Source organism: Anser cygnoides, chromosome 7 (assembly GCF_040182565.1).
Source record: "Anser cygnoides isolate HZ-2024a breed goose chromosome 7, Taihu_goose_T2T_genome, whole genome shotgun sequence".
Lineage (NCBI taxonomy): Eukaryota > Metazoa > Chordata > Aves > Anseriformes > Anatidae > Anser > Anser cygnoides.
In genome coordinates, this window is record NC_089879.1 from 7304499 (window position 1) to 7448677 (window position 144179).

At 42.9% G+C, this 144179-nt stretch overlaps 3 protein-coding genes across 3 annotated transcripts; 1 reads left to right on the forward strand and 2 right to left on the reverse strand.

The window, feature by feature from the left end:
- Nucleotides 1–2812: 2812 nt before the first annotated feature.
- Nucleotides 2813–60754, forward strand: PDZD8 (PDZ domain containing 8). Its single transcript, XM_013195590.3, has 5 exons — nt 2813–3835; nt 22504–22626; nt 28607–28709; nt 54079–54241; nt 56142–60754. The coding sequence occupies exons 1-5, from the start codon at nt 2931–2933 to the stop codon at nt 58340–58342; spliced, it is 3495 nt and encodes a 1164-aa protein (XP_013051044.2). The 5' UTR covers nt 2813–2930; the 3' UTR covers nt 58343–60754.
- A 1874-nt stretch (nt 60755–62628) lies between these two features.
- Nucleotides 62629–88532, reverse strand: SLC18A2 (solute carrier family 18 member A2). The gene is made up of 15 exons (XM_048079602.2): nt 88363–88532; nt 86348–86699; nt 79917–79975; nt 78740–78823; nt 76373–76465; nt 75821–75910; nt 75670–75713; nt 75530–75590; nt 71142–71237; nt 68376–68454; nt 68079–68130; nt 67574–67637; nt 67041–67160; nt 66334–66467; nt 62629–64183 (listed from the first exon to the last, which is right to left on the reverse strand). The coding sequence occupies exons 1-15, from the start codon at nt 88481–88483 to the stop codon at nt 64073–64075; spliced, it is 1560 nt and encodes a 519-aa protein (XP_047935559.1). The 5' UTR covers nt 88484–88532; the 3' UTR covers nt 62629–64072.
- A 30021-nt stretch (nt 88533–118553) lies between these two features.
- On the reverse strand, nt 118554–123460 carry KCNK18 (potassium two pore domain channel subfamily K member 18). The gene is made up of 3 exons (XM_067000763.1): nt 123193–123460; nt 122298–122444; nt 118554–119422 (listed from the first exon to the last, which is right to left on the reverse strand). Exons 1-3 carry the CDS (start codon nt 123407–123409, stop codon nt 118596–118598), a joined length of 1191 nt encoding a protein of 396 aa, XP_066856864.1. The 5' UTR covers nt 123410–123460; the 3' UTR covers nt 118554–118595.
- Between the last annotated feature and the right edge of the window lie 20719 nt (nt 123461–144179).

Consider the following 144179-nt stretch of genomic DNA (forward strand, 5'->3'; position numbering starts at 1 on the left):
AATAAATAAATAAAAATAAATAAATTTAGATGGCATGAAAAGAAATCTCGTATGCTTAAAAGCTTCAGTGTTTTTAATGAGGTTCACTCCAATAAAATGTAGGATCACCTGATAAGTAGATGACCTTGTGCATGGAGAGTTCAGAACTAGAACTGTAGGCAGTCCTGATCACTGTATTTCTTTTCCTTTTTTTTTTGATTTTACAGAACTCCAGAACAGGACCAGACCAGCTGCTCTCTAGTATTCTGTCTGAAATGGTAAAAGCCTGAGGATAGTTAAGAGGAAACAACACACCACAGTAGTTTGTCACCAGTGCAACTTCCAGCAATCTTTGTATTTAATAGCCCTCAGTGGATTTTTTTCCTCATGAATTTACCTAATCACTTTCTAAATCCTGTTTCATGCAGTACCATGAGAATGATAATCTAATTTTGGTCTCTAAGACATGTATTACAAAAACAATAGGAGGCCCAGGAAAGAATGAAATCATCTTGCCAAAAGATATTTCAAAAGCAGGCAACGACTAAAGCACACTGATGAAGAAAATTACTAAAACCACTCATTACAAAATAACCCAGCATTTCCTGATTTGAAAAAGAATCTGTTATTTAGACTACTTTGCAGTTTTGAAAAATTTCCACCTGTAATCATTTTTCTAAGCTTGTGACAAGGGCATTTCTCTCTTCAGTGCCACAGTGTGCCACATTTAAAAGTGTATTTTTTCCACTGGTCATACTATATAGGATTAACAGAAAATTCTTCTAGTTTTCTCTTAATCCATAGATTCTTGGATCAGTCACTAATGAGATGAATATAGACAAATATTCCCAGGGTGCCACTACCCTTTAAGCACTACTCATGCTTAAACATGAGAAATACACTTTCTGTGAATTTACGCTTCCTTTTCTCTACTAGATTACCTATTTCTATATATTTTGCAACCCTTGTTCACTATCCCTTTTACAATCTCTTGTAAAGTGTCAAAAATTGTTTTAAAGTTCTACGCTTACAGGTTTATTGTCCTAAAATCTGATTTACAAAATAAAATAATATACCTGGACTTTTCCTGAATATTTTTCTTGCTTAGATATAGATGAAATATCCCTTTTAATAAATTCCCCCCTAGTATTTTTTTTTATTAAAAATCATATATACATACAGAGTCAAACTTTTGCATGGCAATCCTATTTAATAATTTACAGCTGTGCAAAGAGCAAGCAGGTGAGTATAGTCTATACAGTTGTACAAAGCTCTGTGTAACCATGGTGGAAATTGGCCAGATTGCACACACCTTTCTATTTATCCAGACCTCCAGAAAATGCAAACAGTCACTTCTAAACTGAAGCCAAAGTCAAATATGCGTAGAGGTCCTTTCTGGATGCTATGAAGATGAATCTTTTTTTTTTTTCCTTTTACCTGACAATTTTATTTTCTCTCTTGACTTACTTCAATCCTACTTAACGTTTTATAAAATTTTTGCGTGCCCTTTTTGTACTTGTGTTAACATTACTTATTTCCCTTCATTCTTTCACTGTCACTGAAAATGCTGAAACACACCCGATTCTAGCTTTGTAAAGTGTCTCCAAGATTACACGGCTCCTATTGAAAAAGTTCCTAGGAGACAAGAAAAGCGATTACTGAGCTGAACATTTCAGAGACTCTAAAGCCGCCATCAGGTGCACAAAATGCGCCAGATTTTCTGTTCTGCTTATTTAGCAGGGGAAGATACTCAATTGAGACATCTGCAACATTTTTTTTTCCTTTTTTCCTGGTGTTCTTCCTGACACAAAACCAACGCTGCTATTGCCTTCCTGAACGTATTATTCCGTATCTGAAAAGTCATTTAGTTGCAAATCCCAAAGCTTTCCTTTCTTGCTGCGTATGCCCGTATTAGCCATGGCGGCGGCCCGCAGCAGAGCGGTTCAAATTTTGTACTAATGACCTCTCTGGTATTTCTATAGAAATGCTCTGTTAAACACCCAGGCATTTCAACTTTCAGTCACAAGACCTATAAAAAATTCATACTCTGAATCTCCAGTTTCAAACCGCAGCTCTGCCTCATTAAGAGCTTTTCAATCCTCCCACCCCACACACTCACAAAGGAGGGGGGGGGGGGGGAGCTTTTATCTCCCTGGCGTTTAGATTTCACATTTTCTTCTCCTCGTTTGCATTTTTAAGCATCTCCGGAGGCTGGCAATGAATGAGCGCGACACTGGATTTTCTGATATTAAAATATATTAAATGGGAACGTCTTTATAGCTAGGTGACTAAATAAAAACAGGCGGAGAAAAACACAAAAAAACACGAGCTTTATTATAAGCAACTTTTGTGCTAATTGTGGACGCCTTACAGAAATAAGAAAACCTGAAGGCTGCAAGAAGAGGTTGCACGCACCCAAAATCACCCAAAATGACCCCAAAGCGCCGCGGGGCTGCCCCCGCACATCCTCCAGCAGCAGCCCTTGCAGCTCCGATTCCGCCTTTAAACGAGTTCAGCGCATGAGACCAACAGGTGGGCCTTTATTTTTGAAGCACGTTCGCGCTTCACCAGTAGAAGCTCGGCTATTGAGCGCATCACTTGTGTAAAACACCTTGCGGCTGCCCGCCGCCTCACGACTCCCCCACACACCCTCCCCAGCCGCCATTTCGGGCACCCCCACCCCGGCGCCCCTCAACCCCTTGCGCTCGCGCATGCGCGTTCCGCCCTGTGACGCCGCAGCGCCCGGCGCCGTGACGCGCCCGGCGGGGCCTCCCCGTCTCCGCCAATGGGGCGGCGCGGACGGGCTGCCGGGCCCCGCCCCCTGCCGCCGCCACCACCGCGGCCGCCGCCGCCGCCGCCGCCGCAGCGCAGGGCGCGGGGGGGACCCGGATGAGGCGGCGGCGGCGCCCGGCGGCGGCGGCAGCGTCGGGCCGCGGGCGCTGAGGGCCGGGATGCTGCCGGTGTACGGCATCGTGCTGTCGGCCCTGGCCGGCGGCTTCCTCACGCTGCTGCTCCAGCTCCTGCTCCTCTACGGCAGGAAGCCCGAGCCGCCCCCCGGGCCGGACGGAGCCGCCGAGGGCCTCGTCTACGCCCGCGTGGCGGCCGGCCACGGCCTGAGGGAGTACCTGCAGGGCGCCGAGCCGACCGCCGGGCAGGCGGCAACGGACGCGGCCCCGGTGCCGGCTGCCGCACCGCCCGCTGCGGGCCCCGAGCCCGGCGCCAAGCCCCCGCCGCCTCCCCAGCAGCAGCAGCAGCAGCAGCAGGCGGCGGAGCCCCCGTCGGAGCCGTCGTCCCGCGAGGAGACGTGCCACTTCCTCAATGCCATCTTCCTCTTCCTCTTCAGGGAGCTGCGGGACACGGCCCTGGTCAGGAACTGGGTGACGAAGAAGATCAAGGTGGAGTTCGAGGAGCTGCTGCAGACCAAGATGACGGGGAAGGTGCTGGAGGGGCTCAGCCTCAGGGATGTCTCGCTCGGCAACGTCCTGCCCGTCTTCAAAGCCGTCAAGCTCATCCGGCCCGTGGTGTGCAACGAGGAGGGCTGCCCCGAGGAGCTGGGCTTCGAGGTGGACCTGGAGTACAACGGCGGCTTCCACCTGGCCATCGACGCCGACCTGGTCTTCGGCAAGTCGGCGTACCTCTTCGTCAAGATCTCCCGGGTGATGGGGAAGCTGAAGCTGGTCTTCACGCGCCTGCCTTTCACTCATTGGTACTTCTCCTTTATGGATGACCCTGTGATACTATTCGAGGTAAAGTCCCAGTTCGAAGGGAGGCCCATGCCGCAGCTCACGTCCATCATCGTGAACCAGTTCAAGAAAGTTATCAAGCGCAAGCATACCTTGCCCAATTACAAAATCAGGTAAGAAGGGGCCTGCATCCAGAGCGTTACTCTTGGAGAAGTGTGTTCATGTTGGTGTCACGATCTTAATAGGCCAAAAGAGGCTTCTCTTGGTATTTTTACAGATGGGACACTTGCACTTCATTGATATCGAATGCTTTCTGTGAAGATAAGCATGGTTTTCCATTTACAGCAGGTGAAATAACTCACTTTGTGCAGTGAGGTTGTGATATGCCCCAAAACGCATATAACTGAGTGGTGGAAATAGTGGGTTTCAGAAATTCTTGGGTCTGCCAGGTGTCCAACAACAGGACCAGGATCTTCCTCTTTGGAAGGGGTAAAAGGATGGCTGTGTGGAACAGCACATGGGTTGGGGGTATCCTTCTGTCACAGGTGAGACACCTAGGCAAGGCTTGTGACTTACGCTTATCAAGAGAGAGAAGGATTTTGTTCCTTAATGTGAGACAGGAATAACTTCCCTTTGTAGGGAGTATTTTTGGAATCACGTGATAGGTGGTGTCCTCTTCCTTTCCGGTTTGCTTAATTTCTTCAATAGCTTTGGGAAAATCTTAAAGTTGGTAAGAGGTGTGTTACTACTATTGTGGTAAAGCTTGGGGGGGGCTTCTTTTTTTCTTTTTTCTTTGGAAGCTATCACCTTTTCTAAAGGTGCATGTAGCAGCACAGGTTGTGTAATATATCACATATAATGTGATGTTCAGTGATATTTCTGTAGCAGAAGTTGCAAGTGGCATCTTCTTTTCTTGATTCCACCTTGATTTTTTGATCTAAAAAGATACTGAATGTCTTACCTCTGCTAAGATACAATGGTCCCCTTCTCCCATGTGTCTTAGGTTACCACCTTTCCTTTCTCTCTGGTTTATTCTTCATAGTTTTTGTCATGTGTTAATTCAGGATTTTTGTTCTGTTTACCACATTCTTTTCCAATAAGCCTTTTCTCTGGAATTCCTCAGACATGAGTAACTGAAAATGCCTATTTGAATTTTGAAGTGTAATTAGCAGTGACATAATTTTTAAAGCCTTTTCAGCTGGTTCTTCTGCAATCTAATTTAGAAGAGCTCTTGTGAAAATGGATGTGTAAAACATCCAGGACTTGGAAAGCCCCGAAAGGGCAGTAAGTAGTTTCTTAAAGTAATGCGGTGGTCCCTTCAGAGACTGAAGGACTGAATTACTCTCTGGAAGGCCCTGGGCAGCAGTGAAACTGTCAAGAGCAAGTTTGTTTCCATTCTTTTACTGCTTTGGGAAAGAACCGAAGCTGGTAACTGTGGAAAAGAGCCAGAAGCAGAGGCTGGGATAGCACAGTCACCCTGGCAAGTGAGCATTCTCGGCATACCTAGAAAGAGCAAGTAGAGCAGATGAGCACTGCACTCTCTAGGCAAGTTTTTAGCTTGTTTGAGGAAACAGTGATGATGTGCTCACCCCCTTCAGGAGCAGGAGAAAGACATTTTCATTTTTCCCCAGGGAGATGCACCTGGATGGTAGGGCTCTCTCTTCATTTGGGGTTACAGTACTGAATTTTTCATGTATTTCTCAAACGTTCTGCACCATTAGGCCACTGGCATCGTAAAGAGACTGGAGGAGGCAAAAAGGAAAGAAGCAGAGCTCAGTGATTAGGCCAGAAATGAGTGGAAGTGTATGAGGACAGAAGGTAACTGACACTGAAAACAATATGGGAAGCATAAACTATTGTAGAGCTAAGATGAGTTAAAACATTTTAAAATAATTAGTTAAGCTGTCAGAAGTCGGAAGTTTGGGAACGCTTGAGAAGAAAACAGTGTCAGCTGGTTTTCACCCTGGATAGCAGGCTTGTTGTACAGGGTGGCAGGTGTTCAGCTAAGCAGTGTCCAACCTTGTGTTTGGGGCTTTTGACCTTTACATTTTACACTGTGTTGTGAACGTGTAATTCTGACCCACTGTGTTGTAAACGGGGAAGGCAGCAGACTGAGCTTAATGCCTGTTAATGAAATTACCTTAAGTAAGGCAGATTGGGTCATCGGTGTCCTAAGTGCTTAGAACTTTGCCTTTGACATTTTCTAGTTGGACTGCTGACCTCTTCGTGGTCCTTATCCGTGAACCCTTTGGCTGTCCGTGGGTGCCCAAGGTTTTGTGGTAATGTTCTCTGGCATCATACCTCAGAGGAGTTTATTTAGCTGGATCCCTGGCAGCAGGGCTTAGGAACAGCCCAGCGGTGACAGTGCACCCATACGTGATGGTGTGGTTGAGGAGTTACGGATTACGTGGTGTGGAGAACTGATCTGGAAAGTTCCCTGTTGATAAAAAGATACAAAACTTTGTAACAGTCGTTTTAAGAATACGTTTATTTGGGGGTTATGGTAGTCCAAAGCCATGTTAATGTATTCCTTAGCAGAGTACGTGTAGGAAGAAGTCAGGACAGTTTCACAACTGCTTAGTAACCTGGTGCTTTACTTAAAACAAAACGATTCCTCATGTACAGGGAATGTGCTTCTCCTCTCCCCATTTCTTTCTTTCCTGTGGCCTATACTTCTCATGTTTAAGGGCTTAGTAAGTGTTTGGTTCTGTGTGTAGTTCAAAACCTCTTGCTCAAGTAACTCTGTAAATAAATCTTTGAATAGCAGTAATTACAACCTTGTAAACAAAAGCACTTGGAGTGCAGGGAGTTCTCTGTCCAGCTGGTTAAGGGGATTTGTTATCTAGCTGGTTTCCAGATTGAAGTCCGTAAAGGAGTTTTAACTTTTTTTCAGATGCTAAGTAATGGTAACATTTAAAATAAGTGGGTTTTGTTGTCTTCTGTATTAGGTAACTTTCAGAGGGCTGTTGGTAATGAATGGTGTAAGGGGAGAACTGTCAGTAGTTGCTTCTTGAACATCCTGTAACAAAGTTGGAGTTAAACAGATCCCTCCTCTTACATTAGTGAACTGTGAAATACCGTATTAGGGAACGCATACGTGTGCTTTGTCTTTGCACACAGACTATCTGTGTCTATAGACAAGCTGCTACAGACATGTTTTCCCAGATAGGTGCCAAATTTTAGGCAGCAAAGCAGTGATGAGTAAGGTCTTCATCCTGATTATCATTGCTGAGAGTGACTTTGTGCATCCTCTGTAAGTGGTTGGAATGTGGAGGAAGAAATCTGGCATTCCTGATGCTCTCTGAGCCCCCATAAGGGAGGCGGTGTAGACTGGTGAGTGTGTTTTGAAATTCACCTAGGATTCTTTGTACAAGTTTCTCCACAAAAGCAATTGTCTGCTAATTGACAAAGGCGGGATGCACTTTGTCCAGACAAATAAGTAGTAATTTGTGTTTTGTTCTAATGGTGTGTAATCAGTTTTCTTTGGCTCTTGAAGAGACATTTCTATCTGGTAAATATGCATTTTGAAGCAATTGCCATTCAGTGGTAGAGCAGCTATCTCATGCAGTAGAAGCTGGTTATATTTCTGGAAGCAAGGCCGTTGGTAAAACTCAGTGAATAGTAGATATTTTTTATCATTGTTGATGAAGTGTTGTGCAATTCAGTTGGAAGTTGCAGGGATTGCTGCTGTTCTATAGCGAACTTTGATCTCCATGCATTTATTGCTTTGTTACAGAAGCGCAAAGCAGCGTTTCTGAAACTTCTCTGTCACAGAAGCCCCTCATTCAAATGTGGGAAAGATATAAACGGACACGTTCGTTGTTTTTCTTCCAACGTACGTGAGTTCTGGTGCACTCTTGAGAAATTAGATAACTGTGAGTCAAGACATTTTTTTGGTAACTACCCCTACCTTCAGTAAGGTAATGAAGACTCACGGATGTCATTTATTAGGCTCTACATACTTTCAAACTCTATTTTGACTTAGATTGACTGCATAAATTGTACCTTTTCTGAGTTCTAAGACAAGTTGGCAAGTGTGTGGAACATGACGGTGGATATGGAGAGACTTCCCTTCCCTGTTGCTTCTCCAGGATGCTAACTGCTGGTGTTCTGCAGGGTGGCCACTTACCAACCAGCTGCCTCGTGGTCTCCCAAAATCTCTGCTACTGGCACTCTCGAGATCCAGGTTGAGTCAGCTGTGCCCACCCACACAGCTTGACCTGATGCTGGATTTCTCGTGTAGGTTTCTTTGGCTAGAGCATGATGCTAATCGTCAGCACATAGTGGAGCTTATCCTGCAAACTGAATCCAAGCTTCTGTTTTTCATAGGATGCACTCAAACAGTTCTTCAAAAGCAGTACCATAGGCATTTTTGTGTTGGTTTTAACTTTCTATAACTTTGACGTGGCACAAAGTGGTTAATACTCAGCTGTAGTTACTAGCATTGTCGTGACATGTTTAATACTTAAAGATAAGGGCTATTTCATGTGTCTGTCTTTTTGCCTGCTTTTGCTGTTGTAGGTGTCACAGGTTCATCTCTTAGTTCCCTAACGAGCTACACCTTGCTCATTAACCTGCTTATGGGTGGCAACCTTGATATTCCCCCTGCTAATGTCAGGTACGCTAATTACGCTATTCTCTAGCCTAGTCTGAAGTCAGCTGCAGTTCTGTTGTTTTGAACAGGTTCCGATATCTTCATGTAGATTTCAGAGAGCTTTGATTTTTCGTGTGTGCTCTGCAGATAACCAAAATACCCTTTTCCATAATAAAGATACAAAGCCCTTCCTGTGCACGCAAAGGGGAAGGAGGAAGTACTTGCAATCTAATCTCCCTCCAAAACTTCATTTCCCAGTATTTCGCCAGCAGTGATAGCAAAACTCTGACAGCTGCTGTTTTTTTTTTTTCCCCCCTAAGTTTAAGGTCTTGCAAGCTCATCCATTGAGGTTCAAAGCAGCTTAGGTACTGCCAAAGCAGTGAGGGAGGGAGTTCTGTGTATTTTAAGAACACTTGGTTTCTCTGTTCATTACAGTAACAACAACAACAACAAAAAAACCACACCACCAACAAAAAAAACCACTAATATTTCGGTATGGATATTAGTTTGATCTTTTGCTTTGTTTTAATGCATGTTGTCAGACTGCAATCGCTTTATTTTCGTTAGAAGTAATCTTTGAAGGATTACTTTAACGTTTTATATCAGTTTATATATTAATTAGATAAACTCCTAAATTCCCTTCCAGCATGAATTGCCCTTTGAACTGATCATTTGTGATATAGTGAGCTACATTAAATAGTTTTATGCTTTATTTGGAAGCTGGAGCTGTATTGAATTTCACTGGGAAGAACTATTAGAGAAGCCTATTTTCATTTGCTGTTACAGAATGCAATTTGAGGGTTACACAGCAGTTTCTTATTTTTGGCAAAACTTGAGCTGAGAGATAATGTAAGTAGCTATTGATTATGAAGTGTTTCTTATAATAGAAATGACATCATAATTTGGTAACAGAGGTATTGGAAAAAGTATAAAATTAAAAAAAAATTCTATCTAATTCATATGATGAGGTTAATCCAAGCAGAAATACTTACAGAAATCAGGATTGTGAGCACTGCTGACTTCAAAAATCAGCTGTCAGTAGAGATACCTACTTTCTCTTCCTCTTCTGCAAAGGAAGAGGATGTGGAGGCGCTCTTCCTGAGCAGATTGTGACCGTAGCTGTGATATGAGCCTCTTGTAGAAGTTGCATCTGTGACCGTAGCTGTGATGTGACCCTCTCGAAGCAGTTACATCTGTGAGACTCACCTATGCTGTTCATTCCTGTTGCTGCTAGAAGGAAAAATGAGACTTTTTTTTTTACACCCTACCTCTGCCCATTCTAGGTGGAAAAATCCTCTAGTATGCAGAAAGAGGAAAAAAATGGTTTCAAGTCCTTTTTTACTCTGCAGAAACGGATGGTACAGAAGCGCTGTGGGTTTTCGGGTTGTTCCAGAGGTGATGCTCTGAGTGATGCCAGCACAGAGACTCGTTTCGCTGCTGGCAAAGCAGCGGTAATTGCAATCAGTAGATCTGTCTGTAGACAGCAGCTTCACGCTTGGAAGATTATCTTTGTAGTGCACGGACAAGTAATATTTTTTTATTCATACAGGATTTAGATAAGTGGATTTGTGGGCAACCTGACATATAGTAAACAAAGCCAAGCCCTGGAACGTTAAATACTGTGATTTCTTCAAGGGTGCTGTGTGACTAAAAGGGAGCTTTTTATAGTGCAGAGCTTTTCTGCCTTAATTTCAGGAGTGGTCCACCTCAGCCATTGTGTCTAGAGGGTCACCAAATTCTTCAGATTAAATCAAAGTCGTATTTATGTAGATACCAAGCCCTAAAACCACTGGTTCCAGGGGGTTTGAAACCTTTTACTCTTCTTTCCCCAACTCCAACAATTTACAGTCTTTAACACAGAAAAGATCTAATTCTGAAAGAATGCTGATTTGAAATGTTTTCATTATAAAGACTAATTTAATGAATGACTAGCCACATACTGGACGTTTCCTAGTATATGGTCAGTATTCTTTCCTGTTTAAACAGGATCCCTTTCCTATGACTAGTCAACAAATGTTACCTTTTCATACCTGCAAGGGCTAGGAGTTAATGTGGCACTGATTTGAGATGGGTTGGGGAAGAAACCGGGTACCAAATGTATAGTTGGGGACAGGACAAAACAACAAAAAAAAACCAACCTCATTGGAGGGAAGGAGGGAGGGATGAAGAAATAAAAAATTAATTTCAGCGTTTGCATTTGGTGCAGGTGGTAATCCAATAAGCATCAGGGTTAATTGTCCCGACCGGAAAATAAAATCTCCATCAAATTCTCTTAATTGAAACTTGGAAAACTGGCACTGGTTTCTTCTCAGGCTGGCCAGAAGGAAATCTTGCTTTGCCGTGAGGGTGGGCAAACGGCGCAGCGGGCTCCCTGTGGGGCTCGATGCCCCGCGCCTGTCTGCCCAGGAGGCTTTTGGGAACCCCTGAGCTCTTGGCTAGCCCCAGAGTGGTCGGGCTCTTGAACCACATGGTTGCTGCAGGTCCCTTCCAACTGAACTGTGCTACGTCCTAAAAACAGTGTAAAAGATTAGCTGTGCGGTGGCGATAGAAAGAAAATGGCCTTGTTTTACACGTTTCCATTCTGCATTTTTAAATGCTTGGTTTTAGTTCTGCAGTGAACTTTTCTCATTTGAGTGGTGATTGAAGGCTCTGAAAATAAAAGGTATTTGACACTTAATGGCAGAATGATGCTTTGTATTTTTTTCACCGTATTTCTTCCTATTTCTGTTCTTCTGAACGCTGCTCTTGAGCACTGGAGCTGACCTGGCTGCTCAGTGAGAGCAAATACTTTGCTTTGTATTCAGTTGTCAGTTAGAGTTACTTTGTCATAATTTTTCATTTTTTCTCAATGAAATACGAAACAAACAGTTGTACTTTCTTATCTTTAGAAAGGTAATTTATTTCAAAGTAAATGCAGGGCTCACGGGAGCTCTTCACGTTCCCAAACTGTGGGCATCCGACCAAAGCCTGGCTTTGGGTCCAGGCCACCTGCGGGCGGCGGGCAAGGAGCATGTTCAAGCATGGGGCTGGGCTGTGACCCTGGGAGCTGGGGGCATGTGTGTGACGTGGGGAGCACTGGGGGGGTGCTGGAACCGAGGGTGGGCTCTGCCTAAAAGGAGGTAAAATCTGTGCCCCTGTGCCTTGAAGTAATCTGTAAAAACGGGCAGCTAACAGCTCCCAGCAGCTCGTTTGGTGTGGAAATATAAGGCTCTCTTATAGTACCGATTCTGCACAAAGAACATAAAATGTCATTGCTAACAAAAAGGTGAAATGCTGGGTCCGAAAGCTCGCAGATAAGGAGGAAGGCTTCAGTAGGCAGCGGGGTACAGCCGCTGGAGAGCTCGGTCCCCAGCTGCGGGTTTCCCCGCTGGAGCCGGTCCTTTCCTGGTGGGGGTTTCAACGGGAAACTGCTTGCTCTGCATTCCTGCCGAGGTTGCCTCAAGTCGCTCAGTATGCCTCTGTGTTTACAGTTCGTGTTCACACTTGTTTGATTTTAAAACTATTTCAACATTTGATTATTCTTGATATCATAGGAGACTTTCAATTTGGAAGCGCTGCTAGGATTAATAAGCTTTATTGGCTGAAATGAGTATGAAGGGGAAAATGTCACGTACCTCTGTGATTTGTTAATTTAACTGATAATTTGTGCCACCCTGGTCTGCTAAAATCCATTAATTGCTGTAATATGAAAACTCAAACTGTGCTTTTGTACAAAAGAAAGCAATGAGCCGGTATTAATGATAGGTGGGGGCAACTAGCTTTTTCAGCAGGTCTCATTCTGAATGATGCAGGAATCTCAGCATTTTGTTCCTAGCAGTGGACAATTCTCGTTTTGGAAGTGCGTGTGGATGCCAGTTTGTGTGAAGGGGATCGGGAGGTTATAATTTTATAGACGCTGCTCAGGGCAACGGGGATACGCTAAGCTCAACTTAAAATTTAGGAATTTCTTCAGTTGAGTAGTTTCGGCTGCAATCACTGAGTTTCTGGCGAAAGCAGAGGCTTTGCTGCCGGAACGTTGTTCTTCATTCTTACAGGAGGAAAGTCCACAAATGCCTTGGAAACTTTTCCTGTTGTAATTTACCTTCACCAGGTAGCAAATCTCAGTTATTTCACAAGCCAAACAGATCTGGGCTAAAACGCAGACTTTACTTCGAGATACTCGGTGGTCCCAGCCAGGATATCTGGTCATGTAGTGAAAAAAAGGAGCAGTAAGGGCTGGAGCTGACAGATACGTGCACGTTGCGAAGCAAGCCTTAGCTTTTGTGAGATGGCAGAAAGGCTTTTCAGCGTTGGAGACTGCTTTGTCTTGTTGGGTTTTATATATTTATGCAGCTGTTGTAATCTATTTTAACCTTAAAAAAGTGCATGGGAGCAGCTTACCTTTATAACTTCTTAATTCCACTGCTGGACTCGCAGCTCTGCTGGGTTTCAGCAGGGCGGTCTGCGGGGAGCACTGCACGCAACCCGCTTTGTTAAAGCTGTTCCGTGCAATGCCAAATACAGGAATCCCAGTACAGCAGTGTGCTTTTCATCTTTTTGAAGACATATCAGATGTCAAAAAAAAAAAATCTGTATTACAGAGATCAGCTGATGATAGAGTTCATCAGACTGCTGTGCTCAAAGGCAGCAATTAATTGCCAGACACGACTAGCAGAAAATCAAATTTGGACAGTCATTCAGGAAAGCTTTTTTTTTTTTATGTTGCTTGAAGTGTAAAAACTTGCAAGGGAAATTTGGGATTAAATTAAAAACAAACCTTAAAAATGATTCTGATGTTGTAAATTAAGGGAACACACTCGGGCTGGGCAGCAAGTGAGCAAGGAAAAAGGGTACAGGGACTGTGCCCAAAGCTGTTTCTTGATCCTAAATCCTATATAGGTTACATCCAGCTGTTCACATTCCTTCTGTTTTCTGGGTCTTGTAGCTTTTTCGTGTTTGTTTGTTGGGTTTTTATTGTTTTAAAATGTTGGCTAAAAATTAAATAATCTGTGGATATCTAATAAAGAATGAGTCATAATATGACTTTCTTTACCTAGTCTTAATGCTAAACTTCAGTGAATTTTCCTGTGTCAGCTTTAAACAGCAACATAGTTATGAAACATGCCCGTTCAGAAGAGAATATTTACAAATATTATGGCCTGCTTTTATAATGGCCTTAGGTACCAGCTGCTTTCTGTAACTAGTGCCTCATACATAAAATGCTTTAAAGAGTACTGCAGCCTCAGCAAATTGCCCTGTCAAATACACTTTTACATGGGATTTCAAAAGTAAGTCATTGCGCGGTAAGAACATGCATATCGCTTGTGTAGTAAATGACTTAAAACATTATTCCCGTGTGCCTGAGCTGAAACAGGACGAGGGGGAACTGAAGATCGTGGTCTCGCAGCAACGCGGCAGAAGGCTTCGCAGAATCGTCTGAGCCGCTGCTGCGAGCGATCTGCCTCGGTGAACAATTCCTAAGCAATTAAACGGGGGAAACGATGCCGTCTAGTTCTGAAAACTTCATAACAACTCGGCTTTCTGGTGGTGATTTTTTTTTCTGAATAGGCCTGCATCCTTCTGGCCCTGCGGTAGAATAAACAAAACAAAACTTCGGATGTTGCCAAGCGAAGAGCCGAGCGGATTACAAGGGGAGGTGGGGTGGGAACAGCAGTGTTAGTCAGCAGTATTGTTTTAAAACAATACCGCAAAAACTCAGATTGTTGTGTTCTTCTGAAAGGAGGACAAATTAGAGAAAACAGCCAAATTCATTATGGGGATGGTGGGAGAGGATTAGGGTAATTGGAGCAGCTGCTGCTTTCAAACGTCCTCACCAGTCACAGCTCACTTGCTGTTGGTGCGGGACCTGTGAAATGCAGGAATCCTGCCCGATAGTTCTGCACCCCTCTATTTGCTTGTCCCCAGGCCGTGTCTGTGCAGAGTGGCTGCATCATTTGGTCCTGTTTGCTCACAGCATGAGCCCCTTAGTGCCACGCCATGCTGTGCCAGGTCCCTTCCCACCACTGCAGCGGGCTGGCTGAGCTCTCGGTGCCGTGGGTCCTTGGTTGATGCCCGTATGGGACTTTAGGGTGAGCCATCAGGCAGCTCAGCTTTGGGAGTTACTGCGGGTTCTGAGCCAGGCTGGCTCCAGGGCTTTGCAGGACTTCAAGGGCAGGAGCTGGGCCATCTTCTGTGTGCGCAGGGGTGGCTAGGGCTCTGGAAATGGAGGAGAAGCTTCGGTAGTTGGTGCCTTGTCAAAGCTAAGTGGAGGAGCGGGGATAAGTTTCTGCAAGCTCTGGTGTCTGGAGCCATAACAGACATAAATGGTTCTCCGTGTCTGGGTTACGCCTGTCAGAGGCCCTCTTCAGGCGTGAAAGACTGAAAGGTGATTTTCCGGCCCCTCAGGAAGCTGTCTGGGAGGGTGTCAGTGCTTGGTGTGTCGATGGAGCTAGCGCTTGGCGTAGAGAATTAAAACTACTGGAGTTCGGAGGGCAAGTTGTGTGCTGAGCTGGGATTTCATGGGAACGCCAGCACCGCTTCCCTCTGACCGGGGCTGCACAGAGTTGGATGTGCGGAGAGACTTGAGGCCTCCTTACAGAGAATGGGCTGCAGAAGTAGGGGCGTTCTGCTAGCAGTGGCTGCTGCAACCAACCCAACCCCACTGGCTGAAGGTGTAGAGCTTGGGGTGGCTTTGATCGTGTCCCGTTGCTTCCTGCCACTGTTAGTGCTATTCTTCTTGAATGCTTACGAGCTGCCCGTCGGGGTGGTTGCTGCACCACACCTGCCTGGCTCCAGCTCTCCATGAAGGACACGTTTGGCATCTTCTGTCCCGTTTGGAGCTGAGCCACGCTTCAGGCTGCCCGGTTAGACAGGGAGGTTGTGTCCTGTCCTGCCTCAGCCTGAGGATTTCCATCTTTCGCTTAGTTTGAACCAACAGTCGGCTTCAGTGAGAACACATGTAGCTTAAAACAAAACAAACGAAACACGAACTCAAGGAGATCAAAGAGTCGTTTGCTGCGTTGAGTAGCTAAGTTATCTCGGTGTATGTAGCATTTGGAACTTGGGAAACGGTTCTTGAAATGCAAAGAATCTTTGTGTGGTCAAATTGATGTTGTTTGTGCTAAGAAAGTAGTGTTGATAAACCTGATTTGAGATTTCTTTTTGCCTTTGGCTATTTCAGTGCAGACAGCAACGGCAAGACTTCCCTTGCTGTATTTACAATTGCTTCTCTCATAAAAGCAGGACAAGAAATGTACCGCTTTTTTTCCCCCCTGAGAGAGCTACTTGAATATTTACTTTTTTATTAGCCATTGTGAAGTAGGTCTTAAAGCTCTGAGCGCCCATTCCGAGCCACTGATGGGAGATACCTCGGAGGCACTGATAGTGCTGCAGGGAGGAGACGGCCGCCGAAATCTGGAAATGTGTGAAACATCTTTGGAGGAAAAACGAAATTAAATCCCTGCATTTCTGAGGTCTTGATTTAAAAAGTGACTGCTCGTATATTGAGAGCTTATGTGTGTAAGGCTCTTACAAGTCTGTGGCAGAATATCCTGTAACAGTGGGTGGAGTGCCAGGAGGGACTTGCAGCGTTGCCTACAGTTTCTGGGAAAATAAACCTACTCTTACTGCGCTGTTGTTCGTGGGTCAGATTTTCCTGGGTGGGAGTAAAGCTAAAATTAGTAGATATCTGTGTTGAATAAGAGTGTGTTCTGAGTTCCTGAAGTCCCCTGAATTCTGACGCTCGTGCAGCGTCGTTCCTTGTGAAATCAGTGGAAGCTGGAGAAGTACTTTTTGCAAAATCTGCAGTGGTGGTACTTAAATAACACAGCAAAACACCCAACACCCTCCTCATTATTGTTTTCAAAATAAGGATGAGTTCCACTTCTACATCTTCTGTGTGAAGAACGATACAAGCTATTTGCAATATAATATTTAACATTAGCAAGCCTAAATGTAAGCTGATAAGTACTTTTGAAATGTCATAAGTGTGGTCATGCCCTTTTAGGAGTAGGTTGTAAGATTTTAGAATTTTAGTGGATACACACAGTGTAAGAACAGAGGGATTTTATGAATTAAAATATCATCTGGTGTCAATCACTTTCTGAATGTATACTTTACGAACTCTTGACTTGTATTTCTGTAAATCAGATAAAAAGAAAGGCTGTCTCTAAAAATAACTTCAGGATTTTTGAGTTGTATTTTGTAATTTAACAAGCCTCCTGTTTATTCCCAAAAGTAAAAAAACAAACAAAAAAATGAAAACCTGCTGAATAACTTTATTTTTTCCAAAATATTTTGGATATTAAAATTTTCAAATATAGCAACATTTACAAAAGCAAATTAATGGCTTACTAAACAGTTTCACTTCAGATTTTGATTTATTTTATTTACCATTGTAAACAAGTTTTGCAGACTTGCAATGTATACAAAATAGTTCTTGCTAATGATAGCCGTGCTCTTAGCTAGTGGGCTCCTCTGAGATTTAAGGTCTCTCTTTGCCTTGTTTATTAAGATTTAAATGTTCAGGTAATGTGTTGTGACATAAATCTGTAACTCGATTAAAAGTTTTTAAACCTGTTGATGTTTAATCTTATTTTATGGCAGCAAAGTAGCGCTGAGATCCATAAAGTACACGTGATTAATGTGGACTTGAACAGATACCCCGTGATTTTATAGACCACTATTTTAGATATCAAACTTCTGTAATAAAAACAGGTAATATTTTATATTTTTCCTAGAAACTCGAGAAACGGCTTCTCACTGCTTAGCTGAAGCTCTGCTTACAAAATCCTAGCCTTGCATTTAGAAGTGGCGTTGTCGGTCCTGCTGCTCATTGAATTAGGAAATGGGCTGCGGAGAGTGTTTGAAGTTTGTTCCTGTCCGTATTTAGCCTTATTTTTGTGTGTGCGTGCTGTGATTCTGGACATTTTTAATAGATGCAATGAACAGAAACGCAGAACCCCTTGGCTATCTTTGGCCATATAACTTGATTTTTTTTTTTTCCTCCCCAGTTTTTAATAGATTTCCTCATGCAACTAAAAATACTGCAGTTAAGTATGAGCTGTGGAAGCAATCGATTTATCCAAGAGGTTATTGTTGGGAATATAGACGAGGCCCTTCTGAAAGCAAAGCAGTGAATTACAGCCTCGTCCCGTCTAGGTGAGCGTTCGCACATCCCTGCCTCCCCCACGGAGCCGGCGACTGGAAGGAAGGAAGGAAGGAAGGGGCTGCGGCGGCTCTGCAAGCCCCCCAGGCAGGGGGGAGCAAATTGGGTTTGTTTTTCAGATGCAGTTTTGATCTCAGCTTTGTGAAGGATGAGATGGGAGCAAAGGAGCCCCTGAAGCGGCTCTGGAACGTGGCGTGAGCCCAGCGGAGGAGCTTTTGTGCGGAGGAGACGCACTGGCTGCGGGCAGGGTCTGGAAACATTTTGCTGGGCTTGTGTGTGGAGGAGCTATGTGTTATGCTATTTTAAGTGTATCTTTAATCCTGTACGTTAATCGAGTGACTTTATCGTAATTATCTTTCAGTATAATTATCTGACCTAATTCTTCATGTGAAATTACTTTTTTTTTTTTCCTGTTTGTGCCTTGTGGTACTTGTCACAAAACACTTTTGCTACTCAACAGCTTCTTTTAACTATTATTTTTACTTTTTTTCATGCTAAAATTTCCCATGACATTGATTGCTGTATATTCCTCTTCATATTAAATTAAATGCTGCTCTATAACGTTTTCTTAATCATAATTTTAGACTTCTGGACAAATAAGATCAATTTTTGGAGGGGGATGGATAATTTAAAAACAAATTGAAGAAGCACTATAAGCATCTAACATAAGGCATTTTTAAAAACTTTTTTTTTTTAAAGTAGGATTTCAAGGCAAGGACTTAAGTGTTTGCTTTTTAGTATAACTACAAAGTGACTTTTTTTTCCCTAGGGAAAAGGTGAAGAGTTTCCAAAACCTTAACTACAGTTTACAGACAGTAAACTCTACCTTAATTCCGATATTGTTTGGTATCGTTTCACAGGCTAGGAATTGAAAAGGAGGTTTCCAGATACATGGATTGAGTTGGTGTAATCCTGCCTCGCAGCTCAAGGACATGTGACACGAGCATGAATTTTTGCCATTTGACCTTGCAGAGTAAGGAGAGGCAGCGTCAGACCCTGCGTGAAAGGCATCTAAGGTGCTCGCAGCAGAAACGTGCCTTGGGGACCCTGGTACCAAGTCAGTGGGGTTCAGACACATGCTGTATTTCTTTAAGCAGCTTTTGGTAATATTTTCTCGACCGTTGTGCTGCCAGCAGAGACTCTGAGATTCCCCCAGCCCGCTGTCGAGTCCTAAAACCTTTCCCCAGGCTGCGGCAGCCAGTGGCCCCGTTGCAGAGCACTTCTCATAGGCTTGTTCTCTGCTGATTGAGGTCCGCAGGTCCATGTAGCTAACTTTTTGCTTACGGCTTAAAGTTTAGACAGGGAGAACACTGGATTAGTGTTCGAAGATACAGACAGCCAAATAGAAGCCACATTTTTCCTTGCTCAGAGTTTGCCTATGAGAGTCGTGAATTCGGGAGAGCAGCCTGCTGGGGCTGATCTCACCCAGGGTGCCAGGGCAGCTGCAGAGACCAGCCGTGATTCCTCCACACCTGTAATTCACTCATAGGCTTCTTGTAGGCTTTCTGAGGTTCCCTGCTAGGCGCACAAACACATTTTCATTTTTAGTTCGTGTGACGGATTTCTCTAAGGCATTTATTGGTGGACTTTTGCTCCTTAGAGATGGACTAAATGAAAGTGTGTATTTGCTACCTCTTAAAGCTGTTACAGAAGTTACATGGTTATTTATTCAAAGTAATTAATAAAATAAGTTCTACCTTATAATGATGAATCTGAGATGACAGGAAATAGTCATTTCTTCTTTTTGTAGGATTGTGTGGGCCATGAAGACACCGGGGCTCTAACGGCAGCAGATGCTGCAGGGCCTGGGAGCAGTTCTTCTCTTGCCTGCCTCGCTGCATCGTTACTGCCAGCGCTAGCTAAAAGTCTTCTCCTGATGCATCAACACAAAGAAAGATAGCTTCACGTTCATATTAGCAGTGTATTTTGTTGTCCCTGGTGTAAATGCTTGTTTCATGACAGCTCGTTTTGTTGGCAATATGGCTGGTGGTAGGCAGGAAAGCTCCTTGTTGCGGGCAGAGGCGGCGGGGCCACCCGCTTGCTGGTCGGCTGCTGTGACAGCCGGGAAGCGCCTGTGGCTGTTGGACACTGCTTTAAGAGGTAAAATGGCTTAAAGGCTTTGTCTGCCATGGGGGAAAAGAAGGGAGAACCCCGGAGAACCACTGGGTTACATGCAGGGATTGCAGGCTGCCTGCGTGCGGCCCCGCAGCGCAGCCCAGAGGTAACCGCGCGCTGCCGGCATCGTGGGCTCTGTGTCCTGCTGCCAAGCTGCCTCGATCAGGCTCGAGCTGCCTTCCAGGAGCTGAAGGCTTCAGAGCAGCAGCTGCATAAATACCCCCGTATCCCAGGTAAAATGTAGTGGCGCTAAAAGGTTTGGCGCTAATGCCAGTGGAAGTAAGGAAAGTATTAGGACTCTTTGCTAAGGATTTGGCAAATTAGTTTTATTGCTAAGAACGTGAACGTAGACCCTTGCTGCGATGAGCAATTTTGTTGAGACGGCTTTTTAACCTTATATTTTTTTTATGAAATTTAATCAGTTAAGTGCTGCACAACCCGAAGTTGAGCATATACTCTTAAGTGTTTTATGTGTTATTGTAGATAACTGCATTGACACTTAAGAGTTTCCATCTTTAATTCGTTGGTGCATTAATTTAAAAAAAAATCTCAATTTTGATTTCCACTTTCAAAATAATAATTAACATTTTCTTAATCTAGAAAAAATGACTTATTCTGAGGGTTATTTCTTTATTCCATGCTGTAGCAAAAGATTGCAGCGCGCAGAGTATTTAACATTTTGTTCTGAAGTTACTTTAGAGACTGCATCTTTGGTTTGACTAAACATTTTAGTTGATAACTTTTGCTTTTTTTTTTCTTGCTATTATTTCTAATGCTGTAAACGGATTTGTCCAGGCTTTTTTGTTGTTGTTATATAGCCTGCAGACTATCTATGCTATGTATAATGGCAGGACCTTATCAATACCAAAAACTCAAATCCTTGCATTTGCAGCAATTCAGAAAGGTGGTGGTGATCTACTGGATCCTTCCTCCCTCCTTCCCAGAGCTCTTGTGTCAGCAGCTCGCTGAGGGGCCTGCTGGTGGTCGATGGTTGGTAGTTCCCAAGGGGAACCATCCATGGAAGATATTTTGGAGGCAGTATACAGATAGCTGCTGGTACAGCACCCAGTTGGAAAGTTGGGTGGTTTTTTGTTGTGTTTGTTTTATGTTGCGTTCTTGCCTCTGCTCATGGAAATTAAGTTTTTACTGTGCTGAAAATCAGAAAACCTACAAGTAATTACTGACCCCAAACTTGCATTATTTTGCAGTGCAGTTGTCTAACTGATGCTTTTTTGCTGAACAGAGCAGGATCTTTGTTGGAGGGAAAAAATCACCCATAACAGAGGGAGTGCTGTTGCTTGTGCTGCTCGTGAGAGCTCCGCAGCAGGTTTGTGCCCTGGCTCGGGGCAGGGGTGCCTGGGTCCCAAAGCAGCAGGGCTTCTTCCCGGTTTGTAGAGTGAAAATAGCACTGCTGGTATCTCCCCCCTCTTGTAATTGTTACTATTCCTCTCTTTGCAGTCCTTGAATTATTAAAGATTATAAGTAACATGTCAAACTAGATCGTGTACGCGCATAAGGGGTATTTTGGGTTGGTGGTTTATGGTACAAGCGTACCGTAAGTCTGAACTGTGGCCTGTGTGATTTAATTGCTTCATATTTTTAATACACAAAATAATTGTATATAGTATTTAAAGCTGAGTGTTTTGACTTGTCTGTCTTCATCCAGTCTTTTTTTCTGGAGGAGTTAATGAGGGAGAAACTTGGAACAAAATTAAAGTTAGAAATGGGATTGGATTTCAGTAAAATAACCGGAGTGTTAAGATGTACTTATTCACGAGGAGAACAAAAGAAGTCTCTTTCTCATGGCTTTGTCCGAGGCTGATGCTAGCACAAAAACTTAAGTGTCTCGAACCAGGGCGTTGGGCTCCCTCCTGAAGTGTGTGTCGACAGTTAAAGGGCGCTCCGTTATTTATTTGGATTTCTGAAACTCTTCAATCCCGATCCATGTGACTGTTTCCTGAACATATTGTGATCTCCGAATGTGACAAGCAGATGCTTCTGATGGTTAAGCAAACAGTTTTTATGAAAGACTTCTTTCTTATGAAATGGCAGAGACGTCCTGCAGGCAGTGGTGCAGTTTGTGCTGTCTTCTGCTGTTTGTGCGTCTTCCGAGCAGAAATACTCGCTGGAAGGCTGGCGGTGACAAGGGAAAACCAGGCACTGGAAAGTGGTAGGAAACGAGCAATGAGTAAAAATGGAAAGCAGAGAGCCCCTACAAGTGCTTTCTCATACACGTTGTGTAAATAGCAGTGCCGTTCCCATAACATATTTCTATTTCCAAGGTCGGGGCCCTTGCTGCTGGAATCGCAGGGGCAGCGTGTGCGTGAGAGGGGCTGGGGCTGCAGCTGTGCGGCCTCTCCCCCTCCTTCTCCCCCTGCATCGCGGCCGTGTCCAGCCCTGAAACGGGGCCATTTAGAACTGAAAGCTGGATTTATGAGTCAGTGTATTCTTATCAGAAAGAGCTAGTTATGTGGTGAGATAACGGGTGTGAAACACTCGGAGTTTTGAACGTGAACTGCTTTCCCTGAGTCACATGCAGCGATGGGGGAAATAAAATTCAAGGAAAACTATTTAGTACCTGTATTTTCATTTTAATTCCAGAAGATAAGGGGGGAAAAAAAAGGCAATTAAATGTTTTTCACAAAATAAGGGAAGTATTAATCCTGGTAACTAAAGTGCATGGGTTTTTAGGATGTATCAGTCTTCTTAAGTACAGCAGTATTGTGACAGCTTAGGTTTTAGGGTCTTAGTATTTTTTCACCTTAGACCTGTTTAAGTCCTACAAAAAGGTCTTGTAATAAGATTCTCCAATCTTCTCCGTTCAGAAAGTGTTATTAAGTTCTGCTTGTTCCTTTTGAGCAATAAATGTGCAGAAATTGAAGTTTTTCTCTCTTGGAGCATTAAATATTCTTTCTAATCCCATTACCATTTTTTTAAGTTGTGGTAGTCCAATTTGTGTAATTTGAATTCTCTTCTGTATTTTTCAGGTTCAAGCCATTTTTTCCATTTCAAGTATCACTACCTGATGAATATGAAGATCGAGACCTCTGTATACAGGATTTTCTGTTGATAGAAGGTCGACTAAAAGTCACGTTAATTGAATGTTCAAGGTACCTTCTGTGGTCTTTTGCTCATTCTTTATTAAGCAAGTACACGCATGTTTCTTAATTCGTAGTAATTATAGCTGTAAGCCTGTGCTGATTCAAGAAGTGGCATCTTTTGTTGTGATGGAGCTTTAATCAAGAAATACATTTTTAAAGTAAAAATGAACACATGAAAGCTGTAGCAAGTTTGAGGCAATTCTACAGTGTGTGTGTATGAACAGGGATTTCCCTTTATTTTGGATTTTGTCTGGTTAAATGCTAATGTGCCTCCTGTTTTTGTTTTTATTTGTTTGGCACTCCAAATTATGAATCTCTTTCAGGACAGTATAAATGTTGTAATTATCCTGTTGTGTGGTGTTGCAAGCACAGGGAAGTAATTGTTTTGCTGTTTTACTTAGATCGATCCAAATAACTTTTATGAGGCATTATTTGTCTTTGTTTTGAACAAAATAATGGAAAGAAAGAAAATGTACCTCCATTTATTGAAGAGAAAATTATTCTCTTTAAAACTGGACAAAAGGTATGCAGACGTGGTTTGGTTTTGTGGTTTTTGTTTGGTTTTGTCAGACCTTTTAGTTCTTGGTTTATGGTAGATCTTATCTTCGTGGTGCTTAGGCTTTGATCTAGCCATGTGCCATTCTGCTCTTTATGAACTAAACCTCTGGTTTACCATGTGTTTTTTTTAACTAGCTTTTTCATTACTTGTATTACCACGTGAGCTCCTTTTTGCCTTTTTTTTTTCTTGTAGCCTTGTACAACCATGTCGGAACTTTATTTGCTATGATAATGCCTTTTATCAGTGCTGTTTACCCATCGCAACGAGCTTATTTCTAGATGATGATCCGCTTATGCTTCTTGTTTGGTCTTTCTTGATTGTGTTGGTCACAAGAATGATTTTTTTTTTTTTTTTTTAATTTTTGGGGGTGAAAAAAATGCTGCTTACCTTTTTTCCTAGATTTGTGATCAGTTTCCTATGAGTACACCAATAATGATAAATGATTTGGTGCATTCCTTGGTTGTTAGGAGCATTTCTTCTTCATCCCCACTGAATAAAGGAACTCAAGATCTCTCTGTAGACAGATTCCAATTTCAGTCCGATAGTGTGTTTGCTTTTATTATAATAGGGCCCAAAATAACTCTTTAAGTTACACGCAGTTGTTCTTGGTTTGGAAAGTCACTTTAAAATACCGTGTCTTTCCTGCATCTGAAATACTGTGTGCAACATTGCCAATGTAACAGTACTGTTTTGTTTCTTTCCGTTACCTTCTAGAAGCCAGATTGCTCAGTTTGACATCATCAGCTGACCTCTCAGTATTTTCAGCTGTCACAGATGCTTATCAGATGGCAGAGGGAGGATGCAGTTGCTGGCTTGTCAGGCCTTTTGAGCTTCAGGTCTGATTTAATCTATTTTATGCAGCTTGGAATTTCTAGATGCGCTCTTGAAAGCTGTGTGAACAGACACATCTCAATCTACACGGCTGACTTTGGTCCTATAGTAACTCCTCAGATCTTCCAAGTTGTCCCATCCTTTTTTGAACTTAACCACAGCTGCTGTCTGTAAAATAACCCAGTAAATGAATATTATTGCTTGCTTTGCACCTGAAGACATTCGTGAGGTAGAAGCTGAAAGGCACAGAGAGGACTTTGTACATATTGCGTATTTCTTCCTTTACTTCCAAAAGTAGCAATGTCACAATTTCCCTTTTCATAACTACGGCGTGTGAAGGCTGTCCGGGGCTGTTTGCAAGGTTTCTTTTGCAATACCACTCTGTATGCGGACATGCAGAGGGTTTTTCACCAACATCTGCTGCTGGGACCTCTGCGGACCTGTTACAGTCCCTGCTGGCGTGCTGGGACTTCGCCCTGAGAGCCTTCCAGGGAGCACTGTGACCTGATGCTGACTGAGCATTGCTTCGTTTCCCCAAACTTCTTAGTTCTTCACCTAAAGGTGCTCTGAGGTCACTGAACCTCAAGAGCCTCTTCCATCATAGACAGTTTCTGTGTGAGCGAATTCATAGCAGAATGGTCATCATCTCCTAATGAGAACCGTCATCTGGAGGGCGTTACCTGAAGTTTTCTTCCTTGGCAATCTTTCCAATTCCAGAAATGAAAGATCACCTTGACTTCTGTATGTTTTTCAGTTTTGCTCAATGCCTGAGGATGTTTTTGTATTCTGTCTCAATATGGTAGCTATGGCAGAGCTGAGTGATTCAAAGCAAAGCTTAGTCCTTGCATGGCGTAGTAGCCTTCAGTTGCTGTTTTCATGTTCTAAACAATTAAGTCTTGAACAACAGCAGTGAAACTATAGAGAGAAAGCATCTTGCAAACTCTTTGTATGTTAGAAATGTCTAGCTTAATTTCATTTTGTTCTTCACATACCCAAATGCATACTTCTTGCACTTTTTTCTAATCACCACCCAAATTTCCTTGTTGTCACTTTATTGAAAGAAAATTTTTGTGAATTTTTTGCATGAAATTATTGAAAGAATGGAAACTTCACTGGTGTAAATAACATTTTACAATTTTTGTCTAACCTATTGAAAACATGTTTTTATGATTGTAGCACCTTCACAGAATACTTTCGTTGCAAAAATGTTATCTGTAGGTGAAAACATTGTACAACGTGACAGTGACAGTTTCTTCCATGAAAGAGAAAGGAAAAACAAGTTAGATTAACAATTGCATCCTTGCCTTAATTTTTTTAGGGAGAGAAAAGAACAAAGCAACACGCTGTTAAATCTCCCCATATGACTTTTTAAAGGTACTCTGTGAAGAAAGTCTTAAATCCTGTCAACTCTTAATATATTAAGCAGAATATTCTTCTAAAACTGTGCCACAATGTGGGCTTTTAAAGTGAACATTTGTTTTAATAACCTTTGTGGACAAGGAGACTTTTCCTAAGACAGTCATTTTGTAAAACACTGCAGTGTGTACCTGAGACCGACGTGTTAGGTTTGGAGTTTTATGTTTATTTTTTTTCCCTTTTGCCTTCAAGTGGACTTCGTGCAGCAGTGTGTGGATATTGAATCTGCTTTCGACATTCTTAAAATTCAGGAAATATTCTGCTTATTTTGACTCCAAAACTATTTGCAAATAAAAGGGGCACAGTTGAAATTAAGTTTAAAAAAAAAAAAAGTTTAAAAAGAAAAAAACAGGAAAAAGTTGTAAAGGAAATATATTGAGCTTGCTTTTATGTACTTGGTAATAAATAACGTGTTACTATAGATTGTTGTGTACTTTGTGCATATGGGGTTCTTGTTAGATTTGCATATCAACCCTTCAGCATCACCCTACAAAAAGCAGCCGGCTTGATAGTCCTTCTACTCATCCTCCTCTCCTGGAGACTGTAGAGACAGGCCAAAGTCCTGGGCTTCGATCAGCCCTAAGAGGTGAGACTGTCCCCACCTCGGCCCGTTCTGCTGCCTGCCCTCTGTCAGAGGGCCTCCTATAACATTTGGGGTCCGCATGGTGCTGGGACAGCCCTAAGCTGCTGCTGTTCGTGGCTGCTCTGCTGAATCGCTCTGCTCTGCCTTGTGCTTACCCGAGGGTATCCCATGTGGAGTCAGAGAAGCAGCAACACTCATCCTTCTGTATACCTATTTTAATTACTCAGGCAGTAACCTAACCATATTTTCTTATTGGTTTAATTTTTGCTTGGGCTATAAACTTTGTTTCAGAAGGTCTTTCATACACAGTTTTATACTGGTTTATAAATCTTATGTCTGTGGAGTGCACAGTAATCTGCATTTTAATATGCAGTTGTTTGGGGTGTGCTGTGCTGCAATCGTAATCAGTCTTTATCTGCAGCTGCGTTGGAGAACACAGCATGCTGTCAAAGGTGTTATTCAAACAAAAACTTCCTTAGTGTTGTAGCAGTTCAAATTTCCTCTTTGTCTTCCTGAAACTGGAAATTGTATTCCAAACTTCAGCACGAAGTGCCCATGGACCAGGACTGCTCTTTAAGTGTGTATTTTTGCTATGATACGTTTCTTCAAGTAGGGTGTTGGTAGCCTAATGTAATGTGAAATCTCATTGTTTGTTTTCTGTGCACCTTTGATGTTATGGTTGTAATAGAAAATCATTTTTTTTTCCAGTTGTGATGTATCTCCTGTCCTTGTTCTTGTATGTTACTTGTCACCAGTACAGGACAGATAAATAGCTGCTGCGCTGATATTTTAGAGGGACAGTAAGGACTCCTGGAAGATCACTGTTCATAGTTTTGTCTGTCTTTCTATACCTCTCTAACTGCATTAACCATCTGTTATCTTTGATCAGCTGCATTTTTGTTCTCCGCTAACCCCCCTGACCCACCCTGCTTCCCTTCTTTGCAAAGCAGGAGAGAGAACTTCTGCTGTCCTGTTGGAATGAAATGCAGCGTGTGCAAGCAATGACCAACTGTGGAAAAACTTGACTGCACTAGCTGGTGGCGATGAGTTGCAGTTGACACAGAAGAAAAAGTGCATTATTCAAAAGCAACTACTAAAAGCTGAATAGAAAAGCCATAAAGGGTTGCTGAGGGTGGTTTAAAAATAAGCAAAGAAGGTGTGAGCTGGTCAGTCTAAGTAACCCTGAACAAACTTTGTCTTACCCAGACAAAATACCTGATCGGTTGGTTCTGAGACTGGATTTCTGCTTACTGTAATCAAATCAATAGCGTCTAGACAAACACGTGCTGAAGGTCAAGCTGGAAGTGAGGCTGACAGCTGCTCTTTGCAGTGCTTCAGTAGAGAAGGGATGGGGAAGCACGCAGACTCGACACCTGGGGCTGGCAGCACAGCGTGCAGCCTCAAAGCTGGCACTTGGTACAGCAAATACAAGTGTGCTGGGCACCAACCCAGGTGTAGATGTAGAACTGAGTAACTGCAAGGATCTTTGCCTACAGTCTCGCTCATGTAATCAGCTAAAAAGCAGTTAAATTATTCGTAGAGAGACATACAAAAGAAATACTTTCATTCCCCTTGCTTTAATGCAAGCTAGAGAACTGTTGTAGACAGAGGTGCATTGCCTTGGGATTGGTTTAATATTACCAATTCCAGTTGCTGAAAAAAGTTGCTTTCAATTGTTTTTACTTAATTTTCAAAGGATATTTAATACGTATCTCCATATGTAAAAGTCCACAAACTTTGTAATTATAAATACTTAACCTAGAAACATTCATTAAGAACATGAAAATGAACAGAGAAAATTGCTGGGATTCGATTACAGCTTTGGTCTCCATCATCTAAAGAGTTGTGTAACAAATCTCAATCATAAGTTAGCTAGTTTGGACGAAAGCTTAGATATATTTATTTTGAAGTTTTCTATATGCATTTGGCAAGGACCGTTTCTAATAGCTCTCTTGGAAGAGCACAGTTTATCTGAGGTTTTTATTCCAAAATGTTTATCTGCTTCCAAGTACTGTGAGATAAACTGTGTACAACTTCAGTGCTTCCCACACACCCCCTCTTATAGCACTGTTACCTAACTGAAAAGCTTTGTAGCCTTCTGGAATAGAATAAGATGCCTGAAGAACCACTTCTGTTTGTTAGGAAATAGTTTACTGCTGACTGTGTATTTGTGACTTTACTACTACAGTAACTCTCTCTCTCCAGCCAAGGAAAGCTGTTGTACGTTGTGAAGTTTAGAACTAGAGCGAAAGACTCTTGTGTCTGTAACTGCTTTATTTTATAAGCTATTCTTTTACAGAAAAATACTAATCTGCCAACTTAACACTTAAAAAAAAAAAAAAATCCCTTCCTCCCTCTAACACTCCCCAAAGCCATTTTAAAACGATTTTAGATGCATGTAGAATACTTCCACTAGAGGGTGGCAGTGCCTTGCATTTTGTGAAAGGCTGTGCATTTGGAATCACTTATGTATGGACTTCTGTATCTGTACACATGGAAAATAGTAATGGGGTGTATAAAGGAAGAACACTGAGTTTTATTTATGATATTTGGGATGTATACTAGTGTTACGATTCTTACTGTAGGCCTTTCTGTTTCAGGTTGCTTATATTTGGATCCTATGAAAGAGAAACAAATGTTCATTGCACAATGGAGCTGAGCAGTAATGTTTGGGAAGAAAAATCAAGGAGTTCCATTAAAACGGTAAAAAAAGGTTTAATCTTTACATATTGCAGTATGTTTTCTGTTCTTAATACATTGCCTAGAAAGAATGTATCTTTTGAACAACCAAATGGGTGATTTAGCAGGAAGAAAACCCTAAAAATATAATGGACCAGTTCTATTTTTTAATTCATTGTCAGATCAGCATGGATGGGTAACATCATGTTCAGTTATCACAGCTGTGCTTGAAAATGTACCTGATTGGAGCATATTGGTTATCAGCTGTACAAATGCATTAAAACAATCAGTGTAAATGATGTATTTTGTGGGCCTGTTACATTTGAGTGAGGCAATGAAAAACAGTGAATGAAACAATGAAAACAGTGAAGGAGATTTATCTGTCTTTCACTGGGCAGTAGTGCATTCCCTTCTGACACAGGCATTGAAGATGCATGTGATCAGAGGGTTACTCATTTGACTGATTTCCTCCCTTTGTCTACATTTTGACAAAATGCAGAGGGAATTGCTGTAGGTCTCTCTTTTTTTAAGAGCATACGAATCCTCCCAGGTCTGCTGAAGAAAAATACTTTTACAAGTGTCTGCAAGTACAGAAAGTGGCAGTATTAGTGGTATTGTATGTTAATCTTTTATTATCATACTTGATAACACGAGTTCAGTAGCACAGAGCCTACAAATTGCATTTTTCTTCTTTTGTGTATGTGGGAGGATGAGTTGCCTGTTTTTCCCCTCAACCAAGAGGTGCAATGTATGAAAGAGCCTTTAAATTTCACATTAGTGATATTGTGGTAGTCATCAAATGGAATTGGGCTTATGCTGAGCAGTAAGTACTGTGCCTATTGAAAACAACAGAAGCTTTAAAAAGACTTTATCTTAACAACTGGCTTCATACAAAGAAATCACCGCAACGAAAATCAATGTCCTGCGTTTTACCCTCTGCTGTCTGAGTGCAACTAGCTTAAGCCCTGTGCCTTCACTGCATCAGACTGGAGTTCCGGAGATCAGCAGCGTTGTCTGGATGCAGCAACCAGAAGCCATTCAGCACCTCCTTCAGTTTCTGCAGTTAAATTCTATTTTGTGGTGTTTTTAAAACTCCTAGTGACAACTGCTATGGTATTTGTTTTGAGTGTACAGTGTAGTACCCGAAAATACTGTTTTGGGTATATTACACAATTAAGTATTTTCTGTGTACTGGGTCTTGCCTAAAAGAATGCATGGCTGAGCAGCAAAGACAACTGCCTCTTGTCGTAGCTGATGCACTCTGTTGAGTGAAAAACTTGATGGGTGGAAAGGATGCACTCTTGCTTCCCTAGCCCTCTCGAGCACTTGGTTGCAATTAGCTTTCTGAGCACAGCATGGGGGAGGCAGGCGGGGAAGGCACAAGTAGGGAGTCAGGAGCTGGTGCACAGGCAGAGAAACTTCAGAGAGCTTTCTTGGAGCCTGGGTCAGCAGCCAAACATCATGGGAACCAGTAGTGGCTCAGGGCTATGTTTTCTGGAGTTCTGTCTTGGCCACCTCTGTACCCCCTCCAGTCAGAGCTGTTTAGCCACATTGGTGCTCTGAGCTGCCTTACTGCATGACAGCTGCAGTGCCAGCAGAAAGAGGAGGAAAGGTGTGTGGGGAAAGAAGAGAGGGATGATGACAGCTTAAACCAGTGTCAGCTGCAAAGCATCGCACTGCCAGAGGTGTTAGGGAGCATAATGGCTTGCAGTGGTCCTGAGAGGATTTACTGAGTTCAGTTAACCCTAGAAGTTGCAAGATTTCTTTGAGTCAGTAGGCAAGGTAGAGGTTTGGGGTAATTTATTTTCAGATCTTTTTGTTTAATTTTGCTTAACTTCTTCTGGTTTGCTTTATTCTACCTCTAAAGATGTAATTCTATTTGTATGATTGCATAAGGATAATGCAGTTCAGCCCTAGTAGTCTGGCCAGTTCATAGTTTTAACCTATTCCTAATAGCAACAAATATCTCAAAATTTTCAAGAAACAGGCAATACTGTCAGTGTTTAGAAAACCATTTCAGGGTCTGCACCCAGTTCTGATACTAATTTATCTATCTGAATGACCCCTTTGTGGGAACAGTCCGAGTGTGAAACCGTGCACACATTTCCAGGGTTGGTGCTCCAGTAGTTACGGTGGCAGTGCGCTGATTTAACATTGTACTCTGGACGAACTGGTTTGTGCTAATGTATGGGTTATCTTGAGTAGCAGTATCAGGATGCTAGCAGACAGTGTGGCACTGTGTGTTCCTGACAGCAGATGGCAGTAGGACTAAACTGATGGCGGGCCAAAAGACGGGTCCTGTTTAAAATTATTCTAAAAAAAAAAGTGTTCAGGCTGAAACTCTCAGCTCACCTTCTGTTTGAGCACCTAAAATGAAATGTCAGGCTTTCAAAATTTCAGTTTTTGGTAATATGGCTTGCAATGTGCAGAAGTTTAAGTATCTGTGTTGCAGTTCTTCATTGCTCAGTCGCTGCCTGCCAGAGAGCCCAGACTCCAGATCTGCATTGCTGACCCTCAAGCTATGCTGCCAGTACGAGGAACTCGCTGTGTTCAACTGCCCTGAGCTTCAGGCCACCAAATAGGTGACTGAACTTGAAGGTCCTGATTTTGAAAGTCTTGCTATGGTGGAATACAGCACCTGTAAGTTAGCACCTTACAAAACTGTGTTGTCTTTCAACTTCAGTTCACCAGATGTAGGGAAATCACAAAAGTCTCTTTTCCTTGGGAAAAGACTTTAAATATGCAAGTTAAGTTACAAAATATTAGCAGATCTTGCTGGGAGGCAAGAGAATTTGCCAAGCCCCTCAATTAAATGAGGAATGTCGCTAACATACTTAAGATGGGAACTTAGTTATTTTTCTGAGTAATTGCAACTGTATGAATATCTTGGTAATATTAAATCCTTCCTTTATTGCCCTTGCGTGCAATAATTATTTGAGATGAAGTTGCTGGAATGAATAATAGGTACGGAGACTGTGGAGGAGAAATAATAGACTAAGTTGAAGTGGGAAATGGTTAAATAGGTTCTGGCTGAAAAGTGTCTGTAATTCGTAATGGTGTCATTCAGGCACCATTCATCATCTTCATCATTCAGAATTCATCATATGCGTGATTGCACTCAACAGCGTTCCTGAGGAAAATTCTCATAACTTTCTGCACTTATTAGCATTTTTATTTTTTTATTACGTTAGTAATAGTGATAAAAGATTAGACAGGCTTAATACTTTGTAATGAATTTGGTGAGACTTTAATCGGATCCCATTATTTATGGAATATTAGTAGATGTCAAAATTGGTTTTTGAAAAGAAGGTGCTGTGTTATTGATTCTAGATTATTTCTGAGGTGTCTGTTCTAATACGAAGGTGTTTCTAGAGAGATGATTTGGCACATTCCCGTGTGACACAAGTAAACATTCGTAAATACCTTAATTAGTAGTCTGCGCTGCTGGAATTAACGTTAATCACTGCATTGCTATGTAAAATTTATTTATGGACAGGATGTAGTAATTAGCATTTAGCAACATTGGATTAGTAGACAGGTGTTTCCTAGCTAAAAAATTAGGTATATCTTTATCTAAATACTGGGCAGCCTGCATATACAGTGAAAAGTTTGTGCAACTTACTGGGTGTAAGAATGTAGAGTAATGGGAGAAAGGTTCTCAGTTATGAAACAAAATGCATCTGCTCTGTGATTTCTCTTGTCTGTCTTGCCCCTTTTCATACGGGAAATTCAGGAGCATTAGATAATTACTTCTGATTTTGAAATAATCACGTCACATACTCTAAGAAAATTTGAGGGAACACCTTTAAATTCTGGTGGCAAGGATGTTGCTCCTTGAGGTAGCACTAGGAATGACTGCACTTCCCTGTTCTTAAAGGCAGTAAGTGTTGGGGGGAAATCTGCTTTGAGGGTTGTTTTTGTTGTTGTTATTTGGGCTTTGTTTGTTTTTGAAATCTCTTCTGTAAATGCAAACATTAGCAATGCAGGAACTTCATTTTATGTTTTGCAAATGAAATATTTGTCTGAAATGCTACATCTGATAGCCCATAGGACTATGCCTTTGCAGCAGTTCTCAGAAGCATACAAATAACCTCTGAAGTAGCATAATATACAGAATTGAAGAATTCAGATGTGTCCCACTACATTTTAGGAATTTCATTTAAACTTTTCTCTTATTTACTCTGAACATTCAGAGCTTAACACTGGAGTAGTTGAAGGGGAAGACCAGTGACATCTACCTCTCAGTATTACACTGAATTTGTGTGTGTCTATACGTATATAGGCTATGATCTTCTCTGTTTTGGGGGGGTTATTTTGACAGCTATGGACTTTTACTGGTAAATTTAATGGTAACTTTGAAATTGCCGTAGGCAGGCTTTTTTAATAAAAACATTGTGATAAAAACAAAGGGATATTTCTCAGCCTTTCATAAAACCAAATTTCCTTTGTCAGGGATTAAGGGAACGTTACAGGTGTTCCAGCAGAGTGACATATGAATGTAAAATGAGAAATAATGTAGATCAAATCCAGCACCTTCTGAAATGAGTTGCCTGAAGATACTAAACAATAATGTCAAAATTTGAAGCAACTGTGAAACGTTAATTTGTAAATACATGGAGTTAAATGCCTCACAGTTGGCATTTCAGTCTGCTTATTTAACAGTCTGCCATTTCAACATTTAATCCTATCAAAAGAAAGGAGGAGGATTAAAGCAAGCGAAGCTTTTTCAAAATGTCACTTTTTATGAAAATTCATGATCTTGTAAAATTTGATAATATTTGTAAATACAATGGGGAATAGTTCTGAGATTTGCGCCTTACATAATATTCTGTAATCCGTCTTTCAAATAAACTTGAAGGCCATCAGGATTTTTTCTGGCTCATCCTAAACATTTAAGCTTTTTTGACTGGAGGCTTAAGAAGGCTTCTCTGTTATTTAATGAGACCTTCTGGGGAAGTGCACTGCAGTGCTTTGCAGAGACGTGGATATGAACATCAAAACAAAAGCAAGCAAAAAAAATATATTTTTTTTTTGGTACATGTATATTCAGGCAGTTTAGAATAAGGTGTCATCAGTGTAGTTAAAGCCTGACCTAATATTTATTGCCTGCTTGTAAAAACCATTCATAAGATAACATATACTGTGTTCTTGGACATGTGTACCCTCACGTGGCGTTACAGTGGTTAAGAAGCAGAGCTCTCCACACTTCACTGCCGCTGGTAGCAGCCAGCGTGAAATGCATCGAGTGCATCCAAGTCGATAATACTCCTTACGTGTGCTTTTCTCCCTGTGTCCAGGCTTGAAGTGATGGTCCTTCCTAGAGGAAGGACCCTCAGAGGGGTTGGAGTTCTGCAGAGGTTCTGATTGCCTGCAGTGAATCTGACTTTTCTGGGTTTCAAATTGAAAATGGTGGATAAAAAGATTAATGAACAAAATAACACAAGAGAGAAGAATCTGTTAGGAGCAGGGCTTAATGCTTCTTGGCAGTTGTACTTCCCTGGCCCCCAGCTCTTGCTTCAAAATTTTATAACAGAAATCATCCATGTTAGTCAAACCTAGGGCTTGTTCAGCTTGGGGACCCTTGTTCAGCTGGGGTGTTCCAAATGCACGTGTTGCAGGGTGTTGTACTCTCTGCAAGCAAAGTACTGACCTTTCTATTTTATTTTTTAATTTGAAAAAGATACAAGCCTTTTAGATGGCTCTTAGGTGAATTCATCTCTGAGAACCGACTGTTCTTGGACAAAATGTCCATTTAAAAACTGAGCTTTGTCTTCTGTTAATGTTGTTTACTAAACTGATAAGCAACGTTCATTTTAGCAGTATATTTTTGCTTTGAAGCTTGTTCACATAATAAGCAACCTGTAGTACGTATTTGTTAACTTTTAGTTGAGTGTCTTCCATATCCGAATAGTACCTAGTTTGAATAGAAACTGCAAGATTGTCTTATAATACTTCTTAATTGCAACTTCACATTTAAAATATAAAACTATTAAGTCAATGCAACTTGATCTCTTTTCCTTAAAAATGCTAGTAACACCTAAGCCTGCGCCCTGGTTTAGTGTATCCCTGTCCTGAATTTTTTGTATTCTTCTCATCTGGTCCAAATATTGGATGCAGGAAAGAGTTTTAAGTACTTCTCACAGCAGCTGTGTTTCTCATTTGCGAAGAAATTGATTTACAGTGATAGCTGATCTTGCTAAATAAATAGATGTCTGATGCATGAAAGCTAACCTTGTTTGTATAAACGGTATGGCCCATTGTATGAGAGATAACAGGGCTTTATTGACCAGAGTAAACAGAATGGTTTCTGGGCAGTTCCGTGCATTTCTGGAAGGACTTTCTGAACTCTGTTGTTCTGCCTTGTTGCAAAGCTCGGCAGCCAGGCGGGTAGCTCGGTCCGGGGGCTGTTGCACAGGGGGGTGGCAAGTTAAGGACCCTCCTCTCTTTGAAGTGTTCACTAGTGAACCATCCCTCTGAGTTCTGCTTCCTGAAGGTCATCATTTCCAAAGGTAGGTGTTTGGTTTGGGGGTGTGCTTGACAGTGTTATTTTAGGTATGCAGCTTCCAAACTCTTTAAAACTAGAAGCCTGAGATGCATTTTCAGAAATCTAGCTTTTTTTTTTTCCTTTTTAAATCAGACATTTTACTGGTGTCATGTCCATCATGAAGCATCCTTTGTCACTTTGGTATATTCAGACTCAATTGTTTTCTCGTGAAACACATGAAGAAAATAGAATTTATCAACTTTAAATGGAATTACTGTATGGAGTTTCTTTTCCCAACTGCCAGACTGGCCAAGTGTCTCAAATCCAAGGCATAAACTGAAAGAAGCAAAATTGAAACTTTTAAAAACCTACTGAAAACTTAAAAATTTGTTAGAAGTTCATCTTAAGCATTTTTTTTTTGTCTCCTGGGATTCTTGAAACAATTCATAGCATCAAATCTTGTCATAGAATCGAGTCTAATTGGGAGAGCCTCTAAATTGCAGTAGCAATCTGACTAACCTGATTATCCATCAATAAAAATCGAAGTAGTAGTCAAGTGATAAGGCTAGAATTAATGTGTGGGTTTTTCTAGCCTTTTCATATGATGGGTGATGTAAAGGGCTAAGACGTTTTTCATCCTATCCAAGCAAGCAATTGCCAAAACTTCTTCAAATAGCAGTGTGCGTTTAGTTCTTAGTTATGTTTCAGTGCATTCTAGATAGTTACTTAAACACAGATATTCACAATCGCCTTTGGAAAAATGATGTGTCATTGCTTGTTTGTACTCTGTGTTCCTTTTGGGTCTTCTTGTTTACTTCTAAGATATATTTTTCTCGAGGAACCATTATAAAAGTTAACCTCTTAACGTACGATGTTTAAGGAGCAGGGAGAGTCTGCGTATGCAAATTAATATCTAAGAGGAGGTAACTATTTTGGGTAAAATACTATTAGAAATTAGTTGTATTTAGCTTTTGTGTCTTTTTTTAACCCAAGTGCGCTGATGGAATTTGGAGACGTAATGGAGGTTTTTTTTAACTCCTGCTAAGTCAGTAATAATAGCGGATAGCATTGGCAGACTTCTTCTTGAAGTAAAGGAAGCCTGTTGCAGGTAGGCCTCCCGGAAAGGTTCTACATCTCGTTTTATAGCCTGATAAACACATAGCTGGACAAGGAGAAATACCAGGTCTTCAGCAACTCAGAAGAGCGATTCATTTTGGCGGAATGAAAGAGCGAGTGAGACATAAGGGCATGTGTTTGGCAGCTGAACTGGCCATCAGAAGCTGAGATGTTTTTGAGGGCACAGAATTGTAATACAGGGAGCAGATGGAGATAGCTGAGAGGTAGGTGGATTGGCGGTTACTAAATGGTGCTCTGCACCAAGCAAGCAGATTCTTCAGCACCGAGAACAGACTTGGGAGAGGTGTATGAAATGAGAGGCTTCCAAACAGGGTGGTTGGCAGAGGTTGCAATGTACCTGGAAAGGTTCTCCTGTTGGTAAGTTACCTGTCACTCCTGTAACAGAAATTTGCTCGCTGTTGTTGCCCTAGTCAGCAGGGGCTGCTCTGGCTTGTGGTACCTGGCATAAGCTTGTACTCTTTTTACACATCTCCTTTGGCCTGCAACATGTTATACACTTAGGAGCTTGGTTTGCACTTAAAGGTGCTAAATGCAGCTGTTTGCATTAAGTGATGAGATGCATGAGTCTCTCTTTCTGGTTCTCTGTATGATTCAAGCTTCTTACCCAGTACTGGCCCTGTACATCTGTCTGGATTTCAACAGTTAGCCTTCTGTTCTGGTGAGGTTTTGAGAGATGGTATTAAAGCATTCAAGGAGATTTGATATACAGGCTATATTAATGTATACTAAAGTTTTCATTAGTAGAGGAAATCTCAGTACTTAGGTCTGATTGATTCTCATTGCTATTTTAATCGGTTTAAACACAAAAATTACATTATCTTAAGCATAATCAGGCTAAATATCAGGAATAAATTTGGAAATGAAGGTTTCTGAAAATATCCTTAATATTTAATATATAATACAATAATTTTATTAAAGATTTCACTAAAGATACTGCTGTTCTTTAATGTAGGTATTTGGTGTCCTTCAACAGGAGGAAAATGAGTTTTCATACAGCACAGGCAGTTGATATCTAGTCTTAAATTTTGTGGTAAAAGTGTTAAAATATGGGCCTGTAAAATACTGAGTGACTACAAAGAAAGCCTTTCATTTTGTGGGAGGAATTCCTTCTCCTGAGTATAGTCTTATGTCACGCTGCTGTTTTTTGAAGTCAAATGAGTTAAGTAGCTCAGATTCTTGGACTGAGAGTAAGTAGTGTTGTTACGTGGGTCGGGTCTTACCTTCCTAGAGTGCTGCAGTTATTGAACTGAACGATACCTCAAAATGACTACTCAATTTTTTTCTTCCTTTCCACTTCTTTAACCACAAGCTGAAGCAGAAATTAGGTGCTTATCTCTAGTGTTATAAATCTCTTGCAGGTCTAGCAGGGTGGAGCTCAGCATCTGGGGACAACACTGCTAAAGAAAATGGTGGTTGGACTATTTATGTGGTTGTCATTGTTTTCACTGCCTAGAATACTGTGGTTATTTTCTGTCTGTGGAACAGCAGGAGAGAAATCTGATAATTCTGATAATTATTAGTACAGCATGAGCAATTTTTCTTGCTTTTTCTTAAGGGCTGCTATTTTTAAATGCTTCCAGTAATTTTAAAATAAAGAAAAAAAAAAAGGCATAAGCAATCCTTTTGTAATGCAAGTGTGGTAAGTGGTCTCCAAATGCTCTATAACAACGCCAGGTAGAAATGGGAAAGTAATATGGGTGGGCAGCATAGCAATTGCCCTGCAAAAGCCTTAGGGATCAAAAATGCAATTGCTGATTCCCGTCCCAGAAATGGCTAAAAGGTCATTCCAGTGTATGAAGGTTAGATAGAGCAGACTGATGCTTTGCAAAGGACACCTGTTTATCGGAAGTAATCAGAAGTGAGTCATGGTTAAAAAACGGAGCATTTCCCTTAATGCAGTCTGTTAAAAGGCTGCCTCCATTAAATTTTATTTAAGATAAATAGACTCTTTGAACTATGAACGTCTTTACAAATATTTTAACCAAAAGTCAGTATCTTCAGATCTTCAGTAATGTCATCTGTTTCCATTTTTAGGTGCTTAGCTTGGAACAAATATAATGTCTGCCTGTGCAGCCTCAGATCCATTTTATGTTAATTGAAGCTATATATTTTCCCTAGCTGAAGAAAGAAAATAAACCCAAAAACCTCCTAGAAATCTGAGGCTGGATATCCAGAAAGCTTTTTTTATAATTAAAAAAATATATATAAACTAACAGTCATACAGTTTTCATCTCTGTATATATAAATACAAGCACACTTTATATATGTATAAGGTATGTGTACATATAAACGTACATGCACTTGATATATGTAGATGTGTGTACTTGTATATATAAAAAATCAAAACAATCAGTTGTTCTTCAGTTAAATTTAAATGAAAGTCTCATGGATAGCAAATTGCCCATGCATTAAAAAATGTAGATACTTGCAATTACAACAAATGATTTCTGAGAAGTTGGGCTTGGCTTATCTGGAGCTCCTTCATACTTACAGCCCTAATCTTATAGAAAAGTCAAGAAATGCAAAGATGGTTATCAGAACAATTGCAGAAAACTGTTCCTAGGTAGCTGATTCATACATCTGGGGCAGTATAGCAAGAATAGCCCGTACAACAGCTTGTAAGCTAAGAACACTTAGATGACAATATGAACTGCACGGGACATAAGCTTAGGAATAGTGTTCACACCTTCGTAACACAAACAACCATTGTAATCTCTTCCCCTAGCCCCCCTTTCAAACTGATGATTTCCACTGCTCTCGAAGCAGATGGACGTTGTGTTAAGTAGAAACCAAAATATACAGACACGGTTTGATTCGAGTGATGTAGGTAGCTGTGTAACAAGTAACTGAAATTACCAGTTGCTGTTCAGCCACGTGGTACTTCTGTGAAATGTGGAGTCAAAACTGATTTGAGCTATGTAACCTGTTCTTAGGGGATATGAAAAGCACCCTGTGATTGATGATGATAGATGTTGTACAACATGATTTTACTCAAAGTTTTGGGTTTGAGACATGTCTATAGGCACAGAGGTCTACCTGTAAAAGTTTGTCAAGCTTTTTTCTTTTTTTTTTTTTATGAGGGACACAGTAAAGAAGGACCTGAGCTGCAGTGGAGGCATGGACAAAGCTTCATCCTGTGGGGTGGCAGTGAGGGTTGCTGAACCAAACATCCAAACCAGTTCTCTAAGCAGCACTTGGAGATGTAATGTCTGTTAATAATTAAGAGAAAGCAGGCACAGTAGTAAGGGAGAGCAAATAATGCCTATTGGTGCAGGAGACCAGGTGTGAGGATGAATAACAGCATCAGTTCAGCTGCATAAACAGAGCAGAGGACATCTGACGAGGATACCACCAACAAAGCCACGGGAGTAATCAGGTCATGGGAGTACGGTAGCTGTAAATATTTGGCTAGTGTGGGATCTTTGCCTAATTAATGTGTGTTACCTGTAGGCTATAGAAACTACAAGGGAACTTGTAATTATACTATCAAAACCATTAAACAGCAGAAATACCGACTTCAGCAGAAAACAGCGAGAAAATTGGCTAGATTTCAAGCAGTTATTCATATATATAATTCCAAACAAGATTTAAATATATCTGAACAAGGTGTCTGGTTACTAGACAGAGTAGTTTGGAGTGGAAGAGCCTCCAGGAGGTAACCTGGTCCACCCAGGTCAGGGCTAAGCAGGACCAGGCTCTCAGGCCCCTCTCAGAACATGGCAGGCAGGCAGTGCCAATTGCTCAAGGAGTCCTTCTCTTCAGTTTTTTCTTTTTTAGAGCTCTCACAGGACAGTACTCGACAGGCCATGCTGTTACATGCAGAGGGAAAGCAAGAGAGTTAGCTGAATTCATTTACACTAGTTCAGACTAAATCGCTCCTTTTGCTTAAGACAAACCTAGGCGTATTTCTATGCTGATGGACTCAAAGTAAGATTTTTGTGTTGAAGGCAGTCCAGACAGGAGTCAGGTCTAGCCTAAAAACAGAGAAAATAGTAAATATGCAATATTTTTGCTTCTTTTATTACGTTTCTGCAGCCTGGCTCCAATAGGTGTTTAACCTAAGCATGGGAACATTTGTGATGGATTTTTATTCCTTGCAAGCAATATTTGAACAAAGAATACTTTTTTAACACAGTTTTTGTGTTATTTTTTTAGTCAGGCCTGGTAAATATTTTTATATTTTTATATATATATATTTGATTCTATGATATATATATTTTTGCCTGATAAATATTTTTATTTCCAGTGCAGCTTTTGAAACTGTAGCTATTGGAGGAGAATCTGAATATTGGAGGAGAATCTGAAATAATCCGATTTTCTGAAAATATGTTGGTAATAACTAGGAATGAAGTGCTGGCTGCTGTTGTGAGCAAGGATACTCAGATTCCTGCCAGCTGCAGTGTAGAAGTGCCATTAGGAGCCACAGTCTTGGTTGCATATGATTGGGGTAACCAATGATTGTAATTAGTTCCTGAACTTTAAAAATAGCTATTGGGAGGAAGTAATTTTGTAAAAGGTCACTAAAGCAGTATTCTCTTATGTCTAATAATTGGAATGAAAGGAAACCAGATTTACCAGACAGCAAAGAATGTGTTTCTAGCAAAGATCACACAATTTACTTTCACACATATTACTTTCATTTCTGGTTTTGTTTTGACAGCTGGAACCAGAAACCTGTACAGGCACTGGAGATGTGCCCTGTACAGAATACACTCTTTTGCAAGTTCAAAAAATAATTAAGTGGAGGAAAGAGATTTTTTGGTATTGCAGAACCTGCAACTCACTGTGCAACTCTTCAAATGTTAAAATAAGTACTTCAAAGCTGCAAGAGAAGTTGTAGTGGCTGCAAGAAGACCTGCTTAGGGGAAGATACTGTGTGGGTCTTAACTAGTGTATGGATACTTTTTAATTGGTTATTGTTAGTGTTGCAATTTTCTGCTATCTAACAGTGTCAGAACAGTATATTTAGCCAGGCTGCTTACGGTAATTATGTCAGTTCAGTGAGCAGTCCAGAAGCAGAGGTTTGATATGTATCTATTTCAGTGTCTCTTTTTATATTAATTTAGATATCTTACCTTTTATGTTTATCCCTATAAACATAAAAGATATGTCCCAGTGGTTTTTTAGAAGGCACTCATTTCTAAAATCTGTGGGTTTTAACTTGTATTTGCAAGAGGAGGGGAAAAAAAAGTGTAAGTATTTAACCAGGTGGGGATGTAAACCAAGGAGGCAGTCCAGTTTGGCTCTAGTCCTTCCATTATCCCAGTGCAACATGTAGAGCTTTACTATTTGTGTTCCTTAAAAACCCCATTGCCCCCCAAAAGCGGTGGCAAGCCCAGGCAGCTCTGGTTCTGTGCAGGGTGAGTTGGCTCAGGCTCCTGGGGACGAGGGCAGAGGGAGCAGCCCCGTGCCCCCAGGAGGGCAGCCCCGCTTCTGGGAGGGTCCTGCTGCTGTGGGGGCAAGTGGTGCTGCTGGATGGGGCTTGGCCTCTCCCATCACCCCTGAGGAAGGGTGCATTTTGCCAGTTGTTCACATCAGGGCTGCGTTTGTCCCGGAGAGCTTACAGCATTGTCAGCGTTGTTGAGAAAGGCGTTTACATAAACAACGCGTTCTTCGTGGAAACAAAAATGTTTACTTTCTGTGTAATGAAATTTTAGCTTTTCCAGTAATTATAAAATATTACTTGATTTCATCATGGTACACGTATGCAAAATCCGCATGAACAGAAGTCATGATCCTTACATGCTGTTTTTAATTTCGGTTTGCTTTTTATGCAGAATACTGTTTGCAGTTCAACTTAGAAGTGTGTCTTTGTCTGAAAAAAATCAATGATGCTTTTACAGAAAAGATCTAAATTACAGTCCATGGTGGTATTTGGGTGACATAGCAGCGTAAAATTCCTTCAGTTTTAATTATCTTCTGGGACTCTTGTTCCAACGGTATTAAGGTGTGTAAGCCAAAGACGCTTTCTGGGAGCCTCGAGAGTTCATCAAGAGGGGCAAGCTGTGCATGATGAAAACACGTGTTTAGTCATTAGGGTTTTCTTCTGGCCCTGAAGCCTAACAGACTTCTAAGGGGGGAGGGAAGTAAAGCACCTCACTGACAATTTTCCTTTATCTCCCCAAATTTGTCTTTGTCTCACAAAGAGACAATTCTTTATATGCCTTTCTCCAGCAGACTCTGTTGTAATATTTGCGTGACAGTCATTACCAAAGAGTGAGGTGCATGAGTAGGCAGTTACAAATCTGAGTCTAAGCTGTGGGTTTTTTGGTAGTTTGTATAAACGGTTGTAATAGTCAGAGATCTTCAGCGGGGGGAACGACGACTGCTTTGCCAGGGTACCTCCTGCATTAGCTTGCAGGCAGCAGTTTGCAATCCAGGCTAGTTATTTTCTCTCCCCATCTTCCTTTCCTTCTACTCTCTATATGTGGTGTTTCTGGACTTCCCCACCATAAGCTATGTCTAAATATAATTTCCGGGTACTTTTTTCTTAGGCTTTCTAGTGTGCTTCAGAGATTGAGAACTTTCTTGAGTTAATGCATCTCGTGTTCTCTCGAAATAGAGTGGTAAGTTAAGTGATTTTATTAAAACTGGGAAGCAAGTTAATCATCACATTTGTAGTTTTGCATCCTGAAGTTTTACTGTAAGATATTTCATCTCTTACTTTTTCTCAATTTTATTACCTTAAGCTATTTCCTCATTCATCACATTGCGCATTTGTTTTTCTATGAAGTTCTAATTCCTTCAGTCTGTAGGTTTTCAAGTTCTGTTTTTATTATCAAGGTTTTTCACTTAGCTTGTTTTTAATTATTAAAAAAAAATACACTTTAGTATGGATTCACTGTAAAATACATATATATGTGTATATATATATGTGTGTGTGTGTGTATATATATATATATATGTATATATATAACTAATGCCCAGACTAAGCTTTTGGATATTTTACTAGTTGTATGCTCAGTCATCCGCTTTATTCACAAGTTTTTAAATGTTACTTTTCCAATATTTTAAAATAAAAGTATCAAATTAAACGAGAAACAGACTGAACATTTAGTACTGACTGTGCCGTTTATGACCAGTGACTCTCTTTTTTTGAGGCTGCTGCTCCTCAGGGATTTTCAGAGAGCTCTCGAAACACTCAGCAGCGCTCGGGGAGCTGCAGCCTTTGGCTGCTGAGGGCCCCCCCGCTCGCGTTCACTTCTGCGTGCGGCCCGTGCTGCTGTTGTGGCTGAGCTGTTGGTCAGCCATCGGACCATGGGTGATGGTCAAGAAAGCATAGTACCGTGGGCTGGTATCGAGTGGTCAAATTATAGTGCACAGAATGATCTCATGGAAATAATTTAAATAATCTGAATTATTCGTACTGAAGTCAAGAAATAAAAATAAAAATAAATCATGGTTTCAGAACTGATGCAGATTCCATCCCTGTAATATGCAAAGAAATAAATACTCGTCACCTCAACCTTAAAAGAAAAAAATAAGATCTACTTAAGGATAGCTTCTATCATGCACATGCACTTAAGTCTTCTCTCCCCCTTGTTAAATACGATTTTTTGAAAATATATTTATTTCTCAGGCACTGTATGGTATTGACTAATTCTTTTCTCATTTTTTAAATCACACAAGGAGTAAGCTGTAAATTCTTCCAGTGAGCTAATTCGTCACAGTCCCAAACAAGCTCTGTTTCTGATGGCAGAGGAGAGAAGGGGAAATGGAAGTAGGAAGATAATGCGTTGTGAAATCTGCTGGGTATTTTTCTTATATACTTCACTAGCTATCAATAAGATCTGTTGTTAATTTAAAAATAATGGAGCATAAAACCAGAGTCTGTGAAGTTATTGGAAGTGCTGAAGTAAAAGGAGGCATCTTTAAGCTTGACACAATTTCCTATTCATTCTTTCACTTACCTTCCCACAGGGAGACATGGACTTGGTAAATATTACTTCTCTAAGCCAGAGAATACTTCAAACACCCATCAAAAGGGACAAACTGTTACTTCTGTTGTAGATAATGTCCTGTTCCCCTTGAAATTAAATTTTTCTTTGACTCCCGGTAAGCTATTTCTGGAGCAGTGTTTTTCTTCTAGCACTAGTGCATTTTTCAGTGGTAGTTGGGATCTGCAATGTTTTGATGGAGAATTCACGTGCTCTGCTACCTCCATAAATGCATGGGGGCTGGGAAAGTTAAGGGAGAGATTCCTGTAGTGTTGCGACAGAGCCTTAACACAATTCAGTTCTCAAATATTTAACAGAAATCTCTGACATAGGAAATTGGGTTTTTTATTTCTTTTCTTAGTGTTTTGTTGGTTTGGTTTTTAGTTGTTGTTGCTTTGAACATGTATTGCTTTTTCATGCCCTAAAAGGGGAGGCTTTTCTACTCTGAGTAGTTACACCTGTTCTGTTTGCTTGCCACTCGGACATCTAACTATAGGGAATAAATCCTACGTTTTTGTTATCCAAGTAAGCAACCACATTGATTACATAGAAAGTTGCAACATGAAAAATTCAGACTTTCAGATCTTCCTGAAGCACTTGTTGGAGTTCGGATGCAAAGTTTGAGAGCATATTGATTCCAATTTGCAGATAGTGTTCACTTTCTAAATCCTTCTTCTGCTCTATTCAGTCTTCTGCTATATCGAGAAGTGATTTCTGCGTGCATATGGGGGAGAATTCTACAATATTTTTCAAGTGCAAAGCAAATAGAGGTGGGTATTGATTTCTTTTGCAAAGCGACTTGTCACTATCTGGCTTGGTGTAAAGACCTTCTCAGTTCATAGCCATGGCAATTTTTGTGAGTGATGAATGGTAACGGTATGAAAACCTGGCTTCTAGGTGTGCTCTTGTCTTGGTGCAGCTAATGAGATGTGACAGTGAGCTCCTGTTCCGCTGCCTGGCACTGACTTGTGCCCTATAACCATAAACAAATTGATTTGACGTGTGTTCAGCGAAAGAACCAGAAATAGATGTATGGTCCTGGAAATCTTTACTGTTGATATAGTTACGTGTTTATACTGCAGTGTTTTGTCCAGAAATTAATTGGAAACAACTCAGTGTGGTTTGGATTCTGTTCTACATAGAGAAAAAAATTATTATACACCAAAACCTTGGCCTTCTGGCAGTAATTATTGAGAATAGGCTAGCTACAGATCCCCAGCTCCTCTGGTCCTGGCACTGCAGAATTTCAGCAGTAAGCTCATCGTCTGGCTTTCCCAGATAAAGGGGGGACGGCAGTGATATGTACAACAGGATCTTTGTTTTGATCCAGATGGATCATCTGTTTAATCGCTGAAGAGTTGTTACAGTGATGAATCATTTTATTGCATCTGCTTTTGTTCCTTTGGGTTCAGCTAGATCTGTGGGTAAGTAGGAGTCCAAAAAATGATTGGGTCATGTGGGATTTTAAGGCTTGCATTTCTGTGTCATGGCCAGCTCATGTTCATTAATGTTGACAAGAAAGATAACAGTTGTGACGAAGATTGTGTGCGTATGCAGTGCAGAAATCGCAAACCCTCTTCGCTTAAGTCTTGTGATAATGTAAATTGTCTGATTAGATTGGTCCTAGGTCTGTCAGGTGGCTGTTGCTTAGACTATGCTATTACTAAGGGCATAACTTGCATTGCCAGAAACTGCTAGGGTTTGCTTGTGAGAGTGTTTTTACTTATATTTTGCAGACCATTGGGTAAGTAACTGTAAATACCCGATTTTTAATAAAATACCCCATTTTTAATAACACTGCTTGATTTCCTCACCTCCGGCACGAAGGCTCGTCTCGCAGTCCCTTTGCTTGTGACGGCAGCGGTGGGGAGCCTGGGTGGCAGGGACGAGCAGGGCTGCAGCTGCTCCCTTGGCCTGTCCTGGGACTGGCTGCACTCCCCGGCCCCTGCCGCTGCCCCAGCAGCACTCAGCTCTTCCTCGGAGCGGTTTCAGCAGTGGTTCTGCTCCCGTCTCAGATCTGTGGGTTTTGCTGTAGATCCCCAGGTGAGAATTATTTGCGAAGTTCCTGCTCTCTTCAGAAGATGCGCTGTACTCCAGATGCGGCTTCCTGACATTGGCGTTGCTGCAAAGAAAATGCTTCTGCTCCAGAATAAAGCAAACCTATAAATAATGCACTTTATCTCAATGTTTTTTCCTTCAGAAATGAAACTTTAAAGCCCTTTAAAACATAATTTTGAGCCCTTCAGTGTAAGCTAAGAGTTATGATTTGTATTCATTAGGAAGTAGTATTGTAGATTTTATTTCCATGGAAACTAGCATCAGTGATGCTTTTTGATGACGATGGATAATAACTTTTCATATTTTTAGTTTTGAAGGCAATATGCGTGTCAGTAATCAGATTGATGCTGCTGGGTGCGATCATCATGCAGCTTCTTTGTGTGAAGAGGAAGGCTTCACAGTGCCAGTTAATGCCATTAGAAAGACCTTTAACTTGATATTCTAATAATATGATTTCATGAATATCAATAAAAATTGTTCTCTAACTATTAATTAGTTCTGATATTAACATAATTACTAGCTGGTTTAGAAGTTTGCTTTCAATATATACACTTGAACGTTTTTCTTTTTTTCCATCTCGAGTGATAAACAAAACCCCAGATTGACCTTTCTCTTCCACACACACATTCAAAGTGCACGAACACTCTTATGTTCTCATTAAACTCCCATATCCATAATTTGCACTGAAATAATTTATAACAAATTTATACAAAGGAAACCATTACCAAGGTAAGCTTCCTATTGGGTCTGCATTGCACATAGAGCAAGTTGATTTCTAACGCTGGATTTTTAATACCCAACTTCAATAAGCTTATTTTATTTGTTACCAGGCTACCTGAGCATTTTACCAAACGTTTATGTAGTAACTGAGTCATGCTTAAGCACTATTGGAGGAAGCCTTTTTTCTATTGAAGACGTGAATGGTGATAGAAGATTTGGAAAAAATCAATCTTTTCCCATTTTTCAGGGCCAAAGGAAATCATCACGGTTGGGTTTAATAAAGACTATAAAGATGTCAGTGAGCAGGAGCACTTAAAGAAGAGCTACGTTGGTGTTTGTACTAAATTGCTCTCCAAAGAAGAGCTATGGATAAAACTGAAGGTGTTCATTTTATTTGCCTCTGACACTTTGAAGTTAAATGCCGGGTTTGAGCTGCCTTGTTTGTCTTTACCTCCTCCATTCAGCTCATGTAATTACTGTTTAGTGAGAATGCCTCGGCAATACATGATAATTGCTAAACAGTTTGCTTTTTGCATGTCACATAACCTGTTTCCCTGTACAATTGGAAAGTACAGGGGTTTTTAGTATTAGTTCAGTAAAAGAGGAGCTGCAATGCATCAGGAGTACTGAGGAAAAATAATGTGTGGCTCCTTATTTTGTTCAGTATCTAGATTTTGTTCTGTATTTCACTGATATCAAATGCTTTTGGTGCTCGTCGGGGATACGTGCAGATGTTTACTACCATGAATTATCAGAGATTTCAGGCAAATAGCGTGTGATGGAAAAGTTAGACATGTGCATAGCATTTGTGGCCTTAATGAATTATTGCTTTAAATATAATCTTGGTCCAATATGTAACTCATTTCAGAATGAAATTGCCATCATATTTTATAATTTAGATTTTTGTTTTCTAAAAGAGATTACGTAGAACAGAAAATGGTGAGGCCTGCCAGCTTGCTATGTAACAGGACTTTCTCCAAAAAAAAGAAACTTATCCGTAAAGAAGTTTCTTCCTTAAAGGAAAGAAAAAGTGAAAACTGCAGCATTTGTTTGACATAACTGTGTGTCCACCTGCACAGACCATGGTTCACGTAGCCGGAAGAATTATCAGCACAGGGTCTAACACCCAACTTCTTTCACTGCTGCTATTGTTACGGGAATTCTGTCCCTGATACTCCACAGAAAGCAAAGCTGCTACTGCCGCAGACCACGAGGTAGGGATTCCACTGCTGATAACCCTGATTCTTTCTCTGACACACTTGCTGTACATTTATAATGTCATTTGATGGTTTAAATAGAAAGCGTGTGCCACGTTTTCAAAAAATGAGTATTATACGATTAAATGAATATTTAATTAGGGTGGCTGAGATGTGATGCATCCATTCAGGGGAAATTCTGTCTCTTGAAAACTGCTTTCAGTAAGAATGACTTCTGCTCTGAAGTTTTTGTTTTTCAGACAGTGTTTTAAGTTGGCAAAACATTTTTACTTCATAGAATTTTCCATCAGCACTTCTGACCTCTTTGTATTTCCCGAGAATTACATAGTCAGTCAAACTTAGCCATTCATTCAGGCGGGTAGTTGATAACTGGTTTTTATCACTGATATTCTCCTTGGCAGTTTGGAGAAAATTCTGTGTTATTCTTAAGGAAATTTGAAATGGTCAAGAGGAGATAAGCAGAGGAAAACAGTAAAAATCTTAGATGCACACTGTCAAAGCAGTTGAAGGTAGGTCCCCACTGCTGTACAGCACTGTGATATTGATACACCTGAAGTAACGCAGAGGCAAGTACCAACTTCCCTGTACGAAATCTAAACGCGGTCTTAATGTCAAAGTCAGCGTGGGATGATTCATCTTGGTCTCTGTCATCCATCATCATGGATTCCTTGGTCAAGGGCTACATAGACAATTTGTGGTTAGATTGAAATCCTCTCAGAACATTCAGATTTTTTTTCTTTTTTCTTGAGTCTGGTGTTTCTGAGGAGTGTCTCAAGAGATTGATGATCCTTGCTTCCTTTTGCTGTCTCATCTAGCCCATATAAATAAGCTAGCAATCAATTCACTGTGTAGGTCATATATAATGACTGCATTCAATATTAGTGTTGAAAAAGCAAGAATGTTAAAGTCCATATTTTAAAGACTATATGCCAAAAACCTTTTTTTAATAATATAAATATCTGAGTCTTCTGAATAGAAGTAACTGCTTCCTAGTTTTTGTTCTTTAATGTTATTTTTTGACATGAAATATTCCTTCCTTTCCTCTCAACGTGCAGCGTTGTCTGGGAGAATGTAATAGTTTACAGGCACATTCATAGGCATTTAATCTCTACTTTTTCTCCAAAACATTAGACCATTAGACCATCCTTCCAAGAATACACAAGATCCACTGTAGTCACTAATGGGTTGGAAAAAAATTAAGTTTTTTATCTGCAAGACAGCATAGAAAATGATGTCAGTTTGACATATGCAGCATGTTATATACCACTGATAGCAAATAAGAAGTATTTGTAAAAGTCTTGGTTTTTATTTGATGTAAATTAGTGAAATAAGATTTCTTGCATGTGCTTAGGTGACTGGGCTTTTCTTGGCGTTTATTCAAAAAAATTCTCTGTATTTGTGAAGGACGTTATTTATTGTCATCTTAGAAATTCTGAATGGTATCTAATGTTAACTTAGTGTAGTCCCATGATGATAATATATTGTTGATATTCTTACCTCTGTATTTAAAAATAAATTCGTAAGTACAGTCTTGGAAGCAAATAGTGAATGAGATGGCATCACACTTGTGTCTGTAAGTCCGTAGGCAGTTGCCTATGAGAGAGATGTTTATCATTCCTTCGCGTTTGCAAATTATTTCACACTGGTAATTTAATGAAGCATTTAGAGATTAAGTTTTCATCCTATATCAACATTAATCTAAATATTCAGTCATTTAAATGGCACTAGCAAGCTATAAACTTCTGAATCATTGCTGCGTAGCTGTGAAGTTTGGTATCAGTATGTTTAAAACAGGTCAAAGAAATTAATTTTCACTGACATCCAACATTTGCTAGGCTCTCAAAATAAAGAGACTGAGGTAGGGTAAGACTATGAGACCCAATGTGATTTTCTCCTGCATTGTATTTCCAGAGCATACTTCCGCTATTGAATGGAAAGTATTGGAGGAGCTGTGCTCCACAGTGGCTCGTGTACTGATGCATGTAAATGAACTAAAGCCTTTATTGGGAGATCAATGCTTATATACTTTGTTCTGTGAAAGTCAGGCACTCACAGCCATGCATCAAAATGTTTTATTAATTTTAAAGTGAATGGAAATCTTGTCCTTTTTTTTTTTTTACCTTAATAATAAAACCCTAAGGAAATTACTTCCTCCGCCTTGGCCCCAGGTTAGTCGTCATTGTTCTGTAGCATCTTAATTTCATCACAAATAGCCTGGGGAGTGCTTACTTAAAAAAAAAAAAAAAAATTAAAAAGAAATGTATGTTTTCCAAATTTTATGACAGTTTAACTTTTTCAATATAAATTACTCTATATGTCTTTCACTAACAAACGTATCTGCTTTATCTTGAAACTTAGTGAAATTACTGTAGTGGGAGGCTTGCAGGAACTAGTAAAACAGAGCTATTAAATCAGAATAATTGGATTTTAATATGATGTAGTTAATTGGTTAAAGTGCCTGCTTCTCCAAATTTTTCTCCCTTGCACCAAATGTCCTTGATAACAATTGTCTTTTTGTTAGCAGCAATTCTCTCCTGACCCCTCCGTCATTTACCTGCTTTCCTCCTCCTGATGCTTCAGGTTCCGGGCGATCTTGGGCTCTTCACGTACCGTATGTTTTACTTGAGGGAGGGTCAGAAAGGCAGAAAGCAGCCGTGCTGGATGTACAAAGATGCTGTTGGGGTTTTCTTTTGTGAGATTACTGGTTGGGGCAGCAAGTTTGAAACGGCATTCAGCCGCACTGCAGCTAGCTGGAGATATCAGCGGTGTTGTCATTTGGGAAGACTTGGGGTTGCCAGAAAGAAAAAAGAGAAAGCTATTCATCTGGTTTGGGTTGATAAATAAAACCAGTTTACTCTGCGCGAAAGCTTGTGGCTGTGCCAAAGTTAATAAAACGTTGAGATGAACTTTGCTTGTTATGTTCAAAGGCCCTCTCTTTCCCAAAACAGCTTTCCATCAGACACCGCTGGAATACTGCGGGGCTCCTCGCCACGGGTGATTCGTGCGCCGTGTCCCTGCATGGAAGCCAAATGTTTGGAGATACCTAAATGCCTTCGGTCCCAGCTGTCCCTAGTTCCTTTTATGTGGTCTGGCCCTGGGGGAGGAGGGAAGGGTGAAATGCTGGAAATCACCTCCGAGGTTTCTCCCCTCTTGCAGTAGGGAATGTCTCCATCGCTAAGTCATGCTGCTGTGTAGAGCTGCTCAGTCAGGTCCTTGGATTCAAAGGAAGCTTGAGAGGATCAGGGTCTATACTGACAAATGTTGTAAGAAAGAGCTTTTGGTAACTTTTCCCCTTTTGCCATCCAATGACGCCCTTTTCCCCCGTATTTTGCTCATCATGCAGTTTGCCATGACTTGTAAATACCAGCAGCGGTCAGAGGTCATTACTGCCTTGTTTCAGGTGCTGGGCGTTGCGGGACCAGCTCGTGTTTTCCTTGTGAGGTTCCTTCTCAAGCAGGGCTCGTTACTTTCTGAAGAACAGGCCTTCAGAAAGGCCGTCGCTTCTGTGTGCCACTCTTGGAAGGATGAGCAAATACCCATCTGGAAAGGAAAGTAGATTTTCATGCAGTGACTCCTGTTTGTGTGTTTAATGTTACAGTGGCCAACAAGCAAACTTAGAGCAACATTTCTTTTGCAGGGATGCCAAACTAACAGGGTCTCTTTCTTTTGACTTGAAAATCTCATGTCTTATTAACTAACTCTAGTTGGGGGGGACTGGGGGTGTTAAGATCCAAAACGCATATAAGATTTCAGGAAAAACTATGTACCATCAAAACAGATGTATCCATAAAGAAGCCTAACTAAATTACAAGAATAACTTACTGTTAAGGGGAGAATTATCCTATTTTTTTCTCTACTACTCTGTCTAGAGATCCATTTCTTTCCTAAAATTCTCTTAAAACTCTCGTTAAATGGCTTTGTACTTCAGTGGTCTCATGAAAAGTGGAGTAAAAAGTGCTAACAATATCAAATTAGTGCTTGTAGTAATAGTAATTGAAGACTACTTTTTTTAAGAAGTTTCTTTTTTCTTCCATATGTATTTCTAATAATCTTTGTTTTTTTTTTTTTTAATCTTCAGTGCTTTGTAGCAGTGTACTAGCGTGTTGTATATCTGAATTTCTTTTAGGTGGGAATGACCTGAAACAAAAAAAAAGAGCCAGTTGTTTCTGTAAGGAATGTATTTGTTTGCATTGTAGAAGAACCTTGACTCTTGGAACTGCAATTAAGCTTATTTTAGATCTTGTTATTCTTGCATACCTTACTGGGCACTCAATAGTTGAACAGTTTGAGAGAAAATATCTCTAAGTGACTCTGGGAAATGTAGAAAATAAGTGGTAAAGCTTAGAAAGTTAATGCAAGTCTGCTGCTTTAAACACAGTGCTTTAAGCATGCTGTTGATTAGGATAGCATTTTCACTTCTGTAAAGGAAGTGATCAACAACAACAAAAAAAGTTAATTTTTAAAAAGTGCTGATGTTAGGATTATAGCAAAGGAATGAGAGCTATACGGTCAAAGAGAGAGCTGCGTACTGAAGGTAGGTAATTCCCTTCACCTATGAAAAGCCATTGTACCAAACTAAGCAAACGAACACATCTTCAGAAGAGGAGGATCATCTCCAGACAGTTCAAACACAGACAATGGAACAGCAACAAAGTAAATGCAGAAGGATGGAGGAGACGACTGTCTACTTAAGCTCAGTAAATTGAAGCCAAATAGAAAATTTCCTATGGAGGTTTTCTACAAACAGTATCTGTCTCTCTGTTCTTGGGAATGAAAAAGCAAATTAAATTTCTCTCCATGGAGCTGAGACATAGCCTATGAGTTTCTCTTTCAAACAGACAGAATATACTTTGACAGAGTGATAGCAGACAGTCATTTGAAATAATCCAGAAGAAATGTCCGTTATGGAGGGGAAAAAAAACGTTTTTGTTAAGAAAAAAAAAGTCAAAGATCTTAGACATTGAGATATATAAATAAATGGTCACTACCTTGATGTATTCTTTAATTGGGATCTCTTATAACTTAGAAATCTGTGCATGAATGGACAGGGTGAAACTCTGCTACGGAGATTGTACCTCAGACGGTATTTTAAGAACAAAATACTTGAGATTACAACTAAAATGCATCTTGTATTTATCTTGTAAAGGAAGATAAACGTGAGGACGTGGTTCCTGGTCTTTCAAGAAACTTCTTAGGCTATTAAGTGTTTTACTCTGTCTTAATAAACGTGCATAATAGCACAGAGATTTGGTCTATGTTTTTGTAACATGACTAAGAGGTTTTTCACTCCAAATACTTTTTGTATAGTCTACTGAAGAGATACTGATAGTAATAGATTTTGTAACATATCTGTGGGATATTCAAACAGATACCTGGATCAATGGTTCAGCACTCCTTTTAATAAAGCTTCTTTCCAATACAGTGGATTGTGAGGTTGTGTTTTGCTGTAGCTTAGTTGTGACTTTGGCTTTTTGCAAAGATGAGCCGTGTATTGCCATTCTTGCCAATTTGTGTTTGCAGGGGTTAACTCATTGTGTAAAAAAGAAAAAAGAAACATGTACATGTAGCATGTATATTTTGCTGACAATTCTTTTACTGCTTTCTAGTTTTGCCATTTGGGGCTCTTCAGAATTGGTTCCATGTTTCTCCAAAGGTATAAACTATGTTGACAGATAGTGAATCCACTACGTGATAATGTGCTCAGTGAATTCAGTGGATGTCCTAATGCTTTTTTCATAATACCAGTTGTATAATTTTAGTTAAACAAGAGCATTAGTAGCCATGAATCCTTACAGTCAGCTTAATCAGCATGCTCTAATTTTTTATTTCCTTCTCTCTAGGCAGAGCTGGTGAAAGGGAATCTGCAAAGTGTTGGACTCACACTGCGCCTTGTGCAGTCCAAGGAAGAAGATGCAGGACATGTTGTTATTGAAACGGTTACACCAAATTCACCTGCAGCAGCTGCTGATCTACAGAGGGGAGACAGACTTCTAGCAATTGGCAGTGAGTAATACATCAGCTTTCAAAATAATGTCTTGCAATCAGGAAGGACGTTTCTGCATGGAGTTCAATTAGACTGCTGTTCTCAACAGTTACGCATATGCCTGGCTCTCATAATAAATACATTTGTATATTTATGGCCACTTAAGGTTGTCATTCACTTGATCAGTTTTCTTGTGTATTTATTCTTTGCTAGGTTTATTTACTCTTTTGCCAACGTAAAGGTGAATAAACATTTGAATGTAAATATATTTTGACCGTTCAAATAGTGATGCTGTGAGGTTCCCTACTTGGTTTTTGCTAGCAATGTTATAAAATGTGCTTGGCTTACAGAGAAAACAGTAACATTTTGTTTGCATCATAGACCTGCATTCTCTCAACTGAATCTGAAGATAATAAATAGAGCATGGAACAAATGGTGTAAATGCCTTTTGATTACCAAAGTAATTGTCTGAAATAACAAAATGACCCAAGATGATCTGTTGAGTATTCAATAGTATCTATGCTTTTGGTACCAAACTTCATCAGCTTTGATATGTAGGAGTTTGTTATCTACTCTGAAGTTCTCACAATGAAAGACTTTGGCCAAGTTGTAAATGAGAGAGTTAAGTGTTGCATTGAGGCAAAACCAAACAAACAACTCTTGACGTTGTTTTTTGTGGGGGCAGCAGTTATGGGAATTACAAAATGGTTTGATATAGGTTTATAAAGACCAAAACATTGGGAATACCATTGTATATTAATAGTGTTTTAGAAGTGTAGGTAGCACTGATAAAACTGAATGCAAACTAAAATTGCTAGGGGAAAATGGTAATAAAATTTTTTTTACGGTTATATTATAAATTTAGTTGTAGAGAGATCATCTCCGTAATGTAATTAGTAGAGAATAGAATTCAACAAGAGTTGCATAATTAGGAGGTGTGTATATAGCATCCCTGTTATCCCTGCATGTGCTATCCATGTATGTGGTACATGTGTATTTATAATGACACACTTCTCCAAACATTAACTGTACAACCAGGATTCAAAATTTTATTCTAAATTTGGTTTTGCTAAGTCATTAATGTACAATAGAAGATATTATAGAAGATACATCTATATATGTATCTTCTATAATATAGATATTATAGAAGATACCTATTTTAGTATGGTAAAAATGCTGTGAAGATAGAACTTTACGCATTTGGGTATACAAGGACTGCTTAATGTGACTGTGCATGGGGTTAAGATCCAATGGCTTAAAAGGATTTCAAGTTGCTTTGGACATGCAATTGGTTACCTAAGAACAAGGGAAAAGTCACTTTTATATGACCCTCTTCGTTTGGACTTCGTGCTTACTGAGATAGCTTGTTAGCTTGTACCTAGCTTGTTAAATCTGAGTGTAGGCTGGAGATATTGCCAAAGGGGTCCGAAAGTCTGTGATGATGAAGATGGTTCAATGTATCTTCACTGTTCAGCCACGCTGAGGATGTAGCATCATGCCTGTATTTTGCAAACATAACAGACCTCTCAGCTTTGTTAGCCTACCTCTGCTTTAATTATAACCACGTTTTAAGATACCCATCTCTTTTGAGGCCTTTGTTAATGCTTACCTCTGAAAAATCCAACCATAAAGTAAGCAAAAGTTAGCATATAAATCAACATTACTCTTCAAAGTATTAATAACAAACAGAAAACTGGACTGTGTCTGTTAGCATTATTTCCAGCTCCTGAGGTAATATATTTGTATGAGTAAAATGGAAGGATTTCAGTCCAGCTTTTCCGTCATAAGTGCTTGACTTCCTCTGTTAGTGGTTCTAACACTATTGCTCATTGCTAAAGATCTCAATGTATGTGTTGACTATTTTTGGTCATTTAGATTATTAACATATTTTCAAAGCTGACATTTTTATCTTTTTTATAGGTGTTAAAATCACATCTACTGTCCAAGTGTTGAAGCTCATTAGACAGGCTGGGGACAGAGTTTTAGTCTTTTATGAAAGGCCTGTTGGGTATAATCAGCATGGTTCAGCACTACAGGATGGATTTGGACAGTTGGAAGACTCTGCTTTCTTGACACAGCAAGATGATGACCCAGCTAGCTTATCAGCTGATGTTGATAACAGAGACTTTGATTCAGAATTCGAGGACTTAGCATGCGAATCACCTGAACAAAAAGAAGATATGCCAACAACTCCAAGTCCAAAACGTTCAGTAGTAATACTTGCTTCTAAACCTCTTGGAACTATATCTCCGATTCTGAATCGAAAACTGCATTTAGGAAGTTATCAGGCAACATCAAAAACTCAACAAAAAGATGGAACTAAAGTGGCAACACCCAAAACAGCTGAGAGTTCAGATACATCACAGCAATCAGGTAAACAATCACAAGGATCCAGTACTAAGCCTCCCGTACCACCTAGGCCACAAAGTAAGCCTACTTTGCCTACTAGTGAAACTCAAAATCTGTTAGAAACTGGAGGTTTCTCTTCTGAAAAACCAGAGAGGCCACCTCCACCTGCCAGTAACGGAGATAAATGTACGGAGAAAGTAGTGAAGAATAACGATCAAACAGAAGACCCAACGGTATCAAAAGTAGCAACGGTACCAAAACAAGATGCATTAAAAGATGGAATTTCAGAAAATGCACGTAGTAACAAAGATAGTGGAGATGATCATCAAACTTGGGAATCGCCAGAAATTCCATATCGAATCCGGCAAGGCCAGTGGCCAAAGACAAGAACATCCTGTTGTGTATTTGAAGTAGAAGGATACCATAAGTACCTTAATGTTGCACTGTGGTGCAGGGACCCTTTCAAAGCTGGTGGTTTTATCTGTTTAGGATATGCAAGCATAAAACTTGAAGAAATTGCTTTAGAGTGTATAGCTACATCATCAATGGAATATGTTAGAACATTTAAATTGGATGCTCCTGCACCTAAAGCAGCGGTCACTAGAACAGCGTTGCGGAATTTGACAACCCATAAGGGATTTAATGAAAAATTTTGTTACGGTGATATAACTTTACACTTCAAATATTTAAAAGAAGGTGAATTAGATGATTCAAACTTTCTGGTGGAGAAAGAAAAGGAATGTCATTTTGAAGAAGAAGTTCGTGCACTTCCGAAAGAGGATCCTTATTTGGGACAAATTGTTGTTAATGAGAACAGGCATAACTTTCAAGATACTCAGTTTCAGAATCCAACGTGGTGTGATTACTGCAAAAAGAAAGTATGGACTAAAGCAGCTTCACAGTGCATGCTCTGTGCTTACGTTTGCCATAAAAAATGTCAAGAAAAATGTCTAACTGAGACACCCTTTTGTGTAGGAGCTGAAAAGCGACTTGATCGAACTGCAGGAGCTTGTAAAACGGACGGACAGGAAGCTTCACAAGCTGCGTCCTCTCGCGTTGATTCAGAATCTAAATCTGTTAACAGAACTACAGGTTTGACCAGACATATCATCAATACAAGTACCCGTTTGTTAAACCTTCGTCAAGTCCCCAAAGCTGCTCGCCTTTCAGAGCAAGGAACAGAGGCTGTAGAGCCTTCGCCAAAGCACACACCAAACACTTCTGATAATGAAAGTAGCGATACCGAAATTAGTGGTCCAAGTAGTCCTTCAAAACGTGCATCAGGTACTGGGATAAAGTTGGTCAGAAAGGAGGGTGGTCTAGATGACAGTGTCTTCATTGCAGTTAAAGAAATCGGACGTGATCTCTATAGAAGTTTACCCACAGAGGAGCGTTTTCAGAAACTAGAATTTATGTTGGATAAGTTGCAGAATGAAATAGACCAGGAGCTGGAAAATAATAATTCACTTGTTAAAGAAGAAAAAGATGCAACTGATGCAAGGAAAAAAGCATTGATTTCTGCTGCGCTGGCTAAATCAGGAGAAAGACTGCAAGCTCTCACGCTGCTCATGATCCACTACAGAGCAGGCATTGAGGATATAGAGTCTTTGGAGAGCATGTCCTCAGACCGGCAGTCCAAAAAAGTGACTAAAGATTCAGAGGAAGCCAGTATAGCAGAAGAAGTGGATAACGAAGACGTCAGTCTGACAGAGGCTCCAACATTCAACATCGTGTCAGAAGAAGCAGAAGAACCACCTCAATCAGTAGACTGATACTTACATGTTTAGCCTTTGAAGGACTGGACTAAAGAAATACTTTGCACTTAATTACAAACACACAAATCAAATTAAAACACTGGTATAAGACACCTGCTTCTCCACAGTTATTTGCCTGTGTAAGAGTACAGCTGATAATGGTTCTCCAGCTATAGCACCGACATTTTGTTAAACTGGCTGGTTAAAGCTACATTTTGGGGTTTATATTGGAAATTTATTTTTAATAACTTATTTTTATTTTTTTCTAATTATGTAACCTTACCATTTCACATTAATGTGTGTGGTATCCCTAATATATTACTTGTCCTCCTTCCTGCCCCCCCCCCCCTCTTTTTTTTTCCTTTTGAGCTAATGTTCTCAACAGGAAACTGTCAGGATTTTTGAAATGTTTAGTTTCCATCGTATGATGAAAAAATATAAGCTTGTTGCATGCCTAAGCTGATGACTGACACAGAAATCACTGAGGGACCAGGCTTCAAAACTTTGATCACAGTTACTGTATGTCTCCTAGGCAGTTGTGTTATCTCTTTGCCAAACATATCATGACAGCAAACAAAACATCTTTTTGTGTCTGTTAATAATACTTGGTAAAGTTATTGAATATCAGGTCATTTGTTTTCCATCCTTTTGTTAAATGCAAAAACTTTTCATAGTTGTTAGCATAGTTCATAACAATGCCATGCTAGAAAAAGCCTCCTTACAACTTTGGAATACTGTAGCCTGATGGAATTACATTAGATATTGAAGTACACACCGGTAATAATTGAACTGAGAGTATTTTGGAGATAAAAGAAGCTGGTTGCCTTCTGGAACAAAATTGTCTTTAAGTATTGCTGTATTATCTGATAAGCTGATAAAGGAAAAAAAATGTTCTTCACAAGAGTTGGAGGTTTCATTGCATTCTATGAAAAAGCGTGTAATGACAGTTCAAGTAATTTCAAAAGTTTTAATATTTTGCTGCAGATTTTATCATTTCAGAAAGCTTAAGGTACAAAGTAAGAGTTGACAACACGCCTAAACACTGTCTCTCAACATTTTTGAGTAACCACAGTGGGCAAATTGCATTCAGCTTCTCAGACAGAAGAGGCAGTCTGAGCAGAGGATCACCTTTTTCAGGAGAAATGTCGTATAGTGTATATAACATGTTTTCTTTTTGAGTCAAAATAAGTGAGTCCACTAGTCAAGAGGAAGAATTTCAGCCAGCAGCTTTTGAAAAGAACTATCTGGTCTTGTGCTGTGTGTAAATTGTGGATCTTAGCATTATCTGGCTAAGGCCGTTGTTCTTATTTATTTCCTGTAAACATGACTTTAAGTTTCATTCTCTGTATAGAAATGCCATATAAAATATCATCTTTATTTTAGGTACTGCATTAGGGTCATTATCACTGGTATCATTGATAGTAGGAAAATGCCTTTGTGGAAATGGAGTTGAATCTAAGATGGTAAAATAAATAATTTAAATTTTCAGGCAGTCTGTAGCGTAGCTCTCCATTGAATTTGCTTCTCAGTTTGTTTCATGGTGGGCAAAATTAAGAAGCAATGGTTTTCACAGATGGAAAAGCATACTTGTACTTCTAAATGAAAAAAATTACTTCCATTCATGCAACTACTTGCACTTTTTGTGAGTTCTGGGCAGTTGATAATTATTTAGCTGATGTATGGAAAACACTATCCATGCTAAAGTAGGCATGTGTCACACTTCTGAAATTAAGCTTCAGCAAATAATCGCACAAAATTAGCTTCCCTTATCGACTAAAAGTTATTTAACCTATACCTGCTTGAGATGCATATTAAGACTTTCCCACTCCATTTTCTCAGTGGCTTACGATTGGTGGCGATCTGCATTAAATCTCCATCAGTGTTTGCTCTTATGGACTACTATAGAAGTTTTCAAATATATCCAAGTACTTCATTTAAACCCTGGTACACATGAAGGAGCTGTGAAAACAATGCAAATACCAATTTCAAAAATGCATTCAAGGTTTCAAATTGTGTAATACAGTGGATAAGAAAAGCTGGATATAGTTTTCCTTGTATAGTACTGCTAATGATGATTGTAAGAGATAAATTAAACGTAGTGCAATATTTTTAAATATACTGAATGGGAAACGGGCAAAATAGTTGTATTTTAGTGATAAGAAGGAAAATAAATTCCTATCTGGCATTAATTACAATACATGGTGAATCTTGAGGGGAAGAGTGTAATACATTCCTGATGTAATCCTTGCTTCATGCTTGATTGTAAATAGCTGAAAATAAAAAATACCACAGAAAACAAGAATATCTTGACTTAATGATATCTGAATAGGTGGCAGCTACACACACTTGCAGAAACTCTGCCTAATACGATTTTGTTGGCTATTATTTTATCATGAGAACAAGCTTTAATAAAATAGTTTTGCTAAATTATCATCTTCTTTGCCTCAATATTTTTTAACCATTTGTATCACACCAGTTTGTCATCTAAAGCCACTGCTTGAAACTATCTTTGGGAGAAGAAGACACATTTTGCATTAAATAAAGTTACTGAGTGCCAGATTGGATTGGGCTTTCATGCGTTCTTTGTATTTGGATATGTGTTTATCTTTGTTCTACAGAATTTAATAATAGACATTCATTCAAAATGGTGATTTCAGTTGATTCACTGTGTAGCTAGATAGTATTAAAATGCCAAATATATATTTTTTTTTTTTGAGACCTCTAACCTCTATACAAATAATGTTCAGTTATTGGCAATAGGAACTATCAGTGGAGTTGCTGTGTGGGAGGAGATGAGGAGGTATCCAAAAAATTCTGACTTGCAGAATTTTTTCTGCAAAAAAGAAAAAAATCTTTCCCTCAGAAAATGTTAATGGATCACTAAACAAGTCTCTACTGTTTACTTGCTCATTTTTTGTTTAATCAATTTTTCATTCTAATTCCACATCCTTTTTTTTCTTTTTCCTGGAATTGGAAATAAATCATAAATCATGCGTGGAAGTTTACACCTTCAAGGTAGGACTGAGTAGTGGGAGAAAAAATACACAAAACCTGGAAGAACCCAAATTACCATAGGACAAAGTTTTCTGTGCTGCTTAGGGTTACTGCTCGATTACTAGCTGATAAAATCCACTTATTTCTTCATGCTGCAGAAAATCCAAAAGGTAGAATGACTGCTTGATGTCTGTTTGGGGTAAAAAGTAGAGCACGGACAGCCCCACATGTGGCCCTTAACTTTGCCTTCCTGTGCAGGGGCAGCTGCAGAGTAAAGCATAGCAAAGGGCTGGTCCTGAAGGTCCAGCAGTGCCCCAGCCCCGTTTGCAGCACAGGAATTCAATCAGTTCATCTGTCCCTGGGGCTCCTTCTCATCCTCACCTTCTGCCGCAGATAAATGTGAGCTGTTCTTAGCTTTGATTTGCTCAGAAGTACCAAACCAATACATGAAGTAAGCCAGTCTATGCTCTTTTTGGTATGTAACTGCTCTTTTTGCATTACATTTCAATGTTTGTGCATTTAAGTGGTCCATTAGATAACCAGCAGGAGAATAACCGATCTCACCCTGTAGTCACTCTGAATTCAACCATTGGTTTATCCAACTTCAGTTGGATTAACAATCTGATGTTCTGTGAACTAAAATACCTTCTCCTGGGGCAAAATTTTGAGTATCCTAATGCTCTACGACAGCAAAATGAGAACCTAATGTAAATATTCATCGACATGCACAAGTGTTACTTAGCGGCAGTGATATACTTGGCATGCTGCAGACTCTTGGCTTATGCTCTGTTAATGCCTGTCTTCAACCACCTCTCAGCTTTGAAGGAAGGTTTTCCCTCTGTTACATATTCACAAGAACGCAGTAGAAAATACGCCGGTATAAAACCTCTAAGTGGATTTTCAAATCAACCACGGAACCATACTGCTTGGCCTTTCACATCATTCAAGCGTCTTTGGATGTTTTCTCAGAATATTCCCTCTTAAACACTCTTCTGGCGGGCTCCACAAGTGTGTGTATCCTGGTAATGCACAGTTTGTCCTTACCCATTTCACAGAAGTTAAAACTCGGATCAGCCGTCACGCGATAGGCAGCTTTTGGAAGCTAGTGTGGTTGCATAAAGAAGTTGCATGTATTTGTGACCTAGAGTGAAAATGTTTGTCCTCAAACACAACAAAGGGACTAGAACCGAGGTGTGCTTTCCCAGGAGCTGGATTTTTTTTTTTTTTATAGTATACAGAAGATCACAATGCATAGAGCAAATTCTGAGGGGGGAGGTTAATTTTTTTTTTTATTACAATAGATCACGAAATTATTTTAGATACCTTTATTTTAATGTGGTCTGAATGCATAATTTTCGACAAAGCAATATTTGAAGTTTGATCCACTATTTCTTCGTATTTTCTGACCATAGTATATACACTTTACAAAACTATATGTAAACATAGTATCTATGCTGCAGTACATAAAACATCTGCAATTACATGAAAGAAGGCACATAAAGATTTTAATGTTACAAATAAAAAGATACACCACAGTTGATAAGAACATTGTGAATTGTTTTAGATGCTTTTTTTCAGTCGTATTTTTCTCATTGCAGAGACCATGTAATCCAGTGCTGTGTTCCGCTATTAGACCATCTCCCTAGATGTTAAGAGAAATTGGCAGCAAACAGGACATTTTTCATTATCTTTGGGAAAGTTGATATTTTTCCTTCATCTTTTTGAAAAAATAAATATATGCTAAATTTCTAAATGTGTATGCAAATGCATGTAAAATATTTTTGTGAACTGCTTAAGTTACTAGCTTACTTCCAGTACATGCTGAGTTTAAATGCTTTGATACTGCAGTTTTTTCTAGCCAGTCACTTAGGATGCATCTGAAATAAACTTGAGATATTAAATATAAGATCCAAAATATAGAAATATAAACAAGTATCTTCATGTAGTTCTTATTCCCTTTCAGGGAAAGGAACTATGTACGTTCAAACATACTTGTTTACCCAGTACTGTATGTGTCTTCGGGCACTTCATCTTGCACAACTGCTTAGCTGATTAAAACTCCATTAAATTGCACAGACTAATAGCAATATAGTCATCTGTTCAAAATACTTCTTTTTCCAGGCATTCCATGAGTGGTCAGGTACAGCTCATTTTTCAAATCGCAAAGTAGTCGTGCCTTTTATTTTAATAACGTGATCCAAAATTGATCAAAAAATTCATAGCGGTGTCTACACTCTTAATTCCAGCCTTCAGCACCTGTGTGTGGATGTACTTACCAGGGTACAATTCAAAAAACTGGAAATTGGGTAGGTTTTCTTTGAGCTTTGCAAGGGTTTTGTGTTTGGTTGAATAAATCAGAGAAGTTATATTCAAGAGATCGGTTCATTCTTATGACTCCAAACAGAATGTGAAGTGTAGGTCAGTGAGTTGACTTGAAAAATCAAATAGTTTAAATTCACATTTATACAGATTTACACTACACATTTAATCAAAAATAGACTGTGTAATATTCAATGAAATTAAATACACAAAATAAAGGTAAACACTATACAAATCCTCTATAAAAGCTTTTTTCCCTCCTTATAAGGCAGTTAGCAGTCTGCTTTATAACCATGGGAGATGATTAATATACCTTTGGTTTTTTGACCATTTCACTATTAAATCTACAGTACAACTAAAACATATTTCTGGATGAGATGTTTCACATGAAACACTGCATTGTGTACACCAAAATAGATTATATGGCTTTTACTGTTATTCATCGCTTTCATACTCCTCTTCTTCATCACCTATCGGGTAGGCCTGGATGTTGTTCTGGGTATACATTTTTGTTTTAACGGGGCAGTTGTGATCCATGAGTATTGCCTACAAGAGAAGAGAGCGTGAACGTTAGCACGTCCAACTAACGCGCAGCTGCGGCCTGCGCGCGACTCGACCGCCGCCATCCACAGATTTGGGGATTCACTGGATTTCTGTGAAAGTAGAACCAAACCGATCTCCATCAGAGTGTTCGGAGGTCAAGATTCCACCTCATACACCTCAAGATATCACCACTGGTAAAAGGGGTTGCCATCATTAGAAGCAGGAGGGGCGGGCCAGAGGCCTGCTGCCTCAGCTGCCGAGGCCGGGGGCAGCCACATTTCCCCACCGTTTCACCCTTCTGGATGAATTTTTCCCAGGACATCCCAGCTCTGTACTCAGAGCAGTTGTGTAGCGTTTCACATTGTGTGGGATTCAGTTTAGCTGTTAATTAATTACCCAAAGAGCACAACATAGGAAACCCTGTCCGTGACGAGCTCCCTGCTGCTATCACAGCGGCCAGCGTTGCACCTCGTGTAGCTGTCAACCACACACACAATTTAAGGCTGTAGCAATGAATAACAGGCAGGAGTGCAGGCTGTCAGTCTCATACTGGCCCTAAGCTTATAAAAGGCAGCAAATTAAGCTTGTTTTTCTCACTTCAGGATGCATGCGGCTTGGCTAGGTGGCACCACATGGGGTTAAAGCCAGCTCCAAGCACTCTTGGAGCAGCAGTGTGTTTTGCCTCATCCTGGGACTCCCTCTGCTCTTTAATCTTTCCTATCCCATGCTCTCATTTTACAAAGCCCTCTGGACTGCCGAGAGAGCACAAGCAGCAGCTGAGTGTGGTGCTTTAGCAAGCAGCTCAGTGCAGGGGGATGAGGGGAGCTCAGAGAGGGACAGAAGGCTCTGTTTGTGCATGAACGCTTCAGTACAGATTTCAGATTTCAGCCTTGGAGGTGGCTCAAATGAGCTGAAGGCACAAACCAACTGAAAAGTAAACTTTCTGTCCCGATTTGCACCAAGAATGCTGCTTTATCAGGTGGAAATACCCGGTAACGAATGCAATAATTTAAAAATCTTGGGGTTCATTGAATTTATAACCGCTGCCCCCTCTCTGCAAAGCAGTTGAACCGGTATCTGTGACTGTCCTTGATCCGTTATGGCAATAACCATTACTTTTCCAAATTTCAAGCAATGGTACCAACTCCTGAAATAAAACCTTATGCATGTGAATCATCTTTTCTTGTGGCGCTGCTGACAACCACCACATGCTCTTACATTGCTTCACCCCAAGCCTACCCCTGCCTTTTAAAAGGACTTTCCACCAAGCACCTGCACGTGGCAGTGCCTCCTGCTCAGCTGTGGGAAGCTGACAATAAACTTCATCTCTGTGCAAACAACAGCAGCTCTTTTGGTTTTTGTTCCTTCTGTTCCCTAACCTTAGTGTTTAAAAAAAATAATTTAAAAAAAATCATTGCTGTCTGTAAAGGTCATTCTGAGGGATTAGCTGGAATCTCTGGGATTCTGCAGTACAAATATGGGTGACACCGAAGGTCTCTGTCCTCACGTACATCACATTTCAGCAAGATCCATTTTTCCAGCTTCTCTTTTATGAATACCAGTACAAAGCATGCACAGCTCATGCACTAGGTTCTGTCCTTGCCTTTCAGAGCCTTGTTACTGCATAGTAAGACAATGGCCGTGCAAAAGTACATTTTCTTTCCTTAAACAACTTGCCACTTTATTTTGGGTGCAAGCCAACCTTGTTCAGCATGAGCAAGGACAGAGTGCTGGGGTCTGGACCTACACATGGTGACTGGTGCTGCAGCAAAGCATTGTGCTTCTACTCGGGATTTTCCCAGCCCAGCGGAAATCTTCCTACTAAATGCACTGCCACGTAACTCCTTCTGGAGCATCCTGCCAGGCAGAGGAAACCCTGTGAACACAGCACAAGGTGCCCTCCAGCAGTAACAGGGCTTCAGAATCAGATCCAGTATAACAGGAACAGCAAACCTTGGAACAGCAGCACAGGGGACATACAACTAAAAAATTTCCTTTATACATCTTGGGCAGATAATGAGATGGGGGGTTATTCCAAACAGTGACGCATGAGGGTGAAATAAGCTGTGCTGGTCCTGTGTTGGGGAAGTTAGAGGCAAAGATGCAGAAATAAGTTATCACTGAAAAAAAGGCAAAAAAGATGTCACGCTTACCATTTTCTCTTCTTTGGCAGGTGGACTTCGAAGGAAAAAGCACAGAGGAGCAAAGAGGATATCCACGATCCCTATAATTGTCATGAGCCATGGAAATCCAATTGCCTTTGCAATGGCACCACCAGCAGAGGGACCTTTTATAAATAAAACCCTTTTCCTGAATACCATAAAATTTGCAGCATTCACTTTAAACAGTAATTTTACATATAAAACTCCCACTTTACAAATGGATTTAGGGAATACAAGCATACATATGTAATTAAAACATAAACCTTCTCTGGCTCCAGCTCCTGCATTCACTGCAGAAATCAGAGATGCTCTGAGGGGCTGTGGGGTGTCTGTACGGGACAGTCAAGGGAGAGGGGGCAAGGGGAGAGTTATTTCCCTCCCAGACACATAGGAGCACAGCCACGGTGGCAGTCCCAGGTGTTGCAAGGTCTTTTTCTTAGGGATATCTTATCTCTGTTCAATGCCTGCCTGCCTCAAGCCTCTTACAGCTACTGAAGATGCGCATAGCACCACGGCAGAGGAGGGGAACTGACGCCAAACAGCTCCCTGCATCCTTTCCCTCTACTTCTGGCTTCTTGAAGGAAAAAAGCAACCCCAGCTCACAAAGCCTGCAAATGCCACGGGGATTCACGCCTAGCAGCACAGCACATTTCTCTTTACTGTCAAGTGCATTTTAGACAGGAAGATAGAAGACTTACCTATCGCAAAGCCCATGCAGAAGGCAACATCAGCTATGGCATACACGCTCCCATAGACTGACACGTGGCGCAGATCCACGAGGTAGCCCATGATGGGCATCATGGAGGAGTCCACCATTCCTGGTCGTGAGGGAGGGGAACAGAGTTCAGAAAAAAACGTCCTTTTTTTTTTTTTTTGATTTTATTTTAACATCTCAGACAACTATGTGCTAAAATGGTATGCAACAGCAACTAAATGGATGATTATTCTTAAATATGTAAATGTTTGTGTTAAAACAGTCTGTATTGTGTCTGAGGTCGCATATGGATGAATGTGCACATGACACTTGCTGACGGACGTGAGAGACGTGAGCTTAGAGCACATCAGCTCCAGCACTGCCCCGTGGGCCTCCTGGCTCCACCTGCCAGTCCAGGCCACAGCTCGGACTTCACTACTGTCAAGCCAGAATAGCAACAAAGCTTGTTTGCTGTGTAACTTCGCACAAAACCATTTTTACATAAACAGACTGAAAAATCATTGTAGTTTTTCTCACCGATGGCGAATCCAACTCCGAAATTGGGTGCTATGAGCCCATAAATGTTCTTAGCAAATGGTACCTATGAATGAAATTTCAGGCAGTTAATTAGGTCGCACTAATGAGGTTAGTTTTCTTTTTCTAAGAGAAATTTCCAGAGTAGTTAGAGCATGCTTTGTACAGATGTGCAGCTGGTGTTTGACACGTGTTCTGGCCTACTGCAGCAGACGGCTGTGCCGTTGCACCACTGACACCCTCGCCATCACAAACGAGAGTAAACTGCTGAGTGACAGCTCAAAAGAACGATCCCCCTCCTCTCTGGGAGCCACACTTCCTTCAACATAATTGAACCATTGAGATTTTAAAGCGCTCAGATACGGGATCTGGAACCCATTAGCTACACATCGTTTAATAACATATCTGTAAGGCAGAAGCTCCAGTGAAATCTCATGATAAAGCACATGTTCAGAGATGAACACGGGAACATTTAGATGGTGTCACAGATACATCATCTTCTACTTACGCATAAAATGCTTACTCCCACGATTAGCATCCCGAGTAAAGCGCAGAGCCACCTACCAAAGAAGAAACATCAGTCAGACTTCAGTGCCTGCAAGGTGCTAAAGGTGACTTGAGACGGTTCAAAGCCACGTCTGAAGTGCAGAGGTGCACAACCAAAGGAGCAACGTGTTCCAAAAATGATCTTGCTACTACAAAACACATTTTAATAACTTCCACCATCAACAGACTGCCCCGAGAAACACTGCAAATGGTACAAGAACACGCTGGAAGATTATTAATATTTTTAAATTAAGCATACCTTCCCATTTTGTGCGCAAGTATCCCAAAAAGATTAGTCCCGATAAGATAAGAGATACTAGCCGGAAGAAAAGCAACGCCTGAAAAATATGAATGAGATGATTTATCAGCAACGATTTCAGTGAGGTGTTAGAAGAAACTAATAAATTCCAGACGCCGCAATTTTGGTCTGAACACATCTAATGGGGTCTTTGTGCGTAGCCCAGAGAATCAAATATCCGGTTTCTTGCAGCCTTTTCCTGAAATCTCAGGACATCATCTATGAAATGCAGGAACAATATGATGCCTTTGAACAGAGCTTTCCAGCATCAGCTGCAAGACCTAGCATGGGAGAAGAGATGCAAAGAGGAAAAAGGAAAAAAAAAAAAAGGGGGGGGTATTTCTAACTGCAGTAAACTTTGGGGTAGTTCAAGGAAGTTCATTTTTCCCCTTTATGCATATTTCTGGGTTGTGTGGCTGGCATATGGAGCATGTGCTGGGCTCCCCATGGCCAGGAGCCCCTGTACTACAGTGGGGCTTGTCATGCCGCGATGCAGCCCTCAGTCAAGCAACAGCTGACCCAAGCACCTATCAATAACATAAAGATGAAGAAACTTTAACAGCTTAAAAAACACTTAGCTGTAGTGCTCAGCTAATGAGGGCACCCAAGAAAAATCCCAACCCTAAGGCACAGGGCCCTTGCATCTCCTCCTGAAGGATGAAGCATGGGAAAGCCGGCTCCGGCCTGCACTGGAGGATTACTCCTCTCCCTCATCCCACACCGGGGCTGCAGGGCAGAGCCCAGTCGGAGGGAAAATGGCCGATGAAGCTGCTGCAGCAGCGATGCCAGTAGCAGCACGGGCTGTGGGTGCCTCTGGTGCTGCCCACACGGCAGCAGGGATCACCACCACCAACCAGGAGGTGGCCTTGTACCAAGCATTTCTGGGAGACAGGGGCACAGGTTGTGGCTCAACATTGTAGGGTTGATGCCTCTCGGAAGAAAGTAATGCACCGCATCTTTCTGGTGTTCCTGGTCAATCTTGCATCTTCCCAAGTAAATCTGGGAAACGTGACAAAAGTGGGAAAGTCCGGCAACTTAACGCATGCCACAGCAAGCCTTCCATTTGGTCATTTTTAAATCAGATAATTCAAATTTAGAGAGCGGCCATGACATTATGGTACACAATCAAACCATTTCCTCTAAGTGTATGTGCTCCTCATCTCTCACCAAGGCAACACAGATTTTCTCATTTCCTGCTTATCCATCGTCCTTCCTATATCTCTCTGATATTCATAAGAAAAATCGAGAGGTCATTTTTAGCACAGCAACATCCTGTGATTAAAATCCTTGTGGGTCACAATGGCAATGCTGGGGAAACCTTTTCACCTGTGCAACCGCAGCTACTTCAGTGTGGCTTGGAGCAGACTTTTTATATGAAATGGCCATTTACAGCAGAGCTCAAAAACTGGGAAAAATATTGCAAAAGCTTGGTCAATAAGGCTTGCATGTTGGTGTGGTACAGTCACAGTGGTAAGTTGTGCTTCTACTGAAGCAGAAATGTGATTTTCTAAATAAGCTTTATGCAAAGTAACATTAATTGATCAAAATCAGAGCCCTTTGTACCTTCTTCTAATCACTCTTCAAATAACTGGATCTCAAAACTGCGTAAGATAATTATTTGCTTAAAACCCTGCAGTTCGGATATAATTTAAGAGGCTTAAAAACTTTAATTAATGCTGTCAAATCAGACAAAGTGTAATGGACTCAATTACTTATATCATTAAGGGGTAAAATTAGTCTTAATTTAAAATGGATATTTTCCTTCTAGGAACCTCTGTTCAAATAGGAGATGTGTAAATCTCATTTCTGTTACACCAGTATACTCCAGTGGGGGAGGTAGGTAAGCCATCTTTGTTTTTCTTTGAGGCTTAAAATATCTAGGTCTGCATGTTAATTTTGCTATGTAATGGGCTAGCAATCATTACCACATTCAACAGTACAGTAATACATTAAGGACTGCCACCTATGGCCACCCTAGATCTGAGTTTGCATTCATTTGAAATAATGTTTGTATTTTCACTGTGTTGTAGGGACACCTATATTAGTATTCTCTAGGGATATTAGTCTGACGAACATTATTTTCAACAAGGATTTTTCTTTTGCTTTCAAATACCATACATTGATACTAGAAAATGCTCCTCGTGTCCCATTTCTCTCCAGTGGCTACGTTTTAAGAAAAGTCCATGCTTTTCCTACCATTGCCATCTGCAGCCCTGGAAGCAGTACATGCTAACACATGCAGCACACGCTGCACCCGATGCAGATTTCCTGCTCCCAGCAGTTCACACTAGGCACTAAGGAGGGATTCCCTCTGGGAAAAACCCTAAACCAAATGATTTTTGAAAACAGTTGTTTATTGTTTGAAAATCAAATCTTTGTACTTTTCTAGAGCGCCGTGAAGGCTTTACAACATATATTTACAAGCAAAGCCTGAAATGTGCTCATGTCTACAACGCTGGGCTAGGAACTGAATCGCATTGTGCCCTGCTCAGTGGTAAGTCTCCAATGCAGCAGCGTTGCTGCAAGGTACGTATGTGTATGTGCATGGCCATGCTGCAGCCTGCCCTGCAGGGCTGACTGGGGCTCCCAGTAACGTTGGCAATTTAAAGATAGTCCAAAAAAAATGACTACCTTTAAAGTGTCTAAGGAGAGCATTATTAACAGGACCAGAACAGAGGCATCCACCAGACAAAATATAGCAGACCCAAGTAATGTGCTGTACTTTACCAAGCTGCCATTTTTTGGAACACATGGTCTCCATCATCCAGATGGGTAAAGCTGGTTCAAGCATAGCGATAGCCATGTTTGCAAAGCAGATTGATCCTTGGAGAAAGAAGGGGCAGGAAAAAACAAAAAGTAAAAATTATTTATGTTGACTATGAACAAAAACCTGTACAAAGATTGAATGCTTTCACAAAAAAAAAGTGCTTTTTAAAGACCTATTTGTCATGCATCAAATGCTGATTAATGTTAAACAGAACAGAGTGTAAAGTCACTGAAGACTAATTTTCTGTATGTTTCAGTTCTCCCAGAAATTCTACAATAAAGGTTAAGCTATTTTCATATTGTGAAGGGGGGCAGCAAAGTCTACAGCGAGCCTGATGACATTTAGAAAGTTTGTGATGTCTGACCGTGTACAAACGACAAGCTAAAACCACACTCCTTTGGTCTTTATCTCCAGTCTCCTGGGGCAAAATCTGAACCTGTTGTGTAAGAGACATGGCTCCAACCCATTGTGAATGAGGAAGATGAGCCGTGGAGGTCGGGATCCTAAAAATACCACCCGACAGCCAGAGGGATGCCTACCCCCTACAGAAGGGAGCTTTGTGTACAGGCCCCGCAGCCGGCAGCCGCTAAGCCATGCCACAAAGCATCGGCTTGGCTGAGCTTGCCCACCCGTATGAATTTCAAATGCTTCCAAATCTCTTTTGAATCTCTGGACCTTTGGTCATTCACACGCAAAGAACAGAAGTGCTGACTCAATCCTGCCTGCCGGCTGCTCTCTGCTTGTGCAGGGTTTTGCTTCCTGCTCCGCTGCCCGCAGATTGTGCTCTGGCGGTGGTGAGGCCCTCTGCCCTCAGGAGCGGGCTGCAGGCTTAGTGCGGGGGCTGTTACACCCCACAGTGCTTTTTTTGAGCTGGGAGGCCTTCCCCACTTCCTCCAAAGGGCCTGAAGCAGCCACAGCCCAGTGCAGGGTAACGGAACCTGTCCCCGCTGGTAACCCCTCACAGAAGTGGGGGAAGTCCCTGCTAGAACTGACAGCCTCACACTTGTGTTCCTGCTCCTCTTCCTAACTTTTATAAGCTTTGGAAGAAGCTCCTCCTCACGCAGCTCACAACAAAATGAGCACCGATTCTGCTCCTTGCTCAGAGCTGTCAGACCGCATTAGGCTGCGCACCCGCGGGCCCTGAGGTGAGCTGGCAGGCCAGCCGCTCGCTGCCTTCCCGGGGCACGCAGCAGCCGCCCGGCCCAGCCGTACACCGCAGACCAGAGGTTAGAGCTAACCGGGGCTTCTGCTGCCACCAGCTGCCACCAGCGCGGTCTCTCTGAGGAGCCCCAGCTGGACACCCAGGGCCTGCCCTGTTCCCAGCCAAGCTTGAGTGACTTCCTCCACGATGGAAAAACACTTTGAGCCGCACAAAATTGAGCCAGAGGAAACAGTGTTGTTCTAACAGAGGCAGCTAAACAGCAAAGATCTCATTCTGCTCGGCAAACTTCACAAAGAAATGGGAACCGTGCATGCGTGTATGGCACCGATTTCTTGTTAGGACGGGAAGCTTCACCAGGGTTTGCCGAAGTACTCAGGTGCGTGCTGACAAAGGTACCTGGATCTTTAGGATGTACTGCAAGGGAAAGGTGAGAGCCTGAGCTGGTACTCTGCAAACTCAGGGCACACTTTAATAAACACCATGCTACCTCAGTAAAACTTCCTCAAAACAATGTCGTTTTTTTCCTCTGCTTTATATGGAGCTGACCTCTCTTTAGAGCTGTGTATCTCAGGAGCAGAAATCCTACATTGTTTCCTGCCTAAATTAGATTAAATGTCCTGCATTGGCCAGAAGATGTGATATTGCAGCCTTCCAGCTGGATCCCATCTCCAGGACTGGGAACCCGCTAGCCTTTTGGCAGAGCACCGTGGAGATCACCAGTATTTTTCTGTGAAAAATCCAGTACCCAGTGTTAAGCTGTTATGAGTTTTCTCAAGAGCCCATGTGCTAGTGACGATATCTGTCTCAGCTCTGTTTTTTGGATCTGGTAGCTCAAACTAACTTGCCTGTCAGTGCAACTTCGTCACCCTGCAGCACCTGACCTTTTTTAATCCCCATGGGTGAGGTGCAACTGTGAGAATGGCAGTGACTTCATTCACTAGCGGTGATAAAAAGTGTCAGCGACATTTCTTTTGCCTGGGTCAGCGAGCACAGATGCCTCACCCGACACATATGCTCCACGCAGCAGGAGGCAGAGTCTATATTTGCTCACATTTCCCTTCTCCAGCAGAGGTTTCCACCTGAGCATGCCATATCACCTCTGCGCTGAAACCACAGGGGAACTGGGCTTTCCAGACCTGCACCTCTGCCGGTCCCGAGCTGGCCGAAGCTGGGCGACCACAGCACCTCACTGCAGCATCGCCGCAGGACTCAGGACATCAGTGTGGCACTGAGTGAAGCCAAGTCCCCTCTGTCACCAGCCCAGGGTCAGCAGGGGCTGCCGACGGAAGAGCCGGGCTAGGAGGAGGGGGCTGTGTGCTTCAGTTCGGGACAGCTGGTGCTAAAGAGCAACGCAGTGCCACAGGTAAGGGAATCGGTCAGGAAGCTCTTGTGCTTTGGAAATGCAAACAATTATGACTCAAGTGTATGACGCACACTTAGGAGATTGAATTTATGCCACAAAATTAGCGTACCTAAATAGAGAGTGCAAAAAGCACTTAAACTGGTAGTCCATTTGCAGCACCCCTTAAATTTCCCTGTTTTTCACTTGTGGTTAGCAATTATCCCACTAGAGAATTAACCCAATGCCATGATTTTTGTCATTTTAAAACATTTTTTAAAGTTAAATTTTAAAATTAAAAAATTAATTTTAATGAATTTTTACATGAATGCTTAGAAGGCATTCAAAACGTCTGTCCTCCCTGAGCAGTGCAAATGCACAAGACTTTCAACCTTCCCAAACCAATGTATCTGAACAAAACACCGACCTCACTGGGGTAAGGGACAGAAAACGACACTTTCAAAACTCTTTTCACTGCATAAAGCAACTGCTTCAGAACTGAGGCAATTAACATTTAAGGCTGAGGGGGCTGAGGTTAAAGAACATGGGCATCATCCATTCTGCCAAGCACTGGGCAGTCTCATCACCATCTGCCTCATCACCTTGGTGCTCTGGGAATGCCCAGCCCAGCTTTACTGAGCCCCCAGACATCAGCTGGAACAGCTTCTGAGCAAACAGAACAGTTGCATGCCATGCAATGGGTAGAAAAAGGAACAAAGTCCATCCCTCCTCGCAGCAGACATGGGAGGTGGTCAAAAGAGCACCATAAAGATGGGATCCATGGGTCTTACTACCTTTTCTCTTATGTGGTTAAGACTAAGCCGGGCATGAGCAGCTCAATCTATCACAGATTACACTTTGACAGGGTTTACACTATTCTCAAGATATCCACTTACAGGACGGATGATCCTCACCTTGCAGCACCTGCTCTTAATCCCTGTAAAAGGCCAGGTACTGGATCAGATGAAAGGTAGATTTGAACTCTGATGACAGTTCCCATCTGTGCTGCTCTTTTCCCTCAAACACTCTTGTCCTATCGCAAGTTCTTTAAATGCTCCACGAATTTCTTAAGCAAAAGTGCCTGTGTAACTTCAGACACAGCTTGACCAAGTCTTGTCACAGAGCTAAGGTAGTGAGAATGCCCTGTGAGATCACCAAAACCCGAGCACCCCAAAAATGCCCGTAAGCATTGCTTTGTCAGACGAGCAGGTTAGGATTAAGGGACAAAGCAGTAAAAATCATGATCTGCTTTCAGGTATTTTACAGACATTTAAAAGGGTCAGGCTTAATTACAGCCCTCTTTAGATCAAACCAACAAAACATGATGCAAAAGGCAAACTTCCCTCAAGGCACAAAACAAACAGTACATGTAATACCAGACGCCACTCACCATCTGACCCAGACCTTTTCCGAAACACAACCCATGCTCTAGAGACCCTCGCTCCCTTCTCAGATGGGAGCAAACTTCTGAGTTATTCCTTATGCCTGCCCGGGATGCGCTGGTGGGTCCTCCCTCCACACCTCTGCCCTATTCACTTGTCTCATGGGCATTTTCATGGCCACATCTTGGTGTGGCGCAGCAATTCCTTGTCCTAGCAAGGATCCGCAGCTCATTAGTGCCCTCTCAGCTAGGCAGACACCTACGTTTCCAGCTTCCAGGCCACTGTGTTTCTACTGGTACTTCCATCCAGAGTTACTGATGGATTACTTTGTTCTTTGTGCTTCATGTAAACGAAAGCAGCAAATGACATTACTGCTAGACCAGACTAGCTCGAGGCTTTCCAGGATGCCAGGAACAATGCCAACAGTTGATTTAAATGAAAAATAAATAAAAAAGGATCTGATACCTGCCGCAATAATGATATATGGGTCCTTCAAAAGTGTCAGTAGCGGTGTCCCCTTCTGACTCTAGGAAACAAATGGAAAGTTGGGATTAGGAAAGGCAAAGCATCAGGTGTCGCCTAGAGTGCTCTACTGCAATACTCACTTCTGCCTGTGCTCTGGACGGCTGCAGAACAAATAATTGAACAGCTGTGGAAAGAAATCAATACTGTAAGGTTTCTTCAAGAAGGGGTCAGGACACAGGCACACAAAAGGGGTGCGCTACAGAGCGATAGTGACTCTCCACATGCACTGACCTCCGTCTAGCAGAGCCAATGCTGCCAGCACAAGGAACGGCGAGCTCTTCCCCACAAACTCGTACATGACGCTCCCGAAAGGTGGGCCCACTGAGGGGGAGAAATGAAGGAAAAGCTGTGAAGCCGCGTTTCTGACCCCAAACATATGTCCTCTGCAAGCGTTTGGGCACCCTGTGTTGGCACTCAGGGACCACAAAGTTTAATTTAAAACAAAACAAAATGAACAACAACAAAAAAAAAAAAAAAAAAAAAAAAAATGAATAAAACCAACAGAAAAGCTCATTGATCTCTGTGATTATTAAAAGTGTATTCTTCACACCCCAAAATACTCCTCCATTTAAACAAAACCCAAGCATCTCAGAGATTGTCTGATGTGTATCCGCATAAGAAATATGTTTCTGCATAAGAAACGATTCTTAACATGCACCATGCATCTAATCTGGAGATGGCACAGTAACATTGCACCCGAGGAGATCCTGCCGCTGTTTTCACAGACCACAAGGAGGTGCTTTGGGTGGTTTCTGCTGGTGGCAGAGCCCCCATCTCACTGACCTAATACTCCCATAGCAAGTCCTCCCAGTGCAATCCCCATCGCGTTGCCTCTCTCTTCGTCGTCTGTGTATACACTGGCAAGCATACCCATCCCTAAAATACAAACAGAACAGAACAAAGCACAAAATTAGGCAGCTGTGTCTTACAATTTATTAGATAGAGGTGACAGCAGGTATCTGTATATAAGTATATACCTACACACTTATATATCTATATTTATACACATATATAGATCTACATACATATACATGTGTGTATATAAGTCCCCACCATGTGGGATTTGCCTTGAAGCAGAAGGGAGTTTGGCACACATAAATGGTCTCAATGCCATGTTCTATTACACCCTATTACTCAGGTAGTTTAATGATGCCCTGATTTGCCGGATTCTGTGTCCCTGCCTTTGTCACAGAGTGTTTAGAAGCTGCTCTTCAGCCAGTTGAAACAAAGCTCTCGACGAGTACTCTCTGTCTGCTATTTGTGCTCTGGGTGCTCGACACGAAGGTTGGTGACGGCTGACAGCTACAACCGCGGTCGCTGCAGGCTGTGCTCTGAGCATAACGTATCATGCCCAGCTGATTGCTTTGAAAATGAGTATTTCAAGTTCAGCATCCAAAATTAAAGGATGCTTTTGACCTTTATCTTCATGTTCCCCATTTCTGCATTCGATGATGAGCCATCATTTCACAAAAGGAAACATGAAGCCTCTTTCATTTGCTTTTGTGAAGCACTCAGACACAGTAGTTGTAAATGCTACAGGAGAGTCCTCATAGAAATTATTAATTCTGTTTTCAAATCAAGGACTTGCACAGCCACAGGGGGGGTACTACACCCACTACGACAGTGCTGCAGCATGCAGGTGGTGCAAGTGAGTTGGGCTGTTGGACTCATGAAGTGACTTTTTCCCTCCCGTTGGCACTTGTCTGGGGTCAGAGCTTCTTCTGAGGGCTTGGTTTGGCCTTGGTGCAGTGCAGGAAGAGCTGGGGGTGGCTGGAGACTACCCAAAAAAACAGCAGTGGGGATGAGCAAAGGCTGAGCAGCCATCAGCAAGAGACCACTGCAGGTCTTTGGATTTAAAGCTAGAGAGGGGAAACCGATGTGCGATGTGATGTGGTCTTGAAAATAAAAAAAAAAAAAAAAAAAAGCCACAAAGATAAAGAAAAGGAACTGTAGAAACTGTTCTTCATGTTCTCTCAACTATGAGAACCAGAAATGGATATGAATGACAGGAAGGAGGCTTTAGATGGGAGATCGTAAAAGGACTTCCTAACAGTAAATGTAGTTAAGCACAAAGCTCAATGCTGAGGGCATTTCTGGAGGCTTTTGAGAGCACATCTGTCAAGTACGCATGAGGAATGACAGATCCTGCCTTCAGGAAGGGGGTAGACTAGGGAGACTCTTGGCCTTCTCTGCTCTGATTTGTAGGCTGTCTGGGGAAAAATACATGCTCATCAAAGAGCCCTATCTCAAGGTACACCCCTGCACAGGGACTGAGATAAAGTTGAACAAAAATTTTGATTCTGGCACGTCTTAACTTTGGAAAGCTTGACTTGTAAGCTTAATTAGTTTGGGGGCTGAGGATCTCCGTTGGATATCCCCACCTGCCCCAAGGCTGCAGCACAATCCCTGCAGTGGGGATCTGGGTGAAATCCAGCTCTCAAACGTTTGTTATCTTCCTATGAGAAGTATGTGAGCCCTGGTTATTGACCAGTCCCATTTGGGAGGGGGGATTTTTCCTGAGGAAGCCAAGGGACATGCTGTGGACAAAAAGCTCAATTCACCTCCCCTTTCAAGACAAATTTATATTCCTGCTGTCATCATGAACAAAATACAATTTCTCTAGACTCATTCTCAGAGATCATTGAATAATTTGGAGTGAAAATCCATACTCCATTTCACTTTTCATTTAAAAATAAAAATAAAAATCTTATATTGGATATCTAGCACAGGCAATCTGAGTCCAAACTGGCAGGCAGAATTACAAGCCACTGGAAACAACATTTTATAACAGAAATTTCAGAAACAGGCAGAGGTACTATCCCTATGATAATAAGTACCAACATAAGTTCATGGTGACCTTTAAAAGGGCTGAAAATGAATTTAAAATGTTGAAGGCACACATGCAGAAACCCCAGGGAGAGAGTACATCATCTAGTGCTCTACCTTACTGCAGCCCACATACCAAGTAATTCTGAAAAGACATTTGCTTGTGAGCTACTGCATAGGAAAGAGGCAGAAAGAAAATAATGAAATTGATTTAATTGAATAATTTTGTATTAATTATTGAAACCGCAGACAATTAAGAAATGACTGTCACTGAAAAAGACAGAATTGGTGATCCGTATTTTACTCCATCACATGCTCTCTTACCTGCCACTGAAGAACAAGAGGAGCCCACTCCTTGGAGGGACCTTGCAATAAACAGCAGTGTGTAGCTTCCTGAGAAGGCAAACACTATGGAAAAGACAGAGGTAAATTTTTAAAATTAGTTTAACTCTAACTAGGTTAAAAAGTTAGATTTCTTTAAACTATCACAAAAAAAAACCCACCCTTTCTGCAATTCAGTCAGGTGTTTACAGTGACTTGTGTCACTTTCAATGCTAACTGCATTATTCTCTCTTATTGCATTTGGATGTGTCAGTGTTGAATTGTTCTCAGGTGTCTGAGCCTTCTGGTAACACAGAATGCAAGCGCCCAAGCAGTTTTAACTAATTACTTGGGATTTGATTACATCCTGCTCTGATTCAGCTGCACACGGAGGCATATTAAGACCTTTCTTTCCAGCCTTGCTCCCCCCATGGCTGCATTTCGGGCTGCCCAGTCTGAAGCTCTGGGCATTCACAAAGGTAGGATTTAACACACGCACACAGGCTCACACCAGCTTTTCTTCCAGTAAGCAAATGGGTGGAGAGGTTTTACAGTGGCGTTCCCAGCTCTGTACTGGATGCTGTGTGGCACAGCTGGCCATGAATTAGACTTACAACTGTTATAACCATACCAAGCAAAATTTGTCTAATGTTCCAAAAATCTGGAGTTGTCAAAGACTCTACCAACAGGTAATCTTATCCATCACTTCAGTCCCCTTGCTGTCAGAAATATTTTCCTAATATTTAATCTAAATTTTCTTTGATACTTTTTTAAGGCTGCTATTCCATTTCTTACATGCAGTGGACGTGGAAAACTCTTAATTCGCTTCTTTTTTTGTCATAGACTCTGATACATCTTACACCTGCCTTCTGAAGCAAGCCCAGTTCTTTAATCATTCCTCACAGGCTTCTAACAATGCTTGATGTTCTCCTTTGTGCTCTTTCCATCTGGGACACGTCCTTAAGTACCATGCAAAAGTGAACATAAACCAGCAGCTGAGGCCTTATTAACACCATTTAGGGTGGGCAAATCATCTCAGCTGACTTGCAGGCTATGCTTCTGTTTGCACATCCTCTACAATAATTCCCCTACATCAACAAGAATTCCTAAGGATCATTATTATAGATCATTTATTTAAAAGTTGCATCTGAACAACACTAAGTAAGCAGTGGCCACTTACTGATCGTTGACACAAACATGATGCAGAAGCCAGCAAACAATGGAATCTGGTAGCCTATTCTGGAAAATAAATAAATAAATTCACATTTTCAGGATTGTGTCACTGATATTTTGAGTTACATTTAATTGCATGAGGGCTTTTTTTTTTTTTTCTGTGCACAAGCACAAAAGATGCAAAAGCCCAACCTGTAGTTTCTTTGCAGGTTTTGAAGTATTTATAGTGGACAACATGATCAAATTGCTCCATGTTACAAACGCCTTCTCATTTGGTACAGCACACTTTTCATCTGAAATCCCTGGAAGAAGTCCTTCCTTCATTAGAATTTGACTGTCCTGTTCTCGTTCCACCATCATTGTTCTCAATAAAGCCCCTCTGGGTCTCTATGGGGTTTCCAAGAATATGAGAATGGAAGATTCATCTAAGCGTGCTGAGCTTTGAAATATTCCAGGAATGTTTCAAGAATCATCTGTTTTCACCCTCATGAGACAATGACTGTAATGAGACACGGTCAAACCAATGGCTTTTTTTCTGGGAAAATTTGTCATCAGCTTCACTGGGAGTTCTGCTTCAACTACAAGCACCGAAAGTGTCCCAAAGTGTCTGAGAGTAATATTTTTGCTTTTCCACATTGTTAGGATTAAGTTTAGAGCTGATCAAAGCTTTCTTCATCAAAACTCAAAAGTATAAAAACATCAGAAATAGCCTGGAGATATGCCCGGCTGCTATAAGCATTTTCAAATTTCCAGGAAATAAATTATTTTCTGTCTGGAAAGCAAACACATTTTTAGGCAGCTAAATTTGAAATTTCAACAAAGACCTCACAATATGCTACTTTTCATGCCATTAAAACTCTGCCTTGGAATCAAAAGTACTACCCAGGTAGCCTGTGTGTAGTCTGTGTGTTCACCATACTTTATTCACAGCTTCCTTTCCCCTAAAATTCTGTATCTCAAGTGTATTTGCAAAGACATTTTTTTAATGGCCAAATTCTTCAACGGTGAAGATATTCAAAAGAATACTAATTGATTTTAATTCCCAGTGATTTGACAGTATTGGGCTTTTATATTGGTGGTACTGGTTTAAGTAGGTCAATCAAATAATGGAAGAGTCTATAATGGCCCTTCTCATTTTTGATTATAGTAGTCTTAAGACAGATAAACAAACATAATTATTCTGAGCTTTGTTTATTTGTCAGTGTAATTTTTATACAAGTAAGGACCACAGATAATAGTAAAGTCTTTGAAGTACAAGGCTGTTCGTTATTGGTATCTGTAACATTTGTTGGAGTTCTGAGAACAGAAGAAATCTAGCACGCATTTTTTCACAAGCCTTAGAAATTTCTAATGAAGAGCACGTGGAAGAATTTTGCCATTAAAAATATGACATAAACATAGTGCACTGAGTTTTCTAGTTGAAATCTGCAAGTAGGTGCTACAAAAATACAGCAGAGGAAACGTTACTCTTGTGGTTACTTAACTGGACTGGTATCTGCAAACAGCAACCTGAATTCCTCTTCTTCTGTGGGCTTACGATAATCACTTTAATCTCTCAAAACCTTGATACCTGACTGTTGAAAGAATAATACTATACTTTTTTTGTCTGTTTTATTTAAAGAGGATGATTTTTCTAGGCTTGTCTCTTCTAGCATTGTGTGTACATGGTAAGTATTATACAGAGGGACACTAATCTCCACTGATGTCTCTGTGTATGCAAGGACATAAAAAAGAATCATCTCCTATTGCCATCCCCTTGCCTGCCCTTCCCAGTGGGCTCATGTATAAAACGCCACAGTGAGTAGGACTACAATTGCTTTGATTTTGAATTTTGGAATTACAGAAAGCACTGATATAAATACGGATAAATAACCCCTGCATGCACGGCTACTGCTGTTGGTGAGTGATATCACCTGGCTTTGTGGTACTGTGAATGCAGAAGTTGAATGTCCCTATTCCTTCTCCCATTGGAATGGGGGTTTTTTTCTGTGAAAGCCATCCCAGAGGTGTCTAGGATGGACACTGTGGGAGGAGAAGTGTGATTTCAGTAAAGAAATAAATAATTATTTCATTTGCCACATGGACCATGAGACAGCAATTCACTGCTCCTACAAGTACACTGCATTAAAATTCAGTTATTTGTTTGAAGACAGATGCCACACAAAGTGACTCCCATATTCATGCTTGCACCACTAGATCAGAGACATTAGCTGTGAGATCTGCCATAAGCATTAGTGAACTAAATAAAGGGAAGGGATATCATAGTAGTCCTGTAATCTTAACTAAAGGATCAGCCACCATCAAATTAAATGTTTCACCTCTCTCAATATGCCCTATGTCTGAAATACTTCTGTCAGGTGACTGTTGCAAGAAAACAAGGATTTTGGAAGTCACTTTTAATGCTCTGTGAAATCCTCTTCAAGCTTTGGTCTTAGTTTTTGCAGTCACGGATATTATTCCTCCTTTATCTTGGACAAACAGAGTGTGAAGCACCACATAGCAGAGAGTCATGGAGGCAGAACTGGAGCAGAACCCGTTCTTGCCTTGCAGCAGACCATGACGCCTTATTGCACATGCTGAGGTCTAACACATGCCTTTCCCTCCACACCCAGAGAATCATCTCAAAACCAGACTCTGTGTGGGCAGAGCTAGTCCTTTCACCCAAAATCTATATTGCTCGTGGTCCACCATACAAAGTGATGTGAAGGTATAGTCAGGAGAGGACGTGCATTTGTGCTGAGCTAAGCAAGTCTTTATAGTCCTCTGAAACGGTCGAAGTTGCCTGGAACAGTTTAGAGATGATGTGCTACCCTGCTCAGGGTTGCTGAGCCCCTGGAAGTCGTGGTTGTTCTTGCTCTGGGGCCGTTCTTACCCGCATCAAGCTGACAGCTAGAAGTGTAGATTGTCTTTTCCTGCACAATCTTAGCAAACCCTGCCTCCTCCTAAAATAGCAGTGTTAATTACTTGGCAGTTGTGCTACCACAAATGTCTAATCTGCAGCTGCAGTCCCGGGCTGTCCAACAGACATGAGAGAGCACAGACTGGGAGTTTTCACTGATCGGAACAATTACAATATATAACAAATGATCACAAAACAGGGAGGCACCACCTGTAACAGCCAGCTGTTCAGAGACTCTGTCCCTGATCCTGGGCTGTTCCTGTTCTTGCCATGTGAAACCTGTGCATATGCAGTTTCTCATTTTTGGCCATGACATGACGTGCTCCATCAGTTATCTCTACATTTTTCCTGTCTCGTCTCTTCCTTTTTCTTGCTATCATGCCTTAACAAGTCATTTTCTCGGGCACTCCTCACAAAACACTACAAGAGAAGCCGAAGCAGCCAGAGGGTCCACCATGTTTCAGGGAGGCTACCCGTAGCTAAAAGTGCTTCCTACAAGTGGTTCCGACTCACAAAAAATAACACAGAGTCATCAGTTGAAGGAGGGAGAGGAAAGGCTGCCAGTGACAGAGAAAGCCTGAATGACCCCATTTTAGGGCCGTCTTGGCCCCAGACTGCAGAACTGTTTGGAAGTGGATTACACTCACTAATAATGTTACACTGCAATGAGACAACCAATTGATGGGTTCTGTGCAGCAGTAAAATAAAGGTTACGCTGGCCAGGTTAGCAGCTGTGGATGATTAGAGCCTAATTGCCTATCCATTACAGGATTGCAATTTACTGACTTTAAACCTATTACCGTATAGCTACAGCAGTACCAACGTGAGCACCGCTCGCTCAGCCTGTCCTGGCTGGCATTTTGGCCATCTTCAGCTCCAGTGGAGACTGGGGAGATGTATGACAAGAGGAATATTTTCCTCCAGGTCATGACCCAACGAACCTCTGAACGTGCAGGAAGGAAGGGAAGAAGGCTCAGGGGCTGCGGTGGCAGTTTTTTTTGCTGGGATTTTCACCAGGACTTAGCACAAAGGGAAATGGTGGTGTCCCATCAGCTGTCAGCCAGCTCACCATGATGGGTTTGTGTTTTCTTTGGTGTTCTTTGGAAAGAGATGGGCTTTAAATAAGAAACATTTTAGCCTAGCTTGCTTCTTTTAAACTAATTTTGAAATGTATTTTTAAAATTCTTCAGCTCCAGCAGTTATAGAAAAAGTGAAAAAAAAAAAAGCCTACAAAATATTCAGAAGATCTAAACTAAGTAATTGGCACAGCCTCGTGGCACAGACTTGCCACTTACTGGCAATGTGAGTGGAATAGCCTGTTGGATCCTACACAAACTCAAGCACTCAAAGACTGTGCGTTTTTAAGGCCAGTAACTCCATGCTTGTTTAAAACTCTAAGCTGTGATACTTTGCTGAAATTTTGCAGAAGTAATAACAGCAATAATAATTATCACTAAACAGCTTATCAGTGTTAAAGAAGAGCCTTTGTAATGATGACTTCTGTTTCATTTATAAAAATCAGTTTTTACACTTCCTTTTAACTGAACATGCACATTGTTCTTAGGAAATCTCAATTTGAGTTGTGGGGGGTTCTGTTTCTTTCTTTCTTTGTCTTTTTGCCAGTGGCTTCTACAGTTAATTGATAAATACGTGAACTGATATTTCCCACTAACCATTTCTCAGAAGAAAGGCAGACACTGCTCCGAGACACAAACAACGCATGAAAGAAAACCAGCAATCCTTAAATCTAATTTAGGGCCACTTGGCCACAAAGACACTCGTTTCTGCCTGGGTGGGAGGACGGCGTGCCGCATGGGGCCATGTGCTCTCCTTGATTCTCTTTTTCCCACTCATTGGGAAACCACTAGTAACGTGCGGCGCCTTACTTCTTTTTGGCAGGTGTGGCAGTTTGTAGAAATGATGATAAGAACAGCAGAATCCAGAGAAAAGTAAATGGAGATAGGGCAATGATACAGACAATTATTACTAAAACCTAGAATAGCTAAAGAACTGTCATGGAAATATTATTTCGCTTCATGCTGCTTTGCCTGTGGATGAGCTATCATAGCCCAACAAAGCAACATAGGAAATCTGGGTAACAAAGATCTGTTTTCCTCCTTAAATTGCAACAATGTTTGTGTAAAGGGATTTTTTTAAGGGCAAACTTTCAGAGCAGGGATATGCAGGAGGAGATAAGGTGAAATAAAACAAATGAAGCTGTCTATCTAATGTAAAACTTTTGTGCCTGTATCAGTTCCCCAGATTTAATGCAGGTTTTGAATTCATAACATTGTGGGTCCAACCACTGCTCATCTCTCCACTGGAAACTCCTCTGTCAGACTGAAATTAAGCACTGTGTATATAAGCTGTAAATACAAGAAAGGTACTTTTAGTTCAAAACCTGAAATATCCAGCCTTAAAGAACATCGTTTGTTTTGTTTATTGCCAGCTGTGCTAAGCACTGACTGCCTAAACAGGAGTGTTTTACAAGGACAGGAAACAGACAAATTTCCTCAGCTTATTATTTTCTGAAAGGAAAATGTCTTCTTTATAAAAATAGCTTAATAAGAAATATGAAAATTGGTGACCTAAGTACAATTTGGAGCTTATTTCCTACAGAGATGGATCTCACACGCTCTGTTTAGAAGGGCTGCAGCTTGTTCTGTGGGGAACAATTACACAGAACACTAACAATAAAATCAAATTAATTATTAACACCAAAAATTTAAATGATATAAATACTTTTTAATCTCTGTGTAAACATAATTAGTGCTTGGATTTGTTTTTGTTTGGTTGGTTGTTGTTGTAAGTGATTTATTTTGGTGCCTACATCTCCTATCCTGCTCCGGAGGATTTTGTGTAACGTCCCACCCGAACACATTCTGCTCAATACATCATACATACGCAAGGACTCGGAGGGGACAATTTGACAGTTGGAGCAGATCATGCACAGACGTAAATCTGATCTGTTGAACTCAGTGATGAACATGGCACCAGCAGGGTTTGGCAGACCTGCTCCCTTTCCGTGGAAGTCCATGAGAACCTCCCGCTTGGCCTTACCTTGCGACATTCAGAATCGCTGTGCACCAAAGCACACCGAGAGCTGTGAGAGCCAGGGAGAGATCTGAACACTGCCTACACCTTCAACATTATTTTTGCCTAATACAGGTGTAATAAATGAGTCACCAAGTCACAGAGCTTGATCCTTGTAACTACTGAGCCGTGGCATCTTTTGGCCCTGCGTAACTCTATTGAAGAAATTTCAACAACACTTCAGTAAAAGTTTCTATAAAAGCCTGAGGGCTCAGGAGCTGGAGGAAAAGAGAAGTGTACAACAGTGTCAAGTGGCTCGTGTGCTTACTGATTTATTTCAGAAAGGACGCAGGCATTCAGAAGACGTGTTCATCAAATGTATTTCACTAAGATACTCCTCCAGATAAAGTGAGAAGGCCAGGAAGCCAGGGCCACAACAGTTAGAGGTACTTTGAAATCCCCACCCAGACTAAAACATGAATACAAATCCTATCTGAGTAACATACCTGTTTGTCAGCGGCCCTATGAAGGGGTTAGTGATCAGCTGCACCGTTGCCTTTGAAGCAAACAATAACCCAACTTGAACATTTTCGTTCAGCAGGTCCTTGTCCTCCTTAGGGCAATCAGATGGAGGAGCAGTCACGTTCACTGTCATTTGTTCTGTCGGGGTGTGGGGCAGCTCTCTGGGGCCCGGCTGAGCAGACTCGTTCCCAGTAACCATTGTCAAGTTGTCATAGTAGGAGAAGATACTCTGAAAATTGTCCATCGTTGCTGAAACTACGTTAGGCTTAGTAGTCTGGACTTCTGATGCATTTTTCTCATGTTTGATGCTGTAAAGGTAACTGGGAATTATTGGCACTGGAAAAACAAATAGAATATATTAGCATCTTACCATCAGGTTATGTGCAGATGGAATCACCAATTTGTATTGTTTGCTTTGTCACTGATTGGGAAGTACAAGGCTTTCCTACTGAGAACGTCAGTACGGATTTTAAAAGACTGAAACACGGAACTTAAATAGTGCAATTTAAAACACAGTTCTTTTACATTAGCCTTTATTTTTGCCAGTTTTTGTAAATATAAAATATTCTATACAGACATCACTCAGAAAGAAAAATATGAGAAGTATCAAAAACCATGTCTGAACAGACTCTGATGCACATGACTGCATAAATCCCTTTATTAGATTGTGAAAACGTGAATAATGAGAAAAGCACTGAAACTAGCATTAAGCCAAAATAGTACAAAGTAATAAAACATACTAATAAAATAAGCCACCAAAAAAAAGAGTAATCAGAACTAATGTATTGCTGTTCACATATGTCACTATTTCTTTAAAATTTACATTGAAAACACCACCCAGAAGGGACGCGCTTTGTAAGCTTTAGTTCATGGCTGCAATTTGATTGTATTAACGTGTATCTCAGAAACTAGCATATCCACACTGGTTGGAACAGATGTAAGATTCATTCTACTGGGAAGCATCAGTGACAGAACCAGCAGAGTTGCCTGGCCTCTCTTCTGACACAGCCCCATCTTTCAGTGAGTCTGCAGACTGAGATACTTTTAAGGGCTTCTAGCACTCATCTTACAGAACAAATAAGGAAATCTTAACAACTTTATAAGAAAGGATGTTCATGTAAAAAAATCCAAAACTGACTTGGTAAAAGTATTCATGGAGTTTTTGTTAAAGGCATCGGCTTTAAGCTGAACCCCCCCAGGAGCTGAGGCTGGCAGGGCAGCGCTGCGTGAGGTGGGCTCCGCACTCCGTGAGCAGTGTGTGGGCACAAGTCAGGAGTTTCCCTGAGCCCTTGGACAAAATGGATACGAACAGAAGCCTTTCGATACGTGGATTTATAAACTACCAGCAAGAAATGTTCCAGGACTTGATTTGCATTAATTCCTAACTCTGGACACCACGCCACTTGAAGCCAGTAAAAGTCTCACCTTCATCTTTGATCAAAACTCTGATCATTTTATTAAACCAGCTCTTAGAAGCACTTTTCTTAAAACCCATGCAGATAGTTTTCTTATTAATCTACCATTTGACGAGCAGCGTGGGGGAGAGGAGACCTATCGCAAGGAAACAGGCATCTCCAGCGTTATCTAGCCTGGTGTTTCAGTTGCACGACCGCAGGAGGAAAAAAAGATGATGAGCTAAAAATATCAATGTTGTCATTCGGAGAAGTTTTAGTGGCTTTCGGTGGGAAAAAATAAATAAATAAATTACGAAGGTGTTTTTGTACAATTCCTTATCCTGCAAGGGACAGAGAAACAAAGCGCGACTTTGCTGCGTGTGGCGGCGTCCGCAGTACCTGGGGCACCCTACGTGTTTGCAAACCTGTGGTTCGCGAGCATCAGCCACGCACCCGGGCAGCGCATCTGTCACCGGAGATTACCGCTGGCATAAATCGGGGGGGGGAGAAACCACCGAAAAACACAGAAACGAACCAGAAACCCACCCGCCCCCGAGCCACCGACGGCAAAGCTCGCAGCCCCACCGCCAGACCCGGTCGCCTACCGACCACGGTGAGCAGCATGTTGTCCAGGAGCAGGGCGATGAAGACGATGAGGAGGATGAGCCTCCGGGAGCTCCGGCCCTCCCGCAGCCAGCGGAGGAGGCTGGCCTCGCCCCGGGCCATGCCGCCCGGGCCCCCGCCGCGCCGCCGCCGCTGCCTCTGCCGCTGCCCGCGGCCTCGCGGAGGCCCCCGGGGGCCGCCCCGGGCCAGGGGGCTGAGGCCGGAGCCCCCTCCTCGCCCTGCCCCGGCCCGCCCCGGCTCGCAGGACCCCGGCCAGCAGCCCGCTGCCAGCCGGCTGGGCAGGAGGAGGAGGAGGAGAAGGAGGAGGAGGAGGAGGAGGAGGAGGAGGAGGAGGAGGAGGAGGAGGAGGAGGAAGGGTTGGAGGAAGGAGGAGGAGGAGAACGACGACGACGAAGAGGAGGAGGAGGAGGCGGAGCACAGAGACCCCTCTGGATGTCCCTTCCCGACTTGAGCGGTTCGCAGCGCTCAGCCGCCGTGCCCGGAGTGCCGGGCTCCGTGCCCAGCCCGCTCCCTTTGCGCCTTTGCCCAGCAGCACGGGCTGGCAGGGGAGGCTGTTGGACAAAGATTCACGGCGGTTTAGAAGTCAGCTTTCAGCCCGCTCCCTTCAGGCAGCCGCTGCCCAGCCCGAGGGCTGCTCTCTGCTTCGCCCTCCTCGCGGTGCTTCGCCCCCGGTAAAGAGCGCCGAAGTCGCGATGAGCCTTGTGACGGGCTGGACAGCCCCAGGAGCAAACGGCAGGCTGAAGCCGGTGGCAACACCGCTGTGCAAACGGCTCCTTCTTCAGCGATGTTCCCCGTGTACGCGTACATCTGCGGGTGTCCCCCCGTGGCCCTGCAGCGCGATGCCATTAGGACACAGGTTGCCTTGTGGCGTGGTGCTCGGACTTAGCCCGGGGCTCCTGCGGCAGCACTCGCCTCGTGCGATGAACAAGCTGCCTGTGCTGGTTTGTTCGTTTGAGAATTAATTTATTAGTTAATGAAAGCCATTTACTCTGTGAACTCCTGGCAAAGTAGCAGCTGAAGAAAAACCAATGTGGTCTAAACTGATCTCACGTCCCGAGCCATCTCTGGCAGAGATCTAGCAGGCTTCAGGGATGGGATGAATTTTCAGGGCAGTCTGCTGTTGACTATACACATTTTTTCCTAAGAACAGTGAAAAGAGGGAGTGGATGTGCTAATAGCACCTGTTTTGTTTGCACGCAGGTAGCTTTGATTTTATTTGACATGTCCACCAAGCATTATGTTCGTATGGGAACAATCTTACCGGTGCACAACAAATGCCCCCAGTGGGTATTGCTAAGCTCTTGATTCACAAACGAGGGTTCGTATCCTGAAGGCACTTACACCACAAATCACATCGCTGAGCTGAGGACTGCGGAGGAATGCAGGAGGAGGCAGGGAACGCTGCCCAGGTCAGCAACAGGAGCCGTGTCAGTATGGGAAAATAAATTTCACCTTTCGACGACATGTCCATAGCAATTTCCCATCAGGAAAACATGGGTTTGGGCAGTTTGTAAGCACAGCTCTTCGAAGGAGAGTTAGCTGATAGCGGTGCTGCTGTTTCTGTCACCAGTCCGAAAGCAGATGTGGACAAAAACGCTTTTCCAGCCATCTGTGATGAGGGATGCAATTGCAGAAGCCTCTTGCTTCTTTCTCTGTATCACCCACATGACGGGGGGAGAACATCCCCTCCTCCCCCGAGCCTGTCTTCCAGAATTTCTCTCCTTCTGCCTGTCCCTGCTGTGCTGACATTTGTGCTGGCAGCATCTGGCCACTGTTTTGCTGGACTTGAAGTCGCTTCTCTCCTCCACTCTCCTAGCTTCTCTTACCCTCAGCCAGTTGACTTTTAGACAACTAATGCCAAAATACGTGTGCAAAAGCATGCCTGCGCTATTAGCATGGATAAGCATAGAGCATTTGAGTGTACTTATTTGCATGTGGAGATGCCCACTGGTGCACAGACACTATTGCTTTGTTAATCTAGCTGATTAAATCATGTTTACCTCTAGGAAGCTAGCAGGTCAGGAAGACACAAGGTTTGCTGCTGTGAAGGCATAAAGTGTATTCCATTCCTTCTCCGCTATTTACTTGTCCCTAGCCAGGGATCTTCGTGTCTACCAAAGAAAAAGTAGGAAAGGAGTAGGAGCATAGTGAAATCAGACGTTATATTTGGGAAGCTGTTTATGACTTGGTTTCCCTATTGAACTCCCCACAAAAAATGAAATAAAAATTTCATGCTTTGAAAAAAGATGTTCAAATCTTTTTTTTTTTTTTTGGAAAGTATCTGCTTTTTTTTTTTTTTTTTTTGCCTTAGCTATCCTTTGAAGTATACATGTGCCTGTTATACCCAGATTGTAATATTACAATTTTATTAGTTTTTGATAAATGACATCTATAAGCTCAGAAATAACTCCCAAAATCACATATTTATATGGGAATATAAATTTAGAGAACTTAGCATTAGCTCATGTGGATGCTACCCTCTGAATGAGACACCCCTAGCACTTTAGGACATAGGTTAAAGGCACAGAGTATCATACAGTGGGTGACCCAAATATGGTTTAACATGGTCTTGATGCTTAGGTTTTGGCCAGCTGAATGGTGGGCTCTCCTGAATCACCTCTGTGGTGCATCACCAAATGAGCTATGCAGACAGATAAAATAGCCAAGAACACACAGGCAGCAATCCTCCAAACAATCATGAGTCTGGGAACGATGCTGGAGAACACTGCGACTTGGCAGCCAAAATTCTGATCTCCGCTAGGAAGTTTCCCTGTGGCAAGGTGTCCTCTGTGCACAGCTGGATGCTGTCATGGCACACGACACGATGTTGTTACAAGCACCGGGGAGAAGTGCCATTTTGCTGGTTTGCCTCCAGGTTCCTTCAGTGCTGAACTTAAAAAACAAACAAAACAAACAAATAAATAAATAACGCCAACAAACAAACAAAAAGAAACCACACTAGAGTTCTCACCATCCAGGCTGAGAAACACAGTACGTTGCTGGCTCCTGTGGGAAACATAATCCCCTTTAAAGCTGTCTCTTTTTTAAGATTTACTTTTATTTCCACAGCTTGCAGTTTAACTTGCAATAATTCATAATTATCTTAGCTTTCTGTATGAATTAATAATTTACAGTTATTGCTAGTGGGGAAAAATCCTGCTATAAATAATTCTTACTATTTAAGTTGGAAGACATACCTGGCAGCTTACTAATAAAAGTAATATACTTAGTCAGCTTTTTCAACCTGTGTAGCTCTTTCAAGATTTTTCTTCTTTGTGCCCAAGAGTCATGCTACTAATTACTACGTAGTAAGGCAGTGTGGTAGTTAGATTCACTGACTAATGCATCTCATTTTCCCCAGGCGTTGAAGATATACATTGTGTTTTAATCTGCTGCCATATAACCCACAGCGAGTACATGTGTGAATGCATTTATGTGTGTATATTAATAAACATGATTGTTCCTTGTGGCATGTAGTGGTTTGAGGAAAAAGAGAAAAACAGAAATTTTGCTTTTGAAAGGGTCACCTGTTTATTATTCCATTATGCTAAACTACAGCCTGCCTGGATTTAGCTGAACAACTGTGTATGATACCCAGGTTTAAGGCCATGAGGGGCTCATCCAAAAAGCTAGAATGGCTCAGGGTGGGTAGATGGGGTGCAGGGGGAGAAGAGAGGTTGTGCAGTTTGGGGATCTCCTCTAAAAAGAAATGGGTTAAAAGTAATTTATTTAATTACAATAAGGGTCTGAAATTTGTAGAGAGTTTCAGAACTAGGACATTTTAATCTGCAGCACAACATCACTCCTTCAAAAATAACATTTTGAACTATTTTGCTCTTCACTTTAGGAAAATAATAAATAAAATTAATTTCTTCCAGGGCTGGGGAAAGTGGCTGAGCCGAAAATCTCCACCCATCCTGCTCCCTATCCAAAGCCACCCCTGAGGAAAGCACACAACCTGCAGTACCCAAGCTAGCAGGTTATAGGAGAAAATATTTAGCTACGTATGGGAACAGCAGCTGAAGCGATGGCAGAACAAGTGCCAGCAGTACCTGCTCAGCCAGGCCCTGTGCGGGGCTGCTGCGGCCTGCCTGGTAGCCTCACCCGCAGCCCACCTGGTGAGATGTCCTCCTGGCGTGCTCATCCTCTCCTGTCAGGCTTCCTTCAAAATTTTGCCTAAAGAAGCACTAGGAAAAGCTGCTTTACCCTGAGGATTTAACGTGATCCTCCTCAGAACCGGCCGGGAGAGCTGTCGTGCTGTGAGGCGGTGGTGGGAGCTATTCTTAGCATTTTTGGTGTCAGGCTTTGTGTGATCATAGTGACATTACCGACCACAGGTTAGTGATGGTAGCGTCTAGCTCTGACATGTTCCATTGCTCTGACGAGAAAAGAGCGTCCGCCAAGCACAATAAAAGCTGGAAAATAACTGGGCTAAATAGCACCTTGTTCTCCCCCTTCCTTCCGAGCTGTTTTTCTGTCTGCAGTCAGCGCAGCCCCCAGGGCAGCCCACTGTTAGCTCCATGATCAATGGGAACGCACGCTGGCCTCAGCTTTACAAACCTAATTATTTTCTTCAGAAATCTGTCTGAAGCTAAAAGGCATCTGACAAAAAATCTTTCCTGTCCCTGGAGCTTAGAGGAATTTGGTCATTGCATGTAAATTGTGTTTACATTGACTGGTCTCACATCCTCTGCAACTGTGGCTTTGCGAAAAGCAGTCTCTTCCAGCACAAACTGTGAATGTTATGTATGAAGAAATCTGGTTAGTAATGATAATGCGTGTGTGTTTATACACACACAGCACACGCACGTCAACTTGTGCTAGTGCCTGTGTGTGCTGGCAGGTACGTGTGTGTGTACGTGTAAATGTCACTGTCCCTATGCTACATAGGTAATGCACCACTCGCGTGCTTTGGGAAGTATGAGGGGAAAGCAGAGGCCAAGCAGGTTATGGGGAAAGGAAGCAATTGCTCTTGCTTCAGTGGCTGGGCTTCAGAAGCAAAGGCCTCCCTGCTTTATTAGCCTGTGCAGTAACTCAGAAGTGTACAGGAAGCTATAAGATCAATTTGGTCTAAGTAGCTGTTCACCTTTAACATTTATCTACTGGTTAAAAGATTAGCCAGCTTTCATGCACTTCCCTAGCCCTTTGCCACAACATATAGTGGAGCTCTGCATCAAAAAGAGGGTTCAACCCTCTTCTCTCTGGGGGCCGCCTGCATTAATGCTGGTTCATTTGGCAGAACTGGCCAAGTCCGAGTGAATGGATGCAGGGGAAGAGGGTATCCTGTGCAAAAGAGATCCTGAACACGAGGTGGGCCAACCCTGAATGCTGGCATCATCACCATCACTGGTGGTGTTGGCAGGAAAAAGGAAATGTAACTAGCTTGGAGACAGCAACAGGCATGAAGGCGGAAAAGCTTTGAAGTGCAGTTCCCAGAGAAGTGGGAAGGAAGCAGTGGAAACATAGAGGCAGGACCGCTAGGCAGGGACATGCTTTTACCAGTCCAGTTAGAGGAAACAGCCCTGAGTGCTTGAACTCAGCCCAGGCATCTCTATATGCTCAAGACATAACTCAAGGATTAGTGAAGATTTGCCTCTAACAGGAGGAAATGCCTGATGGCCAGGGAAGGCTCTCCTCTTCTGCTAACATTTTAAACTGGCTCCAGACTTCCCATGGATGTGTAAGCCTCCGCTTAGCAGAAACAAACGCATACCAAAAAAAGGCAAAGAGAGAAAAACAGGAGAAACACCTGCAGGATCACTTATGTCTCTTGGTTACATTTCAGCCCAGTAGCTGGACCACCAGGACAAAGCACAGCACCTTCCACCAGCCTGAAAGCTGTACCAGGGCTCCTGGCTTAACAAAACATTTGCCCAGCTGGCTGCCAGGGCTCCCCTGTTCCCGTGCAGTAGGTGGGTGCTGGTGGCATTGAATCAATTTCCAGGCCTTCATCTAAATGTATTATCTTGGATTAAACCCTGTGGAAAATTCATAATGAAAAACAAGCAAACCCCCCAGAGCAGGCATGATCTGCAAGCTGGCAAATACTGTGATTGCTTCCCACAGATTATAATTTTACCAACACCTGGGCTGAATGCACTGTGCTGATGCAACAGCCTCATGGATCCTAATGAAATAATTATGGGATAAGAGCACAAAGAAACATTCAGAGCTTGAGAGAAAACAAACAAGTGTAACGCAGGAACAAAGGTACTAGATCAGCTGGGAGATGAAAAGCTTTTGTGTGGCCTTATTTATATTATTGGCATATATAAAATCTCTTCAGACCTGCACGTAATACGTTACCTATAAATGCAGTCAGTGCGAAATGTTAACTGCCTGGTCTGGAGGGAATTGCTGTGGTTTTGTGGAAGGCTGAGGTCTTAAACAAAATGTCCTGCTCATTTGTGAAAGGCGAGGGGCAGAAGAGGAGTCTGTGGCACCCCTGCTCTGCGCTCACCCCTATGGCTGTGGACAAATCACAAAACCACGACGTAATTGCCTCTCTGTGTAATGTGTGTAACACTCCACACCTAATCCCCTGTAGCTTTGCACAGCCTTTTGAGTTAATGTATTGAGTTACGTTTGAAATTCCCTCATGAAAGACATCATTAAATAACCGGCTTGTAGTCTTTTATTTAAAGCTGTTTGGCCACAAACACAAGGAAAGACTTCCAATGGGCATCAGAAAAAGAGCAAAGGAGCTGCAACTCTGGAAGCAGGAGCATGTGGCTCTCCTAGGCAGACCTATGAAGACAGTGGGTTTCCCTTTTGAAAGACAACAGAGGTCTTGGTAGGACTGAAGGCCAGACAGACGTACCAAGAAACATGAATGTCTCTAAAGAATCCTATGACAGAGTTTAACTTGATGCTGGACAGCTCTAAATTCTGGAAAAAAAAAAATAAAAGTTTCTGAGCTTATTCTGATTATTGCATCTCGTTCTCTATTTAGAATGCAAAATTCACACATTACAGGACTCCGGTTGGGAAGGTCCAGAACTGCATTTTGCAGGTCTCATTAAGAGCTGATCATCTCTTTCATACCCCATATGTGAGTTTTTGTTTCATTTCCAAGAGCGCTGTGTTAAAATATGAGAAACTAAGTGGAACATTGAAAGAGAGTGATATCTTCTGCCAGACAAAAGAAAATCAAGACTAATGGATACAGAGAGCCAAGAAGCTGCTGAAAACCAACCTGCAGGTTTTTTTAGTGGACAGGACCAGCTATTTGGGTAGAAAAGCCACTCCCACAGCAGATCCCAGGTTTCCCAGGCTGAAGTAGCTCCTGGGCATCTAAGAAACTTCATTAATCACTTTGACTGCAGCAGTAAAATACCAGTGAGATATGCGGTGCATGAGCTGTACCTCTCAGCTACGTGTGACCTGCTCAGGAGCTCCTTAGACAGCTCAAACAAAAACATGGCTGTTGTAAGGCAGATAAAGTAGCTTAAAACCATCCATGGACTTATTCCCTCACCCTTTTCTATTGGATGAAAGTCAGAGAAGATTGCTACTCTAATACTTTGACAGCCCTCCCAGCCACTCACACTTAAAATCTCCTTGACTTCAAGACATTAGTTTGCAGGAATGGATCCCAAATCATGCTAGCAATAGTAAAAAGTACTTAAATTTTTTTTATTTTTATTTTTTTTGAAAATAAATAAATCAGTGCTCTCTAAACAGTGTTCTCTTTTCTATCCTTCTAATAGTAATTATATTTCCGGACTAGAGTCATGTAAATGAACACAAACTAAGCTTATGTCTTAGCTGAGCCTGTTGACTTACAATTCTTCACACACAGGAACATGATTAAGATCTAGAAGGACTGAAATACTTTGTTTAATCAAAGGTGTCACCATTTCATAGAGACCTGCATATACTAATGGAAATGCTGTAGTATATTTCTGCAGCCAAGTTCTTCCATTTTAAAAATCCTGTTCAGTCTTCTTCCACCAAGAGGACTTGCATTTTTGCATTTGTTTTCAACAGGAAATTTTTTACTCTCGAAAAACAAAATCTTCATATGAGTCTAAACACTTGGAAAAATAGGAAGCCCTGCCTGGGAATATAAATTGCACTGCTGTGCTTAGTCACAAATGGCTGAGTGCAATGAGATTTTACAATAAACCAGAAATGTCTGTGTTTTGTTGTGTCAATAAATGTTCCAGTGATGCTCTTAAAGACAATAAATTACTGGTAATGGAACACTATCCTCAGCATGTAGAAGTCATTTTCCACTTCCAGACATTCTCAGATTAGGTTTAAATTGCTATTAGAAAATCCTAAATGTGTTTGTTTGAAGAAAATCTTTTTAATGCCTAGAAATAATCCAGCAGCGGCTGGTTTGAGCAGAGTTAGCTGGAGTATTCCTGGGGAGCACAGTTCAGAGGTTTGGAAGGGAGCTCAGCTCCATCTTATCCTTACCACTAGCAGAGGGAGTGATACAGAAAGATTTCACATCCTGTAATTTTTTGCAGCTGCTTTAAGGGTGTGCTCAGCTGAAGAGGAAACTTGTTGTCAACCTGCTAAGAAAATCGTTGTGAGAGCCTGAGTTTATAATAAGGGGAAAACACTTGTTCCTGAGACAGCGCTCACGGGTTGCAGTTTGCAGAGCATCTCTGCACAGTGGTTATTCACAGACAGCCTTTGGGGCAGCATGGGTGAGCAATGGACATTGCAAGCAAGGCAGAATAAATAAACTAGAAAAACAGGACTCTGATATACAACCATTAATGCTTTTGCAAGTAGAGCTGTTGGTTGTGCTGAAGATCCACTGAAATCCATGGTGTTAGCCAGCATTAGTGTTCAGATGCTCGGCAGTGCTTGCAGCAGGGACCTGAAGGTACAAATGTTGGAGTTCTTACCTATCCCTTCAGAGTTTCTGTTAGCAGTAGCAAAACAAAGCAGGACAAACCCTTTACTGTCTTTTATTGTTTGTTTGTTTTTATTTTAATGGCAGCTCTAGTAATGATCAGAATGGTGTCAGGTTTAGAAATGTAACAAGTTATAAATGCTCTTCAAGGCTGCAGTACTTTTCCTGCACTGATACTGATCCTGCACTGAAAAATAGTGAACAGCAGACATAAAGCATTAACAGGAATTCTTATAGTGACTTTCTGAGCTTTTTCAGATAGAAATCCACGAGGGATTGAGCAGGAATTTCAGAGGGGCTAATTAGCTCTGTGCCCCAAGAAAACATCACTGGCAAACTCAGACTGTGCGGGCTTGTGCTTCACTATCTCACAAATGAATGACCCAAAAAAGACTGGGCAAATGATCCTTTCCTGGTCAGTGCCCAACACTGATTACACCTATTCAAATTCAGAATTGAATTCCTATTAGCAGAAAGTCTGCTTTGCTTCTTATTTTATTTTTGGGTAAAAAAAAAAAAAAAAAAAAAAAGAAAGAAAGATTAAAAAGAAATAAAAGTGGTGCTAGTGGCTGTATTTGTATTAGCAATAGCAGGCTTTGCCCATGCACAAGATCTCTGGCCCCTGCTGACATGACTGAAAATCAAAGGTTACAGTTCCATGTTAGAAGTCATCAAAATTGTCTGTGCTACTTCCTATTTTCTGTCAGCATTTTGAGCTATTTTAAGTCTGTGCAGACTTAATGAGCTATGTAATTGTGCACGGCGTGTGCAGGAGCCCAGACAGAAGCAAGTGGCACTGCGAAGCCTGCAGCTCTGGGAGGGCACAGCTGTCTTCCCTTGGCATGGCAGGAATTAAACTGATTTCACCACCATGGTTACTCGTCCCAAGGTTTTGCTATGGATCCTGTTGATTTTTGGCAACAGAAGGGTTGTCAAGAAGCTCATTATGTGACTACGTGTTGGAGAGTGGATCTGGGGCAACGTTCTAGTAACTGTAGCGAAACTTGAAAAACAACTACAAAAGTCTTGAATATACTCAGTTTACAGAGTATTATCATCAAAACAGATGAAACAGTCAGAGCAAGGATCAGTTTATGCTGGTTTCTTGCCTCTGATCACCACCAAATGCCACTGCCTTGAGGAAAACGTAAAAAGCAGGGCAAGCATGTAGTGCTTCCTCCCCAGTGCTCTCTGACTCACAAATTATTCGCTTTGCAAAGACTTCTCGAGGCAAAATGATGACTTTGTACCTGCCAGACATCCATGGATGAGGTTGGCTAGCTGCACTCTGAACCTCTGTAAACTTGCAGTTGTCATGACATCCCTGGCAACACCCCCTGGCATCCACCTCTGCCCCTTGGCCATCATCACGTCAGCAGTGTCACCTCATCTGCCTAAATCACATCTCATCCTACCCTAGCACGCCCTCGTAGATACTGAACCCAGCTTTTAAGAGCATTCTGGGTCTGAAAGATGCAAATACAATCACATGCTGGGATTTATGCTGAGGCTAGGAAAGTCTGGTTGAAGGCCTTGGTATTTCTGTGCCCCCCGAGGGTGAAACACTTCCTACACTACACATGACCCACTTAATGCTATCCATATGCTTCTGCAGTCAGAAGTGGTCTGTGGTCACTTTGGAAGTCCTGCCCCTGCACTCAGCAGCTGCTCTTCTCAGCCCTGAAGGTTGTACCATTTCCCCTCTTGCACTAGGAACCACAGGATATCCCACTTCACTGCTGGAATGGGTTATTGACACTTCATTGCCATATAATATGTATATAATATGGAATGCCACATTTGTACTTACATATGTAGATACGTGTGGATACATTATATATGTAAGGTATGTTCTGTTGTTTTAGTTTCAACTATATTTAACAATGAGATAAACGCTGTGGTATAATGTATGCATTGCAAGTGCACATTTATATTGCAGCATATTTGACCAATCTTTCCCTGGTGTCTTTATTGCTGTTCTCCATGGGCACACATTGACAAGAATTTGGTAAAAGAGGAAGCAAATATAAATGAAGGAAATTCTAGCAGGTGACAAGCTTGCAACTCATGAGATGTTAGTAAGGTTCCCCTTCTAAGGACCAAATCTTTCTTCAGGTGTTAGATCTGCTGTAAACGATAGCTTCTCAGGACCACAGAGCCCTAACAGAGATGGGCTAGGCTCATGGGCTAGAGGATTTCCCCGGATGTCCTGCCTACCACCACCTCCACGGAGAAGCTGGTGTGAGGAGTGCTTCGGTGCGTTGTGCTGTGATCCTGCGGGAAGGGGGCAAGGCCCTTCAACAGGATGCTTTATTACACTTACACCTTCTTATATGCCTTTCTTTTTGTCGGTGTATCCAAATATTGATGCTAACGTAACAGAGGAATGAACTTGGTATGTCAGATGGTTACCAAACCTGTAATTAACCGCTATAATGGCAAGAGATTGTGAGTGGCTGTGTTTGGCATGTAGGAAAGGGAGCTGCGTAGGTGTGAGGCAGATGGTGTCAGCAAGCAAAATGCTATGAGCCTTACCACAGGTGGAAAAAAATGGAGCAAGGCCCCTCACAGCTTTCTGTTACAGAAAAGGGCATTTGTAGCATCTTTCAGACAAGTGTTGGTCCTGGCTGGAGCCGAGGAGCAGTACCAAGCCTTGTCTGAGACAGGGAAGGGAGCAATCCTGCCCTTTTACATTGCAAAGGTAACTAGAAATAACAAAGCTGCTGCTGAGACACGAGGGAGGTCAGCACAGCCAGGTGGCCTGGCCACTTGTCACCTCTGCCAGCAGTGTCCCACATGTGGGGCTTGCAACCTGGAGCGAGTGGAGGAGGCAGCCTGCAGAAGCAGCCTGCAGGGCCTGCGTAAAGGGCAGGGCTGGCTGCTTTCCCTGGGGAGCTTGGGGATGCTTTTTGCAAGTGCCGGGAGAGATATGTGACTGGCATTGCTAGCTTTCATCCGAACACGGAATCCTTGAGAGGCATTATCATACAAATGCCACGCCGAGACGGAGAGTCAAAAGATACGCTTGTTCCAACCAAGAAGCCACGAACTGTAAAATCTACGCTGAGCCCAGAGCTCTCCCTGACAGCCTTCGGAGGGCTTAGTTTGCCTACCAGAGATTTTTCCTTTAACGTAGCAGAATACAACACGATGGATAAAGCCACATAAGTCATGAAATGGAAAAATGTGATTTGCTGAACACTGTGTTTAAAAACCTTGAAGTTCATCTGTCACTGTGCAGAGATGAGCTTGTGAGCAGGAGAGCGTTTCCACAAAGGGAGCGAAGGGATTCCTCTGTGCATGGCTCCACGGGTATTAAATATAATTGTACATCATTTCTACCTTTCTGGAAAGGAAAGGGAGAGGTTATATAAAATCAGGATTCTTTGACGTGGAATATCTTCTTTGCCATACAATCCTGGCTTTGGATAACTCTTACCTCAATGAGTTTTTTTTAAAATTAATTTCTCCTCCACTTTTTCTGTGTGAACGAAGTCAACCATGTATGAAGTACATAGGGCTGGCTCCTCAGCGGGCAGTTCCTCTGCCTTCTAAGCCACCTCACTGCCATTGAAGCTTGGACCAACAGTTACTTAATCACTGAAAAGTTTACACATTTTAGGGTGGATGAATTTAGGCAGATATTCTGATTTGACAGATGTTTGGCATCTTGATACACAAAATATGCGTTCAGTTTCATAGGATTTTAGCCACAGATTACACCTTCCTACCCCTGGGACACCACAGGAGGTCCCATCTGTTTAAGTCCCCACCAGCAGCACGTTACTGGAGGCACGGGCAGCATCGCTGTCCCTCTCCTTCTGCAGGATCCCGCGTGCCAGGTAGAGCGTGCCCATCTGCAAGCCACCCACTGCCAGCACGTGGGGTCCTGGGGCGAGAGGGAGGCAGCAGCAGCTCTCTGTAAGCGCGGGGGATGCAGGCACCATGGCCGAGCTCTGCAGCTTTGGAGCTAAAAGGCTTGTCCTCACGCTCAGCAGGTGGTGCCGGATGGGTCTGGGTGTTAGAGCAGGCATCTGCACCTGCCAGCCGCATTTTCCCTGCAGGAAGAGTCAGTCATTGTCAATATTTATAAAGCCCGGTGAGACCTTCTCACTGAAGGGCAGAAGGAGCGAAATCTGTTTCATTATTATGAGTTTCCAGCTCTTCAGTGACATTCGATGAAATCATATTAACCGTAATTATATTTGAGGGGAACACGTCTAAGTTCTAATGAGCCTTTATAGTTATTCATTATCTGATTTCTTCACTTTCATTTTACAAAGGTTTGTTTGCTCCATTCAGTTAAATTAAGGGAGAGCCCTTTTTAATAACCTCTTCCCTTCAACTCGCAGGTCCTTTACTGAGCATTATGGCTCTACGCCCACAAATACTGCACGCATTTGCTTAATTTTTTAGCTTCTAAGGGGTCCCATCATATACTCAAAGTTACAGATAAGAATAGCTTTGTGGATAAGCACCTCTATATTTATCAAATGAAATTCTCATTGTAAGTGGGCTTTGCATCTAGAGGTATCAAATCCAGGCACTACAGATGCTTCACACGAGAGTTATATGCAGATTTCAAGCATAAATCTGATTTCAATCATTTGGAGTTCATACCCTGAATTTCAATGGGAATGGGCAGAGCAGCACACTGACTTGTACTGAAGATGAATATCTTCTCTGTTTAGTTTATTATTTAAGTCCCCGATATGGGGGAAAAAATGGGTTTTGGACTTCAACAGGACTGAATATCTTCATTCTTGCTTGCCTTCTCTTTCTGTGCTTTTTTCAGTCTGAGGAATCCAGGTCATATATATTTCCTGAAAGCTGAAAATTGTACCTGTAACTGTAATTATAATTACCTCTTTAGATTGCCTACAGTTAAGAAGGTGAAGAACTGATGAAGGTGCTAATTGGCTTCTGTGTAATGACATTTTTTTCCCAATAACTTTTTTCCTTTTTTCCTTTTTTTTCCTTGTAGTCTCATTAAAAATCATTTTGGGGGAAATGAAGGATGTTTGAAATAGTATGTTGTGAACAATCATCATAAAAAAATACATACAAAATATGAAGCACCAATACTACCAGAATGTTAGCAGAAAATAATTGTTCAACTTTGTATATTCTTAACTGATAAATTTCCAAAATTAAATATTGATTTTTAAAATGCAGTCTATTGGAGCAGATCACACATACTTTACAGAAAGGAGACCCAAGCCACAGGTCTGAGAACTGAGCTTCTGTAAGCTTCAGGAGTTCTGGAAATTCAAACCTATAGTTAAAAACCATATCTTTGGATTGATTCTGTTGTGCTATCTCTCCGTCAAAAATTATCAGGTACTCCAACTTCCACTTTTATTGTGAAAATGACCATTAATTTAGCTCTGCTAGAGCCTGCATCCACATGAAAGGAACTTTCAATAGGCTGTATCCATTGCCTATGTTTTCAAATCATAATATCTCCATAGTCTCTCCCTTCACAAGAATAAATAAAAGAGATGCAGCAAAGCAATAAAGGGAAAATCAAGGATAAAAGAAATAATTTGCAATCATAGTAAAGTCAAAGCATCGTGCTACATCTTTGTTTTTCAGATAACCCAAAACATCTTCAAAGTTAAAGGCAGGACAAATATCCATAGCAACTAATTGCATTTGCTGCACCTGCTGGCAAGTGCCGTGGCTGTGTACGTGAATACCAAAGTAAACCCCACTGCTGGAAACAAGCGCAGAGCCCAACTGGAGGGGTGTCCTTGAGCACTTCTGTGCTGCCAGGATGCTTCCACCCTGCGAACAAAGCTCAGACTTCATTATATTTTTTTATAAATACGCTATGCTTTCTCTCACATTATTTTTGACACCAAAAGTATTCTCCAATAATTTCCTTAAAGAAACATTGTTGTCCTTCCTCAGCCTATGATAAGTTCAGAATCTTGGCAAAGAGATGGAGAGCTGGCAGATGGAAATTGCTGCCTCTTGATCATTTGACTATACCATTTTTCCCTCTTTCTCTTTAATGCATCTCTCCCTTCCTCTCTTCTGTTTGATGTTGGTTATATGTAACTTGGGACAGGCATTACCTCACATTATTTAGTTGTACAGTGCATAGTGCAAAGGGCTTCCAGTCCTTGAGTGGAGTTTCTTCAAGCTACCCCCATACTGATATTAATACATCAAATAGGGTTTATCGTTACTTTTAGCAACACCCCTCTATTATAAAGCACTGACCCAAGCAGTTTGTTTCATTGCAATGCATCTTGCTGAGTCCAAACAGCACTCCTATTAGCCATTTAGCAGTGCTGTATTTAAAGTGTTGATAAAAGCAGGAATGATATTCTGCAGCTGGAGCTTCTGCTTGAGGATATTGCACAAACAGAACATACTTGCTTTGTATGCACCACATATTGTAATTAATTTGAATTTCTTTATGAAAAAACAAGTCATTCAGTGCCAATGGCTGATGACATTACAAACTCCCCTCTACGTGATTTAGTGTTATTTGATTACACTGGTAACGTGCTTCTGTTCCCGGTTGTCAGGTCTATATACAGAGCTCATAGATGCAGAAAGAGGACCAGGTTTGATGCATATAGAGTAGAACAATAAACAGAAATAGAAAAATTTTTAAATATTAATCATTCCCTTTCTGAGTCATATAAGCCTTGCCAGGGATTGCACATAGATATATGATACTATTTAAAGCACAGCACTTTGATGATAGATGTTCAAACAGCACCATTAGTGAACAGATCCTCCTCTTTTTAAAATCTATGACATTTGATTTTGTCCAAAAAAAATTATTTGACAAACATTAAAGAAACATTTCAACAAAATTATCATTTGTGTGATCTGGCATAGTTCTTATGTATTTTTTGGTGCTTTCCAGTCATTCCTTTCTAATAAAGAAAGCAACTCTCATTGGGCAGATGTCAAAATTAATATTTGGATGTGCTCATTTCCAGTATATCCATGGCCATCACCTCACACCATGTGTGAAATGCATTTCTGTTTCCTCTTGCTCGAATCTGCCAGTCCACACTGCCTGGCAAGGCTCGCCCTGCTGCAGCTGGGGCAGGGAGCAGGCAGCAGGGCAGGTGGGCACAGGGCGGGCAGGGCGATGGCTGTGTTTGCTCTTCAGCTCAGCACCTGCCCTGTCCTCCCCTTCAGCAAGAAAACAGAGAAATCCCTTCAGACACGTAGCACCGAGATGCCCAGGGGCAGGTAACAGAGGAAGCACGGGGCCAGCAGCATCGATCCGTGCTCCTTTCCCCCTCCTCCTCGCAGGAAGGTTGCATGCTGCACTCTGGGGATGAGGCTTGGGAGCACGTCGCCGCTGGTTAACCTTCCCTTTTCCTCCCCAGTTTGCACGGAGCCATTCACAGTATATTTATTGCCATTGCTAGCAGCCATTGTATTTCCCCGTGTGCATCTGTCAGGGCAGAGAATGTTCAGCAGCCGAGCAGGGCGGTTAAGGTCATTGCTAGTCGTGGTGGGGCTGACATTTCCTGTGGTTACATCCCTCTGCCTTTCTCAGTCACAGTCAGCCATGCAGCCATAAGCTGGAATGATTCAGGCCCCGTGGCCTCTACTGTTGCAGCTTAAATTCCACTAAAAATAGTAATAATAAGAGAAACTGGTGACATTTAAGCAGAAGTCTGGGTGGAGTATGAGCAAGGTTAGAAGAGAACAAACAAAAGATTATCTGTCCTTTGAAACATCCACCTTCTTGCCAATTCAAATATTGACCGGCTGCAGAATAGGAAAATCACTGCTTGCAGTAGCACAGAAATGGCTGAGTTTGCTTCAGAGATAACCCTTACAGCAAAAAATGGTGTTTGGAGGCTTCCAACAAAGGCTGTGGACTCCAAAGGAGACAAAAGGCATGTGTGCACTGAGGAGGTGGCTATCTCTGGGATGCTGTTTCAGTGTAAAATCTGGGTGGAGATGATAGACCTCGCCCCCAGGCTGCTCTGTGACGTTCAGACATGCGCAGTGGTGATACCGGCTGAAGGGGTGCTGGTGACAGCATCCTGCCCCCAGCTGCTTGTGTCGGGGTGCTGTGAAATGGATTGGGGAGCTCATCTGCCTGCAAAAAAGCCTCATGCATCTGGGTTATGGCTCAGAGGGGTCAGTTCCTGACCTGTCGTGGCACAGGAGAGCCACAACAAGTGTGTGGTGTAGCATGGGGCTGGAAGGGCCATAGGGTGGGAGGAAAAGAGAGGAAAAGGCCAGGCAGGGGCAAGACCTGAAGCACCATGGTGCCAAAGCTCAGCACTTCACAACACCAAATCTTGTTCTTAGTGTAGCTGGTCTCTGGAAAATGTGCCCAGAATCACCTCATGTGGTTTCAGCCATCGAAAGGAATGCTGAGCAGGACCCCATCTGTTTGGGGTAGATTTAGCGTGATGGGTGGTGTTTTGCTTTGCCTTTTATATAACCTTTTGTTTTCGTAGTGATTTTTTAGTACTTTGAGACAGAAGAGCTTCAAGATAGGTTTTCCTGCCTGAGATTTTGCATGTTCACTTTCTAATGCTAGAAGGCCTGTAGAGATCAGTTCTGAGAACAATGAAAAAATAGAATCTAGTCCTTCTCCCGGTATTAATTAAGCCTTTTGTCCTGTTCTGAACAAACCGATTAGGCCTTGCCACAGCGCTCAGAGGTATTATTACCACCCTTCAACGGAGGAGGGCAGATGAAGCCAAGGAGGGCTGTAATTTGCTTCAGGTGAGTCAGCCAAAGGGATGTGAAATCAAAAAGAGAGTAGAAAGGGCCCAGTCCTGAATCATACACTCCTGTCATTAGCCAGAGCTGCTTCCAGTAACGTGCCCGGCCACACCGGCAGTGCTGGCACAGCTCAGCCTCCTCAGGCAGCAGCCAGAGGCCTTGTGGGCCCCCCGTCAGGCGAGTCTGGGTGAGGGGCTTCTGCTCCTCTGTCCTCAGTCTCTGTGCCTCAGTGCACCTCTTCATGTGGCCTTTGAGATCATATTTGGGACGCTAGAGGTGGTTCGATACATTCTTGGTATTTTTTGCCTAAAAGAAAGGGTAAAAGGAGAATTTATTGAGGAGCGTCCTGAAACCTATTCTCTCTCTATGTAGATAAATGAGGGGCATCACACTAAATGATTGCTGTGGTCCCTTCTAGCTTTATAACTATGAACGGTTAGCTTCTCTACATAAAGTTTAAGCATTTTCCTATTCTTTCCCTCCTAAAAATTACTCGCTCCTTCTGAACCCTTCACCCACTTACACATCCCTCAATTCCTACATGGAGAATCGTGCTTCTCGCTTTGCACGAACTCCTCCCGGCCATTCCCCGGTTCCTAAAGCAGATGAAGCACAGCAGGGCAGGACCAGACCCCCAGGCGGTGCCAAACGGCTGTGGGGACCAGGTTAAATGGAAAACCTGACTCGGGCCACCCCTGCAGGTCGCGGCTCTCAGCCGTGCCATCTGCCGGCAGCCGTCCCCTCCGAGGAACGAGGTCTGCTTGCACCATCTAGTGGCTTGCTCAAACCGAGCTGAGGTGCTGCAGGCAGCCCCAGCCGCCTGTAAACCAGGCCTGGATGATAAACAGAGGGAGGAGGCACCTGTGGTTGCATGCAGCTGTAAGTGGAGATAGGAAATTCAAAAGGCATGCCTACCTACATTAATATAATAAAAGTTCTGAATCATAAATCCTTTTTTTTCTCGCTTTTTATTACATGTTATTATCAGTAAAAGCACTCACACGTGCACACACGCCCCCCCCAAAAAAACCAACCAACTAAAAATTAAATTAAAATAAAATAAAATAATAATAAAATAAAATAAAATAAAATAAAATAAAACAAAATAAAACAAAACAAAACAAAACAAAATAAAATAAAATAAAATAAAATAAAATAAAATAAAATAAAATAAAATAAAATAAAATAAAATAAAATAAAATAAAATAAAATAAAATAAATAAAATAAATAAAATAACAGAATCCATATGAAATAAATTGGTAAGGAAGGTTCTTCCACTATAACACACACACACGCACACACACACACACACACACACAAAAAGTATTCCAAGCTCATTTCCGGGGTCCAAGATTGTGGAGTTCAGACCACAATCATTATCACACATCCTTGTTTTGTAGCTGCTGAAGAAGGAAAGCTTTGCTTTCCTGCAAAGAGGAGTTGAGGAGTGAAAGTGATGCTACAGAAAGAGATGATTTTACTGAGTGAAGAAAGGAAGGAAGAGGATATTTCTAAGAAATCTGTTAAAGAGATGGAAAAGATCATTTTCCATGAATATGTTTATGCTATTTTTTATTGGCAGCCAGAATACTGAAAAACATCATCCAAAACCGAGATAGCTTGTTTGTATTTTTTTTTGTATTTTTTGTATTTTTTTTTGTATTTTTTGTATTTTTCTTTTTTCTTAAGTGTTTACAGAAGTGATTCCCTCCAAGCCTTTAACTCTTCTTATTTCTTCAGGCTTCACAAGCCAAGGTCTAAACCTCCAGCTGTATTCAGATAGGGAGAGCATGACCTGGCAGAGGCATGTGGCGATGCCCAGCAATAAATCAGTATTCAGCAGGCCCTGGCACCAGGAGAGCCACTGGTCTCCGAGACTGACCTCTCCTTCCCCTCCTTTTTTTCCTTCAACCCTCCCTAGGGCCGGGAGTGTTAGCTAAGAGCCCCTGAGTTCAGCACTAAGCAGGAGTGAAACACAGACTTTGCAGGATGAAGTATCTCTGGTGAAGGCCGGGGAGCCCAGAGCTGGCAGCATACCCGAGCCCTGCGGGTGGGCGACCTCAGGCATGCCTCTTCACTCCTCCGCACCCCTCCTCTCCCTGCTTCATAAAATAATGGCCATTTCTTATCTCTGAGGGAGGCTTAGAAATACACTCATGAAGTACAAAGCATTACTCCTATACTGTATATGTAATATACTGCATATGAAATATACAGTATTATTGCTGGGTGCTATTTTGCAGTTGATGTATTTCCATATTAATGTGGCAATGGATGCTTGGGCAGCCCACAGCTGGGAGTCTCCAGGAACCCTCTCCATGCACAATTACAGAGAAAAGGGCAATTAAAGGCCGTGACTCCACAAGCCATACTGAGTCAATGCTTCCCCTGGCCCTTGATGGCATCATCTTTGAAATGCAGGAAGGCATTTCCAGGACTTTGGCAATACAACTAAAATGGCGGCAGGTTATTGGCAGGCGGCATTATTCAGGGATAGGGTCACTTTCAAGGACTTTGGTTTTCTTTTGAAGACAGTGAGAGCTTTGCAAGCCGTGTCAGTCACCCAGGTGTGGGAGCTCACCTGTGCTGTGTAAACACCGCCTGCCCTCTCACCACAGAGACCTGCCTGAAACATATATATGGATGCAAAGCATGCAGGAAGCACTGAGAGAGGTTATGTTTAATGTGGACTTCTTTGAGTACAACTTGTCCATTCTTTGAGACAAAATGATACCTGTAGAAAGTAGAGCCTTACCCGTTAGGAAGACAACTTACATCCCACAGGACAGCTAGAAATGTAAAACTTTGGAGGGGCAGATGTAATAGCTGCGACTTGCACCTCGATGATAAGCCACACAGAGATGAGTTCCAACCAGCCAGCCAGCAGCCTAGCAGCACTGTTGGTAAGCACAAGCACAGTCAGCGTGTCCAGGTAAATTTCATTCAAGTTAGCACAAACCATCTTCCTGGTGGTGTGAGCTGAGGCAGCCTTTAGCCACCACTTCAGCACCAAGAGGTGCAGGCACGTGCCTGCGGCAGGACTACGTCCTCATGCACTTCCCACACCAAAACCACAAGGCATCACCCCGTCAGATGGCATGTGAAGCAGACCTGAAGCATTCACCTTCAGCTTTGACAGTAACCTCCAGCTGCTTTTGTCTCTTCACCGCTATTGCCAGGACCAACAGAGCACAACCTCTGCCCTAAGGGTTGTATAAACTAGTGACTGGGAGATCCATCTTCCCCAGAGATGGATAAGGATCGTGCACCCACAAGGATAGTGTGATGATAAATAATTAGAAGACATCCCTATTTTCTTCAGATGAAAGACCTGCAAAGGCCTCTCCCAGTTTAACATACTCTTGCCCAATTTTGACAAATGTATCAGAGAGCAAGCCAGCCAGGCACTGAAATATGCCCTCTCCCCTGAGGATCTATCAGTCTCTCTTGATCTCCTCTCACCAGGTAACAAGCGTTTGAGTGTGGCTGCTCCCCTGACTGATCTCCTTTCTGCACCTGTTCCAGCTTGGTTTCCAAGGTAGCTCCCGTCTGTGAACAAGCCATGCTCATGGGCTCAGGACATCGATTCTCCTACTATTAATCTCATAAACTTGATAATGTGACCATGACCACTTTTACATAAGCACTTCTTTTACATACATGCCCTCTGGTCCAATTTCATAAAATGTGCTTGATGATTTGCAGTTTTGCAAGTGTATCACATTTGTCTTTTTCCACTCTGGAGAGGAGAAATACATCTTATTCACTCTGTGTTTGTCAGATTCATGCTCTGTTTAATTACCCTGCTTTCCCATCTTTCCAGCCAGCTGCAAGAACCTTGACCAAGAGCTATTCGGTTCATTTCTGATGCTAAATTAACAATTACAGACTGACAGACTGATGCTTTTCCCAGTGTTCAGAAGAGTGACCTAACAGGCTTATGCAGAGATGACAACAGGTATTCATAAATACTAACACTCAAAAAATGAATGCATTGAGCAGTCAGGCACTGACTGATCAATGGGTCAGGTCAAGTGCCTGTGAGCTGGACTGCAGCTGGTGGGGTAAAGTAGCAGAGCTGAAACAGGACAGCCGGGCAGTGCACACCCCGTACTTGCCATGAAATTTCACTGCATTGCATGAGGCTCCTGCATTCATGGGTCCTATTTCACTGAGTTTCTTCCTTTTTGAAATACACCGCAGCTGCTCCGCAGATCTACTCAATCACCCAGTGACACATATTTGTAAACTAGCCATGAAGATTTTTTCTTTCTTGCTTAGCCAGCACGGGCAGGAAGTGATAAGGTCTGCTTTGGTTACAATGAGGGATGCATGCTGCAGCAGGCGTGTGGCTAGAAACCTTGGATAATGGATGGTAACTTAAGGTCCTTATCTAAGATGCTCTGAGGAACTGCCATAATAAAAATAATAAACAGCAGCAATAGTAATTATTAACAGAATTCAAGGAGTCTGACTCCAATCCCTTGCTGGGTTTAATAATTTAATGATTCTGCTGACTTTGACAGATCTGCTTCTGATTTAAACTGCTGAAAGTGAAATCAGCACTAGGGCCCAGATCTTTTGTCTGCCTTATAATTAAGCTATTCTGAGAGGTTGTATAGCTCCTTGATGATGCTATTCAGACTAAAAACCAAGTGAATTTTTTTGATCTAAGAAGCTGTTACTAAAGTCAACCACTTCAAATCCGGAGCAGGAGACTGGAGATTTTTACAGGAACAGACTCCCCAATGTTTTTGTTTGTTTGTTTCTATGACACCTTTTTCCAAATAACAGAAATACTGAGAGCAGTTCCTGACTTGACTTCATGTTTCCATCAATAAAAGCTTGTAAATGAAAAAAAATATATGTATGTGATTTTAAAAACACTGGGCTTAGATTAAGCTCAAGGGTTGGGCAATATGTTTATTTGAACATCATCCCTAAAATCTATTTTAAAATTGCCTGCAGATTGAGTTTAATGACTTCCTTAATTGCTATGTTTATAGCATTGTTAATAGTTGTGCTTCTGTTTCTCTATTATCTTTTAGGGACTGACAGAGGAAATGCTTCTCTAAGGACGAAGCGAATGTCTGCCCCTGGACCCATGTCCCATGTCCCAGGAACGCCTGAGGAACTGAGGGCACGTTGGGACACTGATGGGAACCGAGATGGGGAGCTCTGCCAAAATACGACAAAACATGGCCACAGGAAAAATAATTGCTAACCACAACAGTGCTTGATGGAGGGATAAAATACATCTTAATGTTTTTCTATTTTTGACCAAGAAAAGCTTCGGTTTATTTCAATGAGATGTTTGCTTGTCTCAGGCATCTGTGATCGCACCCTGACTGTGGATCACTGCTGGCAGGGAAGAAAAATGCCACCCCTCGATGAGTAGAAGAAGAGCAAGCAACAACTGCCAGCAGTTTAGCTGGTTTGTGTAGGAAAAGCTTTCCATGAGATGGCAGTTTAGGCATGAAACAGCTCTTCTAAAACCAGGATCAGAGGGATTAATGGCAACACATACTCTATTTGTCCCTTGTTTCCAAATCTTTCACTAAAGGCACTGTGAGCTTTGCCATGGATTTCCAGAAGATCAGAACTCAGCCCTCTGCTGCTTAGGTAGCATTTAGAAGTAGCTTTTCTATAAAGTAAAAACATGTCGACATACCAGTCCTTAATCTCTTTAAGCACAAAGTTTATTTGTTTCGTCAGCAAAGCAAATTGCTGTAAAAACCACTTAGCAGCATGAACTCTGTTGCACAGCAGATTGAAAAGCAGTGCTGCCGGTGGTCAAAGCGCTGCACAAGCACACACTCACACACTTTTTCTTTACAGACCCAGACAGCAAACCTAACTTCTTAGGGCATCAAATCATGTCCTGTTCTTAAACTCCGAGGAAAGTTCATAAATCCTATTTTATTTTATTTTATTTTATTTTATTTTATTTTATTTTATTTTATTTTATTTTATTTTTTATTTTATTTTATTTTATTTATTTTATTTTATTTTATTTTATTTTATTTTATTTTATTTTATTTTATTTTATTTTATTATTTTTTTTTTATTTTATTTTATTTTATTTTATTATTTTACTTTATTTTATTTTATATTTTATTTTTTATTTTAATTCTTCCCAGTAATTACAAAGCTATCTCAAGACTATTTAAAGTGTTTGGGAAACATCTTTTAAGAAGAATGCCAAGTATTAGCTTGTAGATTGTACCAGCTCTTCTCCTGGGAAAGGCTGAAAAACACAGTATCAAACCTGGAGAAAGCTGGTGCCGTTCCATCAGCAGAATACCACAACATGTCACCATGTCTGTAAGAAGCTGGAGCTACAGCAACAGCACAGAGGGATCAAAAAGAGCTTCATTCTTTCAGGTCCTTCTGTTCTTACTCAGGTGAATGACTCATCCCAGGGAGATATTAAAGATAAAATGGCTAAAACCTTTTTAAAAACGCTCTTTTGTCCATCAGCATTAAGCAATTGAACCCAAACTCTTCCTACACATCCAGGCTTGCTTTGAAAACATTTTGTGAAAATGCTGCTATGACATTTGCCCAACAAAAAATTCAAAACATGTATTTACATCAACATTCGTTTAAATGTCAGCAGAAGTTTTCGTGCAGGCATCAGCCAGTCTCGTTCTCCAGGAAACTGAGCAGCCCTGTGCTTTTGGCTGGCGAGTCCATTTGGAAAGCTATCCATTAAACATCAGTGAGGCCTATTCAGTGCTCTCCTGTGACTGCAGACTGGCAGATGAGAGAATGACAGCTTAAAAATAAGTACAATGTCAGGCTGGTGGGCAGACGGCCTCCCCCTGACTATATGCTGAATGCCCCAAACTCCTAAATTCTTTCACTGGCAACAGCTTTTATTCCTTGCCACAAGAAAAATATAAGTGGGAAAATTGTGGAACACGAGTGTCCCATACCCACAGTCAGAGCCCCGGTCCCCAAACCTTGCCTGCTTCTCAAACTGTTTGTCACATGTGGCAAAAAAACAGCAAACGGGCGGATTTCCCCTCTCGGGCACTGATCTGAGAGCACGACGACAGTCAGCATCGTACGGCAGGTCAAATAACTCCCTTCCAGCACAGCATCGAGTGCTTTTTTATATGGCAATTCTGTATGCTGATCTGTGGTATCTTCCCTCTCCGTTTTCCTGTTCACACAGGACCTGTGGAAGCAGATAATGTAATGAGTCAGTGTTGTTAGACAACATAGTTACCCTGATTTCTCATCAGTAGACGCTTAACACAGCAATTTATTTTTCACTGTCGAACATCTCTATCATTTTCACTGTCGAACCTCTCTGCTCTTTCCTTCTTGCTTTGTTTCTCCTTGCCTGCTTGCCCATTTCCTTCCATTTCCTCTGGACTTTGATACAACCTGAAAATGCATAAACATAAAGTTTTGTGCCTGATACACGAGCTTGAAACAGCCTGAACTAACCTCAAAAGAACAAGATTTTATCTTCTGAGAGGCTGAATTTTTAACTAAAAGGAAAAAAAAAAAAAAAGCTCAGGTTCACGTGCCAAGCTGTGAGTGCACATGCCAACTAACATTCGTCCAAGCACTTCCCAAAACTCCCTAATGAGTACCACGTGCAGACAGCCAGCTATTGGCACGCACACGTAATGCACTCACGGACTTCACTGTCCATGAAGCTTTGCACTTAGACCTTGGGCCCCTATCCCAAAAATATTGGCCTGATATATGAGAGAGCTGTTGTCTTCGAGCAGCTATTACTTGCCATGAGTGATGGAGCAAATTCCTAGTATTTCTGTCACCATCTGTGCTGATGCACTTTAACAAATGTAATTGAAATTTATCCGGTGCAACTTGATCCCCCTTGCTCTGTGTGTAACGTAGGATATCGCTTGGGATGGCTTGAGAAATAGGTTTCTTACCATGTATGTGTGTAACAGGTAAGGAAGAAAGGGAAGGGTAACCTAATTAAATACTTAATTTAGGTGCTTTTTATAAATAATAATAAAAAAGAAAAAATAATAAAAATAACAAAAAATTAAAAACTAATAAGATGAAAATACAAGAAGATATAAGAAAATATAAGAAATAAAAGATAAGAAAATACAATAAGAAAAAATAATAAAAAAGAAAAAGTATTCAGTTTGTGAAAACCCATGAAAAGAATGAGACCCGTCACTCTGGACTCACAAAACACTCATATTGCATGCAACAGCCACACATGCTACGTTTGATGCACCCTGGGGTCTGGAAATGAGGATCACAAGGTATGCTGGGAACCTGGAAGCAAAGGGGACTGCAGGGACTCCTCTCAGCTGGAGTCTCAGCCTTTGCCTCTGCTGAGGCTGCCGTCACGCATGCTATTAGCGTTCATTATATGAGAGTGTTTGTGTGATGTGGGTGCATCTCCACCTGGAACGAGTTGAAAAAGCATAAAGGCCATCAAAGTGCTATCAGATGTTATTAACGTTTAGCCCACTAAAATCTGGACCACATCTGAACTACTGGCACACAGATGACAAGTCCTCCATCCCGTTAAGAATTTCCTGAGTCCTCAGGCACATTGCTCATGTGAGAGATGCTTCTGAATGGCTTACTGTTCTTTAAATGAACAAGCGAAAAAAGAAGGGGAATATTTCTGGTGGTTTCATTGATAGCTTTTCAATTCAGTCCCTGCATCTTCCTTCTGCTGCTGTTTTCTCTCTCAAGAGGTTTACTTGCACGAAATCCTCTCCTCCCCGTGGCTGTGGGTTGTGAGACCTGTCCACCAGCCCAAACACTGTGCCAAACATGCTGATCTCCAAAAGGATCTTGGACCATGGGCTGGCTGCACAAATGTTCCCCAGGCCACCACTGTATTTTCAGTACTTCTCAGGCACCTTTTCATCATACTATGGATATATATATATATTTATTTTATATATATGTATATATATATTTTATATATATATATAAAAGGCTATACAGAAAATGGCTCCTTCTACCTTTGCTGTCATTTTCTCCCTCTAACCCATCTGCCCAAAGGCTTTCTGCTTCTTCCACTCATTCCTCCATCCCTCCCTCTATACTCCCCACACCAGGAATGCCCTCCTTTTCTCTCCTAAGTGCTCGTGACAGCTGCCATCTTGGCCCAATCAGGAGTGATTGATCCAGCATCCTTCAGCACCAAGTGCATTTGATCTGTGAAGCTCTCCAGCTGGGCTTGTAATAACTCATATCCTTTGTGGGTTATACATCAAGCAACTCTTTCCCCATCAGTCACGTCTTTCCTGATAGAAAAGTCCTTCCATGAAGCCCTTCACTGCTAATCCGCCATCTCATGCGGCACGTGGTGGAAAAAGTTATTATGAAAATCAGTATTTTGTATTGCTTTGATGCAAGCCAAGCTGATTTCCATGTCAATTTGTTCAAAAAAATAAACTTTTTGGGGGAAAAGACTGTGAATTCTTCGAGGATTTAGACCTTGATAAGAGCAGTCAACTCATAAATATTTATGCCTGAGGCTCACTAAATGAGCCACTGCTCACTACTTTGTCTCATTTTCATTAACTCTGTTGCTTTATTTACTGAGCTACATTCAGAGCTGAACAGACTGATCTGGTGCTATCAATGTCAGCACAATGCTGCTGCATACTCCTCTGTCATCTGGGAATCTGTTTTCTGACTCTGATAGAAAGAAAATTAGGGACAGATATTCCTGGTTGTGTGGGAGCAATGTTTCATTGCACCTGCAAAGAAGACATCAATACCTTTTAATGCCTGACTTTGGAGTGTGTGTTCAGCTCTCCACCCACCTTTAGGTCCTTGACATAGGACAAATGACCACGTTATGTTTGCTGCAGGTCGGTTGTCTTGGGTTGCCTAAATCACATTTTTCTTGTGACATGCTTTGCATAAACAGAGGGCGTTTGTTCAGAAGACCTTAGGATTCGTCTAACACACGCGTATGTGAAATTTCAGAAAATAGATTTACTGAATTTTTTGTGGGCTAAATAACAGCCCACTTCAATGCACTGCAGGCACTGAAATCAGGTGAGAACACAATCAAGAAGCCCAATATTCTGTCTCGGAGACACCAGGTCACAGAGAAAGAACAGAAGGACAGAAAAGGCTGTAGAGATGTTTCTTCAGACTCTGCCAGTTCTGGTCTCAGAGATTATTGAACTAGAAGTGCTATCTTTGTACTTACTTGTTTTTCAGGTTATTCTTTCATGAATTTACTCCATCTCCCATTGATCTAATGTGAACGTTTAATTGCCACATCCTCTCATGACAGGGAATATCTATGGCTTAATTATATGTTGTGTGAAGTTCCATTTTCTCCTCTTTTTTGTTTCTTTTCTTAAATATGCCACGTGCTAGGTTCATTTGGCAACCCTAGATCTCAATGAAAGATGTATAATAATCTTTCAGTTATTCCCTATTTCTCCATGCCCTCGCAGTGTTGCACACTTCTTATGTACTCCCTCACCTCTTTCCAGACTAGAGAGCTACTCTACACCTCTCATATGGAAGTTGTTCCATATCTTTGTTCATCCTTTTCCCCTACCTATGGACTTTTTCTAATTTTCCTTTACCCTTTGTGAGGTGAAGGACCAGAGCTGCACATTGTATTCAAGAGGCAAGAACATCATGATCTTACAGAGGGCCATGGTGATGTGATTTGTTCTCTCTACTTCTATAAAATATTCTCTTATCCCCCACAACTGACATGTTCTATGTTAAGTAAAGCAGTTTACTGCCATCCCTTGGCCATAATGAGAATGATTTTATTCATGACCCTTTTTGCAAGTCCAGCCAAACTTCCCTAAATCCTTAAAATAAATGTGATGATATGAAGGTACAACATCTATGAGAAGTCTATAGGGGCCAGATTCTGGATTAATCCTTTGGCATAAAAGACATCTCAATGATATGGGAGAGACTCGTCCTTTGGCAGAAAGACCAGTTCTTACTAATGCTGGCAGTGTTAGGCATATCACAAGGAAAAACCCCGAGGAGCAGGAAGTGTAGTCCTCTGATCCAAAGCCCATTAAATAATATGAAACTTTCCATTGATTTCTGAGAACTTTGGCACAGGTCCAAAGTCCTACACTGATTTTAATCCAAAGACATAAAATGAGGTAATATGAGAGTAGTCTGTATGGAAGGACTTTGTACACGATATCAAAGTCAGGGCAGACATTAAAAAGTTAACCAGAGTTCCTTCCAAATGCTATCTTCTTTATTGTTGTCCTTATAAAGCACTTTTCTATATACCCTCATTCATTATATACATTGCATATCACCAGTTCTTAATCACAGTTAATTAGTGATAACAAGGACAATATATGTTACTGTTCACAGTGATTGTAACAGAGTTAGGATGTCATGTAAATACTCTGAACTTCTCATCTTCAAATGGCAAACTTGCTATGGAAAACAATGTACATTCTCCCACAATCAAGCATGCTTTAATATCTAATGATGTCATTCACATTCAGTGTGCATGCATATAATTTACACACTAAGAGGCAGTTAATTAAAGTCAGTGGTTTCTTTTATAGACTATGTTTTTTTGACATAAAAAATGATAGCTTGACTCAAATTATGAATAATATAAGCAAAATCTTGAAAAAACATATTCCCACACTTCTGTGCTTCAGTACAGAATCCTTACCACATCCCAGAGAAATAGGTAGACTTCTCTTTCTATGAGTGGGTGAAGGACCCACAGAAGTCAAGCACTTTGTGCGGAGTAAAACCCGAATTAAAGGAGAGAACTTTTGGGATTGGTGTCCCCAGGCCATCACATTTCTTTAATGGCAAAGGTGGAGTTTCATTCCATGGCTACAGTCACCCGGAGGTCCTTCATGCCTTGCCCCAGGTGGCCCTCTCAAGGGCAGAACTTGTCTCGGGCACTGTTACGGCTGGACACCATGAATCACACCTTGACTCTGGGCTGAGTACAGATGTGATAAGTGAAGGTGGAAAATAGTACAGAGAGATGAGCAACTTTCTGACTGATTTATGGACGAGGGACAGAGAAAGAGGTGAAAATACCTTTCTTTAATTTTAAATTTTCTCTGGACGGCACAAAGATGCTTGCAATACACGCAACCATGACGGACCAGCAGCTGGGTTCACACTTCTTCTCCCCAGCTCTCTCCGCTGATGAATCCTGTTACCACAGCATGTGCTCGCAGTTCGGCACGGACAGCCACGACCCAGCTGTCCCTGGCTGCAGGCAGGGTGCCAGGACGAGACAGGGATCTGGGCTCTGCAAGAAGTGCTAAAAAAAAAACTCAGTTGGCTTGTTGTGGAAGAGAGGACAGGAAGCCTGCTGAAAGTCAGAGCTTTGCAAAAGGTGCTGGGGAGCGCCGGCAGGGAGAGCTTTCTGCTCTTTCATCATGCATTATCTGCTTTTATTATTTAGGAGATGGGACCCTTGTTGGAAAGTACTCCCTGGAGATGCCTACACCAAGTGTCTCCTCAGGCATCCAGCCAGTTTACAGCAGATTAGCACGGGGAATCAGAAGAAAATGTGCCTTCTGCAAGCCCAAGGCAGAGAGTGGAAATGCACAAGAACAGTTTCATCTCATCGCAGGGGCAAATGCATATGATTGAGGGAGAAATGACTACGCTTATTTTGGATATAACTTCTTTGGATATACCTTCTTTGATGGCATCTTTTTCTCTCCACAAAATGAAATCACCTTTTTATATAAGACAATTAAGCGGTCCTGGCCCAGCTTAAAAGCAATGAAGACAATTTCCATGCCGATAATAATATAGAGGGAGAAAAACAAGAAAAACTTGGGATGTTCCAGTTGTGTATCTCCAAACCCAATAGTTGTCAAGGTGATAAAGCAGAAATAAAAGGCTTCCTGAAAATCCAATCTGGTTTCCCAGTTTGGAAGAATGGCAGCTGCACAGGAGATGTACACGAAGATAACCAGCACCATTAACACAATGGGCACATCTAATTTTTCTAACTCTTTTCCTATTTTGTCAAAATTCTCAATTACTCTGGACATTGTTTTTCCCCTGTCTAGTTCAGGACATGAGCTCCATCTCTCTATGCTTTTACTTCTTGATGGCTTTTTGTATTCATTTTCTCTGGCAATTAACAGCTCAAAAATTTCAGCATTGCGATATTGGACCGGCTTTCTTTTAACAGCTGACTGATTTTTCAACATTTCCACAATATTCAAGGGTTCATTTGCAGCTACTTTAGACAGCACTCTGGATTTTGATCTATCCCCTCTGTTACATGTGGATCCGGAACAGAGTTTAAAGGCTAGAAGTTTTGACTGTAGCTTTCTGAATTCGTTGTAAGACTTGGACAAGACAGTCGCAAGGATGTCTCCCATGTCAGTCAGGACCAAGAACATCAAAGGGATGCCAAATAAAGCATACAACATGCAGAGATATTTTCCAGTCCTTGTCACAGGATAGGTATTACCATAACCTTGAACAAAAAAAAAAAAAAAAGAAAAAAAAAGAGAGAGAGAGAGAGAAGGGAGAAAGGGAGGGAGAGAGAACGTTACTTATTACACCTGTACTGGACTTTTTACTGACACCAATTTTACTGAGCCATTTTTTAGTCCAGAGCATACTGTCCTTTTTGGCTTTGCTTTGAAGCTGTTCAAATTTCTGCCTTGCAGCCTGGTTACTGATGCAGGCATCTGCCCTCTCCAGGCCCGTGGAGGTTTGGAATTTCCCAGTTCCGTTGGATTAACTCTTCCTACCATACCCGCATGGGCTCTTTGACTTACCTGACTCTTAACAAGAGGCCATTTAGGGAGAAGAAGCAAGAATTTGGGGCAAGTCCATGACCAGGGTCCAACCCATGCCCTGATGGAGAAGAGGAAGATTTCCATATCTGGGAATATTGGCTAGGCAAGGTCCAGAGGGGGAGACAGCAGGAGAGGTCCTGCTTTTCTTTGCCAAAACCGCTTATCGTGAATGGTAAGCTAGTAGCGTAATTTGAAATTGTTCCTAGTTCATCAGATCTAGCTCTAATGGCATGCCTTGTATTGACATTTTATTTGTACTGGCTTCATAGTTCTCAGAGGCTCTTACATGTACACAGAAAAACAAAGGATCAAGTGAAGAAACATCTGTTTATCACATGAGGAAATGCATGCTTATCCCGGAGTACCAAAGCTTACAAATATCAATTACAACACATAGGAAAGTACTACCAACCACACGGCCTTTGTGATCCATAAAATGGTAGCAGAAGATATACCCTCTCCCTAAATTCAACTTGGGTATTTAATTTTTCTTCCCCTAACAGTTGGATGTGAATGTCAGTTTGTAAATTAGTGCTTTTCCCTTACAGTGTTAGAAAACATCTGCATTACATTAATTTTATTAGTTTAACAACCATTTTTCTCCTCATCCTCTAGAAAGACATAAAGCATTTCTTCTCCCCGTTCAAGCACATTGTTCTTTTTTAGGTGAACTCCCAGGTCAGGTACTCAGCCCGTGAGGTTATCAGCTGGGATGCTGGAGTGTGGATTTCTTCCTGTCCTCCGACCATTCACTAATGGTCTGAATCCAGCCTTGGCCCCTGCTTTGCTGTGGGACACTGACAGACTATTTATTCTCTGTCACTCTGTTCCCCACTGGTTCATCGGGAATGCTAATACTGCTGAAACAACTGGGGAAGATTAATTATAGCAGTTATTGCACAGAGTGACTTCTCAATTTCCATACATTAGAAATACCTTATGCAGTTCTGACCACCGATCTCTAGCCTGGATGCTCGCTTCTGCTAGATAATTAAAGGTAGCTGGGTGGGCTCTCACCTGAAGTGATTTACCAATTCCTAATACTGCAGATAACAAACCCACCACAACAGAAATAGCCATCTCTTAGCAAGAAATAATCCAGGCTTCCTACCGGTCCCAAAACTCAGCTCAAAACCTGAGGCTCCTGTGTGAATGCTCACTGCTATGAAGACCAAAAATAATGTAGTTTAGAAATTTTAGAAATAAATGGATCGCTTGGGCCAGTGTGTATGGAAACATCTCTACAGTCCCACGTAAATGGAGATGGGAAAGTATTTCTAGGCAAGAAGTCTTCAACAATATGGTTTTCCACCTGTTTGCTGAAGTCGAAGCTTTCTGGTAAGAGGCACTTCGAAATGTTTCTGGTGTTGTGTTTGTACTAAGAAATATTTACTTGGAGGAAGGTACAAGTCTGTATCTCCAGCATGTGTCTGAACTCTTAAGCTATTCAAATGTGCCTGTGGAATAAAAAATGTGTCATTATCTCCCTGAGACAGAAGCACTCCAGCGTGTAGCACTGAGAGAAGCACACTCTACGAGAGCCAGCTGTACTCAGGGGCTGCAGTACGCTGCTTGAAGGCAGTCACCAAAGTCATCAGAGACAGAGGTTCAAGCCTCTGCTGTGACTGAGCCAGCAGATCCTACATGCTCCAGTGAACTTATTAACTCTCTCCTTATTCCTTGTGGAGAATAATCAGGTTTTATTTTGCCTTAAGATGCATACCTGTGCTGGGATCTTGAGTATATCCTAATGCGGTGGAGAAACGTATTTGCAATTTGATCCAATGCCGTGGGACTATTTCCCACCCAGCCTTAATGCTGACAAAATATTTAGATAGTGTCTGTATTCGCCAGCATTTGAGAAAGATTAGCAAAAAGACAAAAGTAACTTTGGAAATGAGCATGAGGAGTTGTATTTAGCAATGCAGCGTGAGCCAAAACCGTAACAGATGTTCCTATTTGATCTAGGTCATGCTTTGAAATATGAAGGCAGAAGGAAAGATTTCAGAGGTGTGATTTAAGCAGCGCTGTGTGCTGTTAGCCCAGAGAACTGTGAACAACAACAACACAGTCAATTATAGATCCAGAGGTTTACAAAGCAACATTAGACATAAACAACAGGGAAGCAATTTAAAAACAATATACACATAATGAATTGCCTCTTTCAGTAAAGAAAACATTACCCAGCATAGCACACAATAGCGGCAGGAATAAGGTTTGATTGAAAAATTGAGCTTTCTTTCATTTCAATGTAATAGTTCTGTGCATATGTCATATATGAGCACATGCTACAGTATGCATGCAATGCTGCTACTAATCAGCACATAGCATCGCTATTGCTTAAATTCTGACTTGTCCCTGGGGCTCAGCTACACCTCTGAAACCCGTGTTTGCTGCACCCCTCGCAGACCCATTATCAACACACATGAGAAAAATTCAGGTGGGATTGGAGGTTCTTTTTTTTTTTCCTAATTCCCTGGTAGAAATACATTAGAGAAAGCAGTGTGGCATTTGGTTCTGTAAGGGTTACTTTACCTCCAGACTTACCCACAGTGGTGAATACTGTGCAGCAGAAGAAGAGAGACCCAAAGAAACTCCATATATCTTTTGGATTGACAAACCAGTCTCGTTTAGCTGTGCTGAGCAGTCTATGGATTTCTTCCTTAAACGACTCCTCGTTTTCCGTCATGTTATCTGTTACGGTAACAGCAGAAACTGAGAGTTTGCAGACCCCCAGTCAGGGAGCAGCCTAGGTTTATTATTCCAGGGAATTTTACTCCAGCTGAGCGTTTGCTCCTAGTCCTTTAGAAGATAAAAAGATTCACCTCACACACCCCATTGAAAAAATGAGGTGGGTCCACTGGCTAATTGTGATAGCACAGCTTCCTGAGCAAAAGTCCAAGCCCACGTATGATCCCCATCGCAGATCCAGGAGGGTTTCGAGCCCATATCCTCCACTCTACCCCTCCATCAGCACAAGTGGGTCTGGGGAGCAGCACCACACCTGCCTGCACCCGAGCGTCCCATTGCCAGAGGGATGCCCAGGTAGGGATCCTCGGAGCTGGGACAAGGGAGCAGGGAGAGACTTTCTGAGACAGAGAACCCAGCCCCCAGCAGGCAGAGGGAAACAGCACGGAAATCTCAGCTGCTCCTGGACTTTAGGGAACTAGGGCAAAAAGGGACAACACAAGCACATCACAAAAAGTCTTTTAAGTATTTACAGGCAGGAGCACAGGGACCAAGGAAGCTTGCAGTCAAAATCACAGTTAAGGAAGATAAGCAGGCAACAGCAGTCATCAGCTAAGCACAGAGAAAATCCCATTTGCAGGCTCAGCCGTTATTACTTTGAAGAATGTCTTCAAAAGCCAAAAATCTCATTCAGAAAGCAAAGGAATGAGTAACTCTGTGTACAATTAAGTTATTTTGCTATTCTGGTACATACCTGATAAATTTCTGGAGATGTACCACAGATTCTGCAGAAAATTTCTATATTCTTCACTTAAATTTACCTTCCGGTTACCTTCAATGTGGGAAAACATGAGAGCCCCAAGAAAAGCATAGATCACGAGAGACAGAATGAAGCAGGCATGTGGAAATACTGCCCAAAATATTTTTTTGCATGCCCTTTTACCTCGCAGAGGCTGTGATGTTGATGCCATCCTAAGCTCTTTTTTTTCTCTCTCTTTTTTTTTTTTTTTTAATTTTGTGGAGAAGATAGCTTTTAGAGACAAGGAGGAGGATGTGAAAGCTTTTGCATCCTAGAAAAGCTTCTCCCGTGAAAACAGGGATTGTTCTGCCTCAGGCTTTCAGATCACATGTCTTATAAGTGAAGATTGCACTACAGTCCCAATGGAAAAGGAGCACAACTCATCAAGCTTTGAAACATTTCTCAGTCGAAAATATGCCCCTGTATCCCCGAACCACTACTGCCCAGCCACTGCTGCAATGCACGTGGATTACCAGCTTCAGTGGGTTTCTCTTCGGGCCAATTTGTCTTTAAGGTTTCCTTTTCTGAACTACAGTTTCTCACTGATACAGAAGAAACATATTTCTAGCTCCCCAGAGGGAAAATGCACACTGTGAGTGACAGATTTCTATAAAGATTTCTCCCAGAAGTGGAGAAAAAAAAAAAAAAAGAGCTAAGAAGGTTTTTGGTCAGTTCTCATGTGATTAAAATCTTCCCATTAATTTGAACTCCCATTCACTTTAGTAAGCAAGAACTGACATTCAGTTCAGGGTTACTGATCCTTTCAAACTGTATCCAACATTAAAAATATTTTTTTTCCTTTCATCCATCACTGTAAAACACTTAGAGCAATGAACACTGCTCTTGATAATGTTAATAGTGGTAGTAAGGGGAGTTGGACTTGCCTGAAAGAGCTGTTAAATATTTCATTAAAAATGGAGACAGCCTTGCCCAGCCAAGACCTTCTGAGATATTTGCAAGCTAAACTTCCACGCTATGAAGAAATACTACATGGTTGTAGTGATTTCTTCTGGGTCAAACTCTCAGCAAATTGGATCACAAGATATCACATGCCTGTTAGTATGGCAGCCTCCACTATAGAAAAGAGGCTTTCAGGGCTAAGACAAAAATAAGCCTGTGTGCTTGCTACTTTTCTGGTTTTCTGATTATTTGACCCAGTAGTGCTTTTTTTTTTTACAATACCTTCATAAATCCTCTTATTGCAATCTTTTTTTTTTTTTTCACCGTCCTGAAACACGGGGTTAAAAACTGTTAATATTCATACTTAATGAAAAGCAACAGGACCTTCTGGGAGGCTGCACTTCAAGACAGTGTGCTGAGATTCAGTGCCCTTACCAGGGGAACAAGGGACATGGAGCAACCAGCAGGGCAGGTGACAGAGCAAGGTGGCGGTGGGCAGGGTACCCCGTGCTGGAAGGACAAGGCTGGCTTCTCTGGGCGAGTTTTGTACAGAGTGGGTAACAGTGACGTACAAGCTGACAGAGGTTACTTGGATTTCTACAGATGTGTTGACAAAGTCCCTCGTTCTCAGAAAGGGCTTATTAAAACTGGAGAAATTTCAAACAGCGATGAGCACGATTGAAAGTACGGACAGCTTTCATGAGGAATGACCAAGCAGTGTCTTTGACCCTTGAGAAAAAAAAAAAAAAAACAACAAGCAAACAATGAAACAAGAACACAAACAAAAAACATGAGGGATATGTAGGAGCAGTCTTCAAACTCATGCGTGGTTCAAACTAATGGAGAGAGTGGGTAAGGGATCAGCTCTTCTGGGACCAGAATTGGGGACCATCAAATGAAGCAAGTAGAAACCTGGTTCAAAACAAACAAAAGAAGATGATTTTCACCTAGCTGGAAAACTCCAAAGGATGTTGGGTTTCTATACATTAAAGAAGAGGGTGGAGAGTTTAGAAGCACAGTCATTCAATGTTACCAACAGGTAAACCAAAGTGGGTTCAGCAACCCTCTGAACTGAAAATAATTGGCAACTGGGAAAGTGAAATGGGACACTGGGCCAAATGGGCCTTATGTCTGAGGCAGTATACTCACATTTGTGTCCTTATAAAAAAGGCTCTCACAGCCCAGTATGGCAATTCTGACACAATTTGTCCTGTGGATTTTTTCATCTGCATCTCAAACATAAGCCTCTTTCCTCCAAAGTGCTTTAAAAACTTCTTGGCCTCCTCCTATACATGGTAGGATTGCAAAGTATTGAGCAATTCCCAGGAGCTTCTCAGCCATTTCCAACACCAGAATCCGAGCTTGTGACAACAAGAAAATTTAATAAAAATACATTTTGAAATGATTTTTACATTATTTGCTTAATCTAAACCATTTCCCACTATTGCCGTATTACATATTCGAACTCAGTTGCTTAAAAGCAAATCCCACTAACCACAAGTTATTCCAAATTGAGTTACTGTTACTTCTATTGAGAGATTTTTGCAATATGCATTTCCTATTCTTGTTAATGGACAGCAAACCTGCACTTTTCCTAACTTCCATTACTTTGATTAGGGCAAATGTGGGTGTTCTGAAGGTGCTCCTTGAAAGGAAAGTTTGTGACCACAGCTGTAAGGTTTAATTATTCCAGTACAAACACACACACATTAGAAGTCATGCTTTATCTGACTTTCTTGGATTACAGAGGTTAAATGAGGAAGGTCATTGTTTGTGCAGTGAGAAGGTTTTCAATAATCGATAAAGCTCATCAGGCATCGAGACACCTAGCACGCTGTCACAGACCTGCTGTGTTTATTTCTGCTCTACGAAGGGCTGTTGGACCCCGTGTACTGTGCTGGCCAATACTCAACAGTATGACACCTTCCTCTTTTTTATGAAAAAAGCCAAAGACTTGAAAGGGAGTGATTAAATAAGTAGCCTTATTAAAAAATAAATAAATAAAAGGCATCAGACTAAACTTTTTGCTTTTTTTTTTTTTTTTCGCATCCAGCACTGATGGTTTGATAAAGAACTAAGACCCCAGCTTGGCAGCACTTCATGACCAAGAGAATTTAAAATGATCAGTGTGAGACTGGATGTTAACAAGGATCACAGAGGATTTTATCTATTGCTGCTCACATACACACCACGGAGAATATTTCCAGAATGCCCTGAATACTCAGCTCCCCGAGCAAACAGGAGTGTTTCCGTATAACAGTGATATCAGCCCCCCGCAACAAACAAGCCACAGGTAGCAGCAGGAGTTGTACCAACACGAGCCCAAGTCTGGGTTCTGGGTGAGCATCACTGTATTTGCCCCCCAGAAGCAGGTCACCCCACCCAGTGAGGATGGACGGGGGGTGTCAGTGGGGTTTCAGATGTGGTGTTTGGGGGCCTTGCCAGCTCGCATAGACCCCTCTCCTTCCCACCCACCGCCCCTTGAGACCTGTCCCTGGGACAGTCCACAAACAGCACAGCATGCACAACCCGCCAGACGAGTGGCACGTGCTTTCCAGGCACCCTGAGCTCATTTTTCTCCTCCCTACCCCAATAATATTCCTCTGGAGGATGAATTCCCCTGTTCCCTCCTGGCACCTCCTGCTCTCCCTGCCGGCCCCTTGCACCTCAGACGGCTGGGGATAGATGGAGAAATGCGCTAATTGGCTGTGTAGAGTCTCTTGGATTCCCCGGGGGAAGGTTTAGCTTGCTTTGTATCCACCTGTAAAAGTCTCAGCTCTTGCTTGAGTCAAGTGCTTGAGCTTATAACCTCTGGGAATATTTGAGAGCACTCAGGACTAGCATCCTGACACTGCATATAATGCTAAGTGGATTCAAAGATGTCCAGGACTCTCACCCTGAACTGGAGAACTTCCTATTGCATTCTTTGCTCACACGAAAGCCAAGCAAACAGTCCCCATCGTTTCATCTATGAGAGACAAACCCTCTTCACATCACCCCCATGCTCCAGGAGCAGCCCAGACTCAAGTACTCCTCCCCAGTCCTTCTCTTTTTTTTTTTTAGCACAGATGAAAGTGTCATGGCCAGAAAACACCTCAGACCTCTCACTTCTTCACCTGGCGACTCAGCAGCAGGACCAGCCACCCGATTCATTCTTCACCCCTTCTCCCCGTGCTGGTGGGCTGGGTAGAAGGGCTGCCCTCTCCTTCATCCTGCCCCTGCTGTCGGGACCGCGTGCCAAAGGGGACTGACGGGTGCTTGAGCCCAAGTGGGGAAGCTGCTCCTGGACAGACAAGACCCCCTCAGCCCCCAACCTTCCTTCCCGGTCTCCAGCCCCTTTCTCAAGTGCCGTGGAAGAGCAGAACCGACCCCTGACAGACGCAGTGCAGCAATTCCTAATTAGCGCGGGGAAGGCTTTGCAAATGAAGCTGGGCACCGCTACCTCCCAGCGACGCGTACGCTGCTCATTTATCGGCGTGACTCACTTGGATGATGCGATAACACTTCGTGGTGTTGCAGCAGGCAGAAAGGTTAATATCGCAGTGAGTCACCGGGGTAAGACCTCACCGCAAGTGAGAGGCGGCGCAGGAGCCCTGGGCTTGCAGATAAGCAGAGGGGATTACCGAGGTTCAGCTACATGTCTTATGCCAACGTCTTTACTGAGTTAATGTAGTGAACGTAATGCTGGTATAGTGGAGGCTATCTCAGCCCAGTAGTTTCATTTTAAGGCAAACAAGCTCCCCGTGGAGAGATCGGAAAACTGCTTCTTTGGAATTTAATTAACATTAGAGCATGTGAGATTATATGCTACATAAAAGCTAAGCATCATGATTCATGTCAACAGAGCAATTTTACACCATTTGAACTGAAAAAAACCCACAACCCCACAACTTAGAGTCAAGACGACTAGTCCACTCTGCTCCTTAAATGAATAAAGAGATTTATTCTTTGTTATTATTAATGTGGCACCATACGTATATAAGCAGTTTAACAGAGGGGATTGTAAAACCTCATATACAGGAACAAGCTTTTAGCTGTCAATATCCACCAGCATGCATCCCACATCGTCTCTGTGAGTGGCAGAGACCCTCGCAATTCTCAGCATGCGGAGTGCTAATGTAAAACCATCTACTGAACTTCTTTCTAATGTCAGAAGCATGTTCATTTAAACCCAGCACAGATAAGCAGGATGTAGCACTGGCTATTACCAATAACATTGAGGTCAAAGCTGTATCTGAAACAACTCCAAGGCTGAAGGACAATTAATCCCGAAACTACGATGTGCACAGTATTTTCTACTCTCAGCCGTCCCCTGCGCCGTATAAACCGCAGGCTGGAGGATGCTGACGATCAGACACCTTTCTGCTTCCCATCACTGGCAATCAGATGTGATTTGTCATCAGATGGGATTTGTCAATGGCCCAGAGTTTCCTGAACTTCAGGCTAAATTTTCCACCACTTACTTTCATCCCAATAATTCTAATGACACTCTAAGCTATTTCTCTTCCCCTTTCTGTATTACGTACTCTTACAATATTTTAATTCCATTATCCTACCGCTCATTAGTCGTTGTGGATGCAAGGGGTGGAAGATTGTTTCAGAGATGGGTGTGCCTTGCGCCATCATCGAGTTGACACTTCAAATTTCTTTCAGTTCTGCTGATTTCCTTTAGCTCTGAGCAGGGATACAAGAATTTTTCAAACCCTGTCCCACCCATTTCAGCTAATACACTATTAATTAGCTTACCCTTTGTTATGTTGGCCCCTTTAAATGTTTTTAGCAGGCATGGGAATAGCTCCTAAGTGCTTTTTAGTGACTCAGTAAACAACATTTTACCACGTTAGTGGGGAACACTCTTTCAAGCTCTATACCTGTCAAGTGTAGCTTCACATGTTTAATTAGTTTAAGCCACAATTCCTTAGTGATGCGATCCTGGCTGTGTTGATGAGGAAGACTGCATTACAAAAATGCCTTCTACAAAAATGATATATATTTTTTTCTTTGATGGAAAGGAATGTAACATCAAGAACTGCATGCAAAATTGCCCATCACTTCTGAGGAACTTGTTTTAAAAAAACAAGTGCGTTTTAAGTGTGTTTTAAAAAAACAAGTGCGTGGAATGAAGCCTTTTCTGCCACCCATCTCAATAATTAAGTATCTTGCAGCACTGCAGGATGAGTCACCTGGCCCAAAGGCTCTCTCTGTGTAGCGAACCCAGCAGGATCACGAAGGCCACCTCGCGCCACCGAGACTGTCTGGCACCTCCTGCCCAGCACTCAGCCTGCTGGCCCAAAGCCACAGAAATGGCACTGACCCAACAGAGCCTTCTCCGTGGCTGCCAGGGAATCTGAGACATAGGGTGGAGCGGGTTAATGGCAGGCTGAATGTAAATTCGGGGGGGTCATGGTCATCCTGTGCTCTATAAGATGGGGCCTGAGGGCAGAGCTACAGCCTGGTGCAAGCTTGGACTGGGAGGTGGGGGCTTCGGATTTGATCTAAACTAAAAGGTGTGTCAAACTATCAGAAAGAAAAGGGTCATGGGCTGGGCAGCTGAGTGAATCGTTTGCATAGGCATTATACCAGGGGATTCAGAGGGTCCTGAAGGTACTGGGTGTGCACAGCAGGGGGGAGGCAGGACTGGAGGTGAGTGCATGTCCCTATACAGCACCTTACAGCCCCAGGCGCCTCTGTTCCCCCTCTGCCTTCCTCATGCTATGAACTGGAAGGCGATGTAGAGCACACCAGCTGCATTTCACACACACAGGAGCTGGAAAGGCTCCGTGTCCCCACCCCACCGAGCTCCTGGCAGCCAGCACCAAACAGACATCCCTTGGCAGACTGCCTCGCGAGGGTTGCTGCCTTGTCCCAGCTTTTTCAGGCTAACTGCTGGTGACACAAGGACTACAGGTGGTAGCTGTTCTCATGCTGCCCTCTCGTGCACTCTTCAAGAGGTTTTTGCTCAGCCGCTTACCTCCACCTGGCAGCACAAGGCTATCATCTCACTGGAGCTGGTGGGTAGCACATCGTGCCTGCCAGGATTTCTAGGTCATTGTGCCAGCACTTCCTTCCAGATTATCAAAGACCTCTGCCTGTGGAGGCATGCATATACACACCAGATTTCGGTAGTGTGCAGAACTCAGTATGTTCTCCCTGGGTCACCCCATTGCTAAGGAGAGGTCAATGGGATCCTTTCTCCTGTGCAGCCCGTGAAAGCTGCTGGAGCCTAGGAGGTCCTGAGAGAAGAGAGATCTGGTCACAGCACTGGACAATTTAGAGCAAAACAGAATAGTTCACTTGGAAAGGATCCGCAAAGGTGATCAAGTCCACCTGCCTGATCACTTCAGGGCTAACCAGAGGTTAAAGCATATTATTAGGGGCATTATCCAAATGCCCCTTGAACTTTGATAGGCATGGGGCATCAATAAGGTGTTAGAAGACCAGCCTTAGCAGCTGGCTCAAATGCTTGCCCCAAAGCAGTCCCCATCACATTACACCTGCAGAGCAGCTCCTCTGGCTGATCAGCCACATCTCAAATAGCTCAGAGGTGCAGTACATAACGCGGGCCGCCTGCAAGAGCTGCAGAGCCACAGGCTATGGACAACAGCAAGGCCTAACGAGAGCACATTGCTCAGGGAGGCTCTGGGTAACGGGGAGGCCTTAATGCCCTTAAGGACAAGAGGCAATGGCAAGGAAAAATGTGATTAAATACAAGGGAGAAAAAATGACAAGGACTGTGGTTAAATGGCAGAGAAGCTGTAAAATCTCAGTCCTTGGAGACTTTCACCATTCAGCTGGATTAGGCCATGCGCAGCCCTGATCTAGTTTTGAAGTTACGACCAGAGACCTCCAAAGAGCCCTTCCAGCCTATATTCCTCTTTAATTCCATTTATTCTAGCACCAAGGTATGTTTTGTTTCCTTGTCTAAGTACAACCATTAGAAAACAGCCATCTCTAAGAAATTAATCAGTCATTAGATCAAATCTTCCACAGCACAGCAGCTTCGATGCCGGTAGTGTTGTAGGCACTGTTCTTTAAAACACCAGCAGGCAGGCAGCTAGAAATGGTCAGGGAGGATCCATCTGGGACCCTAAAATCTGTGGCAAAAAGGAGAGGATCTGTATTTTTTTTTTCCTGAACTTGACTCCTGCAGCTGCAAGTGTTTGTGATAGGGCACTTGCAGCTGGGATGACAGCTCAAAAGCCAAAAAAAAAAAAAGTAGGGAGCATCACAACCCATGCTCAGACCCCAGAAACATGGAAGAAGTGGTCAGATGCTCCTCCTGAATCTGGATTTCAGAAGACACTGCTCTGTAGCCTTCACCTCCCCCTCTGCAGGTCCCAGCTCCCTCCCTGATGCCAGAGCCAGGACCCCGGTTCTGCTGTTCAATCCAAGCTGTCACCATACAGAAACAACAGCCTCTGAGCTTCTCAAAGCACACTTTTATGTGGAGGGACTAAATCCTGCCCCATCTAAGCACTTAGATGACACACAGTAATTTCTGGTGCATTACCTGCTGGCCGAGTTCTCTGAATACTGCTCTCAGGTGATTTCTCTGCATTTACTGGTACCTCTAGGAGTTACCCTGAGAAGGAACGAGAGCTGCCAGGACATGTTACAGGCCAATATTTGTAAAAACATTTCCAAACTGAACGAGGAATTTGCTAAAAGCTGCAGAACGTTTCAGCCTGTGTGTCATCTCAAAGCCAGTAGCCTTGGCCAGAAGTGAGATTTGCTCCCAAATGTGCAGGAAGAGGGATGCCAAAGGACCCCTTTCCTGAATTTCATTTCAGCCTTGCAGAGAAGCTCTCTCCTTCCTTGCGGTCAGATGTTTGCGTAAATAAAAGTAAATTGTCTTGGGAAGTGCCCTCTGCAGTTTTGGACCTTTGTCACCCTTCTGAGAATATCATAATTTTTGTTCATTAATTTGAGACTGAGGTTGCTTGCAGTCCAACACTAATAGCAGAAATATTCCATTTATACCAATTAAGCATTCAACTTAATGCTTTTATATAGCTGATTTGTAGCAGAATTTGGTCAGACTGCTTCCATTTAAACTTATGTAACCCATTTTAATGGGTATGAAAGCAGAACTAGCTTTTTTCCTTTAATAAGGCATTGCAGATGTTCTGTCTGTAGACTCATCACTCAGACCATGCTCCTGCTTCCTGCTTGTCTTCTCTCTCACTTCTGTCCCAGAACTTGCTGCTCTCTGCTGTCTTGTAGGAGAAGCGTACACCCTGTATGCCATGCACTATTGCAAAGGGAGTTCTACCCAGCCCAGGCCAGAGTGGACTATTTTAAAGCCATGCTTAAGATGGGCGAGTTGAATATTCAGAATTGTAAGGGTAAAGGCTGCTAGTGTAACAATGACACATCCCCTTTCACATTTCCATGGACTTAACATGTTTAATTTATATGAACACATCCTATTCTTTTTTTGCCAGGATTGTGGCCGCATTGAATACACAACATGGGTACAGCTCACTTAGTGACCACCTACACAATATTTATTTCACCTTTAGGTCTATTTATTAAATGCATGTCCTGCAGCAGACCTGCGATATGACATATTTCAGTCTGAACATCTAAGCTGCGATCGTGCCTCCAGAAAAAGCACAATCTGCTTCTCCTTGGGGATAGCCCTGACCACTTTCTTTCCTGTAACATCCAGTTCCTCTCACCATGGTAGGGCAGACACCCCTGGAGGAAGATATGGGGGGTGCAGGTTGAGGCTGTGGTCACCACCGCCACAAAAAGGAGGTTGGTCAGGAACAGGACGTGTGAATTGTTCATGCCACAGCGAGCCATTCCTGCCAGCCCCTTTCCCAGAGCAACTCCAGGGCATCCACAGGCTGAGCATGTGCTACCTAACACGTACCCAAAGTATTTGTATCAGCACGACTGCCCCTGCTAAGAAAGAACACGCTGGCTGCATGGCCCTGTTGTGCCAGAGGGAGTTTCTGTGCTGCAAAACCACCTTGGGCTTCCCTACTGCAAGCAGCTGGAAGCAAGTTCCTATGAACAGAAAGCATGAAGTGGCCTTGTTAAGGATGGGATGTGTGAGAAGCTGAGACAGTGAGACTGCAGGGCACATCTGTCCACTTTAAGATGAAACCTCTACCTTCCTGAAGAAGAAAGCCAGTTTAAGATGTTCTCACCTCTACATATGTATTCCCACCTTGCCCAGTTCTCAGCAGGCTCCTGCAAACACTTGTGCTGGACCAGCAGAGCAGGGACGAATTGTGGGGTAGGAACAAGCAGCCAGAGCACTGGATTCACGGCCAAAACACCTGGGCGTAGAAATGCACCCTGGCAACAAACACCTCTGTCTGTGGAGCCCGATGGCAGAGGGCTTCCTATGCAGCACGTCTGACATCCCTCACCCAGAGCTTGACATCTCCCCCTCCTCTCCCCATCTGCAGCAGCTTAGGAGAGGGTAGGAGAACACGGCAAGCACGGAGTTCTTCCCCAGAACAGCCTTTCAGCCTCGAGCACCCTGAAGTTCGTGGACTCCCCGGGCCAGCGGTGGCCTCTCTGTGAGGGGGGAACCATCTCAAGCATCCCCAAGACCTCGAGTGGGACAGGCGCTCACCGAGGGCGGGAGGAGGCTGCTGAGGAAACCTGCCTCCGGGCCGGGCTGGGGGCGTTTCACCCACATGCAGGGCACGGTTCGGGGCAGAAAACAGCAGCAGGCGCCCGGGAGCGGGCGGCAGGAGGCAGCGGGGCCCCGACATCCCCCGAGCAGCCGCCAGAGGGGGCTCGGAGCCCGCCGGCCTCGGAGGCGGCCGCGGCGCGGGGGGGGGGAGGCAGGAGCCGGGCCTCGCCGAGGCCGCCCGGGGGCCAAGGCTGGGCCGTGATCCGCTGCCGAAGCCCCTGGCAGCCCCGTTTCCAGGGAGGGTTTTTATTTTTCTGGCAGCCATCCGTGCGCAGGGGGCTTTTCGTGGAGGCGTGGGGGCACCTGCCGTGGTTGCGCGTAGCCCCCCGGGAGGGCGAGCAGGCCGATGTGGCGGGGCACGAGCAGTGCCCTGGGAGCCTGCAGGGGAACTCCTGGCACCACCTACACACACAGCGATGCGTTACCTCCCCTTCCATCTCCCCTCGTAGATCCGTGCTTGAAGGGCGGGTAACGTTGCTAGGGCTCAGCTGGAGGTATTTGGGGTTGATCTGCTGCTGCCGTGAGGTGTAGCCGGAGAAGAGCACAGACAGCAGTGCCAAGGGGTTATCGGGCACCGCCATGCCGTGTGCTTGCCCTTGCTTTCCTGGGTGCACTGGCTCCTTTCTTTTCATCTGGAGCACAGCTCCAAAAGGCTGGCCCCCTCCTTTTGCAGGCAATGCAAAGGAAACCCCCAGAGAACCAGCTTTTTGCAACTGTACCTATGGCAAATGCTGGCTGGCTATCCCCTAGCCGGCCTGCAGCCATCCAGCTGCTTGGAGAAGTGTCATTTTAACCATAAAAAGCGAGAACCCGAGATAACATTAATCTCTCCCTTGAATCTCATCTGGATCTCGCTCCCATCTGACCTCTAGGCTACTGTGAGATGAACGAGGGACGGAGAGATATCGGGACAGCCGTAGGCGAGCTTCACATCCCCTCACCCAGCTTAAGAGCATCTTGCTTCCTCCTCGCCAGCCCTCCCCCACACCACACAGGGGTACGTGGGCCCTGTTGTGGTGCCAGCGATGTCCCCTGCCCGGGGCAGCCTCTTGCCTTCCCCGAGTTGTGTCCCCATAGGGGATGAGCTGGCTAAGGGCAGCTGCTCTAGCACACCCCCTTAGGATTTCTTGCCACATGTTCCCGACACATTTAAAGGATGAAGGGCTCATAAAACCCTGCTGCTGGGTTTCATTCATGCCCACACCACTTTGGGGTCTGTCACTGATTTTTTTTTTTGACATGCAGTATCCCTTCTAATCACCTCCCGGCCAAGCCAGGTCCTGTTCCAGGTTGTTCCTGACCTGTGGAAATAAACCTGTGGGAAATGAGAAGCTAATGTGCACAGTTCATTGTGAGACAGATGTAAAACTGCCAGAACAAGCCTTTGGATCTGGGCATGGATTCTAAAGTAGGATTCTCAGCCTGTTGTAAGTGAAATAGGAAAATACATCTCCTACAGTGGTGTAAAGTGTGGAGAAGGAGAACTTTCCTTTCTGTAGTCCCTCCCTCACTCTGGGATCAGAGCTGCTTGTACTGCCTTTCCTTTGAACCACTATTTCAGTCATTTAAGAGAGATTCCAGATGCGCTCGGAAAACCACAAATGTCACAGGGGGCAGAACCACATTTCTGTTACAAATCTGGGTGTGTTCTTCCATTTTGGCCAGTGGCTGGAAAGAAGTCCTGCCCCAAGCTGGGACGGGTTATCTCTTTCAACACATGCCTAGCAAGAAAAGTGAGGGGCGAGTTCTCCTTTTAATTTCTGGGACTGGGACCTGAACTGAGCTGCGATGTCCACAGGCCAGCCAGTGCCAGGGGTCTGCCCCGTGCCGCAGGGTATGACACCGCTCAGCATCCCTTAGGCTGAACTTTTGTGTAATTATTCCCCTTGCAGTAAAAGCTTTGAAAATACTGGAGAGGGGGGCCCTGCTTTACACAGGTCTTTTCTCCCCTTCAGCAGTTCAGCTGGGTGTCAGCCCTGGCTCGGGTGACTTCGGAAATAAACACGAGGAGCGAACCTCGCAGTTGTCGAAGCATCTCCCAGGGTTGCCTGTAACGTATTTGCCAGCATCAAAGACTTTTCAGAAGTCTGTAAAATATAACATTTTACTGTGATTTTTTTCTTCAATAGCTACACGAATTGGTTGTCCCAGTTGTGCAGATTCCACTGGGGCAGGAGGTGTTCTGATTATTCCCTTTGTTTATGGTATTAGACTTAGACTATTGTTGATCTCATTGTTCTTATTTGCAACGTGTTTGCCTCACCGGGACAGTAATTGTGGCAGGCAAGTTGGAGACCAATCCACAGAGCTGAACGTTCAGAACTGCAAAAGAATGGCTCCAATTTTTCAAGCAGCGGGCGTATTACTCCTCCACTTGGATTATTAAATTCTAATTATAGCCTGTTGATACAGTTACAATGTTGTTTGTAAATCTAAATACAGTTCTCCAAAGCCTGTACTGATATGCATTTTATTTCTTAACCTGTTGATGCTTGGTAAAAAAAATACGAGCTTGCCTAACCGAGCAGGTGGAGGCTGGTTTGCTCCCAGTGCAGCTCTCTTTTCCTCTCTTCTCTTCTATTGGGTGTGTTGGTGAATGGTGTGGGCAACGCCAAGAACAACAGGACCAATGCATTGCACACGATGTGGTGGTACCTGTGCACTCACCAGAGCTGGGGTCGGGAAGAAATTTTCCCTTAGGTAAGAGTGGCAAGGACTCGTGGGCTTTTTGGAGCTGGGGAATGGCAGTTGGTCTTGTTTTTTTCTGCCACTCGGGCAGTTACCCAAGCTCTTCTGGGAACAGCATCTTAACAATTCCCCCCTTACACTAGCAATTTCTTTAGTGCCTTCTGTTCCTTTTCTGTAATGTTTTCTGGGTTTGGGGCTCTTTCAAGAGAGTTCTGGTTCATCGCCCCACGGAACAAGGTGTTTAGAAGGGCACATTGTGCAGTAGGGTTGCTTGAATCCACAGGCAGGGAATTCCTATAAACCAAGTATCAATGAGGCTTTCATCCCTGATGGCCAGGATGAGACTCCGTGCCCTTTCAAGCCCTTTTCTTCCCCCTGCCCTAATGTTAAGCGCAGGGAAGGCATAGATGCCTGAGCCAGGCGGTGCGAGCAGCACTCCCAGGCGCTGTGTCTCACACTGTCTCTGGAGCTCTGTGCACTTGCAGCATCTTCCCTCACCTAGACAAGCAAAGGAGGGCTTCACAGTGAGACTTTGCCAGCATGGATGATTGCCGACATGTCGCAATAGTGGGAAGGGCCGGGGAGTGTTGAGGGGGTTTGACAGATGGAGGGGGGGAAGCGACCCAATTCCTCCCTTCACCCTTGTCACTCAGGGTGCACCAGGGAAGGAAGGGAGGGAGCAGCCCCTCCTGGCAGGAACGAAACAAAGGTCCCCGAGAGATCTTCACGGAGCTAACTGCCCGGGACAGCTCCGACGGGGATTTGGGATGCCGAGGTGTGAGCAGTGGGCAGCCGCAGCAGGTACCACCGGGGGCTGGGGGGGGGAATCCTGCCTCCTCCCCTCCTGAGAGCATCCAGCCGAGCTCACAGGCTTGGCCTGAGCAAGCGTGGGGCAGGGGGGGGTAGTAGGGGCTGGAAGATCCAGGACATGCTGACGGCTGGGAGGGGTACTGGGACAGGGACGGGGACTGGGACAGGAACGGGGACGGGGATGGGGACGGGGACGGGGATGGGGACGGGGACGGGGACGGGGATGGGGACGGGGACGGGGACGGGGATGGGGACGGGGACGGGGACGGGGATGGGGACGGGGATGGGGACGGGGATGGGGATGGGGATGGGGATGGGGATGGGGATGGGGATGGGGATGGGGATGGGGATGGGGATGGGGATGGGGTGCCTGTGTCGGGAGTCGGGGGGGAGCAGAGGGCTCCATCTCCTCCAGCCTGCCTCCACATCTCACCAGAGCCCCCACGGAGGACACTTTCCGCCTTGTGGCAGCACAAAACTACCAAACCCGGCTGAGGGGGTGCGGGGGCTCCTGCTGGACGTCAGGGCCGGCCGGGGCAGCCAGGCTCTGCTTCACCCGAAGGGCACTCGTGCGGCTTACAAACACCTCGAAGGCCGCCCGAAAGGCGGAGGGACAGGAGGTGACCCATCGCACTGCCCCATAGCCCAGCTGCAGCCGTGCCGAGCCGAGCCGTGCCGTGCCGGGCGGGGCCGCTGCCCGCTCCGAGCGCACCCCCGATAAGAAAAGGGCCGTCGGGGGAGCCGGGGGGACCCGTGCGGCTCCGGGACTGGCCTGCCCGCCCTGGACCCCCCCCCCACCAACACCCCCCCGTCTTGGCTGCTCGGCGCGGGGTGTCCCGGGGGGCGCGGATCCGGCCCGGAGCCCCCCCCCGACGTGCGGCCGGCGCCGTGTGCGAGGCCTGCCGGAGCCCGGGGAGCAAAGAGGGGGGTGAATCCAAGCCCCAAACCGCCGGCTGTGGGATGAGGAGGCGAGGGGAGGGAGACGGGGCCGGGTCCTGAGTGGGGTTGGGCGCTGGAGCCCACCCGCGGCTCCGGCGAGAGGACACGCAGCGCCTCCCGGGCACGGCATTAACGCTTTAAAACGGGTTGCCAACGCCGCTCAGTCCCCCCGTGAAATAACCAGCCGGTGGGGGACGCTGGAAACGCAAAGGGTCCCCCCCCGGCATCACCCGGCGCTGGGGACCGGCCCCGCTGCGCCCCACGCGAGTCCCCCGCGCCCCACGCGTGCCGCCCGGGCTGTGTCCGCACGGGGATGGCGGGGCTGGGGCTTTTCCTTCCTTCCGTCTTTCCATCCCTCCTTCCTTCCTTCCATCCTTCCTTCCTTCCATCCTTCCCTCCCCCGAGAGATGCTCGGCGTGGCCTCTCCTAAACCCACGCCGCTGGGGTACGCGAGGAGCGTCGAAGACGGAGAAAAACGCTTTTAGGGGAAAAGTGGGAAATATCACACGAATGTTTCAGCGGGGTTTGCTTTTCAGAAACCAGCCCCGCCACCGGCCGCTCAAAAGGCAAAGGCAGACCCCGCAGAATCGTCTCTCCGGGAAGGTAAAAGTGGGGCGGCCGCCACGGGCCGGGATTTTAAAGCAGCCTGTGAAGCGCCCGGTGCCCCCAGCTAGCTAAAAAAATCCTTCCCTTAATTCTCCTGAACTGCTCAGCATCTGAGAGGGGTTTGGCTTCAAAGCAATGGTTTCAAAGGGGAAACTGCCGGCACCTGAAACGATTGTGGCTGCGCTCCCACGGGCGGGCACGTTGCTGAGCCACGGAAACGTGTCGCGAACCTCCCCAAAGTTGTCTCTACTCGAGAGAAATGAATTCGCTTCACGTGCCAAAAAGGATGTCAAAGCCGCGTTTCTCGTTTTCTGTATTTTCCTCCTCTCCCGCTCTATTTTCGTTTCTTCTTCTTTTCCTGTTAAAAACCTGCTCTGTGCTCTGAATGGGATAAAGGAGAGGGGGCTAAAGGAAACCCCACGAACTCCGCCTGCCGTTTATCTTTTCTTTCCTAGTTTCCCCCGAGCAGAACAAAACCCAAAGCCACGGTTTTCCCCCGGATGCCGGACCCCGTCCTCGGCTGCTTCTGCGACCGGTGACGGTCTCTGGGCTGGGGGGGAGCCGGGCCGTGAGCAAGAACCGGGGAGCCCATCCCCGTGTGGGCAGGGGGCGCGCGGCCCTAAACCCGCTCCATCCTGGGAGGTGGCATGCATGGGAAAGAAAAACAAAAAAAACAAACAAACAAAAAAAAAAGGAAAAGAAAGGAAAAAGAAAAAATAAAAAAGGGAAAATGTAAAAAAAAAAAAAGGAAAGAAAAAAAAAAAGAAAAAAGAAAAGAAAAAAAAAGAAAAAAAAAGAGGGAAAGGGAAAAAAAGTGTGGGGGGGGTGTTTCCCCATTGTGCCCGTGTCCTCAATAGGAACCCTGCGGCTCCCTCCCCGACCCCCGGCCAGGGGGCGTCGGGGGCTTCGGCCCCGGGGGGTGCAGGAGCGTGGGGCGGCCACGCAGGGGCGGGGCGCGCGTGGGGGCGGAGCGGGAGTGGGAAGGGACGGGACGGGACGGGACGGGACGGGACGGGGGACGGGACGGGACGGGATGGGATGGGATGGGATGGGATGGGATGGGATGGGACGGGGGTGGATGGAGCAGAGCGGGCGGGATACGCGTGGGGACAACGGGTCGGTCCCACCAGGATGGGCAGCCCCGGGACCGAGGCATCGCCGGCCCGCAAGCACCGCCCCGGCACAGCCCGCTTTTCGGGAGAGCTTCCCCTCCACTCCCGCCTTTTCCGTTTTTTATTTTTATTTTTAAAATAAAAATATATTTTTCCCCCCAGCTCTAACTTAGCACAGCTTAAAGCAAAGCTAGAGCCAATAAACATCAAGCAGCACTCTCCCTCCGAACCGCTTCCTAAAAGAAAGCCCTCCAACCTGGGGCTGGTGCCTGGTGCTGCAGGGTGCGGGGGGAGAAAGAGCTGCTCCTGCCGGCACAGGGAAGGGAGCACACAGCGGAGCCGGTGGACTCTAAACCCTCTGGTGTATGTGGCAGGTAAATGAATGAAAATGTTCTCCAGAAAAAGAAAAAAAAAAAAAAGAAAAAAAAAGAAAAAAAAAAGTTATTAGAAACCACCACCTATTCCATCCCCCCAAGACTGTCAGTACAATTTCCCATACAAGATCTATCTAACACACCAACCGGAGACTGGTTTCTGTGTTGGGTGGCCCTCTGCTCTGACCGTGGTCCAGATGTGCAGCACTCGCTGTGCCATCCCACTTGTTCTGTATCAGCTACGGTTCCCCCAAACCGGAGTGAATAACCAAACCAATCCCTGCTGATCCTGCTTTCCCCGCCGCAAACGAGGTGATCTCATTGTGCAGCTAATTCTAAACTGCCTGGCAGCTTGCCTGTCAGACCACGAACGTACTAAAATGAGAGCAAATTCTCCATTTAATAGCGCCTGGACGGAGCAACTAATCCATGCTAAACTGGTAATGGACATCGGTGTCAACAGGTACGCAGTGAAAGCCAACTACTCTGCACTCAATGGAAGACACTTGCCTTCTGAATGAGGAATTATGTGCAAAACGCAATGTGCTAAAGGATCCAAATTAAATTCATGCTTCGGTTAATTCAGATTAATTTTCCTTATTGCCCTTGCCCACCAGACAACCAAATCTCTGTTTATATCTGCTCTTTTTCTTTTAAGCAGTTGATACAAATCCCTTCTCCTGGGGAGTGTTGCAAGATGCACACATTAAGGATTGTGATTCACTCAGGCACTAATTAGAGTTCTATAAATACCTGGGATGGATTTTTATATCACTGTTATTACTACAAACATTATTTGGAGATATTGGATCCACTGTAGGACTGTGTTTCCAGTGCTTTTTCACTAATATGCTGCAAGCAACATTCCAACTAATCACCTTAATGGAAATTAGAGATGAAAATGGTCTATTAGGCTATCTAATCTATCCTCACTCAGTAGTATTTTCTTACATTTTTCAGTCCAGCTTTAAATTTAAAAACAATCCATGAGAATTACTCTGTAGTCTTGAGAGGCTGTTATACCACCAAGTAGTTCAGAAAAGAGACAAAATATTAAAAAGTCTTGCTGGAAAACGTTTTCTGATGGTCAACCGTACAGTCTTTCTTTGGGTTTTATTTTAACCCATAGCTTTAAGTTGCTCATTCCTCTGACAACTTAAATATGTGTTCTCTCTTCTCTGTCTGTACACCTGTCACCATGACCCTATCACGTCCTTAATGTCATTTTTATTTTCCCCAAAGAAGGTTATTAAAGAAGCGAAGGTTCAACTCGGGCCTCATTCCAGACAGGAAATTGACTGCCTAAATATGTACAAAATCTTAATCTTTTTGTTTATTTATTTATTTATTTATTTATTTATTTATTTATTTCATTAGGTACATTGATGACAAGAATCAAAATCTTTCTTGCAGATTTTTTTCTCTGAAGTGACAGGAGAAGTTGGATTTATTTATTTATTTATCTATTCATTTATTTATTTTGGTTCAGCCCAGCATGCATTCGCTGCTGTTTTCTCTATCCAACCTTTACATGTACCCAAAGAGAACAAATGTATGGAGCTTTCTGGGTCAGGTTAGTACATTTTATGTCACATTTTCCATGTAATTTTACCTCCCGAGTAAGGGGATGGTGCCATTTACCCTTTCCTTGGCGGCGCTCCTCCTGGCCTGGGGAGCTGCTGCCCATCCTCCCCATAACCACCCTCCATCACACTCCCCACCTGACACAGCAGGGATACAGAAGATGGCAACTGGGGAAAAAAAAAAAGCCATTTTCTGGGAATTGTTCGATTACATCTGCCTCATCACCTAGCCCCTAGTTGTGGAGAAGCAGCCATGGCATGAGGATGACGTGCAAGGGCAGGGTGAGGAAGCAGCTCAAGCAGGCTCTGCCACCCACATGGCGCTCACCGTGCTGCCGCACACCTTTCTCTTGCCCAGTAAAACCATGGCCCATTTCTTTTGTACTCTGGTGTGACATGGCCTAGCCCTTTTGTTGTTGGCCGGAGGATTACACAAATTTAGGCACGAAACAAGCATGTTCCTTAATGGCCTCCTTTCCTCCGTGAGCTGTACTCTGATTAGGTGACACGCGGTTCTCTCCTCCAGTCTAAACTGAATGCAGCCCGGTAATTGCCCGAGAAACAATAATACATATATGAGACAAAGCATTCATTTACACCACTTTATTTCTCTAACAATGAGAGAATCTGGGATGGGTCATTGTTAAAGATTACTATTTCCTGCGCTGTAATAAATGTCTCGTCTTCCCTGATGCTTGTTTATTTTATAAATGTCTCTGCTTTGGCTTTCATATTTAGCTACCAGCAGGACACCATTATCCCCTGACAGCATTCTGTTCCTTTTCCATTGTTATTACCGCTGAAGCGATGCTATATTGCTGTGCCCGGCCCGGATGGTAGGGCTTTCTTATCTTGCTTTTCCCATTGCTTTTCTGACCTGGACTCCCGACGTGGCACAGAGCATAGGTGGCGGTGTTTAAAAAGCAGTGCTTTCATGAAGTATTAGCAATTCTGGCTTTTACTTTAAAAAGCCAAAAAAAAAAAAACCTGTTCTTTATTATTATTTTTTTCAAGCAGCTTTGGGAAGGAGCTGGGTTTACCTGCACTGCAGACCTGAGGCTGGAGGGCACATCCCTGCGGTGCCTGGGCAGCGGGGCCACCAGGGGACCCAGGGGGCAGCCGCAGGGGTGGCAGAAGAGGGAGGTGAAACTGCTGCCCCATGCAGGGATGCAGCCTGCAATGGACCGGGAAGAAGTGGCAGCAAGGGCTGAGACAGGATCCTGACCCCTGCCCGTGCACTTTCAACGAGGACTCAGGGCGCCAACCCTGCTGGGTCCACATGTCTGAACAGACCTGAGTGCCTGCGAGACCAGCAGCGCAGGGCCTGCTGCAGAGCTCCTTGAAGTCAATGAGAGCATCTCCGCTGATTTCAAGGACTTTGGATTAGACTCTTTAACATCCACAAATGAAAGATACTGTATTAGAGCGAGCTGCTATTATTTAGGGCCATGCTATCCGCTGCCCATCTGTTCTGTTGCTCTCGGGGCATCAGCGACAAACCAGCAAAACCAACAGCAGCCTATCTGTCAAAGCCCCATTATGTACCACACTCTTCTTCTTTTAAGTGCTGAAATCTAATAATCCACCTAACTCTCATGGCCTTCAGAAGCGCACACTGCATTCCCTTTAACATGGCTATCTCCCTCTTATTTATTTATTTATTTTTAAATGAAATTCCCAAGTGGAGGTATCAAGGTTTTCCTACAGCCCCATTTCATTTAAAAAAATAATTGGATCGTTATTTACTTTAAGAACCAAACTTCAACAGTAAGTAATTTCTAGAGATGTGTCAAGTGGCTCAGCATAAAAGTTAATCTTGATCTATTGGTTTGTTAGATATGTTTACATCCAATCAGTTAGCTCTCCTTAAACAAAAGTGATTTAAAGCTCTTTCTGGAGAGCATGAAAATGATTCCCCCAGCACTTACATTCTCAGGGCCATAATCCAACAAAAGCAGGCTTATCTTTAAGCATATGAGTAGTCTTGCCAAAGTCAATGGGGCTCCAGATGTGTTTAAAGATAAACACATACTTAAGTGCTTCACTGTATTGGAACTCTTTGAATGTTTTATTTACATTTCATTTCAATAGTGGACTTTAAATTTTGTATACAGCAGGACTGCGGCTGGATGTTATTTTAAAATATGATTTTTAGGAGGGTGAAAAGGGAGTTCCTAGCATCTAGCATATATTTTTTAATGATTCACTTTGGTTATTTCAAATGTTACAAGTCAGTATGATTTGATTTGATTTACTTCGGGCTTCAGGACAGAAG

Bases quoted from the DNA above. Each gene is read 5' to 3' on its own strand.
- PDZD8 (XM_013195590.3), top strand. From the start codon at position 2,931: ATGCTGCCGGTGTACGGCATCGTGCTGTCGGCCCTGGCCGGCGGCTTC. The intron at 3,836-22,503 runs GTAAGAAGGGGC...TGTATTTTTCAG, and splicing joins TTGCCCAATTACAAAATCAG to GTTCAAGCCATTTTTTCCAT. The intron at 22,627-28,606 runs GTACCTTCTGTG...TTTCTGTTTCAG, and splicing joins ACGTTAATTGAATGTTCAAG to GTTGCTTATATTTGGATCCT.
- SLC18A2 (XM_048079602.2), bottom strand. From the start codon at position 88,483: ATGGCCCGGGGCGAGGCCAGCCTCCTCCGCTGGCTGCGGGAGGGCCGG. The intron at 86,700-88,362 runs GTAGGCGACCGG...TTGTTTTTCCAG, and splicing joins CATGCTGCTCACCGTGGTCG to TGCCAATAATTCCCAGTTAC. The intron at 66,468-67,040 runs GTAAGTCTTCTA...TATTTATAAAAG, and splicing joins CTGCATGGGCTTTGCGATAG to GTCCCTCTGCTGGTGGTGCC.
- KCNK18 (XM_067000763.1), bottom strand. From the start codon at position 123,409: ATGGCATCAACATCACAGCCTCTGCGAGGTAAAAGGGCATGCAAAAAA. The intron at 122,445-123,192 runs GTATGTACCAGA...TTACCGTAACAG, and splicing joins CATCTCCAGAAATTTATCAG to ATAACATGACGGAAAACGAG. The intron at 119,423-122,297 runs GTAAGTCTGGAG...TTTTTGTTCAAG, and splicing joins CACAGTATTCACCACTGTGG to GTTATGGTAATACCTATCCT.